We start from the raw sequence: 144179 nt of genomic DNA on the forward strand, positions 1-144179 counted from the left end.
AGGCAGAGAATAGATGAGGACAGGGCCAGTCAGAGGTGGTATGTATGTATGTATGTATGTATGTATGTATGTATGTATGTATGTATTTATTTATTCTATTTTATTTGTCAATCGCTTACAAGATAACAGGTATAAGGATAAACATAGTTATGAATACAAAAAAGGAGTACTTATAAGAAAAATAAAAGAAACAATAGGACAGGGTGGTAGGCACTTTGGTGCGCTTATGCACGCCCCCTACAGACCTCTTAGGAAAGGGGTGAGGTCAATAGTAGAAAGTCTTAGGTTAAAGTTTTTGGGGTTTGTGGAAGAGTCAGGCAGAGTATTCCAGATATTGACCACTCTGTTGCTGAAGTCATGTTTCCTGCAATCAAGTTTGGTGTGGTTAACCTTGAGTTTGTATCTATTGTTTGCTCTTGTTTTGTTATGGTTGAAGCTGAAGTATTCATTGACCAGTAGGACATTGCAATGTATGATTTTATATACTATACTTACATCGGACTGAAGATGGCATAGTTCTAGATTTTCTAGGTCTAGAATTGCGAGTCTGGTGGCATAAGGTATTCTGCAATGAGTAGAGGAGTGTAGAACTCTTGTGAAATATTTGTGGACTTTCTCAACTGTGTTGATATCAGATACATAATGTGGGTTCCAGACTGATGAGCTGTATTCGAGTATTGGTCTGGCAAATGTTTTGTATGCTCTAGTTAGCAGTATAATATTACCAGAGAAAAAGCTACATAGGATTAGATTAACAACTCTACGTAGGATTAGATTAACAACTATGTAGTTACAGTGGGCTCTAGCACTTAGATCATTAGAGATGAGTACTCCAAGATCCTTGACAGAGTTTGGATCATCCACAAGGTCTTGACTATTCAGCTTGTATTTTATTTTCTGATTTTTTTTTGCCAATATGTAAGACAGAGCATTTATTTGTTGAGATTTGAAGTTGCCATTTGTTTGACCATTCTGATATATAGTTGAGGTCTTTTTGAACTACTCAAAATTTCCACTACCGGTTCTCCAGAACTGGTCAGAACTTGCTGAATACCACCTCTGATCTGAATGTAGTCACTTTAGTTTTCACAGGAAGAGCATTTGGCTATATTTCCTTGATTCTAAACCCTGCTTCCTAGCTTGTAAAACAGTGGGCACCTCTTTTATTTATTTTATGACTTATGACAAATTAATCAGATAAAAAGAGACATACCATACAGATATGATTGCCGTTTGTACTAGTGAAATTACAGTTTCTCTTTCAAGGTCTGCACCTGTTATATTATCATTGCATCTCAGAGCTGCAGTTTTCTCCCACTGTGAGCCATCCATATGCATGTCCTTGCTGGGTATTTAAAAGCAAATTGTCCCAATTGTGGTATTTAAACTAGAGGATAACATTATCATACCTGCAGGGGCGGGCTTCAAATTTTTTAGCAAGGGACTCTCTGCCTTAATGACTGGCTGGCTGGGTGTGGGTGGGTGGTCATATGACTGGGTAGGTATAGCCAACTCGATGTCGCTTCTTTGCTCTAATTACCTAAAAAGAAAGATATATACCAAAAAGTTGTTTATTATTTCATGCATTTAATACTTAAATAAAGCAGTGATTGTGAGAGGGATTTTAGAGTCTTAGTGGAGTTTCTGGTGACTTACTGATTCTTATTATTTGGGAATTAATCCCCTAGTGGCTAGTGGCTATGTTATCTGATTTTCTCAATGGCTCTCCCTTGCAAGCGCTGAGTGGATTGTTTATCTAGCTTGCAACTCTTTTACGAGGTGTGAAATGCTCTTGGCTGAATGCCCAGAAGTTCAATTAAGCCTATTAAGAGCTTTCCCTTGCTGCTTGTCTTTCTGGGATTATTGGGGGCTCTCCTAGTTCTGAAGAGTCTTAACTAGGGGCTCTCCCAAGCCCCTGCAAGCCCCCAGCAGCTCACCCCTGCATACTTGTGTCCAGGTAGTTCTCAACTTATGACCACAATTGAGCCCAAAATTTATATTTTTAGGCAAGAAACTTGTTAAATGAGTTTTGTCCTGTTTCACAACTTGTCTCACCACATGTGTGAAAGCCAAATCTGGCTCTAGGTTCTGACTCAGTTTACCTTTCCAATAAGCAACTGAGTTGGAAGATCATTTAAAAGCAGGGTTTTTTTAGGGTACCTTAATAAATTGGATCTCTATGGAAAAAAAGAGGAAGCTGGGACTTTGATCTCCATGTTTCCCTCCTTTTTATAGTTAACTCAACAAAGAAAATGCAAGAGGAAAGTTGATTGGACAGAATAAAAGTCACATCCCTTAGCAAAGGAAATCAGTTACATGTAGTCAAGCATGTTGCATATTTGTATCCCATAATATCACACATGTCCATTAAAATGAGGTTTGACATCAGAAGGGGCATAATTGTAAGGAAAAAGGTTGTTTAGAATTCATGGAAGAGATAAGCCAGACCCCCCAAGTTGTACTAACAAATTGTTCTTATCCAGCTTGTTTATCAGTTTAGGAATGTTAAAAGCTAATAAATCTGAACATCATTTTAAAAGAGAGAAAATAAATCAAATTAAAATACAAGGTAACCATGTTAGCTAACAAATAACAAAACCCATGTTATTTGCCCCTCACGTGTTAAGTGAATCACTGAAGTTCTGAAATTAGTAACACAGTCATTAAATGAATCTGGTTTCCCCATTGACTTCGCTTGTCAGAAGTTTGCAAAAGATGATCACATGACTCCAAGTCACTGCAACCGTCATAAATGTGAGTCAGTTGTCAAGCATCCAAATGTAAATCATGTGACCCTGGGGATGCTGCAATGATCAGAAGTGTGAAAAATGGTCATAAGTCACTTTTTTCAGTGCCGTTATAACTTAGAATGGACACTAAATGAACTGTTGTAATTTGAAGACTACCTATATTAAGTCAGGTGACAAGTATTCTGGACATCTGCAGAGAGCAGTGGATGGAAATGCACTTATGTAGAAAGACATAAGATTGAAGGGTCACTGGAGAGAAAAGTGCCTTTGATGGTCTTCTTGAATGTTGTTGTTGATAGTTGTGAAGTCGTGTCTGACCCATCGCAACCCCTTGGACAATGTTCCTCCAGGCCTTCCTCTCCTCTACCATCCTCTAGAATCCATTTAAGCTCACGGCAACTGCTTCAGTGACTCCATCCAGCCACCTCCTTCTCTGCCGTCTCCTTCTTCTTCTTTTGCCCTCAATCTTTCCCAGCATTAGGCTCTTCTCCAGAGAGTCCTTCCTTCTCATGAGGTGGCCAAAGTATTTGAGTTTCATCTTCAGGATCTGGCCTTCTAAAGAGCAGTTGGGGTTGATCTCCTCTAGGTTGGATCGCTTTGTAGTCCAAGGGACTTTCAAGTCTAGAGTCTTCTCCAGCACCATAGTTCAAAGGCCTCAATTCTTTGGCGCTCAGCCTTCCTTATGGTCTTTCACAGCCATACATTGCAACTGGGAAAACTGTAGCCTTGACTATACACACTTTTGTTGGCAGGGTGATGTCTCTGCTTTTTAGATTAGCCATAGCTTTCTTCCTCAGGAACAAGCATCTTTTAATTTCTTATCTGCAGTCCCCCTCTGCGATGATCTTGGAGTCCAGGCAAATAAAATCTGTCACTCCTTCCATTTCTTCCCCATCTATTTGCCAGGCATTGAGAGGGCCAGATGTCATGATCTTAGTTTCCTTAATGTTGAGTTTCAAACCAACTTTTGCACTCTCCTCCTTCACCCACATCAAGAGGCTCTTTAGTTCCTCTTCACTTTCTGCCATTAGAGTGGTATCATCTGCACATCTGAGGTTGTGGATATTTCTCCTGACAATCTTAATTCCAATTTTTGATTCATCTAGTCCTGCCTTTCTCATGATGTGCCCTGTATATAAATTAAATAAGCAGAGCGACAGTATACAGTGTTGCTGGACTTCTTGAATGCTGATGTGCTATTTGATCAGTTTACCTAACTGTAGTTCTAATTTTGGATTCTGATCTCTGCTGGATTTCTTTCTTTGATCTGCAATTCTGGTTCCTACCATCATCCTAATTTCTGATTTATCCTTTGATTCCCTTCTATTCCCTGGACATGACTTCTGGCTTGATCTTCTGTATCTCTTCAACCCTGGTCATTTCAAACTGCTACCGGTTGTTCTACCATGACCAGCAACTTTCCGTAGCCATAACCTTAAATTTTCTTCCAGTGCACATACTAGTTTCCTTTAAGTTTAATGAGTTGACCTGCAAGAGGTCTAAAATTGCACCGTAAATGTTAAAGCTAGCTATAAATTTTGTTTTACACTCCACACTGTCTTTTCCCAGTTCTGCTTTTTTGTCAGAGATAACTCCTTTTGCCTTATTGGTGACTAAGAGGATTTTGCAGAAGGGAGCAACAGCAAGAAAAAAAATGTTGAAGAAATGGCTTTATCAATATTTGTTAATAATCAAATATACAATTATATTAAAAATGGCTGTTCAATCTACCCAATTGAATCATATTGAATCCCCCTATGCTAGGGCCTCCACCTTTGATAACTTTAAGATTTGTGAACTTCAACTCCCAGAATTCCTCAGCTAGCCATTTTGCTGGAATTTGTCCTTGCAAAATTTATGCTGGTTTCTTAAGGCTGCAAAGCCTTATCAATCCCCTAATACAGGGCTGTCAAACTCACGGCCTACAGAATGGATAAGTCATGTGCTGGCCACGCCCATGGCCGGTTTAGCGAAGGGGGGGGAAAGTCACAATATGTCACGTGATGCCAACATAATGACGTGAGTTTGAAACCCCCACCCTAATTCTATGTATATTTCCATAAAATGGAGCAATAAAGGAACATACAAAGTTTGATTCAAAAGACATTTTTTCCTGTTCTACTAGCCCTTATACCTGAAGAAGTAAAAATCAGCTTCTTCTTCCAAATGTCCCATTTTCACATCTTAACTTTGTAATGGTCATTTGTTACCGGAGCTCTTCTTTTCCTTCTAAAATGTTTCATTTTTGCATGGAGGAAACAAACCACTTATAAGTCACATATAACTTCATGTAATGTTGTGGTTGATTCTCTCTCCCTTTTTCTTTTTTAATAGCAGGGATTGAATAGTTGTGACTCTAATTACGATGTTTGACTTATAATAAAAACATAAAATAGGTGTAGCAAGATGACTTGGCAATGCATCTGAACCAAGTACACATTTCACAGACACGTACAACAGCTAGTTATGCAAAGCTGTGCGAGTCCCAAAAACTTTATTGAAATTTCATGTTCAAAATCATTGGAGCATGCAGCACAACCAAGGGAAAAGCAGTTAACTATTGAAATGTGCCAGATGCTGTTTTTGGAAGAATAGTTTCCAAGCCATGACATCTGGGACCTGTGTTGACTTCTACCTTTCTCCCTCCTATGAAGTATAAACGTTCCTGTTTCAAAACGAAGTGCCATCCTTGGTGAGAAGATCAAGCACAGTTTAAGGCATGTGCAAGTTTGGTTTTGCAATGCATGGAAAGCCAGAGTTTTCATTAGGGGAAAAAATAAATTAAGAACAGCAAGAAAGAAAAAGCAAAAAAAAGTCCAGTTGCCTCCTGAAAAAGCAGCTTTGGGGCAACCATAACCTAGATGACTGAGAATCTCTACAGACTAGATTAAGAACAGTTCCACCTATACTTAAAATGGGGATGGGGTGGATGAAAAAGAAACAGCAAAATTATTGGTTCCTTATGTAGGAAGTTAGCATCCACTCCTCTCCTAGAAAAATGAAATATTTTAGGATATGTTAAAAAAGCAGAATATTTTCTCTAAAGAGAAGTAGAAACGTAGAGAGGCAGAAACTCAGCCCCCCTACCTTTGTCAATAGCCATTAAGGTCTGGACCAGAGTATTTTTCATAACAAAGGTAGCCATCTCACCACACAGCCTGGGAAGATTACATCAGCCAGCATTTAGACAAAGCCTACAAAGTTAGCTAAGACATCTGCCCGCTGGGAGTCTGACAGCCAATGGGATACACTTCTGTCACAGGAACAGGATACACTAAGGTGGGGCCCAAGAGAGGGCATAAAATTCAGGCACTCTCAGCATCTCAGCCCTTTTCGTTCTTCACCCAATATCTTGAAGCATGTGACTGCCTTTTTCTTCACCCAGCCATGTGGTCCTGTCCACCATTATACCTTCTTTCCAAGCAACTTCCATGATTCCAGTGTCTTTTTCCCCACTTGGAACTGAACCCAGAAGGATATTTCTTCCAACACTTACAATAAGAACAAAAAAATTGGATTAGTTCAACGATCTACCTATCCGTTAGACCTTAAACATGTCGGTTGATAATTTAAAATATTTATACATGACTTCTCAACTAATACATCTCTTGCTTTTTTTTTTTAAAAAAAAGTATGCTGCAATAAAATATATTAATCTGAATACATGAAATGCAATAGTGAAGGCCACAAAATGAAGCAACTAAATGGCCAAAGGAAGTTCATTGATAAGCTCTCAGGTTTTAAGCTGTTCCAAAATATTAACCTCCTAACCGGGAGGTGGGGGGAGAATTCTTCTTGTTAGATGTCAAGAGATGCATTACAGAAAGAAGCATAAGCAAGAATATCTCTGAATGTTCCATTAATATGGAACAAGAGTTTTTTTCAGATATCTCAACTGTTCAACTGTTCAACTTCTTACAAGTTATAAGAGCTGCGGTTGTGCAGTGGTTAGAATGCAGAATTGTAGGCTACTTCTGCTGACTGCCAGCTGTCTGCAATTTGGCAGATCAAATCTCACCAGGCTCAAGGTTGACTCAGCCTTCCATCCTTCTGAGGTCGGTGAAATGAGGATTGTTGGGGGCAAGAGGATGACTCTGTAAACCACTTAGAGCACTGTAAAGCACTGTGAAGCTGTATATATGTCTAAGTGCTATTACCATTGCTATTACTATAATGTACAAATTAATAGAAAGATGGACCAATAGATCCTGCTTTTTTAAAATTGCTTTATTGTAGTCAACTTTTGGATGATTTTTTTTTTTAAATGTACAGACAGATCAACCTACTGGGGACAGATTGGGCACTGCTTAAAGACTTTCAAAGAACTTTCACCCCTTGATTTTTCCCACAGTATATTATTCTAAATGTTTTCTAAAAGATAACAAATTGTAAGCCTGATGTCCTTGGGAAACTGTGAAAACATAGCCTGGAGGATGATCCCTGAATGTCAAGATCAGTAGCCTCCACACAGGTTCATTTTTTTCTTTCAGTAGGTAGAATGGAGGGTTAATAATTTTATCTATTCCACAGAATAAACTTTAGACAATATGTGACCCATCAAGCTGAAGACAGCTGACTAGGCACTAGAGATGCCAGCTGTTGGATCAGTCAGTTTCAACTGGTGAAGGGAGGCTGCAGATGTCCTTCTGTTTCCATGTGAAAAGAAGGTCACCTGTGTGCCATGTTTTTTTCTTCTTCTACATAATCGATTATGCACAGCCTCAATTTTCAGAAGGCTACAACAATAGGTGGAAGAAAGAAATCCTAGGTCATATCCTCCTCCTCCTCCTCCTCCTCCTCCCTCCTCCTCCTCCTCCTCCTCCTCCTCCTCCTCCTCCTCCTCCTCCTCCTCCTCCTCCTCCTCCTCCTCCTCCTCCTCCTTCTTCTTCTTCTTCTTCTTCTTCTTCTTCTTCTTCTTCTTCTTCTTCTTCTTCTTCTTCTTCTTCTTCTTCTTCTTCTTCTTCTTCTTCTTCTTCTTCTTCTTCTTCTTCTTCTTCTTCTTCTTCTTCTTCTTCAGATAAAGATAAAATTTTAGCCTGCCACAATGAAGCCACTTTCAATATAAGTTCTAGGTTTCTCTAATCCCAAGCAATAATGACCCTTTGAAAATGTAGCTTTGTGGTGCCTTTAATATAACCAGCCTGCAAGCTTGAACATCTCTTCCTGATTATTTAGTGAAAGAAGAAGTGTAGGAAATTGTTACCACCCCATATACAATGGTTTGTATATATTTAGGATCCAGTGGTGGGATTCAATTTTTTTTACTACCGGTTCTGTGGACGTGGCTTGGTGGGCATGGCAGGGGAAGGATACTGTAAAATCTCCAGTCAGGGGTGGTGTTTGCCAGTTCTCTGAACTACTCAAAATTTCTGCTACCGGTTCTCCAGAACTGGTCAGAACCTGCTGAATACCACCTCTGTTAGGATCCCATCTAGGCTTTTTGTGGTAAATTTGCATCATTTTATAAACCTGACTTAAAAACAAATCTAAAAGAAGAGATGCATAGACACCAGCTGTCCAAAAGAGGGTATTAGTGGGAAAGATGAGGGAGCTGATGTTGAGATGGAGCAACTGAAAAATTTAAAGATTGTTAATCCACTCTTTTCCCCCTTCCAAGTCACTAACCCATCTCATCAGCATGTCTTACATAATCATCATTTGTGTGTCTGTCTCTATGTGTGTGTCAGAAAATCTTGAAATATTAATACATCTCTGGAGATTTCATGTTCTCTTATGAAGAAAGACTGTGGCCTGAGATCGCCACAATCTTAGGAATTATGCCTTTAAAAAATATTTTTAATGCCTAACATTGTACAGACCAATTGTTCCTGACCGCCCCAAAAATGCTGGAACAAATTTCTTTTGACTTCAGTGTTTCACCCTGGATGTAATTACAGTTCTAGTTCATAATAGGAAATAAAAGAAAGTTTTCAGGAAGAAAAGAAAGAAAGTAAGATACAAATGTAATTTTATCATAGAGTTCAAATGTTAATTCAAATTTAGAAGACTAAAAAACCCACTATTTATCAATCTTTGGCAGCAATTATTTGTATCAGAAGGTCATTTTGAGTAAAAAAAAAAGAAAGAAAGAAATCTACTGGTTTATTGGTGTCCCTTACCAACAAATTATTTTATCTGTCTACATTGCACATCTCCCTTGCCTTGTTGCTGAAAACACAGTAAGTTTAAGTAACTATTATGACTGATTTAGTTTGGCTAATCTACACACTATTCCAATATATCTAGTGGAATTAGGTTATCTTATTATTGTAATTCAAATGTCAATTGAAATGACATCATCTGCAAAACAATCTATACAGTACTTTTCAATAATATATTGCAAAGTAATCTTTATATAGAAGCAGCAATCTTCCCTGCTGTTAACCAGATGGAGAAATTCATAATTTCCAAATGAAATGAAACTAAAGTCCAAGTAAATTGACAGTTATTTTTCATATATATTATCCATATAAGGACAGAAAATACTTTTTCTCCCTCATTATGATGATCTTACTTCACTTGGACAGGTGAACAAGTTCATTAAAATACCTAGCATCGACCATGCAATTTTCAAAGCACTTAGTATAGTTGTGGGCTGTAGTTTGAAAATAGTAGTATTGTCTACATAAAGCAAGATTCTAGCCCAACTTTTATGACTTAATTACATTTGTTCATAAGACAATGCCCACCTTCCCCCCTAAAAAATCACATTATTGTTCTTATTGTTATTTAGCTTGTGCAGTAAACCAGTTTAACACACAGGAGACTCTCTAAATAAATGATAAAATAAAGACCATGGAAAAACAAGGGCTAACTCTTCCATTGGAATATAGTTGGCCTGCTAATGTCCATATGACCATTCAGGAAATAGAATAGAATAACAGAGTTGGAAGGGACCTTGGAGGTCTTCTAGTCCAACCCCCTGCTTAGGCAGGAAACCCTACTCCACTTCAGACAAATGGTTATCCAACATATTTCAACTTCAAGTGTTGGAGCATTTACAACTTCTGGAGGCAAGTTGTTCCACTGATTAATTGTTCTAACTGTCAGGAAATTTCTCCTTAGTTCTAAGTTGCTTCTCTTTTTGATTAGTTTCTACCCATTGCTTCTTGTCCTACCCTCAGGTGCTTTGGAGAATAGCTTGACTCCCTCTTCTTTGTGGCAGCCCCTGAGATATTGGAACACTGCTATCCTGTCACCCCTAGTCCTTCTTTTCATCAAATTAGACATCTCCAATTCCAGCAACCATTCTTTATATGTTTTAGCCTCCAGTCCTCTCATCATCTTTGTTGCTCTTCTCGGCACTCTTCTCAGAGTCTCAACATCTTTCTTATATTGTGGAGACCAAAACTGAATGCAGTATCCTAAGTATGGCCTTACTAAGGCATTATAAAGAGGTATTAACACTTCACTTGATCTTGATTCTATCCCTCTGTTTATGCAGCCTAGAACGGTATTCAATAACAGAAAACAACAGAAAACAGAACAGAAAATATGCTGAGAGATCATTCTTTTTTTTTTAAACCAGAATATACAATCAATCAAATAAAGACATAAAAAAAGAATGATTGGAAAGATTAATAGAGTTCCCATCCAACTAAAGTTCATTCTGATGTAACTTGTTTCTATTTAGAAATATGGAGGGAATGAGCAGTGCCATGTCCAAGTTGTCAGCTTTTTTAGAAATCAAAAGGGCAAGAACCCCAATAATTCTTGAGCTGACCTCAAGTTTGGCAGAACAAAATGAAAGACCCAACTGGGGAATGTCACAAATTTTCCCTCCAATCTAAAAAAGCATCATTTCTCCTCAAGATTGCTCTGAAGAGGTCAATATTATTGATGTCAGTGAAACTCAACAAGCCCAGGAGAATATATCTGGGGACCAGAGAATGTACTTCCCCCAAAAAATGTTCTCATGATCAGTCAGTGCTACAATAAATGGTGAGATAGAACTATTTTTAATCAAGCCTTCTCAAAAATATCATTAAACGTTTCTGATAGGGAATATAGCAAAGTTTGTGTATCAAACTTAAAATACCTACTCTAGTAAGTACTAGCTTACTAGTAGAGTATTGATGTTGCAATGAGAGGAGTGCAAATTTTAACGATGTTTACTAGACTACTTGGTATTTTTAATAAAATATCTGGGAAAATTCTGACCAACACAGATTCTGAGACACAGCTCCATGAATGTCATAGCACACTGCTATTTTTTTCACAGTTGGTTGAGTGACAGCAGACCAAATCAGACGATGCTTTCCACAAATAGCCCTTTGGGCTGGAAATGTAGTACACAATGTGTTAGATTATCTAACTGCTGAAGCACCCCACAGTTCCTTGGCAATGTTTTCTAGAAGCCTATGTATGTAGAAACAAATCCTATAACCAACTGATGCTATTCTCTTATTTTGAAATGTTGGTGACAATGTTATCTGTAAACCTGCTTTATTGCATTGCTTTATAGGACATTGGCCACACTTCAATTGCTAGCAGCAATAGGGGTTTTTTGTAGCGAGTTCAAATACATTGAAAATATACAAGGGGTACTAAAAAAAGACAGCCATTCAGGAACTAAATTGGAATCTAGTTTAGGTGACACATAAGTAATACCACTTCAAATAAAATTTAATGGAAAGGCCACCCAGCTGTGGAACAGAATATATGTACAGTTATCAAAAGATATCATCAAAGATAAGACCTTTACTATGCAGTTCAATCAAAAATAGTCAGACATATCATCATTCACCTTGGAAAATCCAAGATGACATCAAAAGTTGGATTTCACATATCGTAATGGGGAACATGAAGGAAATGAAAATTCTGGCAAGGTAAAAAAAGAAATCATTCTAGGTTTGTATTGGATTTTGAAGAGCCTTCTTTCCAGAACAACAAAAGCCATGAGCTGTAAATCTGGATGGCAAAGTTCTGTTAATTTATTTAATCTGTTGAAATAAATAATATTTTTCAACTCTCCTTGCAAAATCTGTAGTCTTTTATGGACAAAGTAATCATCAACATTTACATTTTTGGGATGGTGCAGGAAATATTTCCTATATTTTGATGATTTTTTCCCCCCTTAAATAGTTATGGGACACCATTGAACTGATTCAGTACGAAGAGAAATAAAGTTTTCCCCTATGTAAGTGCCTTTGGATTTTAGGATTTTCTGTATTTGTTAGTAACAATATAATCAGTCATTGAAAACAAAATAATTAGCAGGAAATCCAAGTACCTTTAAACATTGTAGTTACAAAAAGGTGAATGATTAAACTGGACCTGTCTGAAGATGAAATAATTAACAGGAAATCCAAATTCCCTCAAACACTGTAGTTACAAAAAGGTGAACGATTAAACTGGACCTGTCCAGTGGTAGGATTCAAATTTGTTTACTACTGGTTCTGTGGGTGTGGCTTGGTGGGCATGGCATGGCTTGGTGGGCGTGGCTTGGTGGGCGTGGCAGTGGAAGGATATTGTAAACTCTCCATTCCATCCCCACTCCACTAACCTGCTTTTCAGCTCCGTTTTCCTGTGCAGGACAACCAAAGGAGTCCCAGCCGATCAACTGGGACTCTGGAGGCAGAGAAGAGATGGGGGAGGTGCCAGTCAGAGGTGGGATTTGCTGGTTCTCCAAACTCTTCAAAATGTTTGCTACCGGTTCTCCAGAATTGGGCAGAACCTGCTGAATACCACCTCTGGACCTGTCTGTTTCTTTTTTCAATCCTGTTTTCCCCCATTTTCTTTTTTGTTCATTCACCTGAAAAGAAGGAAGAGAAAGTGTGTTATGGACTTAGTTTATTCCCTGGGAGAAAGTCCAAGTATTTGAGTTTGTATGTATTTATGATACATGCAAATGGAAATCAATTTTATAAATGGGATACGTTTATGAAAAGATTGGAAGGAGTTATCATTATCTACTCTGTAGAGATTTTTTTCCACTTCTCAGGAAATGAAATCTAAGATTCAGCTGGAATTTGATATTGAAGTAAGTTTGATATGGAATAAGAAATAGAATTACATTTGATATTGAATAAGGAATAGAATTATATTTCTTATTTTTCTTTTAACATTAACCACAAATATCTTGGTCTAGCCTTAGCAAGTGTAGGAAGTTAGCACCCACCCCGCTCCTAGAAAAATGAAATATCTTGGGAAATATTAAAAAGGCAGAATATTTTCCCCCAAAAGAGTAGAAACTCAGAAGGAGAAACTCACCTCAGAAGCAGAAACTCAGCCCCACCACCTTTGCTAACGGGTGGGCCATTAAGGCCTGGGGCAGAATATTTTACATAACAAAGATCTCCAGGTAAAGCTATAGCAATTGCCCAAGGATCTTTTTCATTACATCATCATCCAGCAAGGTTCAACCAAGCCTGGAACTCAGGTGAAGCCATGTGATCCAGACAAAGCCTACAAAGTTAGTTAAGACCCCTGCCCCTGGGAGTCTGACAGCCAATGGGATACATTTCTTACACAGAAACAGGAAACAGTAAGGTGGGGCCCAACAGAGGTTATAAAACTAAGGGTCTCTCAGAATCTCAGCCCTTTTTTTCCTTCTTTCTTCATCCAATGCATGTGATTCTGTCCACCATTAAACCATTTTTCCAAATAGCCTCCATGTTTCCAGTGTCTTTTTCCCCACATGGAACTGAACCCAGATGGATAATTCTTCCAACACAAGGAAATCAGATTCAGGAGATTACTTTAATAATCATGAGAGATTTCTGGTTAATTCACTTTCTCTAGACATTCACAAATGAATTGCTGATTATTCTCCCTCCCTCCCTCCCTCTGTCTTTCTATGCTGACTTTTGGTTTTCCAAAGTCTCATATCCAATATGAATGCTGATTCTAAACAGAATAAAGGTTTCTTTCTTATATTTTATATAATTTTCCTGGCAACAATAAAGTGATTTCTCATTACATCTTTTGTTTTGGGGTCTCTGTGTGGGTGTATGTAGTATGCATTTGAACAGATTTTGACTTTCTCATCTAGCCTATAACACTGGGATTTTCTCGTGGACTCCTTTCAATAATACAAGAGTCTTAATTTTCTCTTCCAGATTAGGGGAGAAAAGGTGAGTGATATTTTTTTTGCGAAACTGCAAAAAACTTATATCAAAGCTAAGAACCCCTACCTTCCTCAAGCAAATTAAGTTTATGTTTCTATAACCCTGATTGAATAAATCCTGTATTTGATCAGAATATGAATCATTACTCTTATGAGCCATGATTTACCATGCACTGTAGGGAAAAAAGGAAAGGGCTATTAGACCAGGGTCAGGCAACCTGTACAACAGTGTGAAATTACTCACTGCACGTCCAACCTGACTGATGATGTCAAGAAGTGCACAAATACCATCTGAACTTGACTTCTAGCAATAAAACGCCTAAATTGGAACAATTCATCTTGGCATACCTGGATTCAAGCTACACCTCATTCCTCTCTCTCTCTCTCTCTCTGTCTGTGTGTGTGTGTGTGTGTGTGATTTTTAGAGAGGATTTCTTGGTTGAATTATCTGATCCAATGTTTGGAATGTCATCTCAACACAATACTGTATGTATAGACCATTACTAAAATCTATCAATCAAATCTAAGGGGCGTGTCTAAGCGCACAATCGTGCCTACCATCCCTGTCCTATTGTCCCCAACTATTAGTTCCTATTTCTTGTATTTAAATGTATGTTTATTCTTGTTTCTCTTGTATTGTAAGCTTTTGACAAATAAATAAATAAAATAAAATAAATCCTGAAATCTTTATTTATCTCTCTCATTTCTTTTATTTTGCTTGTGCACGGAAATCTTATTTAAAAACCGTTAAAGATTACTGCAGAACTGAAAAGAAACTGAAACTGAAACAAAAAGCCAACAAAATTGAAAACCACACTGCCGGCAACAATAAATTATGATCTACATTTCCAATGAGTTGACTTTTTTTTAAAAAAAATGTAACAAATCTGTGCAGCATTAGGTCTGACAAGGTGCTTACAAAATGGACATTTCTCAGGAAAAAAATTATGCAACATCTTGATTTTAAGGAAATCAGTAGCTGAAATGGTAGCAAAAGTTGGGTGTTTTTCAAAACAGTTTTTTTGGTTTAAAAGTCATTTAGTTGGAAATAGAAAATTAGTTAACTTTTTAATATAGAAGCAGGCCATTTGCTGATCTCCATACACCTTCCTTCCTTTCTTCCTTCCTTCCCTCCCTCCTTCTATACAAAGATTTCACATGGAAAATGATGACTATTCAAGAAGGAAACAAGGAAAAAAGTAAGAAAAGAAAGTTCAAGGGAACGGATTCTCAGCGGGATGTTTAAATTCTGACTTCTAATTTTGTTTGGCCTCATTCTCAGAAAATAGAAAGCTACTATTTAAAATTTATTATGATAATTTCACAGAAATATGTTGTTGCTACTCTGATAACTATTATTTATGGGAGAATCTACATTCTCAAATTAACAGGTGCAATCAATTGGAAGCAGAAAATGGGAAGAGAAAGATGATTTGTACCTGCAGTTGATTTCCCTGACATAATTGTGCCCATAATTGATTGCCAGTACAAAATTAAAGTGCTAGTGGAGACTCATGTCAATTAAGGGGGGAAAAGTTTTTATCTGAAAGATTATTTCTCAAAAGAAAAGTTTCTTCATAGTGAAATAAAATACTGTAGGCTTTGCTGACATCACATCATTTTTTGTTGTTGTTGTTGCAAAGTTCAGCAATCAATGATCTTTATAGATTTGTCTCTTTCTATAAAAACGTTAATCTTCAAGTAGAGCTCAGCTCCTTAGGGACTAGGCAGACATATCCATGTAGTTTCTTGGCAGTTACACAGTTGTGGTTTGCCATTGCTAAGTGCTGGAATGGTTTAGTCTACATCTTGGTATCCTGGGATTTTCCAGTTTCTGTTTTTTATTCAGGGATCAGCTACTGTATGTTTATGCATGTTTGGCTTTCCAATAAATTATGTGGTTTCCATTTGTTTACGCTTTATTTGTATCAAAGTTGATTGTGCTAGTACTGGGAGAGAGTTTTTTTTTTTTTTTTAAGAAGGTGCTGTATGAGTGGAGTAGAAACATGAACCGGAAATCAAATCACAAAACTCTGATTTGTTTTGGACACCTCTTGACAGGGAATTCCCTGGAGAAAGCAATTATATTTGGAAGAGTAAAAGGGAATCAGACTGCCAAAGAACATCATAGCTGGACACCATCAAAGCTGATGCCAGTCAGACCATTCTTCTTCTTCTTCTTCTTCTTCTTCTTCTTCTTCTTCTTCTTCTTCTTCTTCTTCTTCTTCTTCTTCTTCTTCTTCTTCTTCTTCTTCTTCTTCTTCTTCTTCTTCTTCTTCTTCTTCTTCTTCTTCTTCTTCTTCTTCTTCTTCTTCTTCTTCTTCTTCTTCTTCTTCTTCCTGTCCTCCTCCACCTCAACCTCTCCTCCACCTCCTCCTCCTCTCCTCCTTATGTCACAACAATGATCAATGCATCTCCCTCATTTTCTTCATATATGAGCCACGATGGTGCAGTGGTTAGAGTCCAGTACTACAGGCTACTTCTGCTGACTGTTGGCTGCCTACAATTTGGCAATTCGATTCTCCCCAGGCTCAAGGTTGACTCAGCCTTCCATCCTTCTGAGGTGGGTAAAATGAGGACCCAGATTGCTGGGGAAAATATGCTGACTCTGTAAACTGCTTAGAGAGGGATGTAAAGCACTATGAAGCGGTATATAAGTCTAAATGCTATTGCTATATATACTGTTTTCTTTTTCATTTTTATCCCCCATAATTAAAACCATATCAAAGTTTGGGATGAAAGAAAGTAACCAAACCAAAGTCATAAAGCTCAAGATTTCCTGGCTCCTATTCAGGGGTGGGATTCTACCAGTTTGGACTGGTTTGGGTGAACCCCTTGTTCCAACCATCAGCTGGCTCTGAACCGGTTTGCTCCAACAAGCACGTGGGCCCGCCTGCCCACCCCTGCTCTCTCCTGTGCTTTATGTCTTTTTGTTAGCGCACAGCTGATTTGCGTGGCAGAGCTGTTTGCCGCACCTCAGCTATTTTCTTCAGCTGAAATTGAAGGTAAGTATTACTTTTTTAAAACGCAGAGCATGTGCGTGGAGCACACGTTTGGCATTCACACGTGCAAAGCACACGGTCCCCGAATTAGTTGTTATACCAGTTGAATCTCATCCCTGCTCCTATTCAAATACCCTGCCTTATGCCACATAACACCATGTTCCCTTCATGATCAGGGATGCATCAGCTGAAAGAAACAAGGACAAAGAGATGAAAGTCGACCTTATGGGAAAGGAAGAAAAGGAGATTTTTGTGTACCGGTGAGACTGTGGAGTCATATTCAGACAGAGCAATTCAAAAAAAACATGTCTTACATAAAGTGGTAAGAAAGGGATAAAGGGCAAGGGCAAGGCAAGGTAAAGCAATTCAGAAGGGAAGTAATTTTTTGCTTTCTTAGACCAGCCTGAAATCAAAATTGTCTTTCCTTGGCAATTTTCCACTTGTATATAAAATCAAATTAAATGTGATAGCACCAGGGTTACTCGAAAGCTAGAGACACATCTTGCATTAGACTCTTTAAGATTAAATCCAGTGTCACTTTCTGCTGGCTGACTCCATGGGCAATTGCATAGAAACACAACTACGAAGAGTATCTTTTTTTTTTTCTGGCAACATTTTGACTGCTTCCTTCTCCCCTCCTCTCCAGGTGACCTAGAGGTATACAGGTTTAGGTCATGTATTGGAAAACCATATTGAAAATAATCTTTGTTACCCTAAACTCTATTGCTTTATCCAGAATTAATGATAGATAGATTGCATTAGATAGATAGATAGATAGATAGATAGATAGATAGATAGATAGATAGATAGATAGATAGATGATGGATGGATAGATAGATGATTGACAGCAATAGAGAGATGATAGATGACAGATCACTAGATAGCTAGATAACTAGAGATAGATAGATAGATGATAGATAGATAGATAGATAGATAGATAGATAGATAGATGGATGGATGGATGGATGGATGGATGGATGGATGGATGGATGGATGGATAGATAGATTGGAAAGAAAAAAATGGAAAACAAGAAACAAGGTAGTTGAACTCACAGTGGCAATAAGTTGCACCATTGGAAGATTTGAAAGACCAGGTTGTAGACTGAATGTCCTGGAGAACATTTATCTATGTAGCCATTAAAAGTTAAGACAATTTGATGGCACATTTATCTATTTATCTATCCATCCATCTAACCAACCAACCATCATTCTATCCAATCATTCTATTCGTTCTCTCTTCAATTTTTGGAGGACTGGAATCATCTTAAGAACTACGGTCAAAGGGAAAATAGCATTCAGACAGACTTACTGTTAAATTATCCATAACTGAAATGTACCATTGGGAAACAGTATCAAAACCATGGATGATACAGCATAGATTGAGTCTGATTTTCACTCTCTCATTGGACTATAATTTGGTTGCCTACTGAAATTAATTGACAGTTGGTTCAGGATAGTGTAAACAAAGAATTGCTGTGCAGTATGTAATTAAAGCTAGCTTTCATGTTCATTGACAGTGTTTATCCCAGAACAGCAGGTACTAGAGACTGCAAACAAAGTTCTAATCTTAATGCATTGTTTGTAAGCTTTCCAGAGGCATCTGGCTGTTAATAATTGGAAACAGAAAGATGGTCTTTGGTTAAATCCAGCAGCATTCTTCTGAAGCTCTTAGTCATCTAGGCTGCCTACATGGATGTGCACCTTTCAGAATCAGGAAAATAAGAATGAATCTGGGAAAAGATTTCATTAACCAAATGTAGAATCTGACATGTAGGAAGTTTTGTCCATTGCTTGATTGCTTAGGGCTCTTTACCAATAAGAAACACATACATACCCAAATAGATAAACAAGCAGAAATTGTCAAACTCTGAAACAATTATTTAGCTGCTCTAATTTAACATATTACATTTTGTCATAAAGGTTTTTTTTTTTAAATTCTAGTGTGATAGATCATATTTAATACCCTAGTGTAGCATGCAAAAGTAACAAGATCTATGCTACATACTACACACACACACACACACACACACACTATGGATGGATAGATAGATGATTGACATGTATGTATGTATGTATGTATGTATGTATGTATGTATGTATGTATGGTATTCAGCTTTTTTCGGGTATTTTCCCACGTCATTATAGTTGTGCTTTTAAAGTTGTAGCAACGTTTCGGCAGAATCTCATCTGCCATCATCAGGCTTCTGTATTGTGTTCGTCTGTGAGTCAGACTTTTACAGTTGTTTCAGTTTTAAATTTGGGGCTACCCTACTGCTGTGCCAGAATGGTTTTTTCTTCATCCTGATTGGTTGGGAGTCTTGGTCTGTGTTTATTGGTCTTGGAGTTTGCTGTGTTCTGCTTGATTGGTGTTTCTAATATCTTCTGTCTGTTTTGTGGCTTTTTTTGTCTTGGTTGGCTGGCAACATTGTGTTCTGTATTGGAGGCTTTTAGTGCAGCTTGGCTCCGAGTAAATGGACGGCTATCATTTGTTAGGAAGCTAGGTTTCATCTGGGTGCCTGGTTGGGGTATGTTTGAGCTGGAGGTATCAGGGGGAGTCTGTTTGTGTCCAGGTGTTTGCCTGGTTTGTGGTGTGGATATTTTTTTGTTTGTGAGTGCAGGCTTCCAAATAATTGACAGTCTGGTGGAATCATCTCTTCTATTCATTCTTTCAGGTCTTTTTTCAATCTCTATGGCTTCTCTGATAATTCTGTGGCTGGGGTTTTCTATAGTGGCTAGGGTTTTGGTGCCATTGAAGTTGATGCTATGACCTGTGGCTTTCATGTGTTGGACTAGTGAGGAAGTGTGTTCCAGCTTTTTTACTGCATTTTTGTGTTCATCCAGGTGGGTACTTATTCTTCTATTGGTCTGTCCAATGTATGTGGCCAGGCACGATGCACAGGGGACTTCGTATATGCCTTGGTTTTCCAGGTCAATTTTATCTTTGGGGTTTCTTAGGATGGCTGCTATTTTTCTGTCTGTTTTGAAGGCAGTCTTGATGTGATGCCTATGTAGTATCTTACTGATTTTGTCTGTAGTACCTCTTATGTAGGGCAACAGGTATTTTCCCATGTCATTATAGTTGTGCTTTTAAAGTTGTAGCAACGTTTTGACAGAATCTCATCTACCTGATAATGCATATACAAACAGCAGTAGGCTAGCACCAAATTTAAAACAGAAAAGGCTGTGAAAGTCTGACTCACAGATGAACACAATACAGAAGCCTGATGATGGCAGATGAGATTCTGCCGAAACATTGCTACAAATTTAAAAGCACAACTATAATGATGTGGGAAAAAGCTGAATACCATACATATAAATACCCGTGAAAACATCAGGACTGCCTTCAAAACAGACAGAAAAATAGCAGCCATCCTTAGCAACCCCAAAGATAAAATTGACCTGAAACCAAGGTAAAGTCCCCTGCATCATGCCCGCCACATACATTGGACAGACCAATAGAAGAATAAGTATGGATGAACACAAAATATCAAAAGCTATACTAGTATGGAATACAGGTATATATATATGGCCATATATATATATAGAGATGAAAAAGACCAGAAAGCATGAACAGAAGAGATATTCCACCAGGCTGTCAATATTTGGAAGCCTGCACTCACAAACAAAAATCTCCACACCACAAGCCAGGCAAACACCTGGGCACAAACAGATCCCCTGATACCTCCAGCCAAACACACCCAACCAGGCACCCAGATGAAACCCAGCTTCCTAACTAATGATAGCCGCCATTTACCCGAAGCCAAGCTGCACTAAAGGCCTCCATTAAAGTAACACAATGCTGCCAGCCAATCAAGATACAAAAAGAGCCAAAAACAGACAGAAGATATCAGAGACACCCATCAAGCAGAACACAGCAAACTCCGAGACCAATAAACACAGACCAAGACTCCCAACCAATCAGGATGAAGAAAACCATTCTGGCACAGCAATAGGCTGCCCCAAATTTAAATCTGAAACCACTGTAAAGTCTGACCCACAGACGGACACAATACAGAAGCCTGATGATGGCAGATGAGATTCTGCTGAAACGTTGCTACAACTTTAAAAGAACTACAATGACGGGAAAATACCAACCAAGCCGAACACCATCATGTAAGAAAAAAACATATATATATATATATATATATATATATATATATATATATATATATATATATATATATATATATATATATATATATATATACATATACATACCTACATACATACATACATACATACAGTATATGAGGTCTTTGGTGCTTTTTGAGTTTGTTTTTTTTGCTGCAGACATTTCATTGTCCAATTAAGCAACTTCAGTACTTGCTGGTATCCCAAGTACTGATGATGTTACCTACTTGGGTAAGGAAATGTCTGTAAGAAAGCAACCAATACCAAGAGAATACCAAGGACCCCACCACTTAACCCTGAGCTACAAATATTCTGTTCTATCAGTTTTATACATATACATGTACATATACATATACATGCGCACACACACACACACACACACACACACACATATGAACAATATATTTCCTTGAAACCAAAATAAAAGGTTGATGGCAAAGAATCAGACACTGAAAGTTTATCTATCTAGTGCTTGGCATATACACAATACTATGGACTTATTGAATGGTTCATAACAATAAGTATTTCATATAGCAATAGTACTTAGACTTATATAGCTTTACATATTACATATTTGCTTTACAGCCCTCTCTAAGCATTTTGCAGAGTCAGCTTATTGCCCCCCACAATCTGGGTCTTCATTTTACCCACCTTGGAAGGATGGAAGGATGGTAGCCTGTAGTACTGCATTCTAACTATTGCGCCACCGCAGCTCTTATGTATATAGCAGTGATGGCAAAACTTTTTGGCACTGAGTGCCCAAACCAGAATGTGTGCCTGTGCATGCACCGGAGCACCAGAAATCGGAGACCAGCTGGCCAGTGCTCATGTGTGTGCTAGCAACTGGTCTTCCAACATGCTGGAGCGCCAGAAACTGATGCTCCAATGCATGCGAAGACTGTGCTGGAAACCAGAAGAGCAGCTGGTGATTGTGCATGTGCCCGCAGACAGGGCTCTGCATGCCACCTCTGGCACGTGTGCCATAGGTTTGCCATCATGGTTATATAGGTATATAGTGAGTTTAATTGTATTAAAAGTGTGAACATGTTAAATCTCAAAACTGCAGTACGTGAATAGGAAGGTAAGGGAGTTGGAAGGGAGAGACCTCTATATGCTGTTGCAATATTATTTTATCTTTGGTCTTTGAACCATTTTAAATATGACTAAAGCATCAGCATACATCTTTCATTTGCTCCTATTGCACCCAGAGAACCTTACTGTTCACACGTCTTTCACTCATCAAACAATGCCATCGCGGGCTACCTCTGCTAGATTATGAAAGTCCTATCTCAAGGTAATATCCTCAATGTTTATTATTTATTTTAGAAAATGGCGTTTGCAGATGCTTTTCCCAGAGTTCATTGTGTCTGGATAGCTAAAGTCAACATTTAGTCAAATGTTTTACAGGTTTTGCTCTGTGAAGTATCACATCTCTATAGGGATCAAAACATTACATTATATTTTCCCTGCAGAAGACTAAAAAAATGTTTTAAGAGGTGGCATCTTTTCATCCTTTTTTTTTTCAAGAACCAAGCAGACAAATTTAATCTACAAGGTACTAGTATTTGATCACATTGCTGGCTATTCACAATGAAATCATTAATTGTGGTACAAAATGGCAATATTAATGTCATCTGAGATCTTTTTCTACAGCAGAGGTGGTGAATTCTTTTGCCTCTAATCCACAAACTTGCTAACTTTCACATTAAACACAAACCACCCTATGAGACACACACACACACATATATATATATAGGCAGAACCAACCTGCATTATTTCTAGCTGACATTTAAAACACATTTATGCCTTTTCTTATTTTTATCCTTTAACATAACACTTACCTAATATTGTAATGGAGAAAAAAGATTTTTGATCTCACTGCATTTGATTGAGGCTAGAATAAAAAGCAGAAGGAAAGAAAAAAACAACAACTTGGAACAGATTGTGAAATAATTAGTGGGGAAAGACTATGGAATATTTTAAACTACCTTGATTTCTGGAAGAAGTGGGAATCCTCAGGATTTTTTAAGTAAAGAGATGCATGGCAAAGACAGGTTTTCTGAAACTAAAATATCTTATTTTTTCACTTCCTACCTCCCATGGATTTTGTTTAATGTTGAAAGAATATTCTCATGTACACCTTTCCCTACAGTTCTGTATTTTAACCAAGGATCATTCTTCTCTTTGAATGATAAGCATAAGAGGAAACCATAGAACGTGACTACAAGAAAACATATCTAATTGGTGTGGTTGTTAAAGGTCCTGGACTAGATGCTGGGAAACTGTCTAGACAGGATAACAGAGATGGAAGGGACCTTGGAGGTCTTCTAATCCAACCCCTTGCTCCAGCAGGAAAGCCTATTTCAGACAAATAGTTAATCCGATATCTTCTTAAAAACCTCCAGTGTTGGAGTATGTACTAACTTCTGGAAGCAAATTGTTTCAAATTGACTTTTTCTGGCAGCTGCAGCACACTGCTGGCTCATCTACAAGTGATCGTCCTCTAGGACTCCAAGAACTCTCTTGCAGTTACTACTGTTAAGCCAGTTACCACCTATTCTATACCTGTGTCCTGCCTTAGTTGTGAAGCCAGTGCAGGATTAGGGGGGCAAGCAGGGGTAGGATTCAAATTTTTTAACAACCAGTTCTATGGGTGTGGCTTTGTTGATGGGTGTGGCTTGGTGGTCATGTGACTGGCTGGGTGTGGCCAACTCAACATCACTCACATTGAGGCACGCATCTCCACACCTGGCCTCTCATGACTGTGGGGATGCTGCAACAGTCGTAATTGTGAAAAATGGTCATAAGTCACTTTTTTCAGTGCCATTGTAACTTTGAATGGTCACTCCACACAAAGCAAAGTACCAGCAAAGTAGTGAAAAAAAAAAAAACCCTCCAGAGACGTTCCTGAGACAGGAAGTCTAGTCCTGCTAAAAATGTAATAAGGGTTAACAGAGAGGCAGTTTCTGTAAGCAACACCAGAATGTTTCCTTCCTGCCTTCCTTACAGGATTAGGCCAGTAATTTCTTCTAACAACCGGTTCTCTGGACTGCTTAGAATGTTAACAACTGGTTCTAGCAAATAGGTGCGAACCTGTAGAACCCCATCCCTGGGGGCTAGTCCATCTTTCTTAATTACAGGAAGAAGAAGATAATACCAAAGTGCTTCCAAACAGCCTGTCAAGAAAAATGTGGGTTTGTCGAAACAGTGGCCAGGAAATTAGCGTTTATCGCCTTATCTATTGTTTTGGGAGATTTTCAGTCTTGATTGTTATGTTGTAAATAAGGAAATAACATTTGACATTATGGAGTCTGAGATGCATCTTGAATCTAATATTAATTAGATTAATTTTAGATTAATTTGATTATATTAAAATCTAGTTAGATTCTTAATTTAACACTAGCTTTTCTATGTAGCTTGAACATTAGAAGTCCTTGCATATCTTCACTTGTCGCTTTCCACTTCCCACTCTTCCTTGAATCTGTACATCCACATCTATTGTTATGCTCATCCTTTTCTCTTTCATCAAGACATTTTGACTCTTTGTGACATGCAGAGAACACCAGTCAGATGGACAGCATTCTTGGATGTAGCTTACAAGAGCCAATGCACACAAATTAATGCATTCTTGCATTTCAGTTTACAAATCTTAAAGTTCTCCATTCACTATACATTGCCTTGTGTTATACCACGAAGGAACCTGACAAACACACAAGGAACAGTGTGTGATGACCCGGGGTGTGGCACAAAGGCAACACAGTCAGATAATTAGTAGGAGTCCCTTTATTAGCTCCAACTTTGCCCCCAATGTCCTGGTTACCTTCTGGCTGGAGAAAAACTCTCCCAGGAACAACCTTTGGCTACAGAGAATCAAATCCAAAACGTGGTCAACAAAAACTGTAACTATAAGTCCAAACAAGGCAAAATAAGGTAATTTGTCTGGTAGGGCAGGAGAAAAAATTCCAGACACGAAGGCAAGGCAATAACTCAACATTGGGAAGATTCCAGGAACACAGATAACCAAAGTACACACAAGATAAACTTATGTTTGTTCCCAGCAGATACTGCACTCAGCATGCATCTCTTCTAAACTCCCTTCCCAGCTGTGGCTAATGAAGGGAATCAGGGCCCTTTCCTCCCCTGTAAACTATGCAACCCACATTGCTCTCTTCTCCATTCCTCCCTGTGTGCCCTAGGTGGGCCAGGGTCTTCTTCTGAACTCCCTCTCCCTTGTTTTACCTCTCCCCTGCTCTGCTCAGCCTGACTTTGCCCTTCCCCAGTTTCCTGCACAGCCAATGGAGCTACACACCCACTCCCTGTCAGCTGTTTGTCTTCCTCCTCAGATTCAAACTCCGACAGGGGCATGACTGTGTGTTGATCCAGTCTGATGTATTGTTCTCTTGCCCTGATCTCAAAGGCTTTGTGTTTTCAAAATGTCTGCAGAAAATACATTTATTGAAGCTTCAGTGCCCCAGAAAACCCTGTACAGTATTATTGCTTGAAGCAAGACAAAGAGTTTCCTGCACAAATCCTTCCTCTTGCACAAGGCAGAGACTTGAGTTTGCAGATCTGAAACTCTAGCACCATTTATATGCCCATCTTAATTTGTATGGACAAGAAATGAAGAAGGAAGTTCCTTCTCCATTCTTGGAAAAGGCTTGGATCATCAATTCGTATACTTTTATTTCTCTTTTAGAGCAGCTGCCAAAGGATCAGACACTGAATAAATTAGCTAGTATACATGACTTCAATAAAATCTACAGTTTTGTTTTCATTATTTTTCTTGGTTGTCATAGACTCAACAGCTTGGGCTCCTTAGGTATACCCAAATGTAGTTACTTTTTCATCAATAATTCCTGTTTTCCCACCTTCACTTATCACTAAGATTTCTGTGCGACTTTCATATAAGAAGTTTTAAACATTTTTTTTTAAAAAAAGTGAAAAATGCATCAACCATCCACCATAACAAGCCTTTCCTGCAAATTGGAAGCCTCTGAATTGTGTCACTGAACAGTGCCCCAACTAATCTTTTATAGTACATATATCTCCATAAGTAATGATTTCTCTAATTAAATTAAAATTAGTCAGTCAGAATTACTTTGTGGAGGAAACCTGAAAGGCTACACTGTTTATGCATGCACTTTGATTTCTCTTCCCCACTCTTGCTTCCAAACTATTCTTAAAACGGCAGTTACAAGTCTCCCTGGAAAACATGTGTGCTTGGGTTGATAATTACAAATATTCTGACTGATTTGAAAAGGACTGATCTTATCCTCTTCATCAGTAGTGTAACCAGTTATTGTTTTACAATGTCTTTGTGATTTGTGTGTATCAGGCGAGCCTCCTCAATCATGCTTTCATCTGATGACCAAATGCCAGCTGGATTGCAATGGAGCTATTCTAAACTGACACCTCTGACCTGTTTAATTATGTATCATTAATTATAAGATTGTTGACTCCTGCTTTCCTTGTAAAACAAATCCGAGACTGGAGAAGCAAAGGCATCAAGCAATGGAAAACAATAGAGAAAGCATTCCAGGAGAGGAGAGAGAAAAAGGTAAAAAGCAATGTTTTCTCCAAGTCCAGCGTGACTCCTCATGACTACGAAGGTGTCCATTTTCTTTTCTTGTCAACAATACAGAAGTGTTTTGCATTTGAAAGAAAGCACTGCAATTGAAACCTGTCCAAAAGAGCCTACTTCAGAGACATGCAATGGTTAGTTTCCTATGAAGAATGGCTTCATTGTTATGCGAAACAGGCCATGGTAGAACATATGAACTTGAAAATGTATTCACATGTGTCTTTAGAAGAGCATGCTGTTTCAGTTTTCCACAATGGTTTCTATTTTTTTTCTTTCTTTCATATTTACTCTTTTAAACACCTTTTTTCCTGCTAGTTTCCAGTCGCTATCAACAGATAGCTTAGTAACTCATGCTCTTGTCATATTTATACTTGCGGTGTTTGGGAACAATGCTTTTCTTTCAAAAAGTGTAGTGAAGATAAAACTAAGAGAGAAACTTTTGAGGTCTCTTGCCTGCTCCTCTAAGTTAAACAATGACTGGCTTCACTTGGGAAGAAGACCTGGATGAAAACTACACAGACTAAGACAAAGGATCTCCAACACTAAAATATAAATTTGGATGAGGGTAAATCAAGGATCTTCAAACTTGACAACTTTAAGATTTGTGGATTTCAACTCCCAGAATTCCTCCTCCAGTCATGTTAGCTCAGGAATTCTGGGACCATGCAAACAAACAAAGCCCCATCTGTGGGATGCAGGCAGCATACAGAACCACATCCTTTCTGGTCTGTGCAAAAACTTGAACTGGTCCCTGGTGCCCAAAGAGTTGGAGGCCTCTCTTCTAGATGTTTAACAGTCTAAACACCACTTTGCTTTAAAAAAATGTTTGAAACATGATGAGACAGAAAGATTCAGTGCCTCTAGTTTGGATAGAAAGATAGTCTTCATGACTAATAATTATTAACATCTCCAAAAATTTGAATTATCTCTTTTTAAAGTCCACAAACCATCTTATATGATGTTGGGATAACTTATCATTATGCTAGTCGAGCATTCTTCATTTTTTGATTTACAGCTTTTATTAAAATAAAATAATCACTTGGAAATCAAAATATTAAGGCAGTGTCCTCTGCTCCCTGATTTTGGAGTGAGTTCCTCTAGATATAATGGGATCTTACTTCTGAGTAAGTATCATCCTAATGGCTCTCATTTTTTCTCTTGTTTAAAATCAAAGAGATATTTATAACTGTAAGAGGACATCATTGCAATGTATTCCATAGAGAGTACCTATATCTTTAATCAAGCTATATAAGTCTGATTTATATTGTGTTGGCATATTGTGCTGTGTACTAATTTCAGTGCAGTTTTGATTCATGTCCATTTTCTGCCTCTACTAGGGATTAAGTAGAATTCATTGAGCTTTCAAAAGCCATTTATACATATACCAGTGAAATTTTTACCCAGTAAACATATATTTGATCACCCACTTGGCAGATTGAGTAATTTTTGAATTGTTATTAATTGTAATTATATTTCATGATCAACATTCAACAATCTGCTCTCATGAATCAAAGGTCTTGGAATATATATTTGCAATGGAGCTGAAGGTCACTCTTCATAGTTTATCTTTAAGTGGCTTACATGGTTTCTGGGGGATGAGTAGATTCTTGAATAACAAATTTCCATGGATATTAAGGTATTACCCATCGCTGAATGACCATGAAAGAAAGTACATCGGAGCAAAAAGTTCAGAACTTTAAACACAAATCAACCACAACAATACACGAGAACACAATAGATACAAACTCAAGATAAACTGAACCAAACTTGATTACAGGAAATATGACTTCAGCAACAGAGTAGTCAATGCCTGGAATACTCTACCTCAGGGGTCCCCAACCACCGGGCGCGGACCGGCACCGGGCCGTGGAGCACTCTCTACCGGGCCGCAAAGAATTTTTTTAAAAAATGGCGGCTTTCTTCACCTTTGGTGAATGCTGCTGGGATCGGGATCAAGGACACAAATGAAAGAAGGGAGGGAGGAAGCAACCGAAGCCTGTCCTTCTCTCTGGGTCAGCTCTCTCAGTCGCTCTCTCGCTCCTCCACCAGCACAGGAAGAAACTGCTTCAAAGAAGCGGAGGGGGCTTTTCCTGTCGCCGAGCGCCCGTTTCTCCCCACCCCGTCCGCCCGCTCGCCCGCCCGCCGCGCTGGGTTCAACCAGTGCTCCGTTCTGCCTGCCTGCCTGCCTTCGTTAATGGTTGAATCGAACAGCTTCGGCTGAGTAAAAGAGGCGAATAGTTATTATTCTCAGCCGGCTGCTCCCAAACAACCAGAAACTAAGGCAGGCAGGCAGGCAGGCAGAACGGGACACTGTGGATTCTGAGTGCGCTGGCGGGCGGGTGGGGGTGAAACGGGCGCTTGAATAGCTGCGGTGACAGGAAAAGCCCCCCACTCCTTCTCTTCCCCACCCACCCACCCACCCCCGGTCCTTGCAAAATTTTCTGCTTGAAACCGGTCCCTGGTACAAAAAAGGTTGGGGACCACTGCTCTACCTGACTCTATGGGTTCTTCCCAAACCTCCAAAATTTTAACCTTAGACTGTCTACTGTTGACAGCACCCCATTCCTAGCACACCAACATGCCTAACGTCCCTGTTCTAATGTCCCTTTTAATTCATATCCATTTTATGTATTAATAATCATGTTTATACTTACATTTGTTATCTAATACATGCTTGACAAACAAATAAAAATAAAAAGCCTTAAATATCCCTCTTCCTCTTCTTCTCTCTTTCTTTCTCCCTCTCCCTTTCCTTCCCTCTACTCATTCCCTCTCTCCCTCTCTTTCCCTTTCCCTCCTCATCTCCCTGTCTCCCTCCATCTCTCCCTCTCCCTCCCTCTCCCTACCCCCCTCTCCAAATTGCTGGTTTATTCGATTTATTTTATTTTATTTTTTATTTTATTTATTTTGATTTGTCAATCGCTTACAAGATAATAGGTATAAGTATATACATAGTTATGAGTACATGAAATGGGCACATATAAGAAAAAATAAAAGAAACAATAGGACAGGGACAGTAGGCACGTTGGTACGCTTATGCACGCCCCCTACAGACCCCTTAGGAAAGGGGTGAGGTCAATAGTAGACAGTCTAAGGTTAAAGGTTTTGGGGTTTGGGGAAGAAACCACAGAGTCAGATAGAATATTCCAGACATTGACCACTCTGTTGCTGAAGTCACATTTCCTGAAATCAAGTTTGGTGCAGTAAACCTTGAGTTTGTATCTATTGTGTGCTCTTGTGCTGTTATGTCTGAAGCTGAAGTATTCATTGACAGGTAAGTCATTGCAATGTATGATTTTATATACCATACTTAGATCAGACCGAAGATGGTGTAATTCAAGGTTTTCTAGGTCTAGAATTTCAAGTCTGGTGGCATAAGGTATTCTACAACAAGTAGAGGAGTGGAGAACTCTTCTTGTGAAATATTTCTGGACTTTCTCAACTGTGTTAATATCAGATACATAATGTGGGTTCCAGACTGATGAGCTGTATTTGAGTATAGGTCTAGCAAATGTTTTGTATGCTCTAGTTAGTAGTGTGATTATACCAGAGAAAAAGCTATGTAGGATTAGGTTAACAACTCTTAATGCCTTTTTGGCTATGTAGTTACAGTGGGCTCTAGCACTTTGATCATTAGAGATGAGTACTCCAAGGTCCTTAACAGAGCTTGGATCATCAACAAGGTCTTGACTATTCAGCCTGTATTTTATTTTCTGATTTTTTTTGCCAATATGTAAGACAGAGCATTTATTTGTTGAGATTTGAAGTTGCCATTTGTTTGCCCATTCTGATACATAGTCAAGATCTTTTTGAAGGGTAGCAGTATTGTCTGTGGTGTTGAACAGCTTTACACCATCAGCGAAGAGAACGCAGTTGCTCTTAATATGATGACAGAGGTCTAGTTTTAGATCCTTTAGATAGGATATTCTTGCAAGATCATAGTATTTTTTCATGATTTTTCATGATTTTGCAGACATTCTCTTCAAACCATTAAAACAGGCATTTGTTTAAAATCCACAGCACTTTTTTAAAAAAATCTCTTTTCAGTCTATTCTGAACAACTACATTTTCATGCATGTCATCTTAGTGGGGATGTAAAAAGCAAACAAGAGAAGAAAATCTGTAGATTTTCAGACATATTTTTCCATTCTCTATATACTATAAGAAAAGAGAATTACAGAAATAACCAACATTTTTCTGTAACCCAAGACCTGCAAACATATTTTAACTTTACAATCCTTAAAGCAGTGTTTTAAAAGACTTTTATTTCAATGCCTCAAGCATGGGGGATGGAGCGATATTGCTTTATCTAAGAATAAGTACAGGGTGAGTTTATCCCAGGGACTCCCAATGAAAACAACGACAAAGAGTCGAGGACATGGAAAGAAACTTCTGTGGGCACCTGGGCAGTCCGTGAAGTGGCAGAAAAAAGACTTTTACACTTCAAAGAGCCTAACCTACTGCTGCCATTCTTAGGACTACAAGAGCTGATAACAATCACATCATAAAAGCACAAAAGTAGCACCACAGCTTTTAACAATGGGAACTCAGCTAGGAACTGACTGCCATGTTATCAATTTTTTTTATAGTATATACAGCAAGCGTGAACAGTCCCATTTCAGGGAGCAGACCAGAAATAGGTTTTGATCAATGAATCCCTTCCTGTAGGAGAAGCAGTGGTGGTATTCTATTGGTTCAGCCCAGTTCAAGCAAACCTGTAGTAAAAAAAAAAAAAATGGTACCGGTTCAGCCAAACCGGTATTTCCAATGATCAGCTGTGCCGCATGATTTAGATTAGCTAGAAAGCAGGAAATCATCTGATTTCTTGCTTTCTAGCTAATCTAAATCACACAGCACAGCTGATTCCCCCTCCCTCGCTGTTGTACTTACCTCATCGGGAGGCTTCCCTGAGGCCCAGTAGGGAAAAAATGGGGCACAAGGTGTTGGTGCAAAAGAGGAAAAAAAACCCACATAGCCATGCCCACCCAGTTACGTGAACACCTGGCCATCCCCACCTAGCCACGCCCACCTAGCCACACCCACAGAACCAGTTAAAAAAATTGAATCCCACCACTAAGGAGAAGGTCAGGCAGAACCTGGAGGTCAAGAGAGGAGTCAGCCTAGAATATGATGTGCAGGTCCAAGCCCTCTTTAATTCTGTTAACTCTTATCTAGCACCAATTTAGTGCTGACCATTAGTTGATTAGATTTTAGGCAGAGGCAATACATCATCTTAACTGGTAGTTAATGAGTGGTTGCAGTTCTTCAAGCCTGACCTTTCCCTAATTTTGCTGAAAACAGACCTCTCTTTTTTTAAATGCCCCCATTCAATTCAAACTTGTATAAAGTGTATTTTGTTAAAAAGAAGAAGAAGCAGCAGCATTGGAAAGGCTTGTTGCCTGGTTCTAATCTTCTGCAATGTGTTAAGTTGCTTTAAAACAATTGCTACATTTATTCAGGGAAAAAAAGAGTAAAGTGACACTTTGAAATGGATGCATAACAAACTTTTTGGTATGGAAGAAAGTTCCTTCTGTAATTGTGAAAGACATCCTATCTGAAGAAGAAACCCAAGCCATTTTAGCATTCTTTCCAAATGTTTATAAATAATACATTCATAAAATATTTTAGAAGACAAAGTGCCCCTGGCAACCAGAAGAGAAGTTTTGAACTGTTCTCCTATTTAGTTACACTGCCAAATAAAGGATGAAATTGGAGATAGTTTTCTGTTCTTCCCATTTGCCTTCAAGTCATTTCCCCCCTTTCTTTACACAGCAATATGAAATCATTGAATGCACAGAGGTCTAACAATGACAAAAGCCAGTTTACACAATTATTTTAAAAACTGAGATGAAAATTCTTCTTCATCATCATCACACCAAGTTTCTCAAAACTGTTCCATTTCTTTGGGTTTAAGAAATAGCGACCTCTTTCAACAGATTCAGTCTGTTTCTTTCCTGGTTTGCTTTTCCAGAGCATGGAAGATAGTATGATCCCTGGTGTCCATATTCCCCTCACTATAAGACTAAGCGTGATATTTATTTATTTATTTATTTATTTACTTATTTACTTACTTATTTATTTATTTATTTATTTGATTTGTCAATTGTTTACAAGATAATAAGTATAAGTGTATAAGTATAAGTGTATACATAGTTGTGAATACATGAAATGGGTACATATGATATGATAGCAGTATTCCGATATCTCAGGGGTTGCTACAAAGAAGAGGGAGTTAAGCTATTCTCCAAAGCACCTGAGGGCAGGACAAGAAGCAACAGGTGATAATTAATCAAGGAGAGAAACAAACTAGAACTAAGGAGGAATTTCCTGACAGCAAGAACAATTAATCAGTGGAACAACTTGCCTCCAGAAGTTGTATATTCTCCAACACTGGAAGTTTTTAAGAAGAAATTGGACAAACATTTTTTTTTCTGAAACGATATAAGGTTTTCTGTCTAAGCAGAAGGTTGGACTAGAAGACCTCCAAAGTCACTTTCAACTCTGCTATTCTATTCTGTTGCGTTCCACTCCACTCCACTCTATTATCGGTTCTCAGAGGTTTTTAAAATAAAGATAGATATTCAAAGCAAACATTTACGATGTAAAACAGCAACTACAACCAAGATTAGTGAGAAAAAACATTGATTGAATGATGTATTCTACATAGAATAGGCTCTGGCTCCTGGACATTAGAAAACATTTTGGCTCATCTTCAACAAGTGTCAGTAGCTAGATGCTGGAATTTATTATCATTACAAAATGATAAAGTCAGCCTGAGCTTTTTAAAAATATCTATTTTAATCCCCTCTCTGCCAACCAACACAATACTTCTCCAGATTGCTTGCTTTCCATATCTGTAATCTCCTTCTGTATCATGTCATACCCTGCTCAATTTTAGACCAATTTGCAATTGCTAGAAGGAACATAGAAATTGCAAGCTTTCCAATAAACCAAGGAGTGTATGCTTTAGGCAACATGATTCAATGAGCTTAGCCTTGGATAGGTGAGAAATACTGCATCTGCTAAAATTCCTCTTTTATATAACTATGGATGTATGTGGTGTATTTTGCAGTTGGTGTATTTTCCCTGAAATTGATGTCCACTCCTCTTTCTTTCTCTCTCTCTCTCCTCTTCAAAGGAATAAGATGCCTTTAAGTATCAAAGATGAACTTTCCAAAATTGGTTTCATTTCTCCTATTCCATAAAACTTGTGTGTTCTTAAGAAGCCATTGCTGGATAATTACCTGTGTCAGGGTTCTGGCGATTGACCTAATTAAATCATGAGCCTCAAGCCAAGCTTCAAAAGAATCCAAATCCATGTCGGCATTATCCCAGTTGAAGCCAACTCTGACACATGTGATTTACAGTCACCTGTGACCCCATTTCCTCCCCCCCCTTGAGGTGTCATCAATCAGATTCTCCAACGAAGCACATTTTTCACTGGGCATCATCAATCACATTCTCCAATGAAGGATTTTCACAGGCAGAAGATCTGGTAGCCTATCTACAATCTTTGTAAGATATGAGTGGAATGTACTTCTGGGTTTTCCCCCCTCCTTTGCTTATGGCAACTTGAAAACAGGCATAGGAATGTTTTATGAGTTGACAACCTGCTTCATATCAACTGTCCACCAAAGTAAAGCTCTGCCACTGATCTCAACAAAGGTATCTGATTAGAAGTATAATTGAGGATATCAAGTTTAAAAGTCAAGGGTGAATGGATAAATACCATTTCCTGCTAAGCAGTGAGTGTGTCATCTTTTCATTCTGAAACACATTTGATACATTTTAGAGGATCAAATAAAATTTATCCATTCCTGGATTTAAATCAATTGATTACATTCAATTCATCAGTGTTTCATGTATTGCTTTGGAGTTCCTCTTTTGAAAATATTTGCAGATGAGAAGAAGGGAAATCTTTCTCTAGTCTATATTATATAAGGTAAAAAGATAATTAATAAAACATTAATGTTTTTTCAATAGAACTTTCACACAAAAGAGCCATGTTGCATTCCTTGAAAACATGTCATGTATTCTTAAATAGAATATTGGCCAGGCTTAATTTTTAAGATGGTTAATTTTTGTGTGCGCACATTTCAGAAATTGCTCAAAAAGCTTTAGAAGGCGCTACCTCCTGATTAAAAATTGTAAGAGTCATAAAATTTTGGATGTGTCATTTCTAATTACAAGTTTGAATGCAGTCTTGCTCTTTTTTAAAGTATGCCTTTTTAGAAACTTCCAGCATCCCAACAGATGTCTTTCAAGAAATATCTGAGTTTATTTCAGCAAAAAGAAAATAAGGATTTTCAGATATAGGCAGTAGAAATGAAATATGTCAATGTGTATTTGCTAACAGAATACAAAATACAGCTAGTTTTACAGCTGTGCAAGATCTGAATCTCATTAAAACATCTATAATTAAAAGAGAATTCAAATCTGGTTCATACTTTTTTTTAAAAAAAGTTTTACTGGAAAATCCACTTCAGTTAGGTTTGCTAATAAGCTAATATAAACCACGCAGACACTTTTGAAAAATTATACTGAATAAATTATATTATCACTTTACCCCCATATACTCATAAGACTCAGAAGTCAGAAGCCAACCTTATCAAAGAGGCAAAAGAAAGAGGGGGTGGAGAATCTTAATGGAAAATTAATAGAGAATAGACTAGTGAGATATGGTGTGAATTGAAATACACACAGTATTTTTTATTTGAACAAAGAATAGTAAGGTATTAAAAATTGTGGGAGAGATGGGAAATAACTTGATGAGAAGTGAGTCGCTATAACAGAACTACTGTGAGTGAGTCCTCTAATCTCCTCAAGATTCTCAAAGGGAGAATCAAGAAATGTTCTCTGTGTTGGAGTCCACCAGTAGAGTGTGAGGGCCCCCAGTTTAGGTTAGCAGTGATTGCAAACTGGCTTGACTGGTTGACAAACGAAGAGATTTAAACTGACTTGATTTCAGACTGGAATTATAAGAAGAAATGCTTTGTGTTTTCACTTGTTTGTAAGGCACTGAGGATGGGGACTGTATATACATGGGTGGAATTCCACTGGTATAACAACCAGTTTGGTGATCGCATATTTCCCAACAGTCCCAAGGATGACCTGAAGACTAAGGAGGAAAGTGCCCTACCCCACTTCATAAGACATACCTGGGGACTGAGACTTAAGGAGACGCTGTGGAAAGGGGAGTTTGTCGGGAACAAATGCTGTTTGTGTGCCGTTGCCAACATTTGGAGTTTGCTGGACTTCTTGTCATATTTCTTGTTTCCTGGGCTTCTTGCCTTGTTCCTTTGCTTCCTGGACTCGTTGACTGATTCCCTTGCCCCACTCGACTTCTTGCTTTGAAGCTGTTGTGCTAACAGTGTTTTGTTAGACTACTTACAGCCAGAGGCTGCTGGAAGTGTGTGTGTGAGAGAGAGCACTTTGCTCTGGGATTTGCCATAAATATGGGGGAGTTTGCAGGAAAGTTGGAGTAATAAAGGGGCATTTTGAACTATCAGCTGACTGTGTTGCCTCTTTGGCCTTGCTCCGGGTCATCACAATTAGATGGATAAATGATCTATTTATTTATCCATCATTATCCACTCAATACCAATTTCCAAGAACAAGTATCAGCATCTTCAAATTGTAACCAACAGCCAAGTTCAAACTTCAGGGCACCTTTATCTTTACCATTTTATTTTAATGTCTAGTTATTTCATGTAAAGTGATGCCATAGCAGACGGAACCAAGGAAGGCATTTATTTTTCTGTTTTCTAAAATATGTACCCAAGAAATGTTCATACAGTATATTAAGTGTGTTTCTGATTACATATTTCAGCAATTCTTTTAACACACTGCCTTCTCAAGTGAGAAGATTCCTATTGCTTGGGTTACAAAGGATTTGCAACAGTTCAGATTTTTTTTCTTTCTTTTACTGCAGCAAAATATTTTAAGATTTTACATTTGTATATGCACTAGCAAAATGAATGTTAGCAACAGGGGCCACAATAATCATAATTCATCTATCATGCATAGTATTTGAGAGAGCAACAGAAGACAACTTTTTCATCACCCACAGCTTAAAGCTGAAGTCTGGATATTAATATTTCATTTTGTTTCTATTCTATTATGTAAATTCTTCATTTTGAGCATAGAGATGAAATTCTCGGAACTTCATTTTTCTTTTAGCTGATTTCAACATTCATCGAAAAATACCATTGTTTTACCTCTGTGTGTGTTTTTGTGCAGATATGGCATTATGATATTATTATAATATGATATGGTATGAGAATCTACCATAGAATGGTAGATTTGGAAGGGACCTTAGAGGTCTTCTAGTCCAACCCCCTGCTTAGGCAGGAAACCCTACACCACTTCAGACAAATGGTTATCCAATATCTTCTTTAAAACTTCCAGTGTTGGAGCATTTACAACTTCTGAAGAAAAGTTGTTCCACTGATTAATTGTTCTCACTGAAAGGAAATTTCTCCTTAGTTTTAGGTTGCTTCTCTTCTTGATTAGTTTCCACTCATTGTTTCTTGTCCTGCTCTCTATAAATCTTTGTTTCTGACAGACATTTTGGTATTTGCTATGGTAGGTCCAGAGATCTGATTTTAAATATAACCCACAAGGAAGTACCTGGTAAGATCAGCTTATCCATTGTAGAGCAGACATTAAGAATAAGTCTTACTCTTAGTCTAAAAATAACACTGCTTTCTTCTGAAAACCCTACCCAAATTGCATTTACCGACACATGTATCACCTACTTGTATTCTTTTTTCTTTGTTTTATCTCCATCCATCTCTCTCTCTCTCTCTCTCTCTCTCTCTCTCTCTCTCTCTCTCTCTCTCTCTCTCTCTCTCCTCTCCCTCCCTCCTCTCCTCCCTCTCTCTTAATTATCTGTTTTTACAACCCATAGGTACATTTATTCATTCAAGTAATATGAAGCAAAAATGGATAACCATTTATGTGGTCCAGTCACAGCCCAGCCACAATCTGACAACCATGAGAAAAGCTTCAAATACCTGAAAGAGAAATAGAGTCCTTCCCCAACATACCTACTCAACAGATAACATAAGCATGACTTTTTATTTTGAACCTACAAATTCATCCTATTCATAGAAAACTTAGGAAGAGAACTGAATTTAAGAAACTATCACAGCAATTTCCAGACAATCCTGTTCAAACAAATCAACATAATAAGTAATCAAGTAGTTTCTATCTACTGAAATATATTAGAATTCTAATAGATTGTTCTCAGTTGATTTATATTGGTGTTTTCTTCATTTAAAAAAAAAATAGAAACTGAATGGAACTGAAATTATTCTTAATTAGTACTATTGTCCTAATAAAACTTACCCCCTTCACTTCACTGGAAAATAACAGACTACTTTAAGGCACCTGACAGGATATGTTATCTTGCCCTTAATCCTATATAGTCTTTACTATATAAAGTGAGATATTCTGCTTAATAGTTGGTCAAGTGTTTAGGATTGGTAGACATTAGTAATGTAACTTGAAAGTCCAAAAGCTAAGGAAATTTTGTTGTCTTACCAAATTGAGATTTGGCTTCCCACCTTAAGTTGGTAAATACACACATGCTTTTCAATATCACAGTTCATCTCTGTAATTAACTTGAGACAACAGTTTTGGAAGCTTTATTAGACCAATACCCATGACCGATAGCACTAATTTAGTTACAATGTCAGTAAAAAGACTTTTGGAGCATAACAATTTATTTTTCTTCATTATAAGCATGGGTAATAATGTAACATGATGGTGAATGTCTTCCTAGAAATAGGATCAATCAAAAATGAAATTTCTTTGTCACCAATTACAACTGGTTTGGATGTAACTTTTCAAACCACAACAATATTATATTAACCAAAACTGCACAAAATAGAATATACTATGGCTTCTCAACATCTAAAGCTGTTTCTTAAAATATGACATGTGCTATACTCCTCAGATTTCTAATAATTTAGATATTAGAAGAGACCTCTAAATATTTTATTATGACTGATGCAACAGAGACACCAAACTAAATTTATGAAAATATTTTAAAATACCGTATGATGGCACAGAAGATGCTACAACATGAAAGGATTGTCATTGCTCTACGGTTTTGGTAACTTTCTCATTTTTGGGTAAATTGGCACAACTATTTGAGTTGTCCTGATCCATAGATAATGCTCATTGTGCGATAGAAATGAAAGTTGGTAATTGTCTTCATCCCAACTACGCTGAGAAATTCTAATAATTGGTATTTGATGCATCTAAAATAATTATGACTGAGGACTACAGAGATTAGTTTTGTATGTCAGGAAGTCACCAAAGATACCAAGATTCTGATGTAGACAATCAAATTCATAGGCTGAGCAAAAAAGGATGCTACCACCTAATTGGGAATCACTTCTGAACAATTCAACAAGTAGATAGAAGACATTTCCACATCCTGGATAATTCATTTTTCATGGTGAATTAAAGAGCTGAATTTGCTTGCCAGACATAATACATGCTAACTTGATCATCATTCTCTTCTTTTAATGACCCCATAATACCATGTGGAGTGGAGTCTGAGCAACTGAATGGAGCAAGCAGAGTGTTTTAATGGCTGGATGCCCTTCCTGTCACCAATGCGAAGTTTTGTTCGGCAGATATATTCCCAGAGTGCCCAGAGAAAGAGAAATATCTGCCTTTACCTAGGTTCGAACTCACAGCCTCCTGATTGGCAAGAGCTCCACTTCTAGGCCACCACACCACACCCAATCATGCTAACTTGATCTAGGGAGAAAAATCCAATTTCTCCTGCTTCCTTCCAGAATCTCCATCTCCTTTCTAAACTTATTCTTATTAGAACAAAAGGCATGGTCCATAATGCCTATTCTCTCATAAAACCCAGCAAAGATTAAAGTGTACCCAGTGTGTCTCATTTTATGTAGCATCCCTTCCCTTAAGCTATACTTTTATAGGTTTATTCATATTCATCACACATTTCTTTTTTTTTCTTCCTATGAGCTTTAGGCAGTGGAATGTTTATGGAGACATACACTTTAAATAAAGAGTTGTTTAATGTTTGTTCAAGAAAACTGTCTAATTGAGTTTAACATGGTGATACCCAGTGGCTCTGGGCAACTGCATACATTTTGGCGCCAAACAAAGTCACCAAAAAGCACACTTTGATCCTGAGGAAACATACATTAATCTCATCAAAACATGCGCAGCGTGAAAAAGAAAGTAGGAAGCTAACGAGAAACTGAATTATGAAATCAGCTCTGAGTCAGTTAATGAATGGTGTCTCTTAGGCTTGGCAAACATTTCACACCATCACAACAAACAGAATCAAGGGAGTAATGAAAACTTCCAGTTGTTCTGACATCTTCATAAACAAATCAAACAAACATCATGATTTCCCTGAAGATACTGTGGTCGGCATCTCCAGATGTCTTTGATGCTTGCTCTCTTCTCCCAGATGAACATGATGTGTTTTCACAAATTGGGTAATAGAAAATTTGGCACCTGCTGGAGATAAAGACTGGGGTCCTTTAAAAGTCTCTGCTTTGCTGAAAATAAACAGTTGGTCTTTTTTTGTAAAGTCAGGGCAATAAGCTGGACTTCCCAGAAATGTGGGTCAGAGAGTAAGAAAAGTACTTTCACTGCCCAGAAAACTAAGATCCTGGTGTGGCTATTAAAAATTTATGTGTTGATAGAATTTCACAGTTTTTGATTCAGGTAGGGCATGCTGGTTGAACATACCTAAGAAAACCACACTCTTGTGTGGGGAAGAATGAAGAATTTACTTAAACTGTTAGTAAAATACATTTTTAGAACCATTCACACTGTCAGGGATTTAGGTCTGATCATTCAGAAGCACGTGCCCTTTCTAAAGAGGCCCATTAAATTAGAATTTATTATTGGCCAAGTGTGATTGGACACACAAGGAATTTGTCTCTGGTGCATAAGCTCTCAGTGTATATACAAGCAACAAGTGATCATAATCATAAAATATATTCATTATAAATCGTAAGATACAACACTTGGTGATAGTCATAGGATACTAAATAAGCAATCAACATAAATCATATTAGGATACTAAGTAAAATAATACAAATCATAAGATACAAGCAACAAAGTTATAGTCATAAGAAGATAAGGTCATAGGTAATACAAAAGATGAGAAGGATAATAGTAATGCAGCCCTATTAGGTAGTTTGACAGTCTTGTGGAAATTAGTTGTTTAGGAGAGTGATGCATGGGGGAACAAAATTGCTAGTTGTTATACTGTCATTTTGAGGATAGAAGTTGAAACAATTTATGTGCAGGATGTGAGGGGTGTGTAGATAATTTCACAGCCCTCTTTTTGACTTGTGCGGTATACAGGTCCTCCATAGAAGGCAGGTTGGTAGCAATTGTTTTTTTTTCTGAAGTTCCAATGGTCCTTTGATGTCTATTTCTGTTTTGTTTGGTTGCAGAGCCAAACCAGACAGTTATAGAGGTGCAAATGACAGGCTCAGAAATTTCTTTGTAGAACTAACCCAAAGATCAATTTTAATATATATATTTTACCCTGTAATTAATTATTGAAAATTAGTAGCTTGGTTTTCTGGAATTTGGAGATGAAAGTAATGAAAGTTTACTCTAAGGCAGTCTGCAAAAAAACCATCATAAAAAATACTATGATCTTGCAAGAATATCCTATCTAAAGGATCTAAAACTAGACCTCTGTGATCATATTAAGAGCAACTGCGTTCTCTTTGCTGATGATGTAAAATATTCAACACCACAGACAATACTGCTATCCTTCAAAAAGACCTTGACTATGTATCAGAATGGTCAAACAAAGGGCAACTTCAAATCTCAACAAATAAATGCTCTGTCTTACATATTGGCAATAAATAAATAAATCAGAAAATAAAATACAGGCTGAACAGTCAAGACCTTGTTGATGATCCAAACTCTGTCAAGGATCTTGGAGTCCTCATCTCTAAGGATCTAAGTGCTACAGCCCACTGTAACTACATAGCCAAAAAGGCATTAAGAGTTGTTAACCTAATCCTACATAGATTTTTCTCTAGTAATATCACACTACTAACTAGAGCATAGAAAACATTTGCTAAACCAATACTTGAATACAGCTCATCAGTCTGGAATCCACATTACGTATCTGATATTAACACAATTGAAAAAGTCCAGAAATATTTCACAAGAAGAGTTCTCCACTCCTCTACTCATTGTAGAATACCTTATGCCACCAGACTTGAAATTCTAGACCTAGAAAACCTTGAATTATGCCGTATTTGGTCCGATCTAAGTATGGTATATAAAATCATACATTGCAATGACTTACCTGTCAATGAATACTTCAGCTTCAACCATAACAATACAAGAGCACACAATAGATACAAACTCAAGGTTAACCGTACCAAACTTGATTGTAGGAAATATGACTTCAGCAACAGCATGGTCAATGTCTGGAATATTCTACCTGACTCTGTGGTTTCTTCCCCAAACCCCAAAAACTTTAACCTTAGACTATCTACTATTGACCTCACCCCTTAAGGGTCCTAAGAGGTCTGTAGGGGGCGTGCATAAGCGCACCAACGTGCCTACCGTCCCTGTCCTATTGTTTCTTTTATGTTTCTTATATGTACCCATTTCATGTATTCATAACTATGTATATATTTATACCTATTATCTTGTAAGCGATTGACAAATCAAATAAATAAATAAAGTAAAATAAATAAATCAGTATTGGCTTGTGTGAGCTATCAATTGCCCATCAAAATGCTGACTGTCAGCCTCAAGAGATATCCATCCCTACCTATCAAGATATCTCCGCTCCTAAATATGGCTCATTTCTTGCTATGCTTTTTACTTCTCTTTCGGCTGTCATGAAACGGTGGGAGGGGGGAATCTTCGAAGGGAAGAAGACAGGAGGTGTTTTGCATTCCTTTGCTGGGTAAGAAAAGGGAGGGGGGATTCTTTGTTGTAACTTTCCATTTCTCACTAACCTCTGTCCTCTTATATGCGCAACTGCGAACTTTTATCAAAATATGTCAAGGTCACTGACAGTAGCCTCATCATCACCTAGAGATGACCACATGATCCTATTCAGAAGTTTTAATTGGAAGAATCATTTGATCTCTGGAGGGGGGGAGCAATTCTATCCCTTTGTATATGCATTTTACCCGCCAATATTTTAGTTTCGGAATTGATTCTGTTTGCTACCATTCATTTTCCAGTAAAAGATAAATTCTGCTCTACAGCATGGAGTCTGAGTATTTCTTTCTTGGGATTTAGAAGGAGCACAGTCTGACATTATTCCGAAACTCAAATACATCAACCCACCCGGAGAAAACAGCAACTTTTCTTCCGAGGGGGCTTCCTCTCATGTCGTCTCCAGCCAGCGATGAAGAGGACCAGGGAGCTGTGGGGGGGCAGCCTTTATTGCTGCCAGAGATGCCGGCTGCTGATTTACTGGCCGACCTGACCCTGGAAGAAACCCCAGCTGAGATGCCCAGATGGTCGTTGGGGGTCGGTTGGAGAGATCGGGACGACCCCCCTCCTCCCAGAATCACTGTAAGACGAAGAGGTGCGAAGGAACAGCTGTGGCAGGAGGGGGAGGAGATGGAATGCAGGCTGGATCAAGGCGGCAGATTCCTTATGGATGCTTCTGAAAAGCCCGGCACGGCTCAAAGGTATGAGGGGGAAGAGGGAGCGAAGTCAGCCCGGAGAAGTCAAGCCAACCCCACCCCCCTAGCCCAACCTACGCCGGTGCAGCCACCCGTGGCCGCCTGGGGAGCCCCAGCAATAGGTGTGCTTCCTGGAAGGCGCCCCCTGACTCCCTTAGATGTGAAATTTGGAGGAAATCCCAGAGACTTGGGGTTTTTCCTGGTGCAAGTGGGAAGCTACATGGCAGAATTTGAAAGGGAGTTCACTTCTGAAGCAGCCAAAGTGAGATGTGTCACCAGGACCCTGGAAGGGATGGCAGCAGACTGGGTGGTGACTTTGTTCAATGATAACTCCCCCCAACTGCGAAACCTCGATGTTTTCATGACTGCATTGAGGAGGAGATTTGAAGACCCCCTGGCAGAGAGAAGGGCTAGAATCAAAATGAAAACCTTGACCCAAGGGGGTAGATCGGTGGCAGATTACACCCAGGAGTTCAGGCAGTTGGTCTCCTGTCTCCGAGGCTGGCCCCAAGAGGCCCTGGTGGAAACCTACAAAGACGGCTTAAATGAAGATGTATACCACATGTGCATCTCCCGGAAGGATCCACGTGATTTGCAGTCGTGGTACTTGCTGGCGGAAGAGGTGGATATTGATCTGGCTCGAAACAGACGCAGAAGGGGCCCTGGCTGGAGAAATCTAAACCCCCCACGCCCCCAAGAGGCCCTCACTCCCCAAAGAGGAGGGATGGCAGCAAGAGCCAAGACCACAGCCTGCTTCCGTTGCGGGAAAGAGGGCCACCGGATGGCGGAGTGCTGAGTCAAGTTGGTCCCACCAAAGCCGCAGGGTCCAGGGGCGAAGCCCGGTAAACCCCAACCAAGCCCCGCGAGACCGGACTGAAGGCGAGGGAGGTTGTAGAGGTCGCCCTTCCGGCGGGGGAGGAGCTGGGACCTCCAACCTTACTCGACGAGACCGATTCGGAGGATGACGCCTCGGTAAGTCCTACCCAGGGGCCCATGACCATCCCAATAAAGTTAAGGGACCCTACATCGGGGACCGAGGGAGAGATGTTGGCCTTGTTGGACTCGGGGTGCACGAGGTGTGTAATTAACATGAAAGTAGTTAAAGACATGGGCATCGGACTAAGAACTTTGAAGACGCCCATAGCTTTCTGTCAATTGGACGGATCTGTGGCGGGAGGTAGCCCGGCAAGCTTTATAACGGAACCCTTAGAAATGACCATGGGAACTCACCGCGAGATCTTGTGTTTTATCGTGGCCCCTGGGATGGAACAGCCTTTAATACTGGGACTACCTTGGCTTCGGAAATGGAACCCCCACATAAACTGGAGGGAAGGGTGGATACGCATCCGCACCGATTGCCCACCGGAAGGGGAGGAGCCCCACTCTCGGGAGGGGGAGGAGAAGCCCCATCCGAAGCCCCAAGGTCCGGCCGAGGTAGCTTCCGCAGGTGTCGAACGAGTGGAGGGGGAGGAGAAAATCCCGAAGGAATACTGGGACTTAAGAGAAGTGTTTAGTGAAAAAGCCTCTGACGAGCTCCCTCCCCATCGATCAACCGATTGCAGCATCGAATTTCTACCGGGGGTAACGCTCCCGAAACCGAAGCTGTATCCGATGACACCGGGGGAGCTGGAAGAACTGAGAGCGTTCATCGACAAAAACCTGAAACGTGGCTTCATCACGCCTGCCAGACCTCGAGTGGCGGCCCCTGTAATGTTCCGTGAGAAGAAAGATGGCTCAAAACGTCTGGTAGTTGACTATAGAAATTTAAACGCGGTGTCGGTGGAGAATATGTACCCCCTCCCCCTGATGAAGGACATGATAGCCCACCTGGCGAAGGGGAAGATTTTCACAAAGTTGGACTTGAGGGAGGCATACTACAGGATCCGGATTAAGAAAGGCGATGAGTGGAAAACTCTGTTCAACTGTCCGATGGGTTGCTTTCAGTTCAACGTTCTTCCTTTCGGCCTACAGGGGGCGCCCGCTGTTTTCATGCAAATGATAAATCACGTGCTTCACGAACATCTATACAAGGGGGTTCTGGTCTACCTTGATGATATTCTCATCTACACGGAGAATAAAGACGAACATGTGAAACTCGACGCTCGGTGTTGCACAAGCTGAGGGCAGCCAAACTGTACGCCAAACTGTCCAAGTGTGAGTTCCATCAAGAAAAAATCGACTACTTGGGATATCGTATCTCTCCCGAGGGCATCAAGATGGATCCAGAGAAAGTGCGAGCTGTATTGGAATGGGCCCCCCCGAGAACCCGGAAGCAACTTCAAAGTTTTCTTGGGTTTGCCAACTTCTATCGGCAATTCATCCCGTCTTTTGCAAAAATAGCAATGCCCATCACCAACCTTCTGAAGACAAAGGGGGAAGCGAAACCAAAACCCAGCCAACCGTTGAATTGGTCCATGGAATGCCAAGCCGCATTTGAGAAGTTAAAAAGACTTTTCGCTGCAGAACCAGTATTGAAACACCCCGACATGGATGCCCCTTTCGTGATCCAAGCTGATGCAAGCGATGTGGCGGTGGGGGCGGTTCTACTTCAATTAAACGAGAAGGGGACACTACAGCCGTGTGCTTATACCTCCCGTAAATTGACTGACACTGAAAGGAGATGGGCCGTCTGGGAGAAGGAAGCTTTTGCAGTCCGTTGGGCTCTTCTAACCTGGAGACAATTTTTGGAAGGAGCGAAACATCCATTTGAGGTATGGACGGACCATAAAAATCTGGAAGCTTTAAAGACTCCTAGAAAGCTATCTCCTAAGCAGGTTAGGTGGGCTCAGTTTTCCAAGCGATTCAATTTCTCGTTGAAGTATATCCCAGGGGGAAAATTTTTTATGGCGGATGCTTTGTCTAGAATGCCTCAATACAACAGTATCCGAAAAGAAGTGGTAAGACCAATCGTGTCCACTACACAGTTGGCTGCTCCTGTAATTACCAGAGCACAAAAAAGAGACCAGGAGAGGGATCTGTCCACTGACCTGATGGAACGATTTAAAGAGGCTTTGAAAACAGATGAGTGGTTCCTAGCAAATGCGAATAATTGCACTATTCGAAATGGTCTAGCCTGGATAGGTGCAAAATTGTATGTACCCCAAATCCTGAGAAGCCAAGTTTTACAACAAACTCATGATTCTAAAGCGGCTGGTCATTTTGGGTTTGTGAAGACTCTACATTTGGTGAAACGACAGTTCTGGTGGCCTTCGCTGAAAAAGGACATTGAGACTTATGTGGCGAGCTGTCCAGTTTGTGCTTCAGCGAAAAGGCCGCCTGGTAAACCACCAGGTTTGTTGCAGAATGTGGCCAGGCCAACGGCACCTTGGAAGGAAATTTCCATGGACTTTATAGTAGATCTACCCGAGAGTGTTGGACATACAGTCATTTGGGTAGTGACTGATTTGTTTTCCAAACAAGCTCATTTCATCCCTTGCTCTAAGATTCCTTCAGCGAAATCATTGGCCAGAATGTTCATTATACATGTCTACAGGTTGCATGGCGTTCCTGAGCGTGTAGTTTCTGATCGAGGGGTCCAATTTACCTCGAACTTCTGGAGAGAATTCTTGAAATTGATAGGCTCCGCCCAGAGCCTAAGCTCCGCCCATCATCCCCAAACTAATGGGGCCTGTGAGAGGACAAACGGGGTGTTAGAACAGTACCTCAGATGTTATATAAACTATCAGCAAGATAATTGGGTGGATTTACTGCCTTTTGCGGAGGTGGCGTATAATAATTCTGTACACAGTAGTACGGGATTTACCCCTTTCAAAGTAGCCATGGGACAAGATTTTGTGCCCATACCTGAACTGCCTCGAGAAAACCCCACTATCCAATCGTTGGACGATTGGATATCTAAGCTTCAACAAAATTGGCCGGTCGTGCGTAAAGCTCTGGACGAGGCACACCAATCTCATAAGAAATTTGCTGACAGAAAGCGAGCCCCACAGATGATGTATAAGGTGGGCGATAAAGTTTTCCTCTCAACCAGATATTTGCAGACTACTCAGAAGTCGAAGAAGTTGGGTCCTAAGTACGTGGGACCTTTTCCCATTGAGAGGATTGTAAATCCGGTGACTGTTCAACTGACTTTACCAAAGACTCTTCATCGTATTCATCCTGTTTTCCACGTTAGTTTGTTGAAACCAGAACATACCAGTACTTTGAGACCGACCCAGTCTGATCCACCCGTACCCCTGTTAATCGAGGGGGAACAACATTTCGAGATTAAAGAAATTCTAGATTCTAGGAAATGGAGGGGTCGTGTCCAATATCTTGTAGCGTGGAAACATTTTCCTCCTTCCCAAGCTGAATGGGTTAATGAAAAAGACATTAGGGCCCCTGATTTGCTAAAAATGTTTTATGCCAAATACCCTGATAAACCCTAGGAATGTATGCCAATGTTAATACATGATTGTTTTTCTCCTACAGGGACAAATGTCCTTTTTCTAGGGGGTCCGAATGTCAGCCTCAAGAGATATCCATCCCTACCTATCAAGATATCTCCGCTCCTAAATATGGCTCATTTCTTGCTATGCTTTTTACTTCTCTTTCGGCTGTCATGAAACGGTGGGAGGGGGGAATCTTCGAAGGGAAGAAGACAGGAGGTGTTTTGCATTCCTTTGCTGGGTAAGAAAAGGGAGGGGGATTCTTTGTTGTAACTTTCCATTTCTCACTAACCTCTGTCCTCTTATATGCGCAACTGCGAACTTTTATCAAAATATGTCAAGGTCACTGACAGTAGCCTCATCATCACCTAGAGATGACCACATGATCCTATTCAGAAGTTTTAATTGGAAGAATCATTTGATCTCTGGAGGGGGGGAGCAATTCTATCCCTTTGTATATGCATTTTACCCGCCAATATTTTAGTTTCGGAATTGATTCTGTTTGCTACCATTCATTTTCCAGTAAAAGATAAATTCTGCTCTACAGCATGGAGTCTGAGTATTTCTTTCTTGGGATTTAGAAGGAGCACAGTCTGACACTGACCAACTCTGTTCTGGATGTATTGTCCATGAGCCTAAGCTATAGCAGTCAAGTTTTATCCCTGACAGTGGCATGCACACTTAACCTCTTCTCATTTACATCACAAGGAATGCATTTTCTTGGAAAGGAGTAAGAATGTCCTATCCTCATGAGGACGTATGTAGTGGTGTGGTGTGGGAGTGGTTATAATGCAGTATTTCAGGCTGGTTCTGCTCACTGTCAGGAATTTGATCTTGACCAGCTCAAGGTTGACTTAGCCTTCCATCCTTCCAAGGTTGGTAAAATGATTGTTGTGGGCAATATGCTGACTGTATAAATTGCTTAGAAAAAGCTGCAAAACACTACAAAGTGATATCTAAGTTCTATTGCTATGAAGCCAGGGGAAAATGGGAAGTGGGTGGGCAGGCAAACTTTGCAAGCTTTCCATGAATCTGCTCCAAGCCCATTTTAACATGGATATGTCCCTGATCCTTATGGGGGATCCTGAACACCAGATCCATGATTATAGGTCAGTAATGGCTCTTGGGAGGTTGGTACACAGACCACTAGTAAGGGTCAAGACCAGGGAAGGACTCACAACCCATCACTCCAAATGCAAAGACAAATTTCAGGAGGCAAGAATTCATCTTCTATTGCCAAGGCATATTCACAATCTCCCATATCTGGGAGAAAGGTTGTAGAAAGATGACATAACTGGCAAAAACAGAATTTAGATTTGAGTTGTAACAAATAGTATTTTTCCAGATTCTGAAACCCACTGGCAAGTATCTCATTTGTAACACCTTCATTCCTTTACTTCCAGGTGCTGGATTTCATAGTAAAGATTGCTTGCAGGTGGTTGAAGGTTGCCCCTTTGACTATGTAGGACTATGTAGAGGAGGAAGCTAACCACTAGATTGCATGAACACAAGTGCATGGTCAGACGAGGAGACCCAAACTCATTGGTAGCCTCACACGGCAATGAACAAGGACACACATTCAATTTTGCAGCTACTAAAATTGTTGAACGAGCAGGCACAAAAACAGCCTGGGAAGTGATTGAAGCTTGGGAAACACCCCCCCATCAGTCAACAGTGGTGCTGATTTACTGCCAACCTATCAAGTAGTTAGAAGGCAAGGGCAGGGCAGCACAAGCAAATGACAGCTCATGACTTAAAAGCTGACCATCAATACACCCAAATCAACATCTAAAATCCACTTACAACAGGTACTATAAATAGCACAGAACAGCGCATACTCTGCTAGAGAGAAGTTCCCTGAAGATGGGTTTCAGCATGAGTTTGAAAATTAAGAAGACAAAACCTCTGGACCCAGATTGGATCCTGCAATAAAAAGTTTAATTTGAGCAAGGCATTGTTCCCTAGTGTTTTAGTGTGGTTTTATTACATGTGTACAGACACAAATATAAGAATCTGCACCCATTATCTTGAGTCTCAGTTGGCCACGTCCCTTCGAGGCCTTCCCCGTGCGAATCCTTCCTAAAGTTGGAAGGACTTGCGCTGTTTATTTGCTAGCCTTTGTAAACTCTGTAAAGCATGGGCTTAATAGAACTGCTGACACCACTTTAACTATGCAAGCATGAATAGCAACTAAAATGAGGCTAGTGCTTTCCTTTAAAATGTGTGTATTTATGTTGCTGTTCGGGGGAAAGAATTTAAGAATTTATGTGGTGAATTACTTGTTCTTGGTGAATTGCGTGACAATAAAAATAAAGTAGATTTTTTAAGAAGCAAAGGCCTAAGCTTAAGTAGCGGAGAAGCAAGCTCGGTCTTCAAAAAAAAAAAAAAAAAAAAAAAAAAGGCCTTTGACAACCTTTGTCTCACTGCTAACATTTTCCAAAGCTGCACTTGCTGTCATTTACTCATTTTACATTTTACATCTGAATCTCTTCCCTAGAGACAGCTTTTGCCAAACAGTGCCAAAGGGCTCCCAATTCACAAGATGTTTGATGTGCAGTCCAAGGCCATACACCTCCGAGGGAAAGGGGAAATGTGTAGGCAGGCCTGTAGAAAAATGCGGTAAAACTAATCTGAGATTGGACTTTATTTCTTATACATTGTGATGTCTGTGGACATTCTCAGTCATGCAGGCCATGAAAAAGCACCTATTTTGGAGGGGGGGGAAAGTACTTTGGGGATATACCTTGTGATGTTTGTTTGTTTATTTGAGTCAGAAGCATCACAATTAAAACAAGCAACATAAAATATAAGATTAAAATATGCAGAAATTAAAGAGATTTAATTCCACACAGAAATTCTCCTTTTATTTTCCATTGATTCTATTGTGCATCCTTGAGTGACATTGGTAGTGGACTAAATGGTTGGATGAGCAAATTTTCCAGTTGTTGCTAATCAAAAAAGTATTGTGAAATAAATAGGATCACCATGATTCTCAACATCCTGTCATGTACTATATATGTTCAAACAAGCATGTTGTTTGTTGCTACCAAGAATAGAAGAGTTAACATACCTTCTCATAGGAAAAGGAAGGAGCTGCCAGCTGTCCATCAGAAGGAACCAAGTGGGATCTTCAAACAAGAAGAACACTGTGAAGAAGGAAGGAAGGAAGGAAGGAAGGAAGGAAGGAAGGAAGGAAGGAAGGAAGGTGGAGGTAGAATGGCTGGCAAGATAGATCTATACAGCACTGTCTGTTGAAAGTTTTTTGCTATAACTTTATTTTAGTTTTTCTGAATGACCTTATCAAGGCTACCACAACACAGGGTACTACAGAATATAATGGAATACCAGAAGATTATTCTAGTGTTAGTGAACTTTAATAGTTCTTCATTTAAAATCTGGGATGCTTGCTTTCAAAATAGACAATGTTGAAGGCCATTTGTGTTTCCATTGTTTGCATCACACTATTATCTATTCATGTCCATGACTTTAGTGTGGATTTCTTTTTCATTCAACATAAACCTTGGCTTCTGCATTCACTGTCCTTGTTGCCTAGAGACACCTCTAGTTATATATTACTTTTTAATGCAAGTTGAAAAAAATAAGGAAGAAGGAGGACTATTTCACTCCCCAATTTTCAAGCACATCCTTGAGGAAACTTGTTCTGTCCTTCCATTGTCTTTCAATATATATATATATATATATATATATTATCCCATGTTCATCACCATATCATCATTTATCTGTCAAGTTTCCATTGGACTTCTGATTCTATTTGGATAACCAATCTGGTTTGGATGTGCAATTGGAAATATCATTTTGAATTGATCGGGACATCTAATTCAATCTGATAAAACTGCATTGTATCCATGTAAGGGAGTCTGTGTGTCTAGATAAACAAAAGTCTATCAAATCTTTGGAATCTATTGAAGGCCCCTGCATCATATCAATCAGACGTTTCGATTCCACAACTTGTTTGACTGATAGGGTTTAGGGCAGCTACTTGTCTAAATCAGAGGCAAACAATTTAAAATCAGTAAAACCAAAACCACATTTTAATATGTAAGTAGAATTTCATTTAGGCAATGCTAATAATATGTGTATATCTTTCCAGAAGGTTGGGGAAATGGGATTTTACTGATCTTCTTTGCTTATAAAACAAAGCAAAAAAAAAAAAAAAAAGGTCAAGAGTAAAAGATATATCTTAAAAATATCTCTTAAATAAAGAGCTCAATTCTTGCTGCTATCACTGGACTATTGTTCTCTTAGAAATTCTGCTGCAATTTTCCTCCTCCTCCTCCTTTTTCTTTTATCTCTGATTAATATCTCACAGGTTTCATGGTAAAATTTGCTGGATGAACTTTATTTTAAATTTCATCTACATTATGCAGATTTAAATTACTTCTGCTTCTGGTTTAATCAATAGATCATCTGAGTTGTTTTGACTAAGAGCTAAACTGTCCTCAGGACATGATAATGATCCTGAACCCAAAGTATCTTAGGGTACCAAATCAAGGATTGGATTTTGCAATAGTGGACACTGTCAATAATGTCAAACTGTTTGCATCTAGGCTTGTATAGCCAGCGGCAGGAAAATAAACTTTCCAATCCTTTTACTTGAAGTTGATGGAAATCAAGGAGTTCTTTAGACAACTGTGACAGTATGATCACTAGATTAAGTGAGGTTTTATTCATTTTACTTTATTTCAGCAGCTTTGTGATGTTACTATTTACTCTTCATGATCAAGGTTCTTATAATCTGGCTAGGCATTTTCCATCATGTCTCCCATTTTTAAAAAAGGAATCAGGGCTGCTTACTCTATCTCCCAAGGTCCTTTTCTGAATTCTCTTAGATTTTCCTTCTTCCCTTCCCTTCCCTTCCTTCCCTCCCTCCCTCCCTTCCTTCCTTCTTCTCTTCCATTCCCTTCTTTTTCTTTAGGCATTCCTCATCCATACTATATTCATAGGTGTGCTGAGACTTCCAGAGTTTTTGACAGTATTAGAACTGCTGTGAATAGAAAGCAAACATTTCTAGATATACTTCTGTCTCTGTCTGTCTCCTAGCATGGAACAGGACAGTTAACCAGGCTACCTTCTATTCTCAGGTGCTTGATTGCTTGTAAAATGGGTAACCCATCAGCTTAATGCAGCCTATCTGTCATATATCATGCCTTGCCTGACAAGTCCCCTGTCCATTTATTCTTGGTGGCTTTTTGAAGTTTGATGGAAGCAGCAAAATTGAGGACGCATACTGCTTGGTGGGCCTTAAAGGAAAGGTTTCAGATTCAGGATTACACAGTAGTAAACTTCCAACAAATGTACCCTTGATGTGCAAAACATTTCAAATTTAAAGTGTTCTCTTTTGCGCCCAGCTCAGTTAGTTTTTACATTCCAAAGGGTTTTGAGCTTGAAGCGTCTTAAACATTTCTGTAACATTTAGAATTGTATTCCTCTAAGGAAGGTAGGCTCATAGTCTTACCTGCTGGAGAATGTCAGCCAGTACTGACATGGATATCAAAACTCTTCATGAGGACACCAATCAATTGAAGTCAATTTCAGTTTTTCCCCTGGAAAGGAGAATGCAAATGTGTATGAAAACAAATTGAACCAGAAATGTGACTAAATTAGCAAAATGGCATGGGGCAATTATGAAAACAAGATGAACTGAGGGAAGAAATGACAACACACACATCTACTTACAGAGGTCATTTGCATCCATACTGGATTAAACACCAAAACACTCCAATCAAGTAGATAAAACTGGGAACTAGTTATTACTTCCCACACAATATTAAATGGTTCTTAATGCAAAGTTTTATGATAGAGTTTGATATTTAGGAGAAATATTCAACAAATGTAAGGAAAAAATGCATTGGGTAGACTTGAAAGCTTTATCTATGGTAGTGCTACACACAACAGATATACCCTGATATACATATATATACATATATATACATATATATATATATATATATATATATATATATATATATATATATATATATATATATATATATATATATATATATATAAAACATATGGGTCACATCTTTGTTAGATACCATGGCACATGAGGACATCATTATATCCATGGATGTCTAGCATCAGCCTACATGTCCCACTTCATTTTCTTTTAGGGCTGTGTATTAATTTAAAGAACTAAGCAAGAGAATGGTCTTCAACATTCCCTGAATGGACAAATGGCCCCAAACCCACTGGCTCAAATCTAAGAACAACTTTATGGAAAAAACCAAACATTTGTGAGGGTACATAAAAACAAATTCAAATTAAAAGAGGGAGGAAGGAGACATCGAACAAGGAATTACATTAAAAGTGGATATGGCTGAAGGATCTGACCTCCCTTATACTACTTGGAAGATCCTGACGAGGTTAAGAGTTGGAGTGCCTTAAATATAATACCAATATGTCCAAGTGGAGTCTCTTAATGGGTAACAACATGCTATGTGAATGTGGAGAGACACAGAGCCTGGTCCATCTGCTGGTGTGTCAGATCTATTGTGTGCTCTTGTATTGTTATGGTTGAAGCTGAAGTATTCGTTGACCAGTAGGACATTGCAATGTATGATTTTATATACTATACTTAGATTGGGCCGAAGGCGGCATAGTTCTAGGTTTTCTAGGTCTAGAATTTCAAGTCTGGTGGCATAAGGTATTCTACAACGAGTAGAGGAGTGGAGAACTCTTCTTGTAAAATATTTCTGGATTTTCTCAACTGTGTTAATATCAGATATGTAATGTGGGTTCCAGACTGATGAGCTGCATTCGAGTATTGGTCTAGCAAATGTTTTGTATGCACTAGTTAGTAGTGTGATATTACCAGAGAAAAAGCTACGTAGGATTAGGTTGTTAAACTCTTAATCCTTTTTGGCTATGTAGTTACAGTGGGCTCTAGCACTTAGATCATTAGAGATGAGTACTCCAAGATCCTTGACAGAGTTTGGATCATCAACAAGGTCTTGACTATTCAGCCTGTATTTTATTTTCTCATTTATTTATTTTTTGCCAATATGCAAGACAGAGCATTTATTTGTTGAGATTTGAAGTTGGCATTTGTTTGACCATTCTGATACATAGTCGTGGTCTTTTTGAAGGATAGCAGTATTGTATGTGGTGTTGAATAGCTTTACATCATCATTGAAGGGAACACAGTTGCTCTTAATATGATCACAGAGGTCATTTATGTAGAGTATGAAGAGATTTGGTCCTAAAACACTGTCTTGGGGGACACCACTATTGACAGGTACAGAATTTGATAGGATGCTTCCAATTTTGAGTTTATCGTGTACCACTGAATCAAAGGCTTTACAGAAGTCTACGTAGATTGCGTCTATTGCTTTTCCCTGATCAAGTTGTATAGTCCATATGTTTTTGCAGTGTAAGAGTTGCAGATTACAGGATAGTTTTTTTCTGAAACCAAATTGTTTATTCGAGACTAGGTTGTTTGTCTCTAAGTGGAGGATAATTGATTGGTTAATAATTGATTCCATGACTTTACAGGTGACACAGCATAAAGAGATTGGTCTGTAGTTTTCAACTAGGCTGGGGTCTCCCTTTTTGAAGATGGGGATAACTTTTTGAAAATGGGAAATATGTACTGATATTGATTTATTGTTGACCAATGATAAAGCCAAGAAGATGGCTTCATTCTGGTAGTTTAAATTCTGATCTGGACATGGATGAAGGAGGAGGAGGAGGAGGAGGAGGAGGAGGAGGAGGAGGAGGAGGAGGAGGAGGAGGAGGAGGAGGAGGAGGAGGAGGAGGAGGAGGAGGAGGAGAAGAAGAAGAAGAAGAAGAAGAAGAAGAAGAAGAAGAAGAAGAAGAAGAAGAAGAAGAAGAAGAAGAAGAAGAAGAAGAAGAAGAAGAAGAAGAAGAAGAAGAAGAAGAAGAAGAAGAAGAAGAAGAAGAAGAAGAAGAAGAAGAAGAAGAAGAAGAAATAATTCAGTTCTAAAAAGTACTCCATGGAGGATGTTAAAGTAAAATTGTTGCAAACAAATACTCTGTCATTGACATAAAGGGCCATTGATAAACTTTTTCTCAGGACTTTTTTAAAACTTAAAACTCTGCAAAGATAACCATTTTTGTGCAAGCATCAGTAAAAGAACTTCTTTTATGTCCTACCAATTACTATTGCATTTCTGTGTTGAACTTTCACAAAAAATCAATCCTTTGTAATAATTATTGTGGGAACCTTACTTAGGACATTTGATATGTTCTTGGTAACATGGCATCTATAAATACAGCATACCCAAGATTCTTTCTAGTAGCACATAAGGTAGACCAGGGAGGGAAGATTTTTAGAAGGTGGTTTTATAAGACAAAGTGAAGTTAAAACAATCTTTGCTAATGCAGATCTTTGATTCTGGGAATGAGTTTCTGAATGCAGTAGAATTACCAGACTGGGTTAATTTGCCTGTGGTACATACAAATCCAGTTCAGAACAGTCATTCCAGTATAATTAGTGTAATATATGGAGTATTAACTTTTCAATAATAAAATAAGAGCTTGGGAACAACTTTTTCAATAACACTGTTTCTGTGTGTTTGCAAAGTGTGTGTCCATGAGAGAGGGAGAGTGACTTACTTCTTCTAAGTTTTGTTTTTATTTATTTTTAATTTGACCTTCAGTGCCACGTGGTGATACGTCAAATCAAGTCATGTTGATGATGCAAAACTGGATCAGTCTGAGTGATGAAATTTGACAAGACATGTCAAAATGTGACACAACCGTTTTAAATCCAGAAATAATGGGCTTCCTGAAAACACTACTTCTGTTAATAATTCCCTGAAAGATTGATCTTTCTTTGTGGTTAAACATAAATGCACCAAGACAAAGAATTTCATTTGCTCTAAAGCATACAGAATGCATCTGGGGACAAAGAAAGAAAATATACTTAGACTCCTTGACAGGAAACTCTGTGCTAATATATAAAAGCATTCTTCACCCCATTGCCTTAAATTAAAGGCAACTGTTGCCTATATGTTTTACACACCTATATTATGGATGAAGGAAATTCCTTATGTCATCACCAATCATGCTGGTCATTTCTGCCTTACTCACTTTCCCATTCAGAATCATTTCCAGATAGACAAGGAAATTAAATGGTTCTCATTTCATGAAGGATTAGTTAGGAACCAGCATAATATAAAGCTTCGACTGTTGGACTACGATCAGGAATATATTCTACAGAGATGAAAAGATAAGGGAAAACCCCCAGCTTTGCAACCTTGAACTCTAAAAGGTAAAATGAAACAAATAAAGAACTAAGAAAATAGTAACAAAGTTGGAAAGGACCTTGGAGGTCTTCTAGTCTAGCCCCATGCTCAAGCAGGAGACCCTATATCAGTGATGGCAAACCTATGGCATGCGTGCCACAGGTGGCACACAGAGCCATTTGTGCCGGCATGCGAGCTGTAGGCAAACTTACCTCACTGCGCATGTGCGTGCCTCACAGCTGATTTTCAGCGGGTTTGAGGCCTTTTTTGGCCTCCCAAAGGCTTGAGGAAGGCTTCTGCAGGCTTTGCAGGCTGAAAACTAGCTCTGTTTCGTCACTTCCTGTTTTTCCAAAAGTACTAGAAGTGATGAAACGGGGCTAGTTTTCGGCCTGCAAAGCCTGCAGAAGCCTTCCTCGAGCCTCTGGGAGGCCGAAAAAGGCCTCAAACCTGCCGAAAATCAGCCGTGAGGGGGTGGCAGGGGGTGGGGGTGGGGTGGGGAATGCACATGCATGCGTAGGGGGCATGGGGGCACACATTGCCTTCTGGGTGCTGGCAGGTGCGTGTGCAAGCATGCACACAATCTTTAGCAGAGGAGCCCAAAAAAGTTAGCCACCACTGCCCTATACCATTTCAGATAAATCATTCTCCAATCTCTTCTAAAAAAAAATCAGTGTTGGAATACCCTCAACTTCTGGAGGCAAATCGTTCTACTGATTAATTGTTCTAACTGTCAGGACATTTCTCCTTCATTCTTAGTTGGTTCCCTCCTTGATTAGTTTTCATCCATTGCTTCTTGTTCTTTCTTCAGATCCTTTGGAGAATAGGTTGACCTCCTTTTCTTTGTGGCAGCCCCTCAGATATTGGAATACTGCTATCATGTCACCCCTAGTACCTCTTTTCATTAAATTAGACAAAAAGTCGATTCCTGCAACTGTTCTTCATATGTTTTAGCCTCCGGTTTCTGAAGATCTAGGTGAGAAAAAGAGAGGGGGAGGGAGGGAGGGAGAGAAGAAGAAGAAGAAGAAGAAGAAGAAGAAGAAGAAGAAGAAGAAGAAGAAGAAGAAGAAGAAGAAGAAGAAGAAGAAGAAGAAGAAGAAGAAGAAGAAGAAGAAGAAGAAGAAGAAGAAGAAGAAGAGGAGGAGGAGGAGGAGGAGGAGGAGGAGGAGGAGGAGGAGGAGGAGGAGGAGGAGGAGGAGGAGGAGGAGGAGGAGGAGGAGGAGGGAGGGAGGAGGAGGGAGGAGGGGGAAGGGGAAGGGGAAGAAAAAGGGAGAAAGGCATATATTAAATGTGCTAGCCTAGTTATCTAGAACTTCCAAAGTGTCCATCACTGACATGAAAATGCAAAGCAAGACTGAACCTGCTAAGATTCTGAAATCATTCAAGGTGATCTTAGTGTGACTATCTGCTTAAATAGTTCTCTATAATCCTAGGTTTCAAACAGCATCTGATACGAGCATCCAAATCTTGATGTCACGTACCTCCCATAAAGTAAATGTTCTGCTCAGATTTAAAGCCAGATGAGATATTTCCTGGTGATTCCAGTTTGGAATTTCAATCAGCAACAAAGCATAAGAGGACTGTGGCCACATTGGTAGAGCCTTCGCAATGCATACTAATAGTCTTCGGTTCAGACAGTATCTGGCTTTTCCAGTTCAGATTTTTTTTTTCCTGCGGGGTTGTGTGAAAGACAAGCTGAATGCCCCAGAGAACTGTAGTAGAATAGGGAATTCTGTTGGACAAATACTGATCTGGTATAAAACTGCTTGCTAGTGTGCTCATCTGATGCTCAAAGCAAAATGAACAGAAAACTATATATACTGCCTTGGGGTTTAGCAATCTCATGATATTTGGTAGAGAATGTTTCTAAATTGTTTCATCTTTTTTTTTCTATGATACCTAGCAGCTATATAAATCTAAACAGGCATGCAATGATGTTTTCAGTATTGTTGTTGACAACGAACTAGGCTTTAAATTCTACAGCATAAGTTAAGTTGTTGTACTCAGTATTTGTTGTGCAAGGTCAAAGTCGGTTTTCAACTGGACTTACCTACATCTCACCACAAAGCTTTTAGTTCAGGATGCACCTTTTTTTTTTTTTTTAACCAGATATGATTTCCTCCCTGTTGGCATTCCATAAAGCTTTTAAAAACCTGACTTCCCAAACATGGGTGGAGGTGAATTGTGGATTGAGATACTCTTATGGAGATCAGAAATGCAGAACCCATGACATCATATTCTAGAGCTGAAGAAACTTTTTGGATGAGAAGCGAAACATCTTCAAAGAAAAACCAGAAAGTCCAATTGTCTCTTGAAAAGCACTTTTGGGACAACCATGACCTGGATGACTGAGAATTTCCATAGACATTTAGCGATACACCCAGTGGTGGGTTGCAAAATAGGTTACCACCGGTTCGGTGGGTTGTGGCTTGGTGGGCGTGCTTTGCACACATGCACCTACTTTGTGCATGCATGCGTGCCAAACACGCACTTTGCACACATGCAGAGGCTTTCCAACTCACCTCCTGCAATCCTGCACTCTCCCTGTCTCTTCAGTGGCTGACACGAGGCAACCTGCTGTGCCGCGCAAAGCAGCTGTGCTTCAAAAGCAGGGAATAAAAGTCAGTATGGGAGTCCAGGTGGGTGGGCGGGCCCAATAGAAACTCTGGCCCAATAGAAACTCCTCAGTGAAAACTAGTCTGGTCTCCGCTGACCTTCATTACTACCGGTACACTAGAACCGGGCCAAACCAGTAGAATAACCACTAGATAGACCTTGGGATGAACACCCTTCAAATGGTGTGGAAATATGAACAGATTTCCAGAAAAAAATTGAAGACTACAGGAACCATTTGCACTTCAGTTTGAGATTCAGACAGACAGAATCATCCCTAACAATCTGCACTCAACAGTGAAGGGACACAGAGCAGAAAACATCCCACAGAAAGCTGTTCTGTCCCAACCTGGTTCCAAGAGAGCAAACACAAGATAAAGGCAGCAGTCCCCAACTTTTAAGGTTTAATCTACAGATTCCATTTCTTCACAGATAAAAGACTACTTCCAACTAATTAGCTCTGACAAGAAAGAGCCTTGCCAAGTTGTTTTTCAAGGCTGCCAAAAACCCACAGATAAGAAATCGTTTATAGGAGTTTTCAAATACTAACTATAATGTCCACGAGGCTGAGTTTCAGAGCGTCTTTGCCTTCTGCAAAGAACGCTTCTTCAAAGCTGGCTTTTACCTCTTGAGGGAGGGGCCATTACCTTGCAGCCTTACTCCCGAGTCGCCTGTGCTGCTGCTCTCTCCTATGAGCAAACCTGTGCGCATGCATACTTTGCACAGACTCCTCGGGAACCTCCTCATTACTGCTGCCAGCCCCCACAATCTCTGAAGGCAGCAGTCCACTTCCTAATGGTCCTGGCCCTTCATCTGAGTCCTCGCTTTTCTCTACTGTCCACACCTGCTGCCGGCTAACCACAACAAAAGCACAGCTCCAACTCATAATGAAAGAATAACAGAGCTAAAGAAGCTTCTTGGATGAGAAAAGAAAAGAGAGAAAAAACCAGAAAGTCCAGTTGCCTCTTGAAAAAGCACTTTTGTTACAACCATGACCTGGATGATTGAGAATCTCCATAGACATTTAACAATATCATATAACACTTTTTGCCTGTCACGTTTTTTTTTTTTTCCTGACAGTCTTTTTCCCACTATGGACAACATCTATTTCTCAATTTTTGAGTTCCCTTTGAGAAGGGCATGTAACACATCCCATGTGTGTGGGTTCAATTTCACCTTAATTGAGAAGGTTTACGGAGAGACGTCAAAAAGAGCCAATGAGTAGCTTCAAAATCCCACATCAGGCAATAAAAGCGATACGAATGAAACGTGGCTATGGATAAAGAAGGTTGATGGGAAGCGAACCTCTCTTTAAAAAGTGGAAATAGCAGCATCAGAAACTGGAAGGTTATTGAACCACTGGGACCTGTGTGAATTTCCAACGTATTGGTGCCAGAGGCAAAGAAATTGGATGAGTAAAGTGCAAGATGTTCTGTTCAATTTGTGCCATGACTGGGTTTTAGACTCAAATTAGCCCTGAATGTAACAAGGGAATATTGGCCAGTTTTCTACAATTCCATTCAGACCTACTAGCTCCAATGAGTGCTTAGTGACTGATTTCTGTATTTTCAGTGTTGCTATGGGAAACCACTAGAAACTCAACTTCAAGCCAAGATTTAATTTACTGCAACTCAATAAGAAACAAAAGGATTCCCCCCCCACCACCACCATTTCTTCTCGTTTCCTTTATTTCTCACTTATTTTAAAAAGTTCTGTGGGTAAATCAAAGTAATGATCATTTTATTTTATTTTTTATTTATTTATTTGATTTGCCAGTCGCTTACAAGATACAGGCATAAGAATAAACATAGTTTTGAATACATGAGATAGATACTTATAAGAAAAATAAAAAGAAACAATAGGACAGGGTCAGTAGGTACGTTGGTGTGCTTATGCACGCCCCCTACAGGCCTCTTAGGAAGGGGATGAGGTCAATAGTAGACAGTCTAAGGTTAAGGTTTTTGGGGTTTGGGGAAGAAACCACAGAGTCAGGTAGAGTATTCCAAACATTGACCACTCTGTTGCTGAAGTCATATTTTCTGCAGTCAAGTTTGGTGCGGTTAACCTTGAGTTTCTATCTATTGTGTGCTCTTGTATTGTTATGATTGAAGCTGAAGTATTCATTTGCAGGTAGGCGTTTTCTAGATCTAGAATTTCAAGTCTGGTGGCATAAGGTATTCTGCAATGAGTAGAGGAGTGGAGAATTCTTCTTGTGAAATATTTCTGGACTTTTTCAATTGTGTTAATATCAGATACATGATATGGGTTCCACACTGATGAGCTGTATTGACGTATAGGTCTAGCAAATGTTTTGTATGCTCTAGTTAGTAGTATGATATTACCAGAGAAGAAGCTACGTAGGATTAGGTTAACAACTCTTAACGGCTTTTTGGCTATGTAGTTACAGTGGGCTCTAGCATTTAGATCATTAGAGATGAAGACTCCAAGATCCTTGACAGAGTTTGGATCATCAACAAGGTCTTGACTATTCAGCCTGTATTTTATTTTCTGATTATTTTTTTTGCCAATATGTAAGACAGAGCATTTATTTGTTGAGATTTGAGTTGCCATTTGTTTGACCATTCTGATACATAGTCGAGGTCTTTTTGAAGGATAGCAGTATTGTCTGTGGTGTTGAATACTTTACATCATCAGCGAAGATAATGCAGTTGCTCTTAATATGATCACAGAGGTCATTTATGTAGAGTATGAAGAGATTTGGTCCTAAAACACTGCCTTGGGGAACACCACTATTGACAGGTACAGAATTTGATAGGACGCTTCCAATTTTGAGTTTATCATGTACCACTGAATCAAAGGCTTTACAGAAGTCTACGTAGATTGTGTCTATTGCTTTTCCCTGATCAAGTTGTGTAGTCCATATGTTTTTGCAGTGTAAGAGTTGCAGATTACAGGATAGTTTTTTTCTGAAACCAAATTGTTTATTCGAGACTAGGTTGTTTGTCTCTAAGTGGAGGATAATGGATTGAGGATAAGAAAATGGATTGGAGGATAAGAAAAGCTCTAAGAGAAATAGGGCAGTAATGAACAGGAAATATAAAGTCGTGAACAGGAAATGCAAAGTCATGAACAGGAAATGAAAGTCATGAACAGGAAAGGTGACAAATTTGGGCTAAATACATTGAAATTTTACACGGGGGTAAATGAGGAATCAGGAAATGAATAATACCTAATTAATCTATAATCTGATAATTCTCTAGTACTGTGGTAGGCAGCTTTCCTGAACTTCCTAGTCACATAAGAGTCTCATGGGCGTCAAACTCAAGGCCAGCAGGCCACATCCTGGAAAATGTAAGGAGCCAACCCGCATCACTTTGGTTTGATCTACCCACATGATTTCAGCCCAGTCTACCCAATGCAAAGAGGAAACATGCCAGCAGTTTGGGGAACAAGCTGATCATGCCTACCCAGTTGGCCACACCTGGTGAATGGCATCAAGCTGGCCACACCCACCCAGTCACACACACACACACACACACACACACACACATGCACACACACACCGAGGTCAACCACAGCCCTGATGCGGCCCTCAGTGAAATTGAGTTTGACACCCCTAGTCTAGATAGCCTGATAAAGGCCACTCTCCCATTCTCCCATGATTAGTTTTCCTATGGTGGAACTCACTGGATACAGTCAAGCATTGACCTAATGGACATTTCAATGTACAGCCATGCACACATCTGCAGCATGCAACCAACAAAATTCTCTTAGGATAATTGAGATCAGTGTTAAAGCAGAATCTTTCTTTGGCAATAATGCCAACAGAAGCTCACTATTTTTATTTGCATTGTATTGCACTTAAGTGCATCTGGATGGCTGAAAACTTCCTCCTGTTTTCTATTCTGTACCAATGCAAATGTAATTGAAATAGGGGTCCAACTGAGCACTATAGAACATAGAATAATAGAGTTGGAAGGCACTTTAGAGATCTTCTAGTCCAATCCCCTGCTCAGGTAGGAGACCCTATGCCATTTCAGGTAAATGATAAATTCAGTCTGTTCTTAAAAACTTCCAGCAGTGGGACATCCACAAATTCTGAAGACAAAGCATTCCATGGTTAATTGTTTTGACCGTTAGGAAATTTCTCCTTAGTTCTTTGATGCTTCTCTCCTTGATTAGTTTCCAAAATGACTATCTTCCTGTATAATATTTTTCACAGACCACCAGTCTCTACAAAACTATGCTAATTTTTTATGATTTTGCATTGTGGAATAATTTTTGCCTAAAGCAAATTTTGTAATGAGTTTGAAAGGTCCTGCTGAAGTTTAATATCTTCAGGAATTCCAAAGGATACTAAAAGAATTTTAACAAGATAGATTTTCCCCTCAAGGCATTGTTCACAAATGGATTTGAAATTTGCATAAATAATCATTAAGATGAATTGGGACATAATTATTCAGGAAAGCCATCTGTAGGAATTTTGAGAGCTCCTTGTTGTGTTTCATTTGTCATGTATGTTATCCGTATTGGATTATGGAAAATGTGCTTTTTCTGTGTTTGCCTTCATAGAAAGAAGAGTGAATGATTAGAATTATTGCATGGAAATATTGCTCAGATTCTATATGAAAATTATACTTTGATCTTTAAAGGACTATTCCATATTCTTAGAAGCATGGAATTGCTAAATGCTGAATGAATAGGTTGGAAGGTATATTTGATATATATGTATATTATACATATTTTGTTGATAAGTACATGAATTTGCTACCCTACAGTTGGCAACAAGGCTTAAAGAAAATTTGGGTGGGATGGGTCCTTCTATTCTAGGCAGAGTGATCCACCACTGAACAGCAGAAAACTTTTTCTAATGTTCAACCTAATTTCATTTATTATTTATTTATTTATTTATTTATTTATTTATTTATTTGATTTGCCAATTGTTTACAAGATAATAAGTATAAATGTATACATAGTTGTGAATACATGAAATGGGTACATATAAGAAAAATAAAAGAATAAGAGAAACAATAGGACAGGGACGGTAGGCACGTTGGTGCGCTTATGCACGCCCCTACAGGCCTCTTAGGAAAGGGGTGAGGTCAATAGTAGACAGTCTGCGGTCTGTCGGCTTCGAGCGGCAGGATTTGTGGCTGCGCGATCCCTGCCGCGCTAGCGTTTGGGGCTCCGACCCAGCCGGGTGACGGAGCTAGGCTGCCCTGCAGGGGCAGCTGAAGGTAGGGGGATCCGGAGAAGGGTTTGGGGGTGCTGCAGACTCCCTCCCTGGCCGGCAGAACTCCCTTTTCCCAGGACGGTGCAGCGGCGGTCTGTAATGGCCGCCACAAAGAAGCTGGCAGCCGGGTAAGAATGCGCAGGAGGAAGTGGAGAAAGTGATTGAGAGGAGAAAGTTTTTCTTGGCTCCTAGGACTCTAAGACATATCTAATAAAATTCCTGAAAAGTATGACTTTCTGAATAATACCTGCCAGAAGAGGAAAAAAGCGGCTGTTTGAAGGTGCTGAAAGGATAGCTTCCCTCTTTTCCTACGGAATAAATAACTGGATATTAAGAAACCTATTTCTTTTAGGTGAAAATTGGTTTTAAGCGATGAGTGGAAGAGAGAGGATTAAAAAGAAAACATTTGTATGCTAAGACTTTGTTGGAGCAGATGCCTTAAGGATTTGAAGACTAGAATATATTGCAATAAGATTTTAAACAGATTTGGACTTTCTTTCTCTTGGATTGATATTACCCCAGAAGGAGAAAGTGAGAACTCTGCCTTGGATTGGACTGACTGATAACTTTGGGACTGTTTTATTTTTTTATTTTCTTTTGAATATTCTGGTTGTTGTAAGAAGAAAGAAGGGGAAAAGAAAAGAAAAGATTTATAATGGCTCTTTCTGTTGAGGAACTAAGAAAAGAATATGAACAAGCAAAAAAAAATGGTAAAGATGGTGTGGAAGAAGCTTTCCTTTTCTTAGAAATGGCGCTTATTAATTATCAACAAACATTACAACAGATGAAGACAGCAGAGGAACAAGAAAGAAAAGAAAGGAGCCATTTTTAATGAATCTCAGAACTTGATCCAGAAAGAAGGAAGAGAGAAAGAAAAGAAAAGAAGAGAAAAGAAGAAAATTAAAGGACTTAAGGACTTAAGATCTAAAAAACATTTAAGAAAGGGAAAAATAAGGTGCAAAACCAATATGATGATAGTAAACAAAAGGGAAAAGGAATACGACAGAGAATTGAAGCTGGCAAGGCAGAGGCTAGAAGAAGGGGGGTAGAAAGGTTTGTTGGGAGAAGAAAGAAAGGGAAAAGGTGGAGAAAAGCTACAATGTTTTGAAATTAAATGAAAAAGAAATTTTTTTGGATAATGGATAAAGTATAATTTTTTTTAAAAAAAAAAGATTTTGCAAGGTACATAAGATGAGATGGTAGTATTGTAATGATTTAAGAGTTGATAAGAGATTAAAATGTTAAAATGTTTAAAAATGATTGGCTTTAAAACTTAATAATAGGGGAGGTTTAGAATATTGTTTTAATTAAAGAGTTTAATAAGACTATGGTATTGATGTTATTATAAAATTTTTATTATAGTATCTTTTTTTAATATTTGGATTTATTGTCTAATTATGTACTTAATTATGTTGGATGTATTAGTTAGATAGAATGTACCAAGCAAAATCGGATTGGGTATTAGATATTATTTTAAAGATTAATTTGATTAACTTAGGGGGAGATAGAAAGGCATCATACTCTGATTAATGATTTCAGGAGAAACTTATTTCTTTTTTTTTTTTTATAAGGAATGAGACAAAGGGATGATAAAAATGGACAAAAGATATAAATATAATGATTCAAATTAAGATGATTAATTAAGATAGAAGTAAGAAGTGTGAAATATGTGGGGAAGTTAATATAGAAGGCTTAGAATGGTAAATAAAATAAGTAATGATATGTAAGATGAGCATGAATATAATTGAAGTCCATGAAGAGAGAGACACCTGGGTCCAAGTTACTTTCCAAAAAGATTTTTTTATGTTTTGTGTGTTGTGTGTATATGTCTTTTGGGGGAGAATTAGTTAAAAATTGTAGAAATATAGATTGAGAATAATGGTAACTAAGTCAGAAAGAAACAGATGAAATAATAATAATGATATTGAATAAGAGTAAAGAGAAGTAAAGAGAAATTGAATAAGAGGTTTTGGTATGTTGTATGGAAATGGTTTAAAACAGAATTATAAATTATCTGACTTGTTAAATTGACAATGAAAAAAGGTTTAAACATGTAATGAATAATGACAATTTGTGTGTTTTAAAAATTAATAAAACTTGTTTTTTAAAAAAAAAATAGTAGACAGTCTAAGGTTAAAGTTTTTGGGGTTTGGGGAAGAAACTACAGAGTCGGGTAGAGTATTCCAGACATTGACCACTCTATTGCTGAAGTCGTATTTCCTGCAATCAAGTTTGGTGCGGTTTACTTTGAGTTTGTATCTATTGTTTTTATTTTATTGTATTTATTGTTATTATTTCATTAAAGGTGAACACCAGTGGTAGAATTCATTTTTTTTTACTAGTGGTTCTGTGGGTGTGGCTTGGTGGGCATGGTGTGGCCTGGTGGGTGTGACTTGGCAGGCATGGCAGGGGAAGGATACTGTAAAATCTCCATTTCGACCCCACTCCAGGAAAGGATATTCTAAAATCCCCATTCGCTCCCCACTCTTGGGGGAAGGTTACTGCAAAATCTCATTCCCTCCCCACCCCACTAACTTGCTTTCCAGCTCCGTACAGAGCAATAAAAGAAGACCCAGACAATCAACTGGGACTCAGGAGGCAGAGCATAGATGGTGGGAGAGGTACCAGTCAGAGGTGGTATTTGCTGGTTCTCCGAACTACTTAAAATTTCCACTACCGGTTCTTCAGAACTGATCAGAACCTGCTGAATACCACCTCTGGTGAACACAATAGATTTCAGATTTAACCCAAAATATGTCCATCCTCTCCTCCGTATGACTTCATTTATAGTAGATATTTAGAGTAGAGTAGATATTTATTTCACATCACCTGTCCTTCTTCTCTTTTGGAAGCTAACTATAGGAGATGAGCATTGTCTAGCAGATTTTTAAACTATTCGTCATATGGTCTGGTTTCTAGATCACTTATCAGATTTAATTGTCCTCTTTAATTTCATGCTTCTCAGGTTCTTATTAAAATATGGAGTCTAGACTTGAAGCACTATTTCCAAGTATTATTTAATTCAGACAAAAATGTATTGGCATTTTAGCCATGGCACATTTGCCCTTTTTCTGTTGACAATTGAGTAGAATTAACCCCTACTCAGAGACATTGCAACCAATTGGGGTCATCAATTCTGAATGCATACATTTGGTTATTTTTCCACTAGCTAGGTTCAGGCTGTTCAGGCTGCTACATTTGTAAAGGATAATGAGCATTATCCTAAAGTATTTTGCTCGGTATTTAAGCTCATGTAAACTATCATCACTTCCTACTGCTGCTACAAGTATATAGTCAAAATAGCACAATTTACTATTAATACTACTACTATAAAATACTAAAAATGTCATGGGAATTTAATCATTATATACATTAATATAGATCAACAGCTGCTATGTCCAGAACATGATTCATCCTTTGTGGATAATTTCTCCAATTCATCCGGTCAATGTGAAGATCAGTCTAGAAACTTTGTTTATCCCTACTTGCCATCAAACATGCATTCAATCACAAATAAGGGGAAGCTATTGAGCCCACTACATTTGCTATCTTCTCTTTCCAGCATCGGGATGCATGATCTGTTCTCTTGAGAACTTCTCCACTTTCTGGAAGGCTTTGGGTGCCTCTGCCAAGATCTGAAATGGAAAAGAATGGAGGGGAAATATCTATTTGCATGGAGATAACCAAATGCAACAGTTTGGATCCAAAGTATGGGTTTCAGTGAGGTCCTTTTGTGCGCTGTATTTTGCATTTTATAAAAGGGCAAGAAGTGGTTTAGTTTAGCATGAAAAATATGCATGATTGTCAGCCAACTGGACTGATAACTGGTTGGGTTTCATTAGAATAAATTTAAAAGCAGTGAGTGGAACATGGTCCATGCCTATCGTAGGACAACTGGTCATTTAGGTATAAGTCCAAGATTCTTGGAATCTCCTGGGCTTTTGTAGCCACTTTCTATGCACAATAAATAAACTGAAAATCCATCTCTTATTCATCTTGGGTTCCCAGTTCCCAGTTTAGAGAGTTTGTCCCAAATTTAGGAACACTTAGGAGGCAGTGGTGGGATTAAAAAAAAAATTACTACCGGTTCTGTGTGCATGGCTTTGTGGGTGTGGTGTGGCTTGGGTGTAGCTTGGTGGGCATGGCAGGGGAAGGATACTGTAAAATCTCCATTCCCACCCCACTCCTGGGGGAAGGTTACTGCAAAATCCCTCCCCAACCCACTAACCTGCTTTCCAGCTCTGTTCTCCTATGCAGGGCAACAAAAGAAGACCCAGCCGATCAGCAGGGATTTGAGAAGCAGAGAATAGATGGTGGCAGGGCCAGTCAGAGGTGGTATTTTCCGGTTCTCCAAACTACTCAAAATTTCTGCTACCGGTTCTCCAGAACTGGTCAGAACCTGCTGAATGTCACCTGTGCTATGAGGGATTGTGGTTTTTTTTTCATGAGCATTGCTAATCAATAGATGGAAAATGCATATTCAAATTACATGTATAGTTGGCCTCTAGTGCAACAGATGATATGTGAGATCCAGAAGAAGGCAACAGAAGGTTGAAGGAAGAAACATAATCAAAGGCAGCTTTAAAAAGTAGTCATTCAGAAAGTCAGAGAAGAGAGTCTGCTTCTTTATAAAATATGTTCCAGGATTGGAGAGTAGTTGAGGGACAGTTCTGGTATGAGGGAAAAAAGTATTGTGGGGGATAAGAAAATTAGGAAGAGTTTTAGGAGGCAGTAGGTAACAAAGCAAAATAAAATTAAATAATATCAAGTCATTTCAACTAGATATTTGTTTGAAATGTAGTGCTTCATCCCTTTTTGTACGTCTTTTAATTTATACTGTCACTCTATATTGGTAATACCAATTCTATGCTTTTGTCGGTAGAGTAGAACAGCAGCAAAAAACCAGAAAATTGTTGAAAATCCCTATCAGTAAATTGCAAATCAGTAATTCTTCATAATTAAATTGCAAAAGACAGCTTTATTTGGAACAGTTTACATTCAGTGACTAACCTTTAAACAATATTTTTTCCATAACAGGTCCTTGGGAAGGACTCAAAAGTTAGAGGGACATGGATTGAAGTATTGAAGATAAAGACGAAGGAGAAACTGGGAAGAAAACTGAAATATGTCAGTCACAAATCTATAGCACTTCAGCTACTGTACAGGCTTCTCCTATTTCTTATCCTTTTTTTATCACTTTCCACAAAATCGTTAGCCTCTTTTTAAAGTTCACTTTCTTCTTTAATATATTCTATAAGGATATTGTTAGCATATAAAAGAAAGCATTCACAGAGAACATCATGAACTAATAGAGGACTGCTATGAAATTCAAAAGAGAAAGAAAAATAAAACACTGCAACAAAATCATCATTTATGACAGTATATAATATGATGAAATGAGAACTTAATGCAAAAATGGGTGAATGATAGTTAAGATCAAATCACAAAACAAACATATTAAGGAAGAAAGGATGGGTAAAGAGAAGGAAGGAATGATAAAGTGTTGGTTGATTATTTTTCTGAGTTGTTTTGAATCACAAGATAAGTGGCATATAAATTTGATAAGTAGATAAATCAAAACAATCTCTGCTGTGATATTTCAAAAGAGAAAAAAATAGAAGATTAAATAATAAAATGCAATGTATAACATTGTTGATGAAGATAACAGAAAGACATGGAGTGGGGAATTAGAACAGAACAGAATAACAGAATTGGAAAGGACCTTGGAAGTTTAGAATTTAGAATAATAGAGTTGGAAGGGACCTTGGAGGTCTTCTAGTCTAACTCCCTGCTTAGGCAGGAAACCCTACACCACTTCAGACAAATGGTTATCTAATCTCTTCGTAAAAACTTCCAGTGCTGAAGCATTTACAACTTCTGAATGAAAGTGGTTCCACTGATTAATTTTCTCACTGTCAGGACATTTCTCCTTAGTTCTAAGTTGCTTCTCTCCTTGATTAGTTTTCATTCATTGCTTCTTGTCCTGCCCTCAGGTGCTTTGGAAAATAGTTTGACACCTTGTTCTTTGTGACAGCCTCTGAGATATCAGAACACTGCTATCATGTCACCTCTAATCCTTCTACCATTGCAGACAAATGGCTATCCAAATCTTTACTTGAAAACCTCCAGTGAGCGAACATCCACAACTTCTGAAGTCAAGCCAATTGTCAATTTTCTCACTGTTAGAAAGTTTTATTAATTCTAGGTTGCTTATCTCCTTTATTAGTTTCCATCCATTCTTTGTTATCTTGCCTTCTGGTGCTCTTCTTTGTGGCAGTCTCTCAAATATAACCAAACAATTAATAACCAAAGCCAGAGAACATAGAAAAGTAGATATCATATTACTGTCATCTTGCTCCAGCCAAAGTCATGCATGAAGTATGAATAGGAATAGAGCATGGATGAATGTATTTTGTATGCATGTATGTTGTCTAAGCCTTTTGACATTGCAAACTTATCCTTTTTTTCATTCTTATTTTTATTTATTTTATTTTATTGTTTTTTATTTATTTATTTAGCATATGGCAAGTGCATGGACTTTTAGTGGTTCAAATGTTAATGTCCTGTCCACCCAGCCATTCAAGGACAGGGTGGTCTATGTTGAAAAAAATCAGACATTGGGCCAGTGTAAGCTCTTGATGGGACATTCAGACACAATGTGATGGATATTTTGTCGAGGAGCACCACAGTCACACTGAGGGTGTAAGAGACAAGACCCCACTTAAACAATGAGTCCTGGCAGACACCATGATGGGTACGGAGCTGTTCAGAGTTGACCAATGCTGGCGAGGAAGGTCAAAACCTGGTACCTTTTGTGTAGGTAACTGCCTGTCTCTGGGCATTCAGCAGCCCATTTGACTTTCCACTGTGTGTTGATGTCAAAGTTGTTAGATAGCTGTTGACCGAGTGCCAGAGAGGGCTTCCTGGATTTAAGCCTGCCAATCAATAGAGAAGAAAGATCAGCGTGCACAGGAAGAAGTGGGTTTCTCATAGTTTTGTTGTACTCCTTCACTAAAGCTCCCTGCCTTTGTAGAGCTGGTGATGCTATGTGGCTCAAGATGGGAAGCCAACAAGTAGGAGTAGATTTTATGCAGCTGCTTATGATTTATTTGTTATTGTTTGAGAATCACTGGATACCCATTTTGACATATGGGATATTTGAATAATATTTCCTTGTTGCATGATAATATATTTCTCTGTTGGGATTGATTTTTCCAATCATATTTTAGACAATAGTTTGATTTTCTCCTAGAGAATTGTTCTTTTTCTCCTTGGTGTTTATCCTCTTTCTCTTTCTCCTTCTTTAAACTCACTAGAAAGCGGTGCTGACTCAGTCAGTGCCTGTAAGCAGTGAGACTCAATAAAGACTCATCATTGAGCCTTTATATGTCATATCAGTAAGCGCATCAGTGAAAATATATTTTGACTGAATCAGCCTGAGGTAGACAATGCTTAATTCTCCACTACAAAATGTCCTAGAATGGAAGAAAAATTCTGCTCAGGGCCATCAATCCTGTTTTTGCGTTATTATCTTAACACACCATGCACTCAGTTACTGACACTACATTCTGTTTTATCAGTCCAATAAAAATGTTTGAGTCTCTCTCTCTCTCTCTCTCTCTCTCTCTCTCTCACACACACACACACACACACACACACACACACACACACACCTTTTTCCTTCTATTTATCCATTTAAATATGCTTATATTTTGGGATGGAGGTGACATTCTGGGCCTACCAAATCTCACTATGGAGTATGTATCAATATAGCAATTCAACTCCTCCTCCTCCTCCTCCTCCTCCTCCTCCTCCTCCTCTCTCCTCCACCTCCTCCTCCTCCTCCTCCTCCTCCTCCTCCTCCTCTCATCAATTTCTCTATGTCTCTATGTCTTTATGTCTATCTATCTATCTATCTATCTATCTATCTATCTATCTATCTATCTATCTATCTATCTATCTATCATCTGCCATCCTGGCCATAGCAATGGAAGGATTGTGTTTTAAAGCTCATGAATTGTGATTATCTGAAACTTTCCAAGTCTACACGCTCTGTATTGTATGTAGCCTAACAAGCAGCTGTTCCTACTTAATCTAAGAGCTGATTTACTTTTATATCAAAACTTTTGGCTGATGACCAAATTGTGCCTCTTATATCTAAAAGCACCAACTCATGAAACACTCAAGGAATATAAGTTTCAGGAAATGTACCTCTCAGGCTGAATCTTTCCATTTTAAGTCACTTTCAAGGGTTTCAATCCATTCTGAATAGCGTTATCATTTTTTTTCCCAAGAACTTATTTTCTTATTCCCCATTTATCCTAGCAACTGCCTCCAAATAGGCTATTATTCACAGTCAGGATTCATATCTCAAATCTTTTCTATATAATGCTCATTATCACTTTTAGGCTGCAGTTTCATCCAGGATGTTGTCATGTGTGTTCAGATTCACAGAAAAGGCCATGGTGTCCTGCATTTACCTACCTCAAAAGAGCTTCTAGGAACAACTGTCTGCGGGATTTCTTTACAAAAAGAACCTACAGATTAAATTTGATGGATTTCAATCCATGAAAAAGGAAGACATGAAGTTTTAATGTTTGTGTAGAACTAGATTAGTCTCTTCCATTGAAATGACATTAAATTTTGCACCAATGAGTTCTTTCCAACATCCCCCAGCTTGTTTTCAAAAGGTTAGTTCATAAAGTTTTATAAAAAAAACTTCAAAAAAGAAGAAATCCAAACAGTGTCATTTCTTCTGCAGGCAATTTCTCAGTTAAAAGTAACTGTTTCAGTGAAAAAAATGATTACACCCAGGAAGAATATAACACTACAGATGTTTGCCTTTTTATTCCCTATTGTGTTTCATCTCATTTCTGTCTTTAATGACATTACATTTTTATGGCATTGAATTTGACTTCAGCATTCCTGCCCCCCCTCCCGTTCTTGGATTAATTATATAGGTTATCTGAAAAATGTCACCATGCTTCAAAGCTAGCATGAGGAGAAATAGAAAAACAGTCAAGGGGAAGAGAAGCCAATTTCATTGTGTTAACTAACACTCACAAGAAAGGCTCAGATGTCTTTGAAATCAAAAGGTGCATTTTCAAAGAAGTGTGTAATGACCCGGGGTGTGGCACAAAGGCAACACAGTCAGGTAATCAGTAGGAGTTCCTTTATTAGCTCCAACTTTGCCCCCAATGTCCTGGTTACCTTCTAGGCTGGAGAAAAACTCTCCCAGGAACAGCCTTTGTCTGCAGAGAATCAAGTCCAAAACGTGGTCAACAAAAACTGTAACTATAAGTCCAATCAAGGCAAGATGATATAATTAGTCTGACTAATTACCTCATCTTGCCTTGGTTGGACTTAATAGTTACAGTTTTTGTTGGCCACATTTTGGATTTGATTCTCTGCACCCAAAGGCTGTTCCTGAGAAGGTAACCAGGACATTGGGAGCAAAGTTGGAGATAATAAAGGGACTTCTACTGATTATCTGACTGTGTTGCCTTTGTGCCACACCCTGGGTCATCACACATTCAATCAAAACTGAAGAAGCTTCTTGGAGGAGAAGCAAAATGTCTTCAATGAAAAACAAAGAAAGTCCCTTTTGAAAAAGCACCTTTGGGCATGCATATTAACTTGTATTCTCACCATCCTGCTCCTGCTATCCGTGCATTCTTCACACACTCTCTGCCATACTCTTGACTTATTCAACTAAGTCATAGTCACCTTGGACAAAATAAAAATACTCATCCCAGCAGATATGACATATCTATTGTTGTGGTCTGTCAGCCACCAGCCCCTCAACAGCCAAATAAGAGGAGTCAGGCTCAGCAACAGGGCAACCTGGGAGCTCCAAGGGGGAAGAGGGAATGGAAATATCAGACAGAGAGACATCTGGGCCATCTATCAGCCCTCAACCGCCCCCAGGTCTGGAGGTGACTGATAAGGAAGAGGAAGAACAGCTGGGTCCAGTGCCTGACACACAGATACACAGAAAGTAGAGGAGAGAAGAGCAGTGGAAATCCATGGAACGGTTCTTGGGATGAAAGAGCCACTGCTGCTAACAAGGCCTCACCTTAGGTCTCGGGATAAAAGGCAGAGGGTGGAGATGAATAGGTGTGTCAGACAACTATTCATCTTCCAGCTGGCCGGACTTGTTAGCCTGTGAGAGAAACTTTTTGCTGGGGCTGCTGGCATTCCTTAAAAAAAGGAAACTTTTGAGTTCACATCAGAGGGTTTGTCATGTTTAGGGATCTGGGTCAGAACATCTATGTGATATGTGTGAGAAATTATGATTTAAAAAATAGCATCAAATATTATGTAGGTAGTAAGAAACCTGCATAATATTTTGATTCTATTTTTTAATTTAGTACTAGTAGCTTTATAGGTTGCATAGAAGACAGCAGCTCAAAAAATAATATTAGGTACCGTATTTGCCGGCGTATAAGATGACTTTTTGCCCCAAAAACATGCCTCCAAGTGGGAAATTCGTCTTATACACGGTATATCCACTGCCGGCTTCGGATGCTTGTTGGACGCAGCGAAGGCGCCTCTGGCTTCCTGGATCCCCTGCGTCGCTCCGCTTCATCCCGCGCCTCGCTCCGCCCGAGGCTGCAGCCTTACTGCTCTTCCCACGGCCCCTGGCACTCTGCCCTGCCGCTGCAGCCCCGGGATTTCTGGAGGCGTTTCCGGTGGTGGTGGGGGTCGTCTTATACGCCTGGGTCGTCTTATACGCCGGCAAATATGGTACTTCATCACCAACTTTTTTGCGTTGAAGAGAGGCCCCATGATTTGAGTAAAATAGATAAATCCTGAAAATAGAATTGTCACTTCAGTCTATCCAGATCAAACTGCTTATAATTAAAGCTCAATAATTTTAAGAAAGGCCAAATGATAATAATAATCAAAAGAAGAATTAATGATATTCCTTAAAGGGATTCTGAACATCTCTATTTCACCAGAGTCTATCACTCTCAAGATGTGCAAATTTTAGGGTAAGAACAATCCTTGTTGCTCAGGTAAAACTGTCAGCTGTTCCAGATTGTAGGGGGAATTATTCCACTTCCTTTTAAAATGCCACTTGTGGAGGAAAAAATCTTATTAAAAAAAAATAACCTGGTATAATTTAATTCTCATTCAAGTGTCTGAGGCTGATGCCTGGCCAAAAGAATTTGAAACTCCTAGGTGCAGGATCAAGGAAGTTGATTAGATATCCTCAAGTCTAAAGGAAAGACAACAATAAGTACAATTCCCCAAACTTAAAGAATGATGGAAATGGGTTGCAAATTTGTTGGTACCCATCGTTTTGTTCACATTCAAAACTAGTGTTGAAAAACAAACCAAAACCCGATTTCTATTCCGTGGATGACTTTTTGCCTCTTCTTGAACCACTTTAGACTTTATAATCTCAAAAACTTTCTCAACTAAACTACACAACACTGTTGCTTTCTTCGCCTTCATATTTGAAACATCACTCCAAGCTCTATAATCTGTAATCGAGGTCTAAAATAAATAATGCAAGAAAATTACTTTAAATGAAAGATATCCACTTCAACAAGAATTATGTTATGAAGACCCCAGAGCTGGCTATTTTGTACCCACAAACAACAACAACAAAATATTTCTTTTTCAAGTCAAACTTCAAATAATTTTCATTGAGAGACATCCATTTTAGTTTCTTTGTGTTGAAAAAGCAGCTGGAAAAAAATGCCTGGAGGTGAAACTATCATTAGTCGTGATCTTCAGCTCTTTCCTGGGAGATTCTTTTTAACATCAGTGGTGGAATTACTTTGGAATAAATGATGTGATTGTGTCAGACGTTATTGTTGCAGCTGTGTTTGTCATTGTGGAAGAACGTCAAAATCACACAAGAAAATAAAGTGGAATATATGTAGGGGGTTTGTAGGCTTCTTCAAACATCTGACTTTAAGAGGAGAAGACTCCATCTTTGTAACAAAGTTTTTTTAAAAAAACCTAGTCTTCACAATCAACTTCCTGACATATCACAAGATTGAATAGAATAGAATAACAGAGTTGGAAAGGACCTTGGGGGTCTTCTAGTCCAACCCACTGCTCAGGTAGGAAACCCTATACCATTACAGACAAATGGTTACCCAATCTCTTCTTAAAAACTTCCAGTGTTGTAGCATTCACAATTCTGGAGCCAAGTTGTTTCACTGATTAATTGTTTTAACTGTCAGGAAATTTCTCCTTAGTTCTAGGTTGCTTTTCTCCTTGATTAGTTTCCACCCATTGCTTCTTGTCCTACCTTTAGGTGCTTTGGAGAATAAGTTGACTCCTTCTTTTTTGGGGCAGCCCCTCAGATATTGGAAGACTGCTATCATGTCACCCATACTCCTTCTTTTAATCAAACTAGACATACCCAATTCTGGTATGTTTTATCTTCCAGTCCCCTAATCATCTTTGTTGTTCTTCTCTTCACTCTTTCTAGAGTCTCAACATCTTTTTTTCATATTGTGATAACACAAACATCATATTCGGAATGATCTTCTGCAGCAATTGGGTCCCTCTTGAATTTCTTAAGTGTTGGGACTACTATGTCTGCAAGGGGAATGGTCATCTAAAGAAAGAGGGAAGTGTAGAGAAGACCTAATATGCACAATATCATTGTGATGATGGTGGTGGGATTAAGCCTCATTGTTAACCACTAAACGTAAACATTTGAAAATAGTGATGTGGAGTTATATCAAAGGCCAAGGCCATGATGCATGATGCATGGTGGTCAATCAAACATCCTGGCCATCTTCTAGAAGAAGAATATGATAGAAATTGTTCTTCTTCTGATGTTCTTTCCCTAGAGATTGGTTTTTTATCCCAGAGCAAAGCAATTTGTGACCTTATCCTCTATAAGTTGTTCTGTTCATTCATGGACTAGTTATTAATGTTTCTAATTCCATATGAGATGGGGAGCTTTGTGACTCAATGGAATTATTTTGCTGAAAGAGTCTCGCTCAAGTTGTAGGAAAGAATCTTACAGAGCTGAACTATGAAAAATTATGTGAGGCTCTACAGCAGTATTCTAAATAGAGAAATGGGCTGAGTAAGAAAAAAAACACACACAAACATATTTTGGAGAACATTTATGCTGTGATCATAAAGAAATCTCCTTCAGAGATTCACCACCGGCTAACTTCTATATATATATATATATATACTAGATGGATTGCCTAACAACAACAACCACCAACAAAAAGCAAGACAAGAAACAATGGATGGAAACGAATTGACGAGAGAAGCCACCTAAAAATAAGAAGACATTTCCTAACAGTGAGAACAATTAATCAGAGGAACCGCTTGCTTCAGAAGTTCTGGATGCTCCATTACTGGAGGATTTTAAGAAAATACTGGATAGCCACTTTGTATGGACTATTATAGGGTCTCCTGCTTGAACTAGAAGACCTCCAAGGTCCCTTCCAACTCTCTAATTCTGTATCTGTTATTCTGTTAAAATAAAAACACCACCTGCTCCTAAATCAGTAAAAGTCCTCAGGTCTTTTGCAGAAGAGGCTTGAATAATTCTTTAATTAATATTTTATTTCAGAAGTCCATATTCTGAAATTAATAGTAATTATCAAATGGGGAAGGATTTTTCAAGCCTGCAAATTATGCCATTTTTTCAATAAAGAGTGAGGGGTGTATTTATTTCAGATAATGCCACTAAAATGGAGAAACTGAAAGAGGTATAGGTGCAATTTGTGATAGCGAAGAATGTAATGATTTGACTCTTAGTTGATGAAATGTACTATATGTTTGAAGTATTATATATGGAGCATTGGGAATGTTATCCTATACAAACCACAAAAAAGGATAGAAATTCATATATCCATGTTTGGAACTGATAGCCATTTTCTGATTAATATTAAACTATTCAGAACTTTTTGCCATATTTTAGCAACATTGCAGTCTTGATATAACCCTACAGATAGCACCAGTGTTGAAGGCTAGTCTTTTCCACCTAATTTGGTGAATAACAACTGTGCCCTTCTTTGGAGAATACAGAAATAGCCACAAACAATTCTGGAGTATTCAAACTGTACTATTTACAAAACCACCCATATACTTGCATTGTGTGATGTTACCTTGAAGAATAAAATATATACAGGGTTGCCTCCCATCGGCCCTTGACCTATACCAGTTTGCTTATCAGAATAACAGATCCACAGAGGATGCTATTGCCATGGCTCTCCATGTTGCACTGATCCATCTGGAGCATAGTGGGAGCTATGTAAGGATGCTTTTAGTTGATTACAGCTCGGCTTTTAATTCTATCATTCCGGATATACTGATTAAGAAGTTGCTGGAAATGGGCCTTTCCTCTCACATCTGCTGTTGGATAAAGGACTTTCTTACTAACAGACTCCAAACTGTTAGGATTGGCAGCTATTTTTCCTCCACTCTTGCTGTCAGCACTGGCTCTCCACAGGGCTGTGTGGTGAGCCCCCTTCTGTATTCACTCTACACCTACAAATGCACTCCTTCTTGTCCCACTAACTCTATAATAAAATTTGCAGATGGCACCATGTTGGTGGGACTCATATCAGGAGGAGACAAGATGGCCTATAGGTCAGGGAAACTTCCGGTTTGTTGGCTTCGCGAGCGGCAGGGATTCGTGAAGCTGCGCGATCCTGCTGCGCTAGCCGCTTTTGGTGCTCGATCCGGACGGGTCCGGAGCTAGGCTGCCCTGTAGGGGCAGCTGAATATAGGGGATCCGGAGAGGGGTTTGGGGGTGTTGCAGACCCCCTTCCCGGCCGGCAGAACCCCCTTCTCCCAAGGCGGTGCAGCGGCGGAACCGCAATGGCCGCCACAAAGAAGCTGGCAGCCGGGTAAGAATGCGCAGGAGGAAGTGGAGAAAGTTTTTGAAAAGAGAAAGTTTTTCTTGGTTCCCAGGACTCTAAGACATATTTAACAAAATTCCTGAAAATTATGACTTTCTGAATGATACCTTCTAGAAGAGGAAAAAAGCGGCAGTTTGGTGGTGCTGAAAGGAAAGTTTACTCTCCTTCCCTACGGAATTAAGAAGTGGATATTAAGAAGCCTATTTTTTTAGGTAAAAACTGGCTTTAAGTGATGAGTGGGAAGGGAGAGGACTAAAAAAAAAAAAAATTGTATGCTAAGACTTTGTTGGAGGAGATGCCTTAAGGATTTGAAGACTGAAATATATTGCAATAAGACTTTAAGAAACAGATTTGGACTTTCTTTTTCTGATTGATACTACCCCAGGAGGAGAAAGTGAGAACTCTGCCTTGGTTTGGACTGATTGATAACTTTGGGACTGGTTTTTTTTTTTTTTTTTTTGGAATATTCTGGTTGTTGTAAGAAGAAAGAAGGGGAAGAGAAAAGAAAAGATTTATAATGGCTCTTTCTGTTGAGGAACTGAGAAAAGAATATGAGCAAGCAAAAAAAATGGTAGAGATGGTTTGAAAAAGCCTTCCTTTTTTTAGAAATGGCGCTTATTAACTATCAACAAACATTACAACAGATGAAGACAGCAGAAGAAGAAGAAGGAGAGGAAGCCATTTTTAATGAATTTCAGAATTCGACCAAGAAAGAAGGAAGAGGGAAAGGAAGAGAAATAAAGGACTTAAGATTTAAAAAAACACTTAAGGAAGGGAAAAATAAGGTGCAAAATCAATATAATGATAGTAAACAAAAGGGAAAAGGAACACGACAGAGAAGGGAAGCCAGTAAGGCAGAGGCTAGAAGAAGGGGGTAGAAAGGTTTGTTGGGAGAAGAAAGGAAGGGAAAAGGTGGAGAAAAGCTACAAAGTTTTGAAACTAAATGGGAAAAAAGGAATCTTTTTTAGGGATAAAGGGTAAAGTATAATTTCTTCAAAAAGATTTTGCAAGGTACATAAGATGATATTGTAGCATTGTATTAGAAATAGAAAACTTAAATGGTTTAAGAGTTGATAAGAGATTAAAATGTTGAAATGTTTAATAATGATTGGTTTTAAAATTTAATAATATGAGGGGAGGCTTAGAATATTGAGTTTTAATTAAAGAGTTTAATAAGATTATGGTATTGATGTTATTATAAAATTTTTATTATAGTATTTGTTTTTTGAAAAGGCAATGGGAATGTTATAAGATGCAATATTTAGATCTATTGTTTAACTATTTATTTAATTATTTTGGATGTACTATTTAGATAGAATGTACCAAGCAGAATCGGATTGGGTATTGGGTGTTATTTTAAATGTTAATTTGATTAATTTAGGGGGAGATAGAAAGGCATCATACTCTGATTAGTGATCTCAGGAGAAACTCCTTTTTTTTTTTTTTAATAAGGAGCGAGACAAAGGGACAATAAAGAATGGACAAAAGATACAAATATAATGACTCAAATTAAGATGATTAATTAAGATAGAATTAAGAAGAGTGAAATGTGTGGAAAAGTTAATATAGAAGACTTAGAATGGTAAATAAAATAAGTAATGACATGTAAGATGAGCATGAATATAATTGAAGTCCATGAAGAGAGAGATACCTGGGGCCAAGTTACTTTCCAAAAATATTTTTTTTTATGTTTTGTGTGTTGTGTGTATATATTTTTTTTTTTTTTGGGAGAATTAATAAAACCTTGCAGAAATATAGAATGAGAATAATGGTAACTAAGTCAGAAAGAAATAGATGAAATAATAATAATGACATTGAATAAGAAGATGGCCTATAGGTCAGAGGTTCTCAGACTGGTCTTGTGGTGCAAGTCATAACCTCACCCTGAACATCAAAAAGACCAAAGAATTGATTATAGACTTCAGAAGATGCAAAAGAGTTTCTACCATTATATATCAATGGAGAATGTGTGGAAAGAGTTCATAGTTTTAAATTTCTAGGAACTCATATTTCCGACAAACTTACTTGCTCGGTCCACACTATGGCCACTGCAAAGAAAGCCCAACAGCTCGTGCACTTTCTGAGGTTGCTGAAAAAGAGTGGTCTGGGTGAGAAGTTGCTGGTTACTTTTTACCGTTCTACCATCGAGAGCATTTTGGGATAGTGTATAACGGTGTGGTATGCTGGATGCTCTGCAGTGGATAAGAAGATGCTTCAGAGAGTTATAAACACAACACAAAAAAGCCATGGGTTGCTCTCTTTCTTCTTTGGAAGAGATTGCGAAGACCAGACTCCTCTCCAGAGCACTAGAAATCTTCACAGACCATTCTCATCCTGGACACTCATATTTCGAACTGTTATCATCAGGGAGGCATTATAGGTGTCTTAAAATGAGGACTAATAGATTGAGAAATAGTTTCTTTTCCAAGGCAGTAATTGTCTTGAATCAAACAGTGCATTTGTGATTTATTATTATTATTATTATTATTATTATTATTATTATTATTATTATTATTATTATTATTATTATTATTATTATTATTATTATTTTAATTTTTAAATACTCTATAGTATGATTGTGATGTAGTGTTTGGGGCACTGTGCTGGAGTAGCTTTCAAATTTCATTGTATTCGTGGAATGCAATGACAATAAAAGTATTCTATTCTATCCTATCCTATCCTATCCTATCCTATCCTATCCTATCCTATTCTATTCTATTCTATTCTATTCTGTTCTATTCTATTCTGGAGGATTAATGGAAAGGTAACTAAAAACCTTATACCTAGATGTTACCAGGACTAAAGAATAATGTGACATGTAACTGTCATTTTATATATCACTGCAACAATAACCCTAATGCCTAAATATGTTTTCAGGGCCAGACAAAGTGGCAATGTTAAAGTTACTCCCAACTCACATCCAATCCCAGGTATTTTTAAAAAACTTCTCATTGACATCTTGTAAAGATGAATGCCATCCCTTCTCTCGAAAAAGAATAGAATATTGATGAAATGCCCATGATTTAGGTTGATTGATTGAGTGTGTTACACAGAAGCTATACTGAAACTGCTTTACATGAGGTGGTGACCAGGGTGTGTAGTGAAATTAGTTATGTATGTCAGAGAATACATTCAGAAAACAAGATTAAGTCATGATAACCCAATTCTGAACAAAAAAAAACATCAAATTCCCAACTAGCTTTCCACAAACACCATAGGAGATTCAAGAAATGGACATTTCAATGATATTGAAATTCATTATTTGCACTGCTCCATGTTTGCATTAAGGCACTCTTAAGGCACTTCACAGGACTGAAATCCAAATATCTATGCCATGTATAATTTAAAACATGATTTGTCATGAATTCAGTGCCAGGATTTGAGCAAAACAAAACAAAGCACTATTATCCAAAGAATCTATAAAGTGACAAGTGGAAAAACGCTATGGCAGAGTGTTTTTCAGTTTACAATTTCCTTTCTGCTAAAAACTACTTCTGCAGCAAAAGTAGCAATGATGTGTAGGTGTGTAGGTGTGATGATGGGAGAAACACTTCCCATTTTCTTCTATTATTTGCAGTACAAGACATTTTTCATCAAGTGCATAGCACCAAATCTCCTTTCTCTATGCCTTATGTCACTATGGAATTGGAATCTGATTTTTAAATATTTTAAGTTTATATGGAAACTTTTAAACTAAAATGACAGCTAAATTTTATATCCTCAAATGATGGTCCCAATCTTCATTTTCAACCATAAGGCTCAACTATGATATAACAAACCCAGAGTGGTTATCATTCCTGTTTAGTTGGGAATTTTCTTATGATATTTAATATGGTGGAGGATTTTAGAACATTCTAATGAAGAAATCCCACTTCAGATTCTTAGAAATTACTAATTTAGGAAACATGCACATACTTTAATCAACTTAACTCTTGATAAGAGGGGGAAATGTTCAGGCATTCTAACTAGATTATCAATATTTGTGCAAAATTTGTTTCCTCACAAATTAAACCACAGTCTGGTTTTATTACAAGGTGGAAAATATGGTTAATGTATGAATGAGTTTGAATCACTGGAAGAATGTATGAGGTTATTTTGATCAAAGTGATGAATTTCATCCCTTGGTGGTATCTGATTTATTTCTAAAGTTCTTAAAACATCTTCTCCTTCTCTTCCTTCTCCTTCCTCTCCTCTCCTCTCCTCTCCTCTCCTCTCCTCTCCTCCCTTCCCTTCCCTTCCCTTCCCTTCCCTTTCTTTTCATTTTCTTCCCTTCTCTCTACTGCTTTATCTCTTTCTCTCCCTTTCTTCTCTCTCTATATATATTTCATATATGAAATATGAATTTGAAATATATTTGAAGTATGTTTTCTCTACGGCAAACACAAGACCCTTCGGGAATCCTTTGGAAATGTGGTCTGTGTCATTTGAACCAGTGGTGGGATTCAAATTGTTTTACCACCAGTTTGGTGGGCGTGGCTTGGTGGGCATGCTTTGCCTAATGCTGGCGCACAACTTTCCCCATACCAGCTGAGACCCGCAGCGCCAATCAACTGAAGGGATAAAGAGAAAAGCACAGGGGCTGGTGGGGGGGGGGCGATGCTGCACTTTTCTCTTCTTTCTCCTCTCAGATGATTGTCAGGGGATTTTTTTTTCCTCCTCCCAGCTGATCATCGGCTTTTTTTTTACTATCAGTTCAGCTGCAATGGTCTGAACTGGTAGCATACCACCACTGATTTGAATGCAAAACTGAGAAATGGCTGAAGACATGATTGTTCTGTCGCAGGAAAAGATCAGACTCGAGACCAGCGTTGAATTCAGCTCTTTATTAGTTCTCAGTAACTTCAACTAAACCGGAGCCGTGGCAGCCTCTTTTATAGCGGCTGCTCGCGGCCAATGACATCTTTTTAAACTTCCCGCCATCAGGCAGACCAATCGTAACTGTTGTTAAACAACCAATCGATTGGCGGCAGTGGCCGTCCAATCAGAATGCAGTATTACGAGAATGCAAATGTCTATATACAACAATGATCTTGTTTGTAAAATGTAAATCCATAGGTTTGTTGAATCCCATAACATGCTAGCAACCCTCTCTTTGTGCTCCACTGTCAGATTCATTCCACTTCAGATCATACTGACTAAAGTGAACATGTCCTGTTTTCTTTGCCATTTGTCAAACGCTGCCCAGGTGTTCATTTCTTCTCCTGCTTGAGCAGGGGGTTGGACTAGAAGACCTTCAAGTCCCTTCAACTCTATTATTCTATGTTCTATACCTTTCTTTCATTCAAGGAGCTTCCTAAGAGACCACCATGTTTTGACAAATGTTTTCATGGAAAGCCACTTCAGAAGAAAGGATATGGGATGCTTTCAAGTTGTGAACTACACTTTAGCTTGTAGTTCAGTGTCTAGGTGTTTGAATGTGGACATGGTATCTGTCAGGACTGTGTGAAGCTTCAAGGTTTGATCAAAGTAGCCCCTTTAAAGGAGTGCCCTCAATCAAAGTCATGTTTCTCTTAGAAGTGCTGGATCAGAACTCTCAACTTGTATGATCTGCAGGGTAGAAGGAGCTGCAACATTTGCAGAGTTCCTTTTCAGTTAAAAGAACAACAACTGAACACATGCACCCAGCCTTTGTTTTTTCCAGTTAAAGCAAAGCAGCTGGCCAGATGGAGCCAATCTACCTCAACTCTTTGATTTAAAGGATCAAAGGAAAGAATTTTGATTTTCCAAGCTGAAACATCAACTCAGTTTGGATGATTGCTCACAGCTCTGGCTGGTCTTTCATTCAAAACCTTATCTTATATTTAAAGACTTGATCCTAAGCTTTCTTGCTATGGAGAAAGTACCCTTGTCTTTCCCTGCATTTCCCAATGCATAAAATAGACCTGAAAGGGGATCTTAAAAAGATATGCTGAAGATCAATAGATACCTTTCTCTATTCATTTAATTTTATTCTGAGTATCCTGGGAGATCCATCGGTTGTGTGACCAGCTTTTAAAACATTGATATCTCCATCACCAAAGCATATTAGAAATTTTACTGAATATGTTTCAGACCTCTGTTCCAAATAACTAGAAATTAAAATTTCTAAGCAGGGTATATTTAGATTATAAAACTAAAGATATGCAAATGCCAAGGCACAAAGATTTAAAAAATAACCCCATTTGACTATTTGGGATTAGTGAGGGTCATTGCCATCTGTTGAGTATTTCATTTAACATTTTATATAACAAAGAGAGGTCAAATACAGACAAATGCAAGGATGTGGAAAACCAAAAGCTTCCTGGTTTTGTTTTGTTTTATAAAAAAAAAAAACATTCTTGTTCAACAGGTCACGTCTTTCTTTAGGAGACTTTTTGGGAGCCATGATTGAAAAAGTTCTTAAATCAAATGTTTGGTAAAAAGACTACTCCATGTCATTTTGCTACCTGGGACACCCATCTAAGATATTCTGCCTAGCTGAAGAGATGGTCTTGTTGACTTATTTCTGTAAACCAGGGGTGTCAAGCTCAATTTCATTGAGGACCGTATCAGGGCTATGGGTGACCTTGGGGAACTGGGCAGGCATGGCCAACTGGATGGGCGAGGCCAGGTTGACAGCACTCCCCAAACTGCTGGCATTGTCAGATCCGTGTATCTGCCATTCTTCAATGGAAGAAAGTGGGGGTTGGATTTAATACAATTAATTCTTTTCCTCTCCATGTATCCTAGATATTCTATTTCTTACAATGGCTGTGTATAATCTTTAACACAATTTATAACTATTTTCTGGCACCCCAGATACCTGGACAAATATCACCTCTTTGAGGGATGTAAGCGGAGAAGGGCCATGTGGATTGCAGCACTGGAAGATAACTCCTGGGAACCTTTCCTTATCTGCTTTCTTGGGAAGTGGGATAATAACTTATTATTGGTGGAATCCACATTGGATTGGGAGGAGGAGTTCTAATTCCCTTTACCTTAGTTGCATGCCCTGAGGGACCTTAGACCCTGCTTTGAATTTTGACTTGCTTTTACCACTCCTCAATAAAAAGATTCCTTTTGAAATACAAAGCCTTCAAGAGTTCGTACTTATTTTTTTGAAGGTGGGGAGAGGCTGGTTCTTACAGGCATGTTTCCTCTTTGCACTGGATAGACCAGGCTGAAGCTACATTGACCTGATCTCTCCTCTTCACATTGAGTAGCTCGGGCCAAAGCCACACTAGCCCAATTTTTCCTCTTTGCATTGGGTAGACCAGGACGGCCCCATGGGCCAGATCCATGGACCTTGAATTTGACACCCCTGCTGTAGACCAAACAAAACAAAACGACTGAACAAGCACAATCACAGGAACTATTGTATTCCAAAGCCTACATTTTAATGTCATTAAGGGGAGAAATGACCAATGCTACTATGTATTCATTTATTTATTTAGTTAAAATATTTATACAGCTACTCATCCTCTATCAAATCCTGGGTGGCTCCTAACCAACTATACTACCAGTAGCAATAATGCTGTGCACTGTTGTATCTATTTTTTTTAAGCAACTCTTTATATGTTGCACTACTTAGAATATTCTTTCATATGCTGAAAAGAAAGTAATCTGAGGATGAAATCACGTTTTAAATACTTTGATTATTTTTAAAATACAATTATTTATAGACTGATGTTTTATTTGCTGTCCACTGCCTGGCAATATGAAATGTTTGACAATCTGATTTAGCAATATTTTCCTTGTGCCTAGGCTATTGACATTTTTGGGTGGACTAACAGTAAATCATAATTTCCTAGGCTGCTCATTAACTTTTAGGAATAGATGTACTAACTTTTAAGTTCAATCTCCTTTGGCTGGCAATGAATTAGGTACATAGAGACTGCACAGGATGTATAGAAAATGTTTCTGTTGGGCAATAAATAATATTGCCTGAAAACTTAATTTTGCTTTAGCAAACATAATCACCAGTGTCACTATTTCCTTCTGGATACACATGGATGCTTTGCGGACTGTGGAGATCAGAATACTTGTCACTTCAGATGAATTGTATTTTCATTTCAAGCAATGTCATTATCAAGCTGGTAGGTACCATCCATCACCTTAAGATCATGGATCACTGCAGTTAGGATCTGACTCGATTGCAATGCGGGGAGGGAAAGCCAGCTCTGAACTTCTTTGAAGGGATGTCATTTTACCTGGAGAAAGATAATACCGAAAGGAAGCTATCTACAGCAATAAATGGAGAAGGAATACGCTTGTGAAACAAAGCTGAACTGCAAAAGAAAATAAGCCTTCAGGAAGTCTCTTGATTAATTCATTGCAGGTTGTTTTGCAGCATTCATAAAGGGGAAAATGTCCAGGACAAAATTATTATCTCTCAGAGATGTTGTAGTGTTGGGTTTTCTAGTCCTTAAGTCTGAGACAACCTCCCTATTCTGTTTATAAAGTAAAGGTAAAGGTTCCCCTCATACATATGTGCAAGTTGTTTCTGGCTCTAGGGGACGGTGCTCATCTCCATTACAAAGCCGAAGAGCCAGCGCTGTCTGAAGATGTCTCCATGGTCATGTGGCCAGCATGTCTAAACGCCAAAGGCACATGGAACGCTGTTACCTTCCCATCAAAGTGGTCCCTATTTTTCTACTTGCATTTTTACATGCTTTTGAACTGCTTGGTTGGCAGAAGCTGGGGCAAGTAATGGGAGCTCACTCCATTATGCGGAGCTAGGGATTTAAACCACTGAACTGCTGACCTTTCTGATTGACAAGCTCAGCGTCTTAGCCACTGAGGCACTGCATCCCCTGAAAGTTTAGGGCCATGTCCCTTCTGTTTATATGATATCAGTAATGTCTTGGACCCCCAAAAGTTGACTTGTATTACTTTTCCAACTCTTTCCTTACCTAAGAACATGTAGTATTCATTGCCCTTATTCTGTTTTTCAAAGGGATTCATAGTTCTTTCTTGTTGTTTGCTGGTGACTGCTAAAGAAGCTTCAATGGATGAGTTTCACGAAATCCAACTTTGGGATGTGCTTGAAATTGGGAAAAACAGAAATTTGTCGACTTTTCCAGGACCTACATATACATATTTCTGCCTAACAGCTATTCATTGTTTATTCATACCTGATGAGCAGGTCACCTTCCTGCTTTTATAGACAAATTTCAATCCCCCAGTAGGATCAATATTCTGGTATCACCAGGCATTCTTCTGCAAATATATGGTGCCTGCCACTATTCTGGCTTGGCTTGCCTTAAACAAAAATTTGTTATGTCATGTGAAACTTGGTCTTTCTTAGCTCCTGCTGGTTAGTATACCTAGCTTGATGCTTTGATGATTGGAGCAAACATTTTCTCTGGTTACATTCACAAAATTGTATGCTTCATTTGTGTATTCCATGCATCTGCAAAACAAGAACTTCTATACATTCTGAACAGGAAAGCAAGTAGCTCCTTATTCAACATGATTGCAAGCATTTTCTGTTTCACACAATGCTGTAGGATAAGGTGTGGCAGAACATGGGGTGGAGTTAGAAGAGGTATTGTCATAGAATCCCTATATAGTCATAAGCAGACTGAATCCAACCACCCCAAATTCTGTTGACTTTATCTCATTCCTAGCAAGTGCTAACTATTAGTTGAGAAGATACCTGCATATAGGAGTTTCAGCAATAAATCAGTTTAATTAGACCTTCACATGTAGGACCTGATCTTTTGCATTCAACAAAAGCTTTGTCTTCCAAGAGCAACTGTTTCCAATCTCTACCATTACTCAAAAGTATAAGGTGTTATTTTCAGGACAGTTATAACGCTTTTGCAACAGACACCACTGGAATCAAATGGGATTTGTGCAATGTGTATGTGTGGGCTGTCCAGGCTTCAAAAATAATCAGAACACTTGCTTTGAACCTCACACAACTGCAGCTATGGAGATTTATTTTAAAAAGCAGCTCTATTGTGTCACTCTTCTACACAAACCTCGAAAACTTTGGTTGTTTTAAGGTTGCGTTATGAATCAACTCCTGAAAACAGTGACATGTTTAGCAAAAAATTTAATTTCATTTTTTTTAATATTCTGTCCATGAAGAACAGAGAGCAAAATCTATTGCCACGTTAATAATTTGGCCACTGATAAGAAGACTTCACTGGTTTTCCTTCAGTTGACAGGCATTTAAACTGCATTCCAGCTTTCCAGCCGGCCTGAATTTACAGATAAATAGACATGGATATTAAAAGATCATGAGATGTTCTGGTTCCTCATATCTCTGCAGGCCATCATCTGCTGCTGAACAGGTGCAAAGTAAGGTACTATGCATAGCTAAAAATAGCTTAGAGTATCTTCAGAAATGATATATTCTGCAAGTATTTTCAGGCTGGATTGCAGCTCAGCCTCATCTTGTTCAGGATAAGAAAAAATTCACATGTTTGCTTTTAGATGATCCTCTAGGTAAACTGAACTCATATATTTCAACTGTAGGATATCTTCAAAAGCTCAGGCAGGGGAACTGAACCAAAATAAAAGCAACAAAATAAAAATATATGTTTATATTAGATGAAGTTTGAATTGAGAAACAAAGCTGGAAGAAATAGACTATTTCTAAGAAGCAGCAGAATTAATTTACTTACGCAGACAGATAGACAGGCAAAAGTTTATTTTGGACGTCGAGCAAAATCCGTAAAATGAACAATAAAAAATTATTTCTTGACAACAAGAACGGTTAGCAACCATTTATGGACAAAGCATATACATGAGAATATATCTAAATACCTTTAGAAAATAAATTATCTTGATTATCTATTATCTTGATTATTGTCCAGAAGTATTTCACAAGAAGAATATTATACTCCTTTGCTCGCAACAGAATACCCTACACCACCAGGCTTGAAATTTTGGGCTTGGACAACCTAGAACTAGACTGGCTACGGTTGGACTTAAGCGTAGTACACAAAATTATCTGCTACAATGTCCTACCAGTCAATGACTACTTCAGCTTCAACCACAACAATACAAGAGCACGGAACAGTTGCAAACTCAATGTAAATCACTCCAAACTTGATTGCAGAAAGTACGACTTCAGCAACAGAGTGGTCAATGCCTGGAATGCACTACCTGACTTGTTACATCCTCTAACCCCCACTCCTTTAACCTCAAACTAACCACTATTGACCTCACCCCATTCCTAAGAGGTCTGTAAGGGGCGTGCATAAGTGCACAATCATGCCTCCCGTCCCTGTCCTATTGTCCCCATTTATTCATACCTATTTCCCGTATTCATAGTCATGTTTATTTTTATACCTATTATCTTGAAAGCAATTGATAAATCAAATAATAAATAAATAAATAAATAAATAAATCTAACACAAGTATCAGAGTACCTGGAAATTTAAATATGAGGGGTAATTGGTGATGAGTGTCCCTATAGTGGGATAGAAGGACATGGGATGTGATTTCTATAGTACCTATATGGCAGGTGAATTGTTGGGTTTTTATGTGGGATTTTTCTATATTTTCCTTCCAGGCTAAACTTGGGAGGTGATAAAAATATGATGTAAGTTAGAAACTAAAATTCAGTTATTTATTTATGCATGTGTTTGACTTATTTTTGGCTAACTCAAGGTGCCATATGTAACTAATGCTTCTATTTCCAACAGCAACAAGGGTTCTGTGAAGTGGATTGGACAGAGAGTAAGTGGGGTCCTTGTTACTCTCCAAGCTTGGAGGTTTTCTTGCAGATGTTTCATTACCAAATGAGGTAACATCATCACTGCTAGCAGCTGCTGATGTTACCTAATTTGGGTAATGAAACAGCTGCAAGAAAACCACCAAGTTCAAAGACAACCAAGGATCCCACAGTTCAACCCTGAACTACCAATATTCTGTTCTATTGAGGTATTGAGAGAAAGTGACTGACCCAAAGTCACCCATGCAGCTTTCACTAGCCCAAACACCTGAACCAGTGGTGGGAGTCAAAAAATGTTATTACTGGTTCTGTGGGCATGGCTTGGTGGGCGTGGCATAGCTTGGTGGGTGTGGCTTGGTCGGCATGGCAGGGGAAGGATACTGTAAAATCTCCTTCCCACCCCACTCCAGAGGAAGGATACTGCAAAGTCCCCATTCCCTCCCTACTTCTGGGGGAAGGTTACTGCAAAATCCCATTCCCTCCCCACCTCACTAACCTGCTTTCCAGATCTGCTCTCCTGCACAGGGCAACAAAAGAAGACCCAGCCAATCAGCTGGGACTTGAGAGGCAGAGAATAGATGAGGGTGGGGAAGGTCAGAAGTGGTACTTGCCAGTTGTCCAAACTACTCAAAATTTCTGCTACCAGCTCTCCAGAACTGGTCAGAACCTGCTGAATACCACCTCTGACTGAACTAATTCTTTTCACACAGCCCTTCAAACTGTTCTGTAGACAAAATCATGGATTCTTGGGGGTTTCCATGGATGCAAATAGAGGCAGATAATCTCACATCTGATGTTATTTCCCTTTTTCCAAGATTTGTCTTCCCTCAAATTATTTATTCTGGATCTTAACTACTGAAGTGGGGAATAATTCAACATATAATTAATCATTTGACACAAATCTATTATAGTTCTACATATTCCCCACAAACATTCAGCAGAGTAAGTAGCCACTATACAAAGAACTACAGTCTTCTGGTTTCAACAGAGAAAAATGAGCAATTCAAAATGTTCCCCAAACTCTCCTAATGAATAGAGGCATAACAATCTCTACAGCTTCTCATGAAAATCTTAAAAATTGTTCACCTTCTGATAACATGCTGTGTGATACAACCTTTGTACATTGCCATCATATTAAGCACCATACAGTATAACAAGGTATTCTTTATAGACTCCTTCATTTGTGATTACCAAATTGCAGAAGCTCAGCTGAAAAACAGAGATCCTTGAAGATGTACATTTGCAGAAAAATAAAGATGTGATTTTCCTCAGGGTGCCCTTACCAGATTCCAAACTGCGCTCCTCTTTTAAATTTTAAACATGCCTAATTGTCAACGGTGCAATTGTCCCACCAGGATTCAATTTATTTGCAGAAGAAAGCTGTCATTATGAAGACGTTCACAGTGGGAATTTGTTTCTAGTTCATTGGAAAATAGTTTCGTGTTCTTTCGGCAGTAAATGTTATCCAGCAGGGGAAAAAAAATCATTGGTTAAACAAAATGTGCTTCACACAGATATTCTAAAGTAAAGGAAATATTACTAAGACCAAGGGTCAGCAACCTGTGGCTCTGGAGCCACATGTGGAGCCACATCCCTCTGCTGCAGCTTCCTGTTGCTGATCGGCTCCACAATTGATAGGGTTTTTGGTTAGGACAGGTAGAGGAAAAAGGACACCGTGCTAGGAGGAGACTGCATGGTGGGGAAACTGCCCTAGAGTCTCATCAGATCCAGAATTGAATGGGGGCTTCTGGTTAGGACCTTTTGGCTCTTTGAGTGTTTAAGGTTGCTGACCCTGACTTAGACATACTGGATGTACCAGTTCACCAATGTCTGAAAGACTTTTTGGGTGTTCTCTTGAAAATGGCTGTGATAGTCAAAGAGAAACCTCGCTACTAGCTATTTTATAACAATTGTTGCTTCCTCTCAATTACAGAGGGCTACATTTCCTGATTTATGAGATTGGTGAGTAACTTCACTGTCTCCTACTTTGTCTCATTGGCATCAATGAGAAAGAAGGAAACTGCTGTGAACAGTGCACTTGTATTGTTGGACTTCCCTATGTTCCACTTATAAGGAGTTTTCAGTGAGATTAATTGATCATACTCTTGCATTTGTTAATGATTGAGCCTTATCTGTGGTGACATCTTTACTCAGGGTTAACCATATCCTAAAGTCCATGAAATCTCTACTATTCCCATTTTTAGGTCTCTTCAACCCTTTAGGAAGGTTGAAGAAGTTTTTGTTTTCTTTTTCTCTATTCAATTAATGTTTTTGCAATTTGCTACCCAAGCACTCTTTCATATTCTTCAGAAGAATAATAAGAAATTTGGTGTCCTCTAGATATTTTGTACCACTCTAGATATTTTGACTACTTAGCATAGGGGTGGAGCAAAAGGAACTTTAAATCCAAGTTGAATGTCACTTGCCTGTATCTTCTTGGTTGCATAAGAGCTATGTTTATGGTCGTATGAGTACCAGGCCCAAATTAAGTCAAGCTATGTCTCTTCCAATTGATCCGACCCAACTCTATTGGTTTATTTTCCTTGGGAATCAGATACGGTTTCAGATTTATTTATTTATTTTATTTATTTATTTATTTGATTTGTCAATTGTTTACAAGATAATAAGTATAAGTGTATACATAGTTGTGAATACATGAGATGGGTACATATAAGAAAAATAAAAGAATAGAGAAACAATAGGACAGGGACGGTAGGCACGTTGGTGCGCTTATGCACGCCTCCTACAGACCTCTTAGGAAAGGGGTGAGGTCAATGGTAGACAGTCTAAGGTTAAAGTTTTTGGGGTTTGGGGAAGAGACTACAGAGTCGGGTAGAGTATTCCAGACATTGACTACTCTATTGCTGAAGTTGTATTTCCTGCAATCAAGTTTGGTGCGGTTTACTTTGAGTTTGTATCTATTGTGTGCTCTTGTGTTGTTATGGTTGAAGCTGAAGTATTCATTGACAGGTAGGACATTGCAATGTATGATTTTATATACCATGCTTAAGTCAGACCGAAGACGGTGTAATTCAAGGTTTTCTAGTTCTAGAATTTCAAGTCTGGTGGCATAAGGTATTCTACAACGAGTAGAAGAGTGAGAACTCTTCTTGTGAAATATTTCTGGACTTTCTCAATTGTGCTAATATCAGATACGTAATGAGGGTTCCAGACTGATGAACTGTATTCGAGTATTGGTCTAGCAAATGTTTTGTATGCTCTGGTTAGTAGTGTGATATTGCCAGAGAAAAAGCTACGTAGGATTAGGTTAACAACTCTTAATGCCTTTTTGGCTATGTAGTTGCAGTGGGCTCTAGCACTCAGATCATTAGAGGTGAGTATTCCAAGGTCCTTTACAGAGCTTGGGTCATCAACAAGGTCTTGACTATTCAGCTTGTATTTTATTTTCTGATTTTTTTGCCAATATGTAAGACAGAGCATTTATTTGTTGAGATTTGAAGTTGCCATTTGTTTGACCATTCGGATACATAGTCAAGATCTTTTTGTAGGGTAGCAGTATTGTCTGTGGTATTGAACAGCTTTACATCATCAGCGAAGAGAACGCATTGCTCTTAATATGATCACAGAGGTCGTTTATGTAGAGTATGAGAGAGTTGGTCCTAGAACACTGCCCTGAGGGACACCACTATTGACAGGTACTGGATTTGATAGGACTCTCCCGATTTTGACCATTTGTTGTCTGTTTGACATGAATGCTTCTATCCAGTTATTCAGTTGTCCAGAGATACCATAGGATTTTATTTTTAGGAGTAGTTTGTCGTGTACCACTGAATCAAAGGCTTTACAGAAGTCTATGTAGATTGCGTCTATTGCTTTGCCCTGGTCGAGTTGTGTCGTCCATATGTTTTGCAGTGTAAGAGTTGCAGATTACAGGATAGTTTTTTCTGAAACCAAATTGTTTATTGGAGAGTAGGTTGTTTGTCTCTAAGTGGAGGATGATGGATTGGTTAATAATTGATTCCATGACTTTGCAGGTGACGCAGCATAAGGAGATTGGTCTGTAATTTTCAACTAGGCTTGGGTCTCCCTTTTTGAAGATGGGGATGACTGTGGCTTGTGACCATAGGTTAGGCAAGGAGCTGGTCCTGAAAGATTTTTCAAAGATTATGCTTAGAGGTTTGGCTATGCCAGTGGATAGCTTTCTTAAGAAGTAGGCACATATTCCATCCGGTCCAATAGATAGGGATGGTTTTAGATTGCGTAGTGATTTTCAACATTGTCTTCTGTGAAATCGATATGTATTAGGTCATTGTTGTTATCTGTGGTACGGTTAGGAAATACTGGGCAAGATCCATTGCTGTTTACAAATACTGAGCCGAAGAATGTGTTAAAGATGTTGGCTTTAATGGTGTCGTCGTTGCAGTCTTTACCATCAGGTCCTATCAAGGGAGGGATGGACCTTGAGTCTTTAGTTTGTTGTTTACAAAATTGTAAAAAGCACAGGTGGAATTGGTGCTTAGAAGGTTTTCTTCTTGTTTAATGTGATAATTGGTGCATTCGGTCGTTATCTGGTGGCATAAGTTTTTGTATCGGTTTTGAAATTGGCAACGTGAGCAGATTTGTTTTTCCGCCAGAGTGATCTCTTTTTGGATTGAAGTTTCCTTATTGATATGGGTAATCTTCTTTTTTGTTTTGTTTTGGGAGTTGTTGTTGGAACATATAGTATGATGACTCTTTTGATTTCAAGTAAGAATATGTTGTAATGGTCTTCAACGGTATTGCATCCAGAGAATAGAGATTGCCAATCAAGGGATGAGAGGTCGTTGTCTATAAGATCATAGTTGCCTTTTTGAAGTTACAATTGGGGATTACATCATTGAGGTGATTTTTGTGTGGACGTATGTTGAGACAAAAGTCAATCATATTGTGGTCACTGCTGGAAAAGGGTTCTTTAGTTTGTATTCCGTAAATTAAATTCAAACTATTGCAGAAGATGAGATCGAGGCAGTTGTTTAGTCTAGTGTTGTTGGTTACTAGTTGTTCCAGTCCCAGATTTGTAATAGCATTGTAGAAGGTTGTGTGTATGATTTCAGTTGTACAATTATTTTGGGTCCAGTCGATATGAGGTAGATTGAAATCTCCAAGAAAGATAAAAGGGTATGGGCAGGATGTAGCCCATGTTAGTAATGTATTTAGCTTGTTTACATGTTAAAGATACAGATCATCCATTTCCTGGCCCGTATCCCAGGAAATATATAATTTAAAGACCCCAGCATGAATAAAGGAACTGGGGGCAAATATTCTCCCCCTCCTTTGTTCTGGAAAACTAGAAATGTAGGAATGTCTGACTTGAGTTACTGAAAAGCGACAGCACACAATTTAAAGCTGGCGATCATGTGCATCTGGTTATTTAATAAAAGGAATGCCCTTTCAGAGTAAAATCATATACGCTGACTCCACTTATCATGGTACATTTGAAAAAAATGTCAGTCTCTCTATGGGAGCTAATTAACATTTGGCCTCCAGGTTCCCCCACAGATCAACAAACCAATTAAAGTAACTTTTCCCCCCATTTCTTCTGTTTTGGATGAAACTGGTTCTTTTCTTTAGGCCTGGAATGTATCCCTCAGCAACATAAGGAAATTAATAAAATCTGTCTCCTTCTTTGAAGGGTAGATTATCTGCTCGATCAATGGCCATTATACATTAATAGGACTAATGAGACCACAGTAGAAACATAGAAGTTTCCTTTAACACGTATAACAGATTTTTTTAATATATGTAATAGGGATATTTCTTTCTTTTGAAGTTTCAAAACAGCAAAGTTGTCAAATTTGCCAGTGTTACTAGTTCACAATTTATATTTTATATTAAAAATAATACATTTTTCAGACACATATTTTAAAATGTGCTGTTCTCTTTCAGGTGCATTTGTTATAGTTATCACACTCAATGTACAACTGTGCCTGTTTTATCTGTATATCACATGAGATTTTCTTAAATAGAAAGCATTTTGGTACATGTAGGTGTCTGATGATCACAATTGTTGATGAAGGACATAATTCAGAAAAGAATCTGCTTCAACCTAGACTCAAGGAGATATTAAATCTCATTCACTCCATTCTGATCTTTTCCTTCCTTCTGTTCTTGCATTTTATGATGCAAGGATAGTTGAAGTAAGGAGCAAGGAGCTTGTTGGAGCACCAAATGAAACATAAAGCACTCCGGTGGTGCTAATTCAGTCAATCACCTGGAAAAAAGTAACATCACAGTCAAGAGCCATGGAACCTTATTCAAAGGGATCCAGTTTTTGACTTGTTTGGATGTGAGTCATGGCCCCATTTTGAAATACCTGGGAGGATGGATGGATGGATGGATGGATGGATGGATGGATGGATAGATAGATAGATAGATAGATAGATAGATAGATAGATAGATAGATAGAGGGGTGGGTTTCTACTGGTTCTGTCCACCTCTGTAGAACCAGTAGCTCTGAAGAGCAGCAGACATAGAACCAGTTTTTGCCCACCCGGGCTCTTACCTGATCTTTATTTCCTGATTTTTTTAAACTTCAGCTGCCGAACGAGGCACAGCTGCAGTTAAAAAAGCAGGAAAAGAGGGCTGTTTCAAAGGCTGCTTCTCTGCACACAGCATGCTGATGACGATTTACAGGCGCGCGGCTCACAGCGTGCAGGGAAGCTCGTAAATCCCGAACCGGTAGTTAAGCCTGTCATATCCTACCCCTGGATGGATAGATAGATAGATAGATAGATAGATAGATAGATGTCAATGAATGGCCAACACTCTTAAAATTATAGAGGTCAGACCAAATTATTTATTTGAAACTTTCATTTCACTCATGATACATTTGTCCTCATGGGTGTCCACGGGGTACAGAAATGAAGCATTTTAAAATTTAGTGAATGATGACATCATTGTAGAAATGACACATTTTAGATAATTTGCAGGGATAATGTAATCACAGGTTTAACATCCCTGTAACTCTTAAAGGATGTTTCAGTTTATCCTCTCCTGACAGTATTTTGAGAATGTAGTAACAACTTTTTGTTTGTAGTTAGCAGTCAGTGAGACTAAAGGTTCTTACATTTACAATTCTGTAGGTGAACAGCATTTTAAAAAAAAATGCTTTCTTTAGTTCTGCCTTCCTGGATAAATGCATGAAATGTTCAATTACAGGAATACCTTTGTGAACAATTCCCATACTTATTTTTGCTAAATCTTCCCAGTTGGTTATCAGGAGGAGTGCTGTTCTCATTATTAAAGTATATATATGGGTGTATATCCCCCAGCAACTAAGACTAACCTGAGCACTACCAAGCCCCCACCTGAACAGAACACGCCTCCAGCCAATCAGAACACGGCCAACCCCCCAACCAATCAGAACACAGCCAAACCCCCAACCAATGAGAACACCCCCCCAATCAGAACACAGCCAAGCCCCCACCCAATCAAGTCACACCCCACTAGCAGTTAAAAGGAAGAAGCAGCTGCAAGCTCACATCACTCTGAGAAGCACAGAGCCAAAGACACAAGCCTGAAGATGATGAATGAGACTTCATCGAAACGTTGCCTAGATACTTCCAATCTTATGCGGGAGAAAACCTAAATAACCAAAGATCTATCTATCTATCTATCTATCTATCTATCTATCTATCTATCTATCTATCTATCTATAAAATTTGTATGCAGCCCATCTCATTACTGCATAATTCTGGCTGGATTACAGCTTAACACATTAAGTCTTAAAGCTGAAACAGCATTAACAATTAGAAAAGGATCAGATAGATAAACCACCTTTAACATAAGGATCAGATAGATAAACTACCTCACAAACCTCCGTCCCCCCGTTCCTTCCTTTTTTTCCTTCCTTTTTTCCTCCCTCCCTTCCTCCCTTCCTTCTCCAACAGTAGATTGATTCCAACTTCCAAATTATAAAATTGGGTCCTCATGCCAAGGCCTACTTATATATGTTACAACTTCTTACTCTCGGCACAAAAAGATCACATTTAATCTTTATCTAATTCTCATAGATTTATATAGATTTTCCTAACTGACACAATGAAATTCAATGTGGAGAAAATAAGATGTTACACTTAGGCAAGAAAAAAGAAATCTATAGATACAGATCAGGTGAAACCTGGCTGAATAGCAGGAACTGTGAGAGGGATCTTGGAATTCTAGTGGACAATCAATTAAATATGAGCCAGCATTGTGTAGCAGCAGCCAAACAAGCCAATGCAATCTTAGGTTGCAATATTAGAGAGGGATAAAATCAAGATCATGTTTTCCCCAAAATAAGACCAGGTCTTATTTTCTTTTGGGGCCCAAAATAAGCACACCTGCCTTGTGGCTGTCGCACCAGCATTCCACTTGATCTCCTGCTCTGTTGCAGTTGCAAGCAAGCAGAAGAAGTAGGCTAGCACCCACAAGAGTTCCTGATGCATATGTCAGGTATTGGGACATGGGTGGCCTGGCTACGGGGGCCCTCAGATAAGCTGGTGTGGGGAGTGTGGGGGGTGGGACAGCACCACCACCACCACCCTGCCTTACCCTGTGGTGTGGCACTGTGAGCAACAAGAAGGAATGGGCGGGCGGCTAGCTGCGCAGGCTGTTAAGTAGGTCAGGTCAGTTTCAAGGTTAACATAGGTTTTTTTGTGGGGGGGGTAAGGCTTATATTAGGTGCACATGTAAAATCATGCTAGGTCTTATTTTTGGTATAGGTCTTATTTTTGGAGAAACAGGGGGTAGTAGCATTCTATAAAACCTTAGTAAGGCCACACATGAAATACTGCTGTGATGGCGAACCTATGGCATGTGTGCTGGAAGTGGTACGCAGAGCCATCTCTGCTGGCATGTGAGCCATCACCCCAGCTCAGTTCCACTGCATATGCACGTGCACCTCCCACCAGCCAGCTGATTGTCAGGTATCTGCTGCGCATGCTCAGGGGGCGGGGCACACGTGGGAAACTGTGTGCATGCCCAGAGGGGGTTGGGGCATGTACAGGGAATCACACGCACATTCGCAGAGGTGCGGGGTGCATGTTGGGGGTCACAAGCACATGTGAAGAGGTGGGGGAGGGGGCAGTTGCACGCGCATGCACAGGGGCATGGGGGTCAATCTCATATTGCATTATGGGTGCAGGCAGGCAAGCATGCACATGTGGGCGCACGTACACTTTCAGCACACGATGACGAAAAGGTCAGCCATCACTGAAATACTCCATCTAGCCTCAGCAGGGGTTTGGACTACAAGACCTCTAAGGTCCCTTCCAACTCTATTATTCTATTCTATTCTAAAATGTAGAAACTTTGGAAAGAGTGCAAAGGAAAGCAACAAAGATGATTAAGAGTATGGAGACTAAAACCTATGCAGGAACTAGGCATGGACAGACTAGTGAAGAGAAGAACCATGGGAGATATGATAGCAGTGTTCTAATATTTGAGGGGCTGTCACAGAATAGAATAGAAGGAATGGAATAGAATACTTTTATGGTCATTGCATTCCACGAATACAATGAAATTTGAAAGCTACTCCAGCACAGTTCCCCAAACACCACATCTCAGTCACACTACAGAGTATTTAAAAATCAAAATAATAATAATAATAATAATAATAATAATAATAATAATAATAATAATAATAATAATAATAATAATAGTAATAGTCTAAAATTTATCTAAAGCATTTAGTAAGTTAAATAGTTTAAAAATGCCACTATATACATAGGACTAAATCACAAATGCACTGTTTGATTCAAGACAATTACTACCTTGGAAAACAAACTGTTTCTCAATCATTTTAAGACACCTATAACGTCTCCCTGATGGTAACAGTTTGAAATATGAGTGTCCAGGATGAGAACGGTCTGTGGAGATTTTTAGTGTTCTAGAGAGGAGTCTGCTCTTTGCAATCTCTTCCAAAGAAGAAAGAAAGCAACCAATGATTTTTTTGTGCTGTGTTTATAACTGTCTGGAGCATCTTCTTATCCACTGCAGAGCATCCAGCATAACACACCGTTTACACAGTATGTCAAAATGCTCTCGAGGCACCTGAAGGCCCGACAAGGAATAATGGATGGAAACTGTTCAAAGAGAGATTCAACCTAGAAATAAGGAGACATTTCCGGCAGTTAGAACTTGGAGCTTGCCTTCAGAAGTTGTGGGTGCCCCCTCACTGGAGGCTTTCAAGAAGAGACTGGACAGCCACTTATCAGAAATGGTATAGGGTCACCTGCTGGAACAGCGGGTTGGACTAGATAACCTCCAAGATCCCTTCCAAATCTGATATTCTGTTATTTCCTAAAGTGAATTTTATTAGCCTTCCCATATGACCTTAATGGATCAAGGGAAAGTTAAGAATTCAAGTTACCTCAGAAAACAAAGAAAGCTAATTCTTGAAAGAAAATGGGGAAAGTTGGTTGGACCTTCCAACTTACACGGAAACTTTTGAAACAATGCAAGAAACTCATGAAATACATGCTTTCTCGTTAAAATTGAAAGGCAGCTTTAGTAATGAAGTTTAGTGGATATTTTATTTTAGGAAAGATTCATAGCAGAGAAGTTTGCAGGATCATTATAAATTAATGCGGTGCAATGTTCATGTTAAATTCAAAACACGCCATGTAATAAACTCTTGAAAAATAATTTAGAGATTTCCATCATTTTATGTACATTATTCACCACAAATTATTCTCCTATTGAAAAGTCGGCAGAAGGTGAATGATAAACAACCTAAACGGATTCATTCCATTCCTGGCATTATCAAGATTCAGACTGAAAGGAGCCCAGTTCACAACTCACAGAGATGTAAGCAAAAAAAGTTAGATGTTTTAGAAAAATGAAAGCCCTCTGCAACCAATTTTGAAAGTGAGATCGCATCCTCACACACTGTTGTTTGGAAGCCTTGTCCTCAATCCCAGGTGATGGCTCTGCTTTGTGGTGACAGTAATGAAACCTGATTAATTGTAACTCTCTTCATATATCTGTAAAAAGGATAGGTCAGATGACAACATTTAAAAATAACATTAAGTAGAAATTATGCAGTGCAATCCAGCAAAGTATGATGAAGAAACAATTTCATATGGAGCTCAACGGGTGACCAAAATCTGCTTCTGGAGACATTCAGCCAGTTTTTCAATTCCACAGATGACTTGCCAAAGACAAGTGTGAAAGTCACTTCCTCAGTCTTGTTGAGTGTTTGCACACCGGGGACATTAAGAGGAGAGCTAACAAGGAAGGGATTTCATTTTACTGTTTTGATAGTCTCTCCTTGTCTTCTCCCTGATCAGGAGATGGATTTGTCTCATTCATTCTAACTCCTACAGAAGGCATAAAACACTTTCTTCTTTTCCCCCAGTGAGGAGACAAAAGTTCAGAGATGCAAGCTTTTCACCACAGCATGTTGCTTTTTCGATAAATCTCTCTTCTTCTCTTAATATATAAATACCCTTAATGGCCTTAGTTCGAGACCACAATTCTGCTCTGCTAAATGCAAACACTATAAATGAACCACAGGAGTCCAGTCGGGATAATTTTGGCTTCGCTTCCCCTAGGGTTACTTGCCAGAATCTAACAAATTTATGAACAGAGAAGCATAACTGTCAACTAGCTCAGGAAGTAGCAATTGCCATACTAAAGCACTATAAAAGACACCAAACGATCTATAAAAGGACAGTGTTTGTCAGTGTGTATAGTTCATGAACTGGATTAGACATGGCAACAGGTCAGCCAATGGGGGCTGTTTGGAAACTGAAACATAGTATTTGTTTTGTATGGTGCCATAAGAGACAGTTAGGAGTCTGGGTGTGGCTTTGACTTGACTTGAGTTGAGTTGGTTTGGCCTCTGTAAATCTAGGCCTGTGGGCCTCTGTATGTCACCACTCTGTAATGACTTGCTTCTGTGAATATTGCTTCCCTGTTCCTGAATTTGTATGCTGACTTCTATTATATGGTATTGTATATAAAGAAGTTTCTTATGTAAATGAATCCTGCAGAATTATTTACTTGTGTGCTGGTCAGATGTGCTGTACAAACTCTGACAGTATTCTCATCATATCCTCAAGCTGAAGAGTCTAGGCAAAATTAGCAGTATATTATTATGGTTGTTTGCACAGTCAGGATTATTATGGTTGTTTGCACAGTCAGGATTTGACATTTTTGTCCATCTATGGACTCCTTCCCAAGGACCTTCGATAAGCAGATATTGCTGTTGGATGCTGTTAAAGATATTGTCACCGGATATAAACTGTTCCAGGTAAACCTTCCTTTTGCAATTGACTGCTGGTGAGTTTGTCAATGCCAATGGTGTTCAAGGGATGCTCCAGTTTTTTGAGGATTGCATTGAAGATGTCTGTTACTATTGGTACTCTCTTTGCTCAAATTGTTCACATTTTGCAAGGAAGAAAAATAATCTATTTCTTTTGTATGAAGGTTATCTATTTATTTCAACTTTTGCTTAAAAAAGAATTAACAAAGAAACAATCTTCACTTCTATCTTAACATACAGCAGGATTTTAGTGATCCTACCTGTACTGACCCATCACAGCTGCTTTCCACAAATAACAGCTTCCAGCATAACTCAACATTGCTTCATATCACATACTGAGTTTTTCATCTCCAAACCAAAGGAATACAATCAATTGCAAACCTGTTCTTCTTAGCCTTTTGGAGTTCTTTTCCCCCCTCACTTCATATATAAGGCCCCATTAGTTGGCAATTTCTGATGTTCAATCAGTTACCCTGAAACACATATATTATGAATAATTTAATTAAAGGCTGTTTTCCAACAATGAAATTATTTCTTTTTTAACCCGGTGAGACAGAACATCAATGGCGCTTCAGTAAATATCCAATCATAAATGCCTTTTGGTTTATTGATATACTTTCTCTGTCAACCAGGCAAAGATAATATGGGAAAGGAAACATTGCAATTATATCCTGACATTGTTTAATTCTTACATAGCCTGGCAAATCAATTGGATTCTTGATCCTTCCTGAGCTTGGTTGTTTTCCTGAAGATGTTTCATTATCAAGCTAGATTACATCAACAGTACAAAGAAGAGGGGTTTAATGGCCATTTATATATAGAAACCCACCCTGGCAGTCTTAGACATCTTCTTAATTGTATTTCTTAGAATATTGCTTCCTCTTTGACATTATTTGCTGTTATTTCCTGCTAAAATCTGGGTGTTGGCTGAATATACACAATGCTGTTTGTTTCATTCCTGGGTTTTGGACTATATTTGTCATTCCCCTGTCAGAGTCTGAATCCATGGAGGAAGATGAACAACTGACAGGGAGTCAGAGTGTGGCTCTGTTGGCTGTGTAGGAAACTGGGGAAGGGCAAAGTCTGGTTGGGCAGAGCAGGGAAGAGATAGAACAAGGGAGAGGGAGTTCAGAGGAAGACCCAAGCCCACCCTCTCTTTATCAGAGGGAGGAATGGAGAAGCGAGCAACATGGATTGCATGGCTTACGGGCGAGGAAATGGCCCTAATTCCTTTCATTAGCTGCAGCTGGGAATGAGAGTTTAAAAGAGATGCATGCTGAGTGCGGCAGCTGCTGAGAGCAAATGTGAGTTTATATTGTGTTGACTTTAGTTATCTGTGTTCCCGACATCTTGCCAATCGTGTTGAGTTATTGCCATTCCTTCACATCTGGAATTCTTGCTCCTGCCCTGCTGAACTAATTACTTCATTTTGCCTTGATTAGATTTATAGTTACAGTTTTTGTTGACCATGTTTTGGACTTGATTCTCTGCAGCCAAAGGCTGTTCCTGGGAGAGTTTTTCTCCAGGCCAGAAGGTAACCAGGACATTGGGGGCAAAGTTGGAGCTAATAAAGGGACTCCTACTGATTATCTGACTGTGTTGCCTTTGTGCACTCCCCGGGTCATCATAGTATTCTTCAAATGGCACATAAATGGAATTTGTCTCTGTGTGTCTATTGATGATGGATTCATCTGAATGTCAAAATCCTAAGAATTCCATATCATTTTTGGATGTGGCTTGGTCTGTGATATCAAGATGTGGTTTGATCTCCAGTAGAAACTGTAAGTCTTTCTGTGTGTTCTATTGGAATTACTGCATCAGTTGTGCTGGTACAACTCAACAGATCTAATCAAATTCAATTATTTAATTGTAGCAGCTGTTTGGTTGCAGAGACTCACAACATCAAATGATCCTCACCAATTTAGTTCACTTAGACAAACCCAAAAGATGTGAATGATATTGGTGACATGATTCTGAAGATTGCTGTGTGAGACAATTGTGGATGTTTTGCCAGACATATGCAAGCTTCTTTAGAACAAATTTGAAACATGTCTTGGCAGCAGAAATCATATCTTTAGTGTACACATTTAGTTGCTAATCTCCATATAGGAAACAGCTGATAATCTTCCCCCTTCCCTATTTAAACTATTTGAATGTTGATACATTTTTGATATCTTCATCATCATTCTCAAAAAATATCTCTTACATCATATTATGTTCTCCAAGTCCACTGGTTAAAGCTTTCCAATGATCATCCAATAATAATTGTCCTACAGCATTGAACTAACATTCCTTTCGTATTCTTTAACTCTGCATCCTATAGAATATTCAGTTTGTTAAATGTAATCGCTTCAAAATTGACGGTTTAATGAGTTCCTATTTGTTTCTTAGCTCGGAGAGAACTCTTGATGATGTTATAGATGTACCGCATCTGCAGCATCAGGATGAAAAGCTAAACACCTATACAAAGACATTTTGAACTAAAATAAATGGATTGTTGAACCCCATCAGCTAGCTGTCTGAAATGGTCAAACACGATCTCCCAGTTTCATATATTTTTAAAAAAATTTATTAGAGCCAGTCTTTTAATCCAACTTGATATACAGTAACTACTCTACAGTAAAGAATGCTGGTAGGTCTTATTTGATTTGGGATATCTGTTGAAAAAAACGCACGGATCTCCAGATGGAACAAAGGGGCTCATCTTAAATAGAACTTAAGATGCAGATTAGGGGAAATGATTCCTTTGGGAGTGTCATAAATTTTATGATGCTGCTTTTCCTTCCATGTTCCTTTTCTTGAATAATAATTGTCAAGAGTACATTTGGGGGAAAAAAGGCTTAGTGTTCATTGATAGTAAAAGAATAACAGAATAAGGGAGTTGGAAGGGACCTTGGAGGTCTTCTAGTCCAACCCTCTTCTCAAACAGGAAACCGTATAGCATTTCAGACAAATGGTTATCCAATCTCTTCTTTAAAACTTCCAGTGTTGGAGCATTTACAACTTCTGGAGGCAAGTTGTTCCACTGATTAATTGTTCTCACTGAAAGGAAATGTCTCCTTAGTTTTAGGTTGCTTCTCTTCTTGATTAGTTTCCACTCATTGCTTCTGTCAGGAAATTTCTCCTTAATTATATATTGGTTCTTTCCTTGATTCATTGCTTCTTATCCAACTTCAAGTGCATTGGAGAATAGATTTTGGAACGTATTGGAACACAGCTATCATGTCACTCCTAGTCCTTCTTTTCATTGAACTTAGACATATCCAATCCCCGCAACCTTCTTCATATGTTTTAGTATCTAGTCCACTAATCATTCACACAACCAAAAGCCAGCTTTCCTTTCAGGCTTTTGTAGGAGGGTGGCATCATGATTCCTCCCCCCACCCCCCGGCACACCCATGCCATCTTCTTGGCAACCTTACAGGAATGCTTTGCTTTTGTCTTCTTCCAGATGGTTTCAGCACCAGCGTTAATTTCAATTCTCTACTGGAGCTGCAATTTGTTCTTCAGATTAATCTTGTTCCTGCTGTCAAGAGACTGTTTTAATTGATCGTTTTAATTGATCCATTTATTTCTTTATGAGGTTAGCACAAACCATGTTAGAATTCATTTTACGTACTATACTGTACTTGGCTGAAGCATTTAGATGATAGTTAAAAAATATGTTTATGGTAATGATTGTAAACTGCCTTGCAAAATTCTAAAAGAAGCTAAGAAATATGTTCATCAGTATGATATATCTTCCCAACCCGAGACAAAGAAAAGCAAAATAAAAATATCCTCTCTCTGCCCAAGAAAAAAATAAGATGGGTTATTATAAAATTATATAGTTGTCCCCACAGTGCTTTTAAAACTATTATGAAGCACTCAGAATGCTTCCCTAAGACACATGAGAAACAATAACCTGAATGACAGCTGCAGTCAGACTTAAGAGAGACTGCCAATGACAATATATGATTTCTAATATATTCCTGTTGAAGCAATCAGTGAAAATGACAGCTGATAAATGTTTAACTCAAAAAATTATCCCCAATGATTGTTTTCCATATTGTGATGCCATTTTCCCTTCCCCAGTGTATTTCTGCTGGCTATTATTAAATAAATTTTTGTATATTTTTTTCCGTAAATCTCCTAGGAAACTTCATCTAGCACATGGAAAAAAAAATATCTCCAGAGTGTGATCTGAAAGGAACGTTATGACATTTAGCGTTTGAAGAAAGTTCATCTTCTTTCATAAAGGAGGATAAGATGTGGTATTCAAAGCTACTTAAAAGGTGTGGACTTAGAATAACTTTATTGTCACTTTGAATGTACACAAATTGGCATACATTAAAATGAAATTTCATAGCATACAGCTCTCAAAGGGTCTCCACCTCATACACTATGTAAACATGACTAAATAATAAATAAATAAATAAATAAAAATTGTGCATATACACCCATGATAGATAGATGTATGGATAGACAGACAGACAGACAGACAGACAGACAGACAGACAGACAGACAGACAGACAGACAGATAGATAGATAGATAGATAGATAGATAGATAGACAGACTGTTCTTGTATGCTTTTAACTGATTACAGAAATGTTCATCTCTAGAATAAACAAAATCTCTCTTGAATGCTACGTACTTCTAGTGCAGTTCAAATCCTCCAGTGGGAATTGAACTCATGGGACAGTGCACTTTAGATGACTTCATGGAGTATATCAGCTTTGGATAGTGTATAGGTGGTATATAGATTCTGTTGTTCAATGTTTCAAGAAAAGCTACATACATTTTATTCTTTAGAATAAAATATATTGATTACATTTTTTCTTAAGGTATAAGACCACACACACACACACACACACACAGGCGGGGGGGATAATACTTTTCAACAGGTTTATATATGATTGAGAAAAGTTGGGAAAAACTTATGTCTACAGTGTATGTTTGAAGAATGTCTTCCATTAAAAGAAAAAAAAAATCACTATTTTCTATAAGCTCCCTTTTCTTCCCTTTCTTCAGGTCAAAAGAATCACCTGTGAGAAACCAAAGAGAAGGAGAGGAGGAAAATCTAAGTGGGGACCCTAAAATCCTTAACACTGAATGAGATGCATATAATGATCAATTACATAACCAAAACAGGGCAGTTGATACACAGCAAAACATTAAACCAACCATGTCTCTCTCCAAATATGATGGGATGTCCATAATAGCTGTAGGGTGACCTTGCAGAATATGAGTTGTGCTGTTGTTCCCTTTGACAGCTTAGGAAAAGTGCATTTTTTTATCTCCCTGATGGTCTAGAACTTTCATGCATTGTATTAGTTGAAAAACTTACTTTTATCCTTTTGGGATTATTTTTATTTTTACTGTTGGTGACCCAAATGCCATAAGGTGACAGACATAGTTTTAAAGTGCTCTGAAAATAAACCTTCTCTTGGAATAACATTGTCAACGACCTTGATGGACTTCCTAGGTCACAAATTCCATTAAGTGCAAGGGATTTGAAAATCTTTTGACTGTAAGAGCTGAAGCGAAGACAGCCTTGTGTCCAATATACACATGGACACACACACACACACACACACACACAGAGAGAATGTGTACTAACCTTGATGACTTTGCTGATATCTAGAAATAATTGGCAACTTTTCAATGGCTAAAATCTATTCCCTGTTTTGCATGACTTTTATGGACATATATATTTTTCCTTAGAAGGAGGAAAAGATAGCATGAATAATAAAAGTTTATATTAAGATATTAAGATAATACCAACTGAAAAGGAAAGGGAGAAAATGTATAACATAAAACATAAAACAAAAAGCAAACCACTTATTACCTTTGACTTTCAACTGGAGAGTACATGTCTGTGTGTCTCTCCCTCCCTTCCTCCTTCCTTCCTCTCCTCTTTCTCTCTCTCCATCCCTCCCTCCCTTGCCTCTTCCCTCCCTCCCTTCCTTTTTCTTTATTTTAACTTTCTCCCATCTATTTTTGAAGTGGTTTACAAATAATATGCCTTGACAAAGCCTGGGAAAATTGATAAAATTCTAAGGCAATGTGGCAGTTTAATAAGAGCAGAGTTCAAACATGACATGAGAATTGGCTTATCCCATATTTTTGCTAGGTACATCAGGTGACATTTCTAATGCTGTGTTTTGAAATCTGAATATTTAAACAATACTTTGGTATTCCTGAATGGATTCAAATGGCAAGGAAATTGCACAATCGATGCAGCCTTGTTTTAGAAAGAAAAAGGACCAAAGAAGAATGTACTTGTGGTTTAGTTAGTAAAAGAAATGAATTCAAATTCAAAAAGAAAGAATACATTTATCTGGACTTGTTTTCTTCTGATCCCTTGATTTGTATGAAGGTGAAATTCACTGTATACTCAGGATTTTTTGTTTTCTGTGTCAGGTAAGACCCAGCAGGGGATGAAATGAATTCATCTTCCTGTCTTTGAGTAAACTAAAAGTAATTTTCGTCTTCCCATGTGGTCACTTGTGGCTCTTGTCATGTTCAAGCTAATGATATCAACCCCCCTTAGATTGTTTAAGTATTCATGAAGTAATTAAATTCTCATTAACATATAAATAAAAGAAAACTGAAAACAAGTTTAGCAGGCACCTAACATCTGTTCTAATGCCTTTAAGTATTAAAAATGTGCCGTATACAAAAGGTAAAGCATAGTTTGTTCAGTGATGTATTTTTATATGGATTATTTATAGAAATTCTAATTAAATGGATTAGGCATATTAAGGAAAAACTAAACTAGAAAATACAAATTAGATGTCTTATTACAATTCCATTGCATAAATAAGGAATTTTCAAATCAAAGAGAGAATTGACATGACTTATTTATGTTTTTGCTTTCAAATTCAGATAAATTCAGAGATATCAGTTAGACTGGATATGAAGTAAAGTAAAATTAAACTATTTTTTTTTTTAAAAAAAAGATCAGTGACACACGACCTGAAAGAAACCAGTGATAAATGATAAGCCTACTATTGTTCAGAAAATTACATAGCTATGAAATTATGAAAAAAAAAAACCTACTTCAACTTGACAGTGACTTTAACTCTCCTATAGAAATCTTTGGTAATTTGAAGAGAATTGTGTGTATTCTGTTCTCTGCTGTTTAGTAAAGTTGTTTAACACTCTGGATTTGAAAGCAAAAATGTGATTTGAAACAGGTGAGTTGCAAACAGAACATTGATTTGCAACTGCATCTTTTCAAATGACCAGCAATATTAGAAGAAGACATCTTGATTCAAGGTCTTCCTGACAGAAACTCCAAATCACATTTGGTCATTCTGACCAATATATCTAGGGACCTGCCTTATGAGCAGCAGCATTTCCTATCAATCAAATTGGGTATGTCTATTTAATGAAAAGAAGGATTAGTGGTGACACGATAGCAGTGTTCCAATATCTAAGGGGCTACCACAAAGAAGAGGAGGTCAACCTATTTTCCAAAGCACCTGAAGGGAGGACAAGAAGCAATGAATGGAAACTAATCAAGGAGAGAAGCAATCTAACAGGTAACAGATTATCAGAGTTGGAAGGGACCTTGTAGGTCATCTACCCTACACCATTTCTGATAAATGGCAGCCCAATCTCTTCTTGAAAGTTTCAAGTGATGGTGCTCCCACAACCTCCAAGGTCAAGGTGTTCCATTGGTTGATTGTTCTCACTGTCAGAAAGTTTCTCCTTATTTCCAGGTTAAATCTCTCCTTGTTCAGAAACTAATCATCTAGAAACTAAGGAGAGATTTTCTGACACAACAATGATATAATTTGATGTCAGAAGTTGTGGGTGCTTCAACACTGGAGGTTTTTAAGAAGAGACTGGACAGCCATTTGTCTGAAATGGCATAGGAATTCCTGCCTGAGCAGGTAGACTAGAAGAATTCTAAGGTCCCTTCCAACTCTGTTACTCTGATGAGCGAATTCATGGTCAAAATGAACTTCAACCATTTATTCACAGCTCAATTTTTGTTTTAGTCTGTTAATACTTTAATATAACTTCTTAAAATAGTGTAAAACAGACATATTAAAAACAGGTGATATAAATTTACAAATATATACCACCAAGTTATAAATCAGAATGTTGTCATAGCTGTAAATATTAAAAGCATACTCAAAGTTTCATTTTCACTCATTTTATTGGTAAATATCCCAGATATGTTAAAAGACACCTTGAGTATTGTTACCTCTCCAAGATATAACACCTTTAGTTGTAGTGTTTCTTTTCTATCCATTCCCTGAAGCTTCACTACTGATTTTTATGCAACAGAGCTGGCCAAAGAAAATCTAATAATATTTCATTGCCAGTTTTAGATTGATGGGTTGGCAGAAAGGGAGAGGCAGATAAAAGAATCTCCAGAATAAGTTAAATTATTTTTTCAAATGGATGTGGCAAGAGAAGAATGTATTACTTACACAGGGACTGATTAAAATGCAGTTTGGAGAATCAGCACAATGCGGACATACTCTGCAGAGTACGGTGAAATATTTCGCAAAGGTGAAGTTCTCGGAATAAACCGAAACTCAAGCATTTTTTCCCCATTTTATATAGGTCAAGCCATTATTGGAATGTATTGGACCTCTCACTTCCTGTACATAAACTGTTTCAATGTTTCCCCTTAGGATGCTGCTATAGGGCATTGCATGCCAAAACTAGACACAAAAATAGTTTTTCCCCTGTGCCATCACTGCCAAACACCTAATTTTCACAGCACTGTCTTAGGCCTAAAGCTATCTACCCAAATAGTAGGCTGTATTGCTATTATCCTCCTCATTTTCTCATCTTTCTCATCATCTCATATTTCCTCATTTCTCATCTTTTCTCATCTTCTACTGGTACCTTATGATTTATCCCTTGTTATATCTCATGATTAATTATTGTAACTATGATTTATAATCTATGATGTATCACTTGTAGTTTGTATGTACACTGAGAGCTTATGTACTGGAGAGAAATTTCTTGTGTGTCCAATTACACTTGGCCAATAAAGAATTCTATTCTGTTCTGTTCTGTTTTGTTCTGTTCTATTCTAAAAATGACCCAGGAAATGGAATAAGCAGGGGGTTGGACTAGAAGACCTCCTAGATCCCTTCCAACTCTGTCATTCTATTCTGTTCTGTTCTGTTCCGTTCCGTTCCATTATCAATATAATTTAGAGTACAACTCAAAATGTAGATTCATAGACAGATGAAGTGCTGTACCAATTTATAAGGACCAGTAATCCAAATTCCACTTTATTTCCATGATGAAAACTTCAGAGAGAATAAAGTTTTTTTTTTCCCTAAGCAGAGAATTAAATTGTTTTTTTTTTTTTAAACTAAAATACAGAAGCAGGTCCAAAGTATATAAAAGAGCTCAAATTGTTAAATGATTGCAATCTTACATTGCTATAGAATAAGCTAGTAGGAATAAGCTAGTAAGTTCATTTAATACTTATAAAGCTTTGAGATTGTTAAGGAATAACTTAAATGTATATAAGGAAACAGAATGTGGTATGTATGAAGTGATTGTGTTTCTTCCAAAAAGGTCTTCAGTAGGATGGATAGTTTGATAAATCAGGGACAGGGATATTTGTGGTGGAAGGGTATCAAAATCTGAAAAATGGTCAGCACAACATCATTATTCAAACTCCATCTATTTTTATGTGCATTTGGCATCAGTGCACACACAGAAAAGGGATGGGGATTAGATCACGATGCCATGTCTGCCATCTTGCAAATTTTGAGCTTTGTTCTCACCTTGTTGTTTTTCAAAATGGAGAATTTTGACAAGCCTCCAATTTATGTAAGTGTTTCTTCTTGCACATACAACACAAAACAGATACATATACATTTCCAAACAATGCTTTATGTCCATCCATTTTAAATGTCTTGCACAAGATACTTTTTTATTGGATCCATCTCCTCTTAAATCTTTTTTAATTAACTGAGCTACCCTGGAAATACCTGAGTTGAAATATAACTGTGTACATTTTAAAAAAAAAAAAACATGTGTACCATTTGAAAACTGCAGATGTCTATATCTTTTTATATGTTTGTTTTTCCATTTAAATTCAAGTTTACATTCATATACATTGTGTGGCAAGGAAAGGAGATTATTACTTTATTTTATAAATGACAAAAAAGTTACAATTATTGAAAAATATGTGTATTAAGGACAGCCTAGCTCTCTGTTAAATTGTTTGTGAGTTCTTAGCCAATACAGAATAACTGACTTAGTAGCCCTGAAGATTTTAAATGAAGCTAACAATATGTGAATACATTTTAACTTTTTTTTTTAAAGTCTTCTTTTCATTCTCCCGCCCCCTCATTAATAACTGCACTGTGGCGTGGTTTCTTCTGTCCATTATTTTCTGTATCCACATTATTTTATGATGAGCTGGCATGTCTATTAGTTTTATATTCTATGTTCATTTTTACAGTGATTTTATTGTATGTTATTATGCTACTTTTATACTTGCAATTATAGTGCAGAGTGCCTAGAGAAATTGATTTTATGAAACATTAAATAAATTAGTTATATCAATAATAATGGCTTCTGACACACTGGAAAAATGAAGAATGTTAGATTCCTTTCTTCTCTCTCTCCACTTCTTTCTTTCTTTCTTTCTTTCTTTCTTTCTTTCTTTCTTTCTTTCTTTCTTTCTTTCTTTCTTTCTTTCTTTCTTTCTTTCCTTCCTTCCTTCCTTCCTTCCTTCCTTCCTTCCTTCCTTCCTTCCTTCCTTCCTTCCTTCCCTCATTCCCTCCTTATTTCTTTTTTCTCTCTTTCTTCCTTTCTTTTCCTTCCTTCCTTCCTCCCTACTTCCTTCCTTTTTGAAATATTTTTGAAATATTTTACTTGATTTCCTCTTCAATTCCTGATTCTTGCAAAGGTGAAATCTTTAGCATTCTTTTAACAACTGTTGATATTGCATTTGTGTATGGATGCTGTGCGATGTTTCTTTGTTCTCTTGTAGAGTTTTCTGAATTACTAAATCTAACTTCTTATCAACTTTTGTTGCATTAAGCTCAAATAATTCTAGGAAACTGTGCAAGGCATTTCTATGAATCTTCCAAGAAAGTTCAGCTATCATGGAATTCTGATATGAGTCAAACCACTCAAGATTTAGGTATTGTTATAGAAGCAAGTTCATGTAGTGGCAGTTCAGTGTATGATGTTGAAGGTGCTGGCGTAGGAGACAGTGAATTTTAGCCTCACATTAAGTAGGAAAGCTGGCTGGTTGACTTAGGTCAATCACCAGAAGACCGTGAGTTCTAATTCCATCTTAGGGATGAAAGCCAGGTGGGTAACTTTGGGCCAGTCACTCTCTATCTCTGCCCATCCTACCTCACAGGATAGTTATTATAGGGAAAACAGGAAAAAGGAGTATTAGGTATGTTTGCCAGCTTGATTTGTAGATGAAAAAGAGGCAGAATCTAAATCTAAATTATCTAAATCATCTCAATCTCAATCATCTAAGTCTGAAAAAATCTAAACCTAAACCTAAACCTAAATCTATCTATCTCTAATCATAGTGTCTGTCTGTCTGTCTGTCTGTCTGTCTGTCTGTCTGTCTGTCTGTCTATCTATCTATCTATCTATCTATCTATCTATCTATCTATCTATCTATCTATCTATCTATCTATCTATCTAATCACTTATCTATCTATGGATTAAGGAACCTTACCCTTTTTGAAAATACACTTAGCACAATATTATGTCAGTTGCTCCCACATTTAGCCATGTTTCAATCTTATTTTCCAAAGATTTCCTGCTCCATGCTATGAGACGTGATGCTGAAAACCTGAAGATGAATGCAGCAAATCATGATTTAAAATAGCTGAAAAATTAAAATAAATTCATGTACTTAAAGTGTCTGGAGATACCCAAAAAGGAATATTTTATGTTTAACTCCAGAAAAGAAAGAAATAAGAGAAGAGGGAATACAGAACGAGAGAGCTCAGATAATGCATTATGTTTATAATATTTATTTATGCTGTATCTGAGATTCTCCAAAGCAGAAATGGCAAGGGATCTTTCTGAAAGATGGTAATATTAAAAAGGCAATTAATTAAGAGGAAGGGAAAACTAACATCAGTGAGGCCACTGAGTGTATTGAGAATTGCTCAAATACCGAGGGAAAGCTGAATATCGAAAGCAGTTGTTCCTTATCTACGTTTCAGGTTAAATTTCCCCGTGTCATTACAGTAGTATCAGCCTGTGTTCTCTGAATGAATCTGGTCACTGACATGCTTGAAGTCATTCAACATCAATTATGCTGCAACCTGTATTGCATTATCCCTGCATAAATAACCATTCAGCCGATAACTTGAGCACAGGCTGTGCATCAAACATCATTTCAGATTTTTCCAATCACCTTCAAGTCAAACCAAAGTTTCAACTGCAGACTTAAGCCCAGGAAACCAAGGTCGCCATACACCAAAGGAGAAATGGCAAACAAAAGATGACCACATAATTCAAAGAGACGGAAAACCTTAAACTCTTTTGGGTTTCATTCATCATCATCTCTTCCTCCCTTCTTCTTCTTCTTCTTCTTCTTCTTCTTCTTCTTCTTCTTCTTCTTCTTCTTCTTCTTCTTCTTCTTCTTCTTCTTCTTCTTCTTCTTCTTCTTCTTCTTCTTCTTCTTCTCCTTCTTCTCCTTCTTCTCCTCCTCCTCCTCCTCCTCCTCCTCCTCCTCCTCCTCCTCCTCCTCCTCCTCCTCCTCCTCCTCCTCCTCCTCCTCCTCCTCCTCCTCCTCCTCCTCCTCCTTCTTCTTCTTCTTCTTCTTCTTTCCGAACCCATGTTCAGTGGCTTAGTCCTTTGTCTAATTATAAAAAATATGCCATTTTTTCAGTCTATTACATATCATTGCATGGGAAGTTAAGTGCATTTTGATACAAAACAAGTTTGCTTAAAAAAATATGTTCTTATAGGTATCAGCTTCTGCTTAATCTCCTCCTCCTCCTTCCTCATTCTCCTTCTTCTTTTCCTTCTTCTTTCTCCTCCTCCTCCCCTTTCTCCCCCCCCCCCTCATTTCTGGGCTGCTGGACTGAAAATTCCCAGAAGCCTTTCCAACTTTCTATTGGTAATCCAGCTTTTGCATAACTAATGATAGAAGTCTAGTTTGAGTCTAAAACAACTTCATTATTTATATTCTTCCTTCTCCTCTCAATCTCTGTATTTGTTTAACATGTCTTTTACATTCATACTTTGTTTTGCATTCCATTCTACTTTAAAGCAGATGTATGATATATTTTATGTAAATGAATGTTTCAACAGGAGTTAATTAATGCAATGTTTTAATGAATATCTGCCAAATAATTATACTTGCTGATACATATAAGAACATTTTTTTAAAAAAAGGAAACTTGTTTTGAATCTGAATGCACTTAATTTCCCATGTAATAATATGTAATAGACTTAAAAAATATGGCATGTTTTTATAATTATAAACTTAATTGCAGGAAATACGACTTCATCAACAGAGTGGTCAATGCCTAGAATACTCTACCTGACTCTGTGGTTTCTTCTCCAAACCCCAAAAACTTTAACCTTACACTATCTACTATTGACCTCACCCCTTTCCTAAGAGGTCTGTAGGGGATGTGCATAAGCGCACCAACAGGCCTACCATCCCTGTCCTATTGTTTCTTTTATTTTTCTTATATGTATCCATGTTTTTACTTATACCTATTATCTTGTAAGCAATTGACAAACCAAATAAATAAATAAAATAAATAAATAATTAGACAAATGACTAAGCCACCAAACCTGGATTTGGAACCAACTTTCTGACAAAATGTTCTGTTTAAAATGGCTTATATGGGCATTTCTTCTACTTTCTCTCCTCTAATTTTTTTTTTTCTGTATAGAATTAACTAAGCAAGTTGGTCCAATAATAAAGGTAAAGGTAAGGGAGTCTCACAGATTTTACTCCACTAGCCATTGATGACTATAGGGGTCAAGGCTCATCTTTGTTTCAAGAACATTGAGCCAACACTGTCTGAAGACATTTGCCTGGCAAATGTGGCCAGCATGACATCATGGAGTGCTATTACTTTCCCACTGAAGTGGTACCTATTTATCTACTTGCATTTGCATGCTTTCGAACTGCTAAATTGGCAGGAACCAGGTTGGCAGGATGGGAGTTCAACCTTGTGTGGAACTCAGCTCTTGACCTGGGCTGCTGGCTTTCCATCCAAGCTTAGTATCTTAACCCCTGAGCTACTCCATCACCCAATGGATCCAATGATGCCTCTCTCTTTTTTTCTTAGTAACAACACCGTTTCTACATTATTTCCAGGGATGAATTATGACTTGAATATTGATCTGAGTGAACTTTTCTTTGCTTTACTGACTTGCAAAGTTTGGGGATGCAAGTATAGGTGAATAAGGACTAATTATATATGCAAATGATAGATAAATACTGTAGGTAGGTAAGTAAGTAGGCAGATAGATGAACTTCATCAGAGATCTGATTATCAAATTCTTGCTGTGCACAAGAATAAACTCTGAATTAATGTGGAGGCTCTGAATTAATAAGCAATTGAAAAGCCACAGAAGCTTTCACAAAGACCTTACCTAGCTGTGGAAACTCACCTTGATGAATGTTTTTTAAACCCAATAGTTACTTCCCTGGTAAGTGCTAAATGCCTCTATTGACATCTGTGAATCAGCAGCAATTATATCAGTTCCTAATGAAAAGTCATGACAATTTCTTGCCGTGAGCTTCTTTTCACCTGCAGCTAACAAGGCAACCCATACATTAGTGTTGTGTTAAAATAGCCCTTCTAGTATTCCACAATTAGATCTGGAAATTTCTGACTTGTGCTTGGGAAAGTCAGCCTTTAGCTGAGGGAATGGGACAACTTGCCACAGCCAATTTGCTGCAGCCAACTCACCATGGCCAATTCACCATGGTCAACTCACCAAGGTCAACTCATCATGGCCAACTCACTATGGCCAACTCACTGTGGGACAATGAACTATGGCCAACTTGCTGCAGGACAATTCACCATGGCCAACTTGCTATAGTCAACTCACTGCAGCCAACTCATCATGGCCAACTCACTGCAGAAAAACTCGCCACAGCCAATTCATGGCAGGACAACTCACTGGGGGATAATTTAACAGTTCTATTTAACTATTAAAATAAATAAAAAAAATATTTTAATTTTTGTCATTCACATTTCATTCTGTTCCTCCTTTTGCATCTTTCTTTAATGATTCTATTCCACAATTTCTTTGGTATTAGTGTAACTTTTGGCAGTGAGTTGTCCTGCAGTGAGTTGGCCATGGCAAGTTGGCCATGGCAAGTTGACTGTGGCGAATTGTCATCGACCCTTAACTGAGAGGTGGGTTGATTCTATTTCTTTGTTAAATGAAAGAACTACACTGGCATATGTACAATGTTGGGCAGATAACCATATATGTCATTTATATGGCACTTCCACATTGCAAAGCCAAGGAAACTTTTGGCCACTTTGTCTACCTAGCCAAGAGGAGGTGAAAGATATCATTTCTCAACCAATAAGAACTTCTTATTGGCAACTCTCAGAAAACAGTACCTACCAACCAATCCTTCTTCCTTATCTAAATCTACTAGGGATTGATGAGAGTAGAAGTCTCTACTAATGGATCTTTGAGCACTTTATCTGGACATTTCCTTTGACAAACAGATATTGGGATGCAAATTTTAGAAGACACCTTTACGTGGTGCAACACTTGAGTTCATTAACCACCTGAGCCATATTTTCTTTGCAGAATGGTTTTAAATCAGATCATTTCATTGGCCAGTTTTACATAAGAAAATGTCATTTCCGTATTAAACAATGGGACCAGCAGAAGGAGAAGACTAGAATAGAACTGCCATCAATTCAAACCATTCCTTAGCCTACACCTTTAATATTATATTGACCTATCAGTTCAAATTCTCATCAGCTCAACTTCCATGTCACAATATTGTTCTAGTCTGAAGCTGCAGTGCAACATTTTGTGAATGTCCTGTATGTGAATCCTATCTAGCCTTCATTAATTTTGGGTGATATTTTCCATCTTCATATAATTATCTAAGACATCATGACTTTGCTGAAGGAGTGGTGCGGTGATCTAGAGGTGGAGTTCTCACAATCAGGAGGCTGTGAGTTCAATCCTAGGTAGAGGCAGATATTTCCCTCTCTGGCCATGATGAAAATATATCTGCTAAATGTAACTCCACATTGGCAACAGGAAGGACATCTGGCCAGTAAACACTCTTCTCCAATCAGTTGCACAGATTCCACCCTGCAAGGGATTATAGGGTCAAAAAAAGAATGGGATCATGACTTTGCTGGAACTGGACCTGTGGTTTCTTGGCGTGATATGGGAACTAACCCTGTATCTACATATTTTCTTAATTGTATCTGACTTAAGCATATGCAAAGACCATCATTACTTCAAGATATAGGTAGTGAATAATAGAGCTTTATGTTGCAATCAACTTCATTTGACAATGGGGAATGTTGCTCATCTTTTTATAATGCTGAATGAAAAATAGCCAGCAAGTCAAGTACTCAAGAGTCAGAGAATCAATAACCAGCAAGTGGGATACTACAAGAGGTATTTAGAACATATCCTCCTTCTTGCTTCTGTCTTTTTATTATTGAATGGCTTTCTTGGAAAAAAAAAAGATAGGTTAAACAGTTTGCCTGAATGCCAGGAAGCGTTGCAATAGAACCTTTTGAAAACTCCACTTCTTTAGGCAACCATTTCACCAATGTCTGCATTATGATGGAAGTATTTGTAGCTTTTTGTTCCAAAGTTTAGCACACCAAATGTTAAAGCCATCATTTACATGGAAAGCTCAACTGGATGCTCTAGTACTCCACCTAGGTCTTTATTCCCTTTTAGCCAGAAAGGCAAAAATCCTTAATTAAAATTAGCTAACTGGAAGTGTATGATAACCTTTGTTTCAAAAGCTGTCTATTGACTGTGATCTCACTTAGAGTTGCCATTGGCCATGATCCAGGATTAAATTCAATCGTCTGAAGTACCATGAATGTATATATACATTCATAAAAAATCCTAACCCTTTCTTTGTTTTGCTTTTAGGAAGTTACATCAGAAAAAAAAAACTTCCAAGAAATAATGCATAATCTTAATAATGAAATAACTTTAATACTTTATGTTTAATTCAGTGCAAGAGCCGTTTTAGTGTACTGGTGAAGGCATCATGCTAGAAACTAGGAGATTTTAAGTGACTGGTTCCAGCTGACCTGGAACCAGTCATTTTCTCACAGCCCTAGGAAGGAGGCAATGGCAAACCACTTCTGAAAAACCTTGCAAAGAAAAATTCAGGGACTTGTCCATATGATCTCCAAGAATTGTTCATGCTTGAACAAAATAAATGTTACAAGAACAGTCCCAGTGAGTTATAAAGAGAGCAAGTTCTGATCCACTGTTGTTTTAGGTTCCCGAAGAGCTCTCAATCAGGAGATAATTCACGGGGCACAGTGAGATCATGATACATCAACATACAGAAAAAACACCTCTATCCAAATATTTTTCAGACTGTTTCTTTGTATGAAGAGATCAGGGAAAGAAAGAAGAAGAAAACAATTGGTTACACCTTTTTCTGGACCCACAATCACTACTCACATTCACTCATGCTCTAGTCACTTCCTGTCTTGACTATTGTAATGTGCTCTACAGGGCCTGCATGGTTTTGTGCAGACTTCAGTGTGCACATGTATGAACTCTCTTGCGGGAGTTGAATTGGTTGCTGATTTGCTTCCGAGTGCAATTCAAAGTGCTGGTTGTCACCTTTAAAGCCCTTCATGGCTTGGGACCAGATTATCTGAGGGACTGTCTCTTGCTGGTCACATCTAGTTGACCCATTGATGGGGGGGGGAAAGCAATGTTGCAGATCCCATCCCTTAGGGAGATACACCTGGTGGGACCCAGAAGAAGGGCCTCCTCCATGGTGGCTCCTTCTCTCTGGAACATCATCCCCCCAGAGTTTAGAATGGCTCCCACTCTAACACTCTTCCGGAAGCCGCTAAAGACCTGGTTCTGCCAGTGGGCCTGGGGAACCCAGAGTGGGATGGAGCCCATTAGATGGCTCATGTGGTGTTTTGTCATTGGGGCAGGGAGTTACTTTGTTATATTATTTTATTATATGATTTTCTCTTTTATTAGTTTTATTGTTTTTATATGAGGTTCTTGTCAGCCGCCTTGAGCCGCCATGTGCAAATAGGCGGCAATATAAATTTCCTAAATAAATACATTGAAAAAGAAGTGTTCATCTGAATGTATGAGTAAAAACGTCTGTCAGAAAACATTTATAATAGTGCCTACTATTTATCATCATCACTAACTTGTTTGTTGATGTCCAGAAGTTTAGCCAAGACATGTGAAGACTCCCATTCATTTGAGAAAAGTCCAGATAAGCCCATGTAATAATTTTTGTTACCCTTCTAGAATGTACATATGCACACTGAAACACACACATGGGGAGAGAGAAAAAAGAGGAGAATTGAGAATTCTGACGAAGTCCCAAAATGCACATATTTTAAGTATGTCTAAGAAATTATTTCATGAAAACCAACATTCAGGAAAACACTCTAAGAGATGACACACTCATAAAAGAAGAAATGAGCAAAAAAAGGGGGAAAACTTCTACTGTGACAAGCCATGTTTCAGACTGTCAAGACAGTAAAGCAAACAGAATATCAAGAAAGAGGAAAACCAGATTTAAAAAAAAAATTGTCTATTCTAAAACTGAGAATTTTCCATTTGAATGTGTAGAGCACAAATTTGTGAACTTTTCCGAATATTTACATTCTGTTTTTTCTAGTTCTGACTTATTCATAATTGTTGCTTAGGATTTCACAGGAATATTTGGGTGCACTTTCTATATAAGTATAGATAGTGCCACCTACAGATACAAAAGTTAAGTGTTATACTTTACATATACATGTATACAAACAAACACACACACGGGGGCGGGGGGGATGGATGGATGAGGATGTCTGGCTGCTGCTAACTGATAATTTAGTATTTACTAGCAAATTATATTTCTAATGATAGGATGTAAGAAGTCTTATATTCTTAAGAAAAAGCAAACAGTTGCATAATACTCATTTATTAAGTAGCCTTGTCAGATAAATGTTGAATTAATAGTTATGTGCGTTGCAGGACATAATGAATATGATGTCTATGTCAGGTGGTTTCAATTATTTAAAAAAATGTTATAATAAAGAGACTCCAAATAACATACAACTGATGAAAGAAGAAGAAGAAGAAGAAGAAGAAGAAGAAGAAGAAGAAGAAGAAGAAGAAGAAGAAGAAGAAGAAGAAGAAGGAGGAGGAGGAGGAGGAGGAGGAGGAGGAGGAGGAGGAGGAGGAGGAGGAGGAGGAGGAGGAGGAGGAGGAGGAGGAGGAGGAGGAGGAGAAGGAAGAAGGAGAAGGAGAGAAGAAGAGAAGAGAAGAAGAAGAAAGAAGAAGAAGAAGAAGAAGAAGAAGAAGAAGAAGAAGAAGAAGAAGAAGAAGAAGAAGAAGAAGAAGAAGAAGAAGAAGAAGATTGGCAAAATCAGTATATGTTCCTTAAATCAACACTGGTTAGAACTTGAGAAAGGAGCTTAGCTATTCACTTAGGAAACAAATTAATGGAAAAGTTTCAAAACCACTTGCTTCCCTCAATATTCTTGAGAAGAGGATAATTAGATTATGTTGGAAGCTAAAGAAATTATTTAATTAATAGTTGGGTTCCCTTAAGGATAAAGTTTCCAGCCCTTAGGGCTTCATCTTCATGGAAACAATCAATCAGAGTTCCTGGATGTGTGTGCTAATTACATTTGGATTAACTAATGGTTTGTGTGTCAATTGTGTAGCCACATTAAATAGGTATTTTGTCACAGAAAATGAAACAGTTTTTCAGTGACAATAGTATATTGATTAAAGAGTTTCCGGCTAACATTTGCATTACTGCCCTACAAAGTAAAAAAAAAAAGATTGTTTTAATTACATAATATGCATTATATTTATTAGTGCTGTTGGGCCCAGTTTTTCAAACCTTGTTTTTCAAACTTTTAAAAGCCTCCAATATAGGAACACAATGTTGCCAGCCAACCAAGACAAAAAAAGCCACAAAACAGACAGAAGATATTAGAAACACCAATCAAGCAAAACACAGCAAACTCCAAGACCAATAAACACAGACCAAGACTCCCAACCAATAAGGATGAAGAAAAAAACCATTCTGGCACAGCAGTAGGCTAGCCTCAAATTTAAATCTGAAACCACTGTAAAAGTCTGACTCACAGACGAACACAATACAGAAGCCTGATGATGGCAGATGAGATTCTGCTGAATCGTTGCTACAACTTTAAAAGCACAATTATAATGACGTACGAAAATACCCGAACAAAGCTGAATACCATACATGTAAGTACCCGCGAAAACTTTATATATATATCGTGTGTGTGTGTGTGTGTGTGTGTGTGTGTGTGTATGTGTGTGTATGTATATATGTGATTCAGCCCTCCAGCTTCTGAATGAAATGTTTAGCGTGGAAATCTACTAACCAGAGAAAATTTTGTTGGATTGTTGTTGAACAATTTAAATCCCTAAACAAATCAATGCCAAAATTTCTGGAAGCAAGAGACTGCAAAAAGATAAAACCTTGAAGTTAGAACAAGGAAAGCATCTCTTTTAATCGGGCAAAAATAAACCATCCCTTATGCAGGAACATGGGCCAGGTATGGGAGTCTAGGGAGGACTCAGATGAGGGTCCTGCATCCAATACAGAGATGGGGCCAGGGCCATCTGGAAGTTATGTGCTGACTCCGGTGCCTCCAGAATCTGACAGCAGTGAAGCAGAGGAACAAGGGGAGCCTGTTCCCAGTGCATGCATGCACAGAGCTGCCAGAAGGCAAGAACAGTTAAGACAAAAGGGGCGGGAGTAAGGCTTGGAGGTGATTGCCCCCTCCCATAAGACATAAAGGAGGAGCAAAAGGACATGAATCTTTACAGGAAGCAACTTCGTTCATACTAACCGGTTTGAAACCTGAAAATCCAGTGTTGAATTTGTGTTCCGTTTTGGCCTCGGATAACAAACTGGACATGTATTTGTTGGCAGCATTTCAAAGAAGATAAAGGTGCATGTTTATCAGACTTATCCTGAAGGACTTTGGCAGACTTCCATGGGACTATTTACAAACTATTTCAGACTCATTACCACGCTGTGAATTACTGAAATTCACAGCCATTGAAATAAAGAAAAAAAGGATTTGGGGGCTAACATGTGTTTGTTAGTGTCTCCATAAGCCTTGGTAAGAACACTATCTTTCTATGACCTGCCAGCTATCTAGGACTTGCCACCTATCTGTCTTGACCGGAATGTGCAAAACATTTATAGCCTTGTCATTATAATACAGAGAACGTCTTACACAACATCTCATTAGAGCTTCTTAGGTTAAATGAGGACTAAATATGGTGTTACCATTGCTCTGCCTTTTACAGGAATAATTCTTACTTTTCACAACTATTTATTTATTTGTCTTCCTTTTTTTCAATATGTATAAGCTATCCTAATTTTAATAAATCGGGGTCAAGTGCAAAAAAACAAAAGTAAAATCCTCAGAGTAAGTAGTTATTTCAGTAAAATCCAGTAATAAACATCACAGAGGAGGTACGACTTACAACAGTTCATTTAGTGACCATTCAAAGTTACAACGGCACTGAAAAAAGTGACTTGTGACCGTTTTTCACGGTTGTAACTATGCCAGCATCCTGATGATCACGTGATTAAAATTCAGGCACTTGGCAATTGACTTTTATTTATGATGGTTGATGTCCCAGGGGTCATGTGATCACTTTTTATGTCCTTCTGGCAAGCAAAGGCAATTGTTCTGACCAAGGCTTCCTGAGACCGTAATTAAGCACATGCTTGGTTAAAACAACTCTTGTTTTATTTCAATGCTGGGAATTATGTTCATTCCCAGCCTGTAAATGAGTCCCAAACAGTCCCTCAAGATAAGCACCCACCTTTCTCTCCTTTGAATTGCTGCCAACAACTAAAGTGCCAAAGGAACTATAAAAAACCAACCGAAGTACAAAGTCTACACAGAGCTTCAAGGTTTAATCCGAACAGAACAGACAACTTTGCTTCCTACAAAGGTTTCTTTACCTTTGCCTGTCCTTTATACCTTATGGGAATGGCAATTACCTCCAAGCCTTACTCCTGAGTTGCCCCTTTTGTCTCAGCTGCTCTTGCCTTCTAGCAGCTCTGTGCACATGCACTGGGAACAGGCTCCCCTTGTTCCTCTGCCTCACTGCTGTCAGACTCTGGAGGCTCCAGAGTCAGCACCCCACTCCCAGATGATCCTGGCCCCATCTCTGCATCGGATGCAGGATCCTCATCCAAGTCCTCCCCAGACTCCCAGACTGGTTCCTGTTCTTCCCCACTGTCCGATTCCGCTGCCCTCTGCACAGACTGCCGGCGAACCACAACAGCAATGGGGAAGCCCAATTCACTTAACAACCGTATTACATAACAACTCCAGTGATTTGCTTACTGACCATGGCTAGAAAGGTCATAAAATGGGGCAAAACCCATTTAACAACTTTCTCACTTGGCAACAGAAATTTTGGGCTCAACTGTGTCATAAATCAAGGACCAACTGCACTCTTAAAACCAAGCTAAGCTACGGTAAGGTCCAAATACAAGTTCCTGTATTTTATGGAAAGCCATTTATTGCATATCTCTGTGCAGAAGGGATTATACAAGTGAGAGCATCCTGAAGAGGTCTATGTTCCAAGTAGCTGGTGAGGAGGGATGATCTTCTAAAGGAGGAATCCAAGAAGTAACTATACTTAATCTTGCATTGCTTCCTAAACCAACCTGCATTAATCCAGAAATACCATCTACAGCAGGGCTGTCAAACTCATGGCCTGTAGGCTAGATGCATCAGGCACTGGCCATGCTCAGGCCCAGTCTAGCAAAGGGGGAAAATGTCCCGATACATCATGTGACACTGCTGTGAGGATGCAAGTTTAACATCCCTGATCTACAGACACAATAAATTTATATTGATGTGATGCAAGTCAATACTTACAATGGCCTGCAAAATAAGGAGGCTTTTTTTTTCATGTTGGTGTGTGTGTGTGTGTGTGTGTGTGTGTGTGTGTGTGTGTGTGTTTTGTCTTGACTCCTGGTGACCACCTAGACAAGTCCTTGAAGTTTTCTCGGTAACATTTTTAAAAGAGGTTTTCTATTGCCTCCTTCTAAGGATTGAGAGAAAATGAATGGCCAAGCTCTCCCAGGTGCTTTTCTGCCTAACATAGGGCTAGAATTCATGGTCTCCTGATCTCTAGTCTAAGGTCTTAACTGCAATGCCAAATTGTCCATTTATTTTCTTTTTCTGATTATTTTAACATGAGACCAAAAAAATTAAAATTAAAATAAAAATCAATAATCCTTGAATCAGAGAGATGCTCTTTATAAAGTTCTCTTTATTAATGGTGTAGTTATGGCTGCTTGACAAGTATCAACAATTTCAAATTGGAATATAGGTCTGAATATGCCATTTCATTGGCTCAGATGACAAATCTTGATTTTTCTGGTTTGCAATTTCATCACCTATTTATTAATAATAGGAATACAATGCAATAGCTCTTCTTCTTCTTCTTCTTCTTCTTCTTCTTCTTCTTCTTCTTCTTCTTCTTCTTCTTCTTCTTCTTCTTCTTCTTCTTCTTCTTCTTCTTCTTCTTCTTCTTCTTCTTCTTCTTCTTCTTCTTCTTCTTCTTCTTCTTCTTCTTCTTCTCTTCTTCTTCTTCTTCTCTTCTTCTTCTTCTTCTTCTCCTTCTTCTCCTCCCTCCTCCCTCCTCCTCCTCCTCCTCTCCTCCTCCTCCTCCTCCTCCTCCTCCTCCTCCTCCTCCTCCTCTCCTCCTTCTTCTTCCAACACACACCCCTGCGTGCTCTGGTTTTTTTGCCTCCTGGGTCTCAAGCTATTGAAAGTTCCACAAATAGAAGCACACTTAGTGTCTTTAAATCTCTAAATAAAAAGGCAAAGAAAAAAAGGATTTAAAAGATTTCTTTTTATAAAATTGAAAAGTTCAGAGTACTAAAATACTTCTTACCATTCGTGCCAGAGATGCTGCCATATGTCTTCTAACATTGAAACAAAACAAAAATATGTCAAAAGTATTAAGGAATGAGAGTTAGAAGCACACCAGAAGTTCAGATTCAGTTTATTGATATATTTTTTTTAATTACTCAGTTTGAAGCAAGCATGACATGTTTGGTAAGAAGATAATATTGACAGGCTACCGTTGTGGATTAGTGAAACAAAGATGAAAAAGCTGCCTCTCACAGTGTTTGATCAGGCACAGTCCTGAATCAGACGTCTGCTCTCCTAGGAAGCCCTTATGTCCAAATATTTAGCAATTCAGATGGTGGTTTACATGTCACTGATGGTATTTGAATTCCTCTCTGGATATTCGCGTACAGTGGAAGTGATTTCTTTGTCTGGAATTCGACTTGGTGAGATTTGATCACTAGATACAAAGGTGTCATGCCCCTGTCAGAGTCTGAATCTGAGGAGGAAGATTAACAGCTGACAGGGAGTGGGAGTGTGGCTTTGTTGGCTGTGGAGGAAACTGAGGGAGGGCAAAGTCTGGCTGGGCAGAACAGGGAAGAGGTAGAACAAGGGAAAGGGAGTTCAGAGGAAGACCCAGGTCCACCCCCTCTTCATCTTAGGGCACGCAGGGAGGAATGGAGAAGAGAGCAACACGGGTTGTGTAGCTTACAGGGGAGGAAAGGGCCCTGATTCCCTTTATTAGCCACAGCTGGGAACACAGTTTATAAGAAAGGCAGACTGCATGTGGCAGGCTGCTGGGAGCAAATGTGACTTTATCTTGTGTTGTCATTGCTTATTCATGTTCCTGGCATCTTCCCAACCGTGTGAGTTTTGCCATGCCTTCAAGTCTGAAATTCTTGCTCCCGCGCTGCCAAACTAATTACTTCAGTTTGGCTTGATTGGACTTAAAGTTACAGTTTGTGTTGACCATGTTTTGGACTTAATTTTCTACAGTCAAATGCTGTTCCTGGGAGAATTTTTCTCCAGCCAGAAGGTAACCTGGACTTTAGGGGCAAAGTTGGAGATAATAAAGGGACTCTTATTGATTATCTGACTGTGTTGCCTTTGTGCCATGCCCCGGGTCATCACATAAACAGACAAGTGGACTTATCGGACTTATCTGGAAAAAAATAAGTACCCATTAGGACCATCATCATTTTAGCCATTGTCTATCCACTACAACAGGGGTGTCAAACTGGATTTCTTTAAGGGCTGGATCAGCTTTGTAGTTCTCCGTGGGCTATCTGGGGGGTGGGGGGGAGAGAAGATGGGATGGAAACCTCCTGCAGCACCCTCATGCCCTGTTTTGGCTGGGAGAGTGCTGCAGGAGGTGTCCAGGCTAAAAATGAGGTGTGGAGGGGGCACACACAGCCCTTTTCTGCCCCATTTTTACTAGCAGAGGCACCATGGACCACTCCTTTGATATTTCCAGGCCAGCTCCACAGGCCAGATTTAAGCATCCATGGGCCAGATCCATCCTACGGGCCTTGGGTTTGACACCCCTGCACTACAAGGTGAAGGTTTTTTCTGTATATTTCCAACTAATGCAGTCCTGAGCTTTCTTTTTTGCCAATTGGTCTCACAATACTTGCCGATATGATCTTGTTTTAGGTCTCTTTGGGTATATGTTATAGGAAAACAGCTTCTGTTTGGAGATAGGAAACTTTCACCATGAGGTTATTAGATGGGACCTCCAATGAGCCATATTGGTAGATGATTTTAGAGAAAGTCTTAGAGAGCTATCTATTTAAGTCCTATATGGAGTGGAGACTTGGACTGAAGACTCTGAATGGCCTCTTCCACCTCTATATTTCTATGACTCTGGCAAGCAAAATAGAATGGCTGATAGTCCATCACAGTCAGTCAGGTTTTCAGATTGGATTTGGCATTCCTGTCTACCTATAGAGTTGTTTCCAAGGACCTAGGGTAGATAGATATAGACGGTGTTGCTGATATCATTGCAGGATGTAATCTGTTCCAGGTAAAGCTGCCATTTGCAATTGACTGATTGTGAATTTGTTAATGCTGGTGCTATTCAAGTGATACTGCAGTTGTTTTGGGATTGAACCCAAGCCGGGTATTACCATTGGTACTACCTTTGCTTTCTTTTGCCACAGTTGTTCTATTTCTATTTTTCAGGTCTTTATATTATTATTATCTATTCAGAACAAAGTGAAGACATAGCTACCAGTTCTTTATCTAGTGTTGGCCATTGAGTTTTCCCCAAGAACCAAGGATGTCATAATATATTGGCATAGTATATGTGCAGATCTAAGCAGTGTGGCCTTTTCCAATTGAGAGATTTAATTTTTGTCAATGTGGCATCCAAGATTTTTGTTATGGCATCCAGTATTCCTATCATCATTAGGATCAGGACATGTGTATGTGCCATCATCTTTCAACTTCAATGAATTATAATTATTTGATTAATGCTATAATTCAATTAATGATCATGATGATTTAATGGCAACAATCAAGGCCATTTTTATATACTGAAGAATTGGGATGGAAAATGATAAGAAATAAATGTATTCAATGCATAGGGACTCAACAAAGGAGGGAAGAGGGAACATTTTTCCTTGATGTCACAGCAATCATTTTTATGTCACCCTGCAAATACATGACATTCACAGCTATTCTTTATAACCCCCAATATTACACAACCCTCAGGTCAGTGATATTGCACAATACTGAACATGTAGGTTTCAACCTGGATAATTTTGGTCATGATTGCTTGACTCATTACTGCTACTATACTTCCCAATAAATTTTCCATCAAAGGACCAGTATTTTTCCCCCCCGATATCCATTTTTTACTTTCTTAAGAGTATGCCAAGATGTATGAAAATAGAGAGCTAATTCACATTTCCAAATCAAAATTGTTTTGAGAGCTCAGGATGATTGCTAAGCCATGGAGGAAACAAAGCATTGACTTTTGTCCACGTCTCAAATCTAGACATGGAAGAACACCATCCTGCTACCCATAGGAGCAAGAAAATTATCTCCATAATATCTCCATAATATCTCACAGAGATAGAGAAGATCTCCATGGAATTATCTTCTTTCAAGTTTGAGTCACTTTATCTTTTAAGTTTGGTCTTAGAGCCCATGTCATAGTGACAAATCATCCACAGTTTGATCTGGGAGAATCTCAGCAGGTAATTCAAATGACATATTCTGACAAAAAAGAAATAACAAATGAGTGTCCTTTCAGCTTTGCAATTCTAACATATGCAGCAAACATTAGTAAATCTAATTAAAAGCTGTAAATGTGTCTTTTCCAATCATTTGTCTTGTGATTTGTAAGTATCAAGTGCTGGGAAAAAGATAAATAACATTTACTCTTTGACCTCCCTCTGGAGCCCAGAGGTGGTGTGTGTAGAATTTATCAGAGTGCAGATGCGACTAGACTCATTAGCTTGCCATCTGCTATAGTGGAGAAATGCTAAAATGCTGTTATTGTAAGGTTCATTGAGCAGTAAAATTATAATTTTCATTTTAAAGGAAGTTTTTTTTTTTTTTTAAAAAAAAAAAAACCTCCTTGAAAAACAGCAGATGCCAGATTATGACAGAGGCTGTGATCCCATTTAAAAAAGACACACACACCCCCAAAATTAAATCTATATCAGCATAACAAGTCACCGTAGCATTTTGCCAATATAATAGTCTCTCTACCAAATGGGTATTTTCAGGGTTGCAGTGAATTATATAAATAGGCATCCTGTAGAGTAATGTTGGCAGGTTGTAGGCCCACTCAATTTCTCATTCCCCCAATTCCCCCAAAAATTGGTTTTTCACATGCACTTGCATGTACTTTTATTGTAATGAATGCATTCTGAATGCAATCCTGCCATCTATCTATCTATCTATCTATCTATCTATCTATCTATCTATCTATCTATCTATCTATCTATCATCTATCATCTATCTATCTTTGGTTATTCGGGTTTTCTCCCGTGTAAAATTGGAAGTATCTAGGCGACGTTTCGATGAAGTCTCATTCATCATCTTCAGGCTTGTGTCTTTAGCTTTGTGCTTCTCGGAGTAATGTGAGCTTGCAGCTGCTTCTTCCTTTTAACTGCTAGTGGGGTGTGACTTGATTGGGTGGGGGGGGTGTTCTGACTTGATTGGGTGGGGGCTTGGCTGTGTTCTGATTGGTAAGGGGTTTGGCTGTGTTCTGATTGGCTGGGGATGTGTTCTGTTCAGGTGGGGGCTTGGTTGTGCTCAGATCCACATACAAATACCCACGAAAACCTCAGAAAACACACACACACACACACACACACACACACACACACACACACATATATATATATATATATATATATATATATATATATATATATATATATATATATATATATTTGTAGGTTGGCTTCATGAATACGGTATATTCAAGGATGGAAGTATTTTCCTAATATATCTGAAACCTGATTGATCAGTCATCAGGTTCTTATAGGAGGATTGGAAACTTCTTCTTCTTCTTCTTCTTCTTCTTTCTTCTTCTTCTTCTTCTTCTTCTTCTTCTTCTTCTTCCTGTGTTGTATATGGTTTGTATATGGTTTTGTGCATCAGCGGCGCGCGTCGCACACACACACACACACGTATATATAAGGTAATTTGCACAATATTATGAAATGCTTCTACAAGCAATACTTCTAATGATGCAGTAAGAAAACATTATCCTAGTTATTTCTGCTCAAGATTTTTTTCACTTGTTTGCAGTATGTAAATGATTGGATTGGTCAAAAAAGGAGCAGCATTGTATCAATAACAAACTTAATGTTTTCATAAACAGGTTGTTTTGGGCTTGGTGAACTGAAAAATATAAAGTAGATTATTCCATTTTTGCCCTTTCCATCTAATGGTTTTCTCCTTTGCTACCCAATTGTCAAGGTAGCATACCACAACAGATCCTAAAGATATCACTGCAAGTGCCAACTCAGCTTCTTTCAGTTTCATTTATTGAAAGAATTTTAATTGGCAGGTCTCTGTTTCATTTTGTCAACAAATCCAATAAGTCATCTCATTTGAGTTCAGCATTGCAAAATTTTACCTGGAGGTGTAAGTTTACTACACCAATGAATATTCAACCTGGAGTTTCGAATGACAATAACAGTTTTAGCACAGTTTCCTAGGAAGAATGTAGCCATTTTCAGAAGGTCTAATAACCTTCACATCTTCAGTAATACAACTGAGAAGACAAAGTTCAATGGAACTGTGTGTATTACAAAAAAAAAAGGGACTACTTTCTCTCTCTTCCCAAGGACACTCTGGTTCCTTTACATTTAGTAACAAGACATAGCAAAACAGCTGTACAATATGGATGACATAAAGAGGCATTTGACAAAAGTCCAATCAAATGTGTCTTTATTGTTGCATTGGCATGGTGGCGTAGTGGTTAGAATGCCAGTACTGCAGGCTAATTCTCCTGACTGCTGGCTGCCTGCAGTTTGGCAGTTCAAATCTCACCAGGCTCAAGGTTGACTCAGCTTTCCATCCTTCCGAAGTCTGTAAAATGAGGACTCAGAAAATATGCTGACTCTGTAAAGTGCTTAGAGAGGGTTGTAAAGCGGTATATAAGTCTAAGTGCTATTGCTATTGTTTTTACAAAAGCTTGAGTGTTTCAGCCTACAAATGTGCAAGGAAAGTGGGAGAAAGAACACTACACATACCTACGGACAGTGGTGTGGTTGTTAAAATTGAGAACTAAGCACTGGATATTTGGGTTCTACCCTTCCTTTAGGCAGGGAAGTTCCCTTGCAGAACATTGAACCAGTCCTCTTTCTCAGCCCTCAAACCAGTGTAGTCTAGTAGTGAGAGTTCTAGACTGATAAACACAGGTTCTAGATATGTTTTGGGACAGGTCATTCTCTCTCATTGAGCAACTGAACTAGAAAAATATAACAGATTATTCCCATAACTTTCAGTGTAGAGCTCTTCATCCTACAGTGGATTCACTCAGGCTGATAATAATAGTGTGTGCCATAGAAAATACCAATTTGAATTAGGCTGAAGCATGTTTCAGATAGTGCCGTCAGAAGATGAGTTATTTTGACAACAAACCATTATTATTTTCTATAAATACTACCTAGAGGTAGTTTCATCCATCTTGTATTTCCATAGGAAGAAGCTTTTCTTTTTCCTAAATTTGAACGAACTGTTCAAACTGTTTAACAGTTTCAAACTATCCCTCATGGATTTTTAAGAATAATTTATAAATACATCTGCATCTTAATGCTAGATTTTGTTTCATGTTTCCCCCTTAAAAAAAATTATTTGTTTCTAATAAAACAATGGCCCATCCCATGTAGGCTAAATACAGTGTGATTTGCCCAGCAAAGCATCCATTGAAAGTGGGGTTAGCTAAGCTAGTGATGTGAAGGATGATGAGAATCTGAAAATTCTATGCAGAACAAATAGGTATGGTCCAATACATTTTCAGCGTTCAAATTTCAGAAACACCTTTATTATCTTAGGCTGTTTTCCTAAAGGGGATTTATCTGGAAGGAAGACATAAAGAAACTTATTTCCATTCCATCTTGGTCAATCAATCAGCTTTGTGGTCAATGAACATAGTATAAGGACTGTTCCACAAAACTCTGATTTTATTCGTCTATCATCTGCCTGTCTGTCTGCCTGTCATCTAGATAGATAGATAGATAGATAGATAGATAGATAGATAGATAGATAGATAGATAGATAGATTGATTTACTATCTCTGGAAAAATGTGTGGGCATGTATACATGCATTTTATTTGACAATGGGTCATTTTCAATTTCCTTGGAGTTCTCCAATGCATTTCTAGCCATCATACAAAGATAAGACAAAACACACAGATCTCAGCGTTCCAGATGAATGAAGAGTTTCCACTTTCATCCAAGGAACCATGATGCTTTCTATCAATAGTAACATTTTCTGTAATCTCTTGACCATTATGCAAATGTTATTTAGAGAGCAGCATTATGGTCATGGAACCATGTGAGAAGGAAAACAATGTCATATTTGAATGTATTTGCAGCCTCGTAATGGCAGGAATCTTTTCTCTTCATGCTCCACCAGGTTTTAATTCCACCCTCTAAAATGTATTTAATTTAGCAAGCCATTCTGTTTACTATGTATATGTCCTCTGTAACTTTTGTTTAATTCTTCCAGTTTCTTGTAATTGCTTTGTCCCTAGTTTCAATTTTGAAGGAAGAACTTTACTGCTTTGTAAGAACAATAACTAAGTCTATGCATTACAAAAAGCCATGGTTCATGATTTAGTATCTTAGATTCAACAGCCTGTATCACAGTAACAGGTCTATCCAATGCATTTTTTATTTGTTTTCTATTATCCCATCTTCATTAATTGATGAAGTCAAAGTGGTTAGATACCTCATAGCTCCTATTTTCTATACAGCAACAACTCAGGTGGGTTGGACTTTTGTACAAAAGGGAGAACTTGCTATTAGAGCCATGGGCAAAGTAGCAAAGGTGTTAAATATGGACCAGGGACCAGGGAGACACTGATTCAAATCCATGTTCAACAAAAAAGAATCAGTGATGACTTTGGACCTGTTGCTAGCTCCTCATTTAAGATAACCCACAAAGTTCTTGCTGTGGGCAAATAACAACAATAAAAAGAAGAACAAAAACAAAAATATAGATTTTGGAATGCCATTACATTCTATTTGAAGCCCAGGAAAATCAGGTCAGGTAACCATGGAATGGTCTTCTAATTACAGGAATTTCTGATCATAGAAGTTTAGAGAAGTCCTTTGGCAAGGATGCACAAAAAGAAATGCAGAAAATGTCCATTCTTTCTGAAGAAATGTAATTAACCAGGAGACAACATTTCTTTCTCAATGGTCATGCTGAACATCAGCCCAGTGCTAGTGTAGAAATGCAGACCTTTGGAGGTCTGATCAATAGAAAGATTCAGAAGTCTCTACATCTCTCACAAGAAATTGCCCATTCATTCCATTTTTAAGATCTTTGAAATTTATACTTTTTCTAACTCATTGAAAATAAACGTCAAAAGTTTCATGATTCTGATAATTGTTTAGTCTTGAAAATTATTGATGGGAGATATCAAAATGGTGAAATACTCAAAAGGCAGTGAGGTCCTTCCCCAAGTTTTATTTCAGTCTTGTATGTCTTCAATTAAAGGGGTAATCATAAGAGGAAGAGAAGGAAAATATATACAAAAAATAAACTAATGCAATTTCTTTCAAGAAACCTGTGGGCATTCTTTGTTTTTTTCTTAAATATTTCCCCCTATGATATTTCAAAGAAATTGTACATATATTGGAAGAACTGTTTAGTCCAGGGAACAAAAATAGAGTTAGAAATTAATAAGATTTTAGAATTTCTTACTTGGGAAGAAACTATGAAATACTGCTTATCACTACTCAGAGGCTCTTCTACCAGTAAATTTATTTTTACCAGGGACCTGTGTAAAACACACATCACTTGGCTGAAACGAAAGTTTAATTAAGACCAACCATCTGCCTTATGCATGTGATATGTACGTCTGGGTATGTTTTGAAGAACTGTAATTTGTTTCTCTTTTTCACTTGGCAATACTACTGAATCCTGAATTTAAGCCTCCTTAAGGCAATGACACCAAAAATAAACTCTAAAAAAAAAAAAAAAAAAAAGCTATCTTGTAACCAAGTTTGTTTGGTTTTTTTTGAAAAGAGTAGCAGAATTACACCTAACAGACAAGTGTTTAATGAAAGTAATGTGATTTGCCCTAAGGGTGTCATACTTCAATGCGTGGAATGTACTCCTGTTTTAATTTTCACATCAAAGTACTGCTGAGAGGAGAAACAATATTTCTCAGAAATCCCATTATATATTGGATACTGATGATTAGATCCTGTTTATTGTCATCTGCTTCCCCATCTGTTATGGCTTCAGTGTTTACACACTGAACACTAACACACATACATACAGATGTTTTCACCACGGAAGGTAAATTAACCCTGTTGAAACCAAAAATGCTCATTCCACAGGTGATCCTAAACAATCAGTGAGTACAGGACACATCAGTGGGAGATGTAGATGAGACGAGAGAGACGTAGATATGGAAAAGTTTTGATTAGATTAAGGACAAAAAAAACCTATTTATGGTGCAGTTCAGCATTTTAACTACAGAAACATTTTCTCCACTTCTAAAGCAATTTCTGAAACTCACGGGAAACCTTATAACAGGAACAACGTCCAGCAAATCTACAATCCATCCCACTTTTAATTTAGCTGAAGTGTATTTTCTGATTACGATTGACCCTGTTTTATAATCTGTCTTAAACTAAATAAGATTACACATTCAGGTACTGTATGCTTTTCATGTTTTGTTTTCAGTTCAAATATCTCATAGAATTTTATTCTTGGAGCATATTAACTTTCTTTTATTCTGCTTTACAACTGGCAACCTCCAAAACTTTTTTTAAAAAATGAATGTTTCTGCTTTGATTTTAATGATGTTTGGTGAAACCATTTTTTACACGGGACAGTTAGGCCAAGTAAATTTTTCAGCTGACAAATTGTGGAGGAAAAATATTTGTATCGATGGCAGATCTACACAGTAATTATGAAATGGAAAGACTCCCTTAGAGTCATATTCTCCTTTGTTTCTTAGACACTAAATCTATATGCTCTTCTGATATTATTTCCAAGTTACAGCCTGTATAAGAGTGATTTAAAGATATAACTGAATAAAAGTCAGTTCTAGCTAACTTTAAGATGAAATAATATATAAGTCCAAAAAATTAGTGATTTTAACTAATCCTGGCTTAGGCATTTCAGAAGGAAGGGAGGGAGGGAGGGAGGCAAGGGGGAGGAAGAAAAGGAGGGGATGGAAGGGGGAGGGAGAGATGAAAGGAAGGAAGGAAGAAAGGAAGGAAGGAAGGGAGGGAGGGAGGGAGGAAGGAAGGAAGGAAGGAAGGAAGGAAGGAAGGAAGGAAGGAAGGAAGGAAGGAAGGAAGGAAGGAAGGAAGGAGGGAGGGAGGGAGGGAGGGAGGAAGGAAGGAAATCTGAAATTTACATCTTTCAATCTAATAACTTCTAGTTATAGGTTTAACTTGGATAAAAACATTTCTTTGTTATCTAAGTAAAAATGTGGTTGGGGCTATATAGGACAAGAAATATGTAGTTTGGTCAGGTTCTGATAATAGTGCATTGTTTTAATATCATTGATGTTATTTAAAGTGTATGCGCAGAAATGATTTAGAAGTTACAAAAAAAAAAAAAGAAGGAAAAAGATTATGAATGTTTTCTGCTTATAGAATGTACAACATCCCACAATTGCATTAATCTTAAACAGTCAATTAAACCAACCATTTAATTCAAATTAAAGTGTTATTGTATACCAAAATAAAATGAATTTTGATGGAGTTAATAAAGAAAGGTGATTCAACACACCTTTGGTAACACACACACATATACACAGAAACAGACACAAATTCAACTGTACATGTTATTTATCATTAGATCTATGTCCTAATAAAAACATTAAACTCTCAAAAAGTTGGAAGATTTTACTGGTGCTTAGGAAAATAACTATAGTGGGTTGATTTGTATGCCAATTAATGGTCTTAAAATTAGCATGTTAATAGGCATTTATTTTATTAGAGCAGAATTATCTAACCAGTTACTAATTAGAAGTACTTAAAACATCATTTTAGATTTTTGGGCAAACAAACGATACATTTATGACCTACTGAATTTTGGGATAATGATTTTGTAGATTGATTTATGTTTTCAGTGCATTAGACTTGAGCTTTTAGAGCAATTTTAATATCCTGACTAATTTTTATTTAAGGAAATCTCAAGGTAGGCCAGAACGCATCATGCACTCAAATAGAATTACAAAAAAGAAAAGAAAAGAAAAGAAGAGAAAAATACCACTGTGTTTTCCTTGCTGCTTAATAATATATGGAATACATGTCGACATGTCCTATGCTTTGTCATATTACTATACAGGTAGTCTTTGACTTACAACAGTTCATTTAGTGACCGTTCAAAATTACAACATCACTGAAAAATGTGATTTATGATCATTTTTCACAGTTAGGACTTTTGCAGCATCCTCGTAATCATTATCATCTTTTAATGACCCCAAAATTCTTTGTGGGGTGGAGTCTGGGCAACTGAATGGAGCTTTCAGACTGTTGAATGGCCGGATGCCCTTCCGGTTGCCAATGCAGAGCTTTGTTCAGCAGATGTATTCTCAACTTTCCCAGAGAGAGAAATATCTGCCTCTACCTAGGATATAATTCCTGATTGTGAGGCAAGAACTCCAACTCTAGGCCATGCACAACTCTGTAGCCTCCTCTTAATCCTTGTGATCAAGATTCAGAAGCTTGGCAACTGGTTCATGCTTCCAACGGTTGCTGGGCCCCAAGGTCACGTGATTCCCCTTTTGCAAACTTCTGAGAAGCAAAATCAATGGGGAAGCCTGATTCACTTAACAACCAAGTTACTATGTCAAGGTCCTGACTGACGAACCCAACCAAGCAAGCAGACTTGAAACTTTCCGGTCTCTTTTCTACTAAACTTTATTGGATACATCATATGGGCATGAATCGAAGCAAAACCAACTCTAATTAATCCCTATGGGTTTTTGCATAAAGAATCTAATTCCCCTCTCCTCATTAGTTTGAATCACGTTGTCCAATTAGCAGTCCAAATATTGTTTTAGCAGCAGTCTTAGTAACCCAGATGGTTGAATGACCTTGGTTCCACAGAACTGGATTCTTGTGGTTGTCTGCCTCCCTACAGTCTCTGTGGCAACTGACAAGCAGCAACAGTTGAAATCAGCACAATTTTGCTTTCATAGGAAGGGTCATCAAAAATTAATTCTGCATTGGCAAGAAAAATTACATGGAAGACTGAAATGTTGAAACTAGGGTGTGAAGTTGACATACTAACTTATCAACAGCAGTAACTCAATTAACAACTGTGGCAAGAAAGGCCATAAAATAGGGCAAAGCTCACTTAAAGAATGCATCCCTTAACAACAGAAATGTTAGGCTTAGTTGTAGTACGAAGTCAAGGATTAGCAATAGTACTAACACTTATATACCACTTTACAGTGCTTTACAGCCCTTTCTATGCGATTTACAGAGTCAGCATATTGCCTCCAAAAATTTGGGCTCTCATTTTACCGACCTCAGAAGGATGGAAGGCTGAGTCGACCTTGACCCTGGTGAGATTTGAACTGTCAAATTTCAAGCAGCCAGCAGCCAGTACAAGTAGCCTGCAGTACAAGTAACCACTGTGCCACCGTGTCTCAGACTACCTGTACATTGTTTTTCTCCTTCATTTCCAAACCCATTCTAAATTTTGTATGAATGCTGAATTTCCAGCTTGGTAAGCTTACTTGTAGTGGAGATGTAGCTGTGGGGTTTTCGGTGCTTAGAGGTTACTGCTAGTTTGATCTAGGAAGCCCCCTGTGAAATCAGCTAAGCAGCTCTCTGCAGCAGGAACCTGCTAGCAGTTATTCCTACAGATTTGTTATAATGGTCCCTGAGATAGTATTTATGTCACCTTTCAGAAACTTTTCAGGATGTCCTATTGTCAACCGAAGCAGTTTTATTATAAAATGTCATAGCACATGGCAGCACCTTGCTGATCTTGACTGATCTCAAAACAAATGTACAATACAACATTGGGTTTCGACAAGTTGAACAAATTATGAAGTCCCTGGGAAGATACATAAACACATTCATAGGAAGGGTTATCGGAAACCATTTCTGTATTGGCAAGAAAATTTATGTGGAAGACTGAAATTTTGAAACTAGGGTGTGAAAAGACTTGGATCTTGGATTGTATTAGGTAACGGTTTACCAGAAATTTATCCTCTTCAATTAATTTATTCCATTCATCTCCTTGCTGATTCAGGTTTAGAGTTTCCTTTTAAAATTAAAATAAATCAATAAACAATGAAATATCACTTGCAATCCTGCAAAAGAGTAGCATTTCCCAAGGTACATGTTAACTGCGCTCAGATTAATAAATGTTGGCTATGTTTTTAAAATGGGACGTGGTGGCTCAGTGGCTAAGATGTTGAGTTTGTCGATCAGAAAGGTCGGCAGTTCAGCGGTTTGAATCCCTAGCACCACGGAATGGAGTGAGCTTCCATTACTTGTCCCAGCTTCTGCCAACCTAGCAGTTCGAAAGCATGTAAAAAATGCAAATAGAAAAATAGGGACCACTTTGATGGGAAAGGTAACAGCATTCCGTGTGCCTTTGGTGTTTAGTCATGCCGGCCACATGACCATGGAGACATCTTCGGACAGTGCTGGGTCTTTGGCTTTGTAATGGAGACGAGCACTGCCTCCTAGAGCCAGAGACGACTAGCACGTATGTGCAAGGGGAACCTTTATACTTTTAAATGCATTTCTGATTTCAAGTGTAAGGTGTAGCTTGGCAATGTGTCTATGGAGATTCTCAGTTATCCAAGTCATATTTGTCCACCTTTTTTGTGGGGACTTCATTGTTTTCTTTGAAGACGCTTCGCTTCTCATCTGAGAAGCTTCTTCAGTTCAGCAAGGAAATTAGCTTTCTTGTATCAGGAATTATTTTTTTTCTGGATGTGGAATCAGAGTATATAAATACATTTAAAAAGCAGTATACATGTTCCTCCTGTTGATGACGTCAGGGGCAATGTCTCAGATTATTTTTCTCCACTTTTTCACAAGGCTTCTAATCTGGACCAAGAATTAAATGACCTTTCATTGATTAGCCTTTAATTGCTTTTTGTCTTTCTGTCAGATCCCACACACTGTTGACCTTTTACAGAATTAGAAGCAACTGACAAGCTTATGCCAGAAATATCTTCATGAACATATTTCTAAACAGAATCTTGGTTATTTTTATCTGTGGACATTTTCAATCATCCAGGTCATAGTTTCCCCAAAGGTCCTTTATTTTTACAAATGGCAACCGGACTTCCTTTCTTTTTTCCTTGAAAATATTTCACTTTTCATCCAAGAAACTTCTGCAGTTTTTCAGAACTAAAGAAGCTTCTTGGATGAGTAGTGAAATGCCTTCAAAGAAAAAACAAAGGAAGTCCACACATGCACACACACACACATACACACACAAACACAGAGGCATTTTATTGGAAATCTATGGAGATTCTCAGTCATCACCTGTCCCAAAGGTGCTTTTTCAAGAGACCACTGGACTTTCTGGTTTTCCTCTGAAGCCAAGGAGTATAAATTCTTCCATTCCCCGTCATCCAGTCAGAGCTGAAGAAGCTTCTTGGATGAGAAGCAAAACTTCTTCAAAGAAAAAACAGAAAGTCCAGTGGCCTCTTGAAAAAGCTCCTTTGAGACATGCTTATTTCTATTCACATAAATCAGCTATACTAATTTCTTGTTTCAACATGAGCATCATCCTAGTCTAGACGTATGGATTTAGAAAGATCAGCAGTCGGAGCTGAATTTTTAATTAATGAACAGTTGAGTGATTTGCCAGACTCCAGTGAAGATGGCAGGACTCAAAAAATTGCTGGCATTTTCAAGCCCACCAGGTAGCATCAAGCTCAACTATATCAATCTATTTCTGCATAGAGGAAAATAGATCATACTCATATTTTTTAAAAATACTTTAAATGGAGTACATTGCCCTGAGCAAACAAAAAAGTGCCTTCTATTTTATAATGTGTTCAGTTATATAGAAATTGAATAAAGGAAGGGGAAAAGATTTATAATAGTTAGTTAACTGCCAGTTAAAATGTAATTATGAGCTTCTTTTCATTAATCTTTTGATTTATGATACCGAACAAGGGCTATAAACTTAGCAAAACTCTAAATTTAGAGTCAGTGCAATATCATTTTTAATCTATCTATATCTATATTGAGAGAGAGAGAGAGAGAGAGAGAGAGAGAGACAGAGACAGAGACAGAGACAGAGAGACAGAGAGAGATAAAGAGACAGAGAGAAAGAGAATTGGTTTACTTCTCAGTACTACCATGTTTCTCATATAATAAGGCCGGGTCTTTTTTTTTTTTTTTTTTTTTTGAGCCCTGAAAAAATGGCTAGGCCATCTTTTCGGGGGTGACTTAACCCCCCACCCTTGCATCTTCGGGCGGGCGGCGACGGCTTGGATGTTGACCTCGGCGTTGGTGGGGCACTTCGTATCGGGGTGAACTCAGGCAGCACCATATCCGGGTGTGCAACAAAAGTACTTCCTAACAGCAAGCCCCCCCACCATTCCCCCCATTTCGCATGTTTTAATATAGGCCTTAATTTGGGGGGTGGGGCTTAATTTCATTTCATGCCTATAAAACATGCTGGGACTTCCTATTGGGGGAGGCCGTATTGTTGGAGAAACAAGGTAGTAAATTGATGTTTCACAGAATCAGTGTAAAGTTCAGTATTAAATGTCAGATGGAAGGTAGGAGAGAGAGAGAGAGAAACAGAGACAGACAGACAGAGAGAGAGAGAGACAGAGAGAGAGAGAGAGAGAGAGAGACAGACAGATGGACAATCAGGATTTAATAACAACTGATAAAACCAGGAGTGTACACCTGATACTGTAAAACATCCTGATCAGCAGTAAGGATAGCTGAGTGAACTTTTAATATATGGCAACACGAAGTACAAAAACATTTCCCTTATTGGTCTGTGGCCTTCAACAAATCTTTGTCTGCATTGCACGTTCAGCTCTTTTTTTTTGAAACTTCTATAGGAAGATTTACCATTGACCTTGGAATTAACTTGCAAGGGTGTCACATTATACTGCTGTATATATCAACTCACTTGGGCTATTGGCGTTATATTTAAAGAAAATGATAATGGGAAGAAAACAGCATAGACTTAGCAATTGGAAGGCTGCCATGGAAAAAGAGCCCTCTTCTTGTTATAAAATGAGATACAGAGAGAAAGGCATCTCCATCCTTGGCACAGGATTGGTTGAGAAGATCAGAATTCTATAAGCAACAGTTATGGAAATTTGCACTGGGGAATAGTGAGGGGGAAAACAATGAAGGAGTAGGGAGTTCAACACCAATAATTTATCACCCTAAGTGGAACAGTTCTAGTCCAACCTAAGCAGAAGAATTAGTAGAGCCACACACATTTTAATCGGTAGATTAAGCAACTGATCTCTTAGCTGAATAATTGGTGCGGGCCAGTTTTAATCAGTAATTACAACATTTATTTGAAAGGGTTCCGAATCAAGGATACACACTGATTCATTTCTTTGAATTGTATTTTGAAAGAAAACAAAGAGAACATTGGTTTTAATGCTGAAGTGGAAAAGTGTTAGGGCAGTTGTCATAGAAGCGAAGAATAAGTTAACAAGAAAAAAGAACTTCCTGTATTGGATGGATAATAGCTGTTCCTCATATTTTTATTTAATTGAAAAAAACCTATGTTTCCAGTACTGATAATCTGTTCTTTGTTATTCCCTTTCTTGGAAGATGGATTCAGAATTCAAGTCATTGTGTCATTATTAGAATAGAACAGAACAGAACAGAACAGAACAGAACAGAACAGAATAGAATAGAATAGAATAGAATAGAATAGACCTTAGAGTTTTTCTAGTCCAGCTCCCTGCTTTAGCAGGAGAATTTATACCATTTCAGATAAGTGACTATCTAGTCTCTTCTTTAAAATCTCCAGGGATGGAACCCACAATTTCTGAAGGAAGCTGTTCCACTGGTTAATTATCCTCACTGTTAGGAAG

The sequence above is a fragment of the Notechis scutatus genome, chromosome 5 (assembly GCF_049901735.1).
Source record: "Notechis scutatus isolate UNSWTSFEM ecotype Mainland chromosome 5, rNotScu1.2, whole genome shotgun sequence".
Taxonomy (NCBI): domain Eukaryota; kingdom Metazoa; phylum Chordata; class Lepidosauria; order Squamata; family Elapidae; genus Notechis; species Notechis scutatus.